General features: G+C 34.8%; 5 protein-coding genes, 1 long non-coding RNA gene and 3 other non-coding genes across 11 annotated transcripts; 5 read left to right on the top strand and 4 right to left on the bottom strand.

Annotated features, from left to right (window-relative positions):
• Nucleotides 1-416: 416 nt before the first annotated feature.
• Nucleotides 417-1,285, bottom strand: LOC149937267 (uncharacterized). The gene is made up of 3 exons (XR_016472325.1): nt 839-1,285; nt 590-771; nt 417-535 (listed from the first exon to the last, which is right to left on the bottom strand). It is a non-coding gene; the product is annotated as an uncharacterized LOC149937267 (long non-coding RNA).
• A 12,976-nt stretch (nt 1,286-14,261) lies between these two features.
• Nucleotides 14,262-18,241, top strand: LOC149937266 (uncharacterized). Its single transcript, XM_090154227.1, has 2 exons — nt 14,262-14,272; nt 15,761-18,241. The coding sequence occupies exon 2, from the start codon at nt 15,776-15,778 to the stop codon at nt 17,483-17,485; it is 1,710 nt and encodes a 569-aa protein (XP_090010353.1). The 5' UTR covers nt 14,262-14,272; nt 15,761-15,775; the 3' UTR covers nt 17,486-18,241.
• Nucleotides 18,242-46,786: 28,545 nt separating this feature from the next.
• LOC149937265 (uncharacterized) lies at nt 46,787-49,623 on the bottom strand. Its single transcript, XM_090153763.1, has 12 exons — nt 49,560-49,623; nt 49,427-49,499; nt 49,271-49,360; nt 48,712-48,921; nt 48,499-48,653; nt 48,082-48,431; nt 47,937-48,022; nt 47,669-47,776; nt 47,395-47,603; nt 47,256-47,324; nt 46,981-47,200; nt 46,787-46,909 (listed from the first exon to the last, which is right to left on the bottom strand). The coding sequence occupies exons 2-12, from the start codon at nt 49,439-49,441 to the stop codon at nt 46,787-46,789; spliced, it is 1,635 nt and encodes a 544-aa protein (XP_090009889.1). The 5' UTR covers nt 49,442-49,499; nt 49,560-49,623.
• Nucleotides 49,624-73,147: 23,524 nt separating this feature from the next.
• On the top strand, nt 73,148-98,649 carry ric8a (ric8 guanine nucleotide exchange factor A). Of its 2 annotated transcripts, none has more exons than XM_090180620.1 (16): nt 73,148-73,358; nt 76,122-76,169; nt 77,666-77,882; nt 79,226-79,295; nt 80,115-80,243; nt 80,312-80,423; nt 80,946-81,012; nt 81,400-81,539; nt 82,880-82,974; nt 83,047-83,209; nt 83,276-83,374; nt 84,501-84,562; nt 84,790-84,872; nt 85,664-85,805; nt 88,736-88,855; nt 95,048-98,649. In XM_090180620.1, the coding sequence occupies exons 1-16, from the start codon at nt 73,278-73,280 to the stop codon at nt 95,154-95,156; spliced, it is 1,737 nt and encodes a 578-aa protein (XP_090036746.1). In that variant the 5' UTR covers nt 73,148-73,277; the 3' UTR covers nt 95,157-98,649. The 2 variants fall into 2 exon arrangements, with proteins under 2 accessions (XP_090036746.1, XP_090036745.1); XM_090180619.1 differs by having other exon boundaries at nt 85,664-85,817; nt 95,048-98,646.
• A 1,400-nt stretch (nt 98,650-100,049) lies between these two features.
• On the bottom strand, nt 100,050-101,271 carry RsfS312 (ribosomal silencing factor RsfS-like protein, 312). Its single transcript, XM_090180621.1, has one exon. The coding sequence runs from the start codon at nt 101,147-101,149 to the stop codon at nt 100,196-100,198; it is 954 nt and encodes a 317-aa protein (XP_090036747.1). The 5' UTR covers nt 101,150-101,271; the 3' UTR covers nt 100,050-100,195.
• Nucleotides 101,272-112,969: 11,698 nt separating this feature from the next.
• Nucleotides 112,970-123,955, top strand: LOC149937262 (uncharacterized). 2 transcript variants are annotated; one of them, XM_090153260.1, is made up of 9 exons: nt 112,970-113,113; nt 113,223-113,308; nt 114,491-114,568; nt 115,344-115,391; nt 117,784-117,879; nt 118,250-118,817; nt 120,491-120,545; nt 123,458-123,548; nt 123,604-123,955. In XM_090153260.1, exons 2-9 carry the CDS (start codon nt 113,305-113,307, stop codon nt 123,777-123,779), a joined length of 1,116 nt encoding a protein of 371 aa, XP_090009386.1. In that variant the 5' UTR covers nt 112,970-113,113; nt 113,223-113,304; the 3' UTR covers nt 123,780-123,955. The 2 variants fall into 2 exon arrangements, with proteins under 2 accessions (XP_090009386.1, XP_090009387.1); XM_090153261.1 differs by lacking the exon at nt 117,784-117,879.
• A 6,488-nt stretch (nt 123,956-130,443) lies between these two features.
• TRNAT-AGU (transfer RNA threonine (anticodon AGU)) lies at nt 130,444-130,517 on the bottom strand. Its single transcript has one exon. It is a non-coding gene; the product is annotated as a tRNA-Thr (tRNA).
• Nucleotides 130,518-141,533: 11,016 nt separating this feature from the next.
• TRNAT-UGU (transfer RNA threonine (anticodon UGU)) lies at nt 141,534-141,607 on the top strand. The gene has a single exon. It is a non-coding gene; the product is annotated as a tRNA-Thr (tRNA).
• Nucleotides 141,608-141,821: 214 nt separating this feature from the next.
• On the top strand, nt 141,822-141,895 carry TRNAT-AGU (transfer RNA threonine (anticodon AGU)). Its single transcript has one exon. It is a non-coding gene; the product is annotated as a tRNA-Thr (tRNA).
• The last annotated feature ends 2,284 nt before the right edge of the window (nt 141,896-144,179 follow it).

The following is a 144,179-nucleotide window of genomic DNA, read 5'->3' as shown; positions in this document are numbered from 1 at the left end:
GTTTCATATGCTTAGTTTTAAAACAAAGTAAGTGAAAAATTCAAATTTTTTATTTTGAAGAATCTTTTACAATTTCACTAATAAAGTTTTGAAAAGAAAAATAGTTGTTTTTCTGTTACCTATACACCCTCATACCTACCTTTATATTGAGAAGTTAATACTCAAAACTTACCTTAGGAATGATCTCTAGAGTTCTTGGTTGCTAGGTAACTTTTTTCAAAGATATCTTGAAACCATTGATGCCTTGTATATGTGGGCATCATGAGTACGCCCAGGAAACTTGGCTTTGACATTCAAAATTACCAAATCACAATCGCAAAGCTATAAAAACTATGTAAATTTTTGAATGTACATGTATATTATTTATATATAAAAATAAAGCTTACCAATTGCACGTTTAAGGAATGGTTTTCTTTCCTGTTAATGTACAAATGTTCACGATAATTTGAATCTTGTGAATTTGGAGCAACATTTGCAATGTGCGTACAATCTATTGCAGCAATGGCCCCCGGGAAATCTGGTCTTCTCCATAAATCTATACGCATTGTTAAATTAATATTTATCTGCTATGAGAAGATTTGATAATTACCTCAACTTTGTGGCTTCCCTTTACTCAGTGGAAATTTTATCCATTTTGGCATTAAAATGCTATTTATTGCATCGGTTTCTTGATGCAGACAGCGACTGACCGTGGCCTGACTGACATCAAGAAACAAATCTTTGCCAACTAGCTGCTTTCTGGTAAGCACAAAATCGAACAGCCACTAACGCCTAATGAACCATATAATTATTAAAACGCTAATAATTACGAACTTTAATTCTTAAATTCATGGCTCACCTTTGAATCTACAGGGAGATCCGTAACTCTTACGTTAGACGCGTTTGACTCTAACGTCGCTTTTAGATGCTCACAAATCTCTATTACTAAATACTTATCTAGGTGAAATAAACTTCTAAACTAATTTTCCGAAAGTTCAAAAGCTTTTGATCTATCTCTTAGAACTCTCTCCCACCCAAAACTCTTCGTTTCTTCCATTTCTGACAGACGCCAAAACTCAAAACATGCGAGCTGTAAAGCAGCCATTTTGAAAATACCGCGATTCGAAGCGAAAAATGACGTCATAACGACAAAGAAACGCGATTCCGACATCCCCAGCCCTGTCGTTATAATTCGCTGGCGATACGGCGATGTCGAAGTGAGTTTTGGAGACAAGAATACGGTTTTCGCCGGTCGATGTCGTTATGGCGATATTTTATCGATTCCGCCATAACGACATGCGTATCGCCAAGACAAGAATAGGCCCCCTGAGCCATAAAACATCAGAGCAGCTAGAACATCCTGTTCAACATACTGCTTGTCCAATTCTTTAATATTTCGCACAAGTTACTTACATCGTCTTTCGGCACTCGATATTGTGTTAAACACTCTATTTGGAAGTTCAAACGGATCTCGTTGCTGCCTCGTATAAATTTCGTTATCCGCTAAGCCTAATTCCGCTACAGTTGCATCTAGAACAGCAACAGCTCCAGCACGAGGCTTTTTGGCAAATAATGGGGAAAATAGCAAAGACTAAATAAATTTCAATCTTTTGAGTACTGTTGAGAGTCTATGGAAAACATGACGGAAGTTGCAATTTACGTCATTCGAACTCTATCTGATCCCGCTAATCAGGTCTCTTAGTCAAGAGGGTTGAAACGCGGGGGCCGTCAGCGTTCCGCCCAATGAAAGCTCTTAGTCAAGATGACGTTCAACTTACCTTAAGCGCAGAATACGGGTGATTGAGTCGTCTCTGATCGTAGATTGTTAAAATGGCGGCGTAGTTACACTCGGCGTTTCTTTTGACAGTTTTTTCGACTGTTTCCATTACGAATGTTTGTCGTACGATAAAGATAAGTTATTTATTTTATTCTTTTATACTTGCACTTCACTTGGAAAATATTCTAGAGTAAAATTTGATTTCTATCGTTTTCCCCCCCGAGATATTTCCCCTAAGCCTTGGCATATAATGCATGAAATTATGAAATAGAATTATTAAAGCCACTATAAAACCCTTTTCGTTTTATTCAAAATCGCACATTAAGTTTTTATCAAAACTAAGCTGTTTTGGGCTTAAGATCTTTGAAATATTTAAATCTTAAGATATTTTGTTGAATAGTTAAAGTATGCTGTGTAACAAAATTATTAAATTTATTTCAGTTTCTAAGTGATGATGATGTTAGATGAAATGGGCAAAAGCTGTTAAAAAACAGTCTTATGATATAAAGAACTACGAAATAGTTTGTTCGTTACATTTTGAAGAAAACTCGTGTTTGAGATCATTTGGTGTTGGAAAGATACCCATTCTGAAACACTATGCTGCACTACTGATATTTCCCTGGTCAACTGAAAATACTGAAACTGAGCAACATTCAGACCACGCTTATTCTCTGGCAGGCGAACACTACAGCAAAGCTTTGAAAGAACATTCTTATGTGTATACTAGCATGACCGATAAGTATATTTTACAAACAGGCAGTAGTGATGATCAGGAAACATTTCTATCAAGGACTTGGAAAATCCCATCCCACAAGGTGAAGAACCAATTATTGATTCCCAATATGCCATTAAGTAGTATTGGATCTGACTATAGTACTATATCACTGGCAACTTAAAGTACCAATTTGTTTTTCGAACTGAGGCAAAAAGGGGAAATTGACTTAAAATAAATTTATATACAGCGATAAAACAATTACATTTTATACTGGAATTCCATCCTATGAACAATTTTGTGCTTTCTACCAATTTTTGTTGCCCAAGGCAGCCTCCGTATCATACATTGGCCAGGAGGGTAAAACTAAAGAAGTGCTTGATGAGATAGTGAATGTTAAACGTGGTCCAACACAGATGGAGGAATTTTTGTATTGTAATAGTGCACCTCTGTAAAGTTATTATTAAAGTAAATATACATTTGGAAAAGTAAATATTTTATTTTGCTTCATTTTGTACATAGTATCACAATATTTGAAAATAGAAAAACAATCGAAACTTTAATTCTGATTTCTCAAAATTTTTTAAATATATCTCTACCACATTAGCTTTTTAATAAAATATGTATTATGCAAAACACCAGTTGTTGGATGGCTACAATATCACGCTTCTGTCCATTTCATTCTAACATCTTCAGTTGGAAACTGAAAGAAATGATGATTTTGTGGATTGTTCCCTGGGGTCACTATGACATCCTACCACACAGCATACTTTAACCATTCTGCAACATTGCAAAATACCTTAGACTTAAATATTAAAAGATCTTAAGCCAAAAACAGTTCCTATTATTAATCCGAGCTTAAATAACCCTATAGTTCATGCAATATTTGCCTAGGCTTAAGGAAAATACCTTGGGGGGGAAACGATAGAAATCGAATTTCACCCTAGAATCTTATTCCAAGTAAAGTGAAAGTATAAAAGAATAAAATAAATAACTTATCTTTATCGTACGACAAAAATTTATAATGGAAACAGTCGAAAAAACTGTCAAAACAAACGTCGAGTGTAACTACGCCGCCATTTTAACAATCTACGATCAGAGACTACTCAATAATCGGTCAGAGCCCTCTGAACCTATTAGCAGAGATACTGACAATATAGAGATATAAACTCCGCCTGAAAAGCGACCCCCGGCATTTAAAAAAAATCCTGAGCGGAGCGACGCCTAACGGCCGGGAGAAAGCGCATTTTTCGAAATCCCAAACAGCGGATTTCAGACGCAAAAATTTATATACGCGTTTTGTCTTCGATATTATCATCTTGAGGGTTTGTATCAATAAAGAAATATGCCTGGAAGTAATTGTTCTGTAAAATTTTGTAACAGTTCCAAAGAAAAGCAAAGGATATCCTTGTTTAAGTTTCCAAAAGATAAAGAACGGTGGGAAAAATTAATTAATAGCTTTTGTTAGGCCTATCTTTAATATGTGGTTTTTCAATAAACTTAGCTCTGAGAAATGGCTGAAAATGTCGGAAGAAGCTATCTTTATTAAACACATTTTAAGTATTGTTTATTTATATTTCCCAAGGGAATGATAATTTAGCTAGTTGCTCAAACGTAAAGATTCCGGAGAACTTAGTAGAAAATGATATCAAGGACTATCATAAAACAACTGGTACGATGAAATTTATACATTGGTAACGGGGTCATAAGTTAAAACTCAATTTTCAAATAGAATCTAGTAAACGGTCTGTAGAAATGGTGGAAGAGCTTAGGAACCAGGGGGGGCAAGGGAGGCAATGCCCCTCCCTTGAATTTTACTGGGAGGGGCAACTAATGTTATTTCCCCCTCCAACATTTTTGTCAGTTGAAATCTTCGCAAGGCTCAAATTATCATTTTAAAAGCATATAAAGCTTAAAGAACCTCAACTGTGTTTAAATTTCAGTCTTTTCCCGCCAATGTATATAGTAGAAAAATGTACAATTGCATTCGGAAAAGCTACACTCCATTAAAAATTCAAAACCATTCTCCGGACCCCTTTGGGTTTCACTTTGCCCCCTCCAACTTCTAGAACGTTCCTACGCCCCTGAAGAGCGCAACAATAGACCTACAAAAAGGACCTGTGTTTCAGTTGCAGCAAGTCCCAGCGAAACTATATCTACAGAACAGGATTGTAAACAGTTTCATTCAAAACAACTCTATTAAATTTTAACATGATTTTCTTTATCTGTGGAAATTTCTACAATTGAAATTCAGCAGGCTACTAAACCTAATATCGAGACAAATTCCTTCTTAACATTGACTTATATAAGACCCATATAATAATTCCAGATGATTATGATGAAAGTCTTCCATCAGCAAATAATTATTATCCCAGGGCATCTTCGGAGGAAGACTTTCAAATTTGTAAAAGTTCACTTGAAAGCCAAGGGCCTGGAAAACAAAACACACTATCTTACATTTCAGGATATGTCTTATCTCGTTGTAATAAAAACCACAATTGTGAATCATGCAAAACCAAACTTGTAGATGAAAAACAAACACTCAACCAGTGAAAAATATTAGCATCATTTAAGTCTCGTGATACATCAACATTCAGTGGCTGGACAAAACCAACTGAAAGATTCCAGAGCTACGTATCTGAGATCAAGGACAAGTTTGATTAACTTTTCCCAATGGTAATACAAATGAATAAAGTCAAAGAGGGGATTACCAGAATTATTTCAAGAACAATCGATCAATCTTGGTTTATTTCAAAAGATGAGATGCATCAGCATATTCCATGTGTTGATTACTTGAAAGAAATAATCAATTTTTTTGTACAACTTTCCATTCGTAGTACATTGGAAAAACATAATTTAAACCACAAGTATGACAAAATCCCCGAAACATCTAGATCGCAAATTACTTAAGGTTCAACATTAACAAATACTTACCAAACATTTTAGTCGTTAACCATTTCGATAACATATACTCGGATTAATAATATTCCAATTATTTATCCCAGAAATACCCTTGGATTAATTGTCATTAATTTAACAAAGGTCTAAAATAACATAAAAAATAGTTAATATATGAACTTTCTTAAAATAATTAAATATAATTAATTAAAAACTCACTTTTTATCTTATCTTAATAAATTATATTGAAAATCCTCTAAGCAATCGTATTTCTTTATTAAAGCTGCACATATGATTCATTGAATTTCATTCAAAACGTAAACCTACTCCAAATAAAACGGGAAGAAAAAGCTTTCTCCCGGCTGATTGATTTTCGCCGACGTTAACGAAAAAAAAAGGGGTCGCAGCGATGAATAGGGAGTTTCATATCTCTATATTGTCAGTATCTCTGCTATTAGGCCCGCACAAAAACTCCATTGTCCCCCGATGAGCTTCCCCCTTTTCACCGCTTGGCGTAAATAGGAATATGGTCGATTCGGTTTAAAAATACAGCCAAAATGACTAAAAGATATGTAGTGTAAAATATCCTTATTTTAGCCTATATATAATTTTAAAATAGTATTGGAAATACAGAGTTTTTAGAACTAATTTTGACACTCAAATAAAACTAAAATACATGTAAGGCTGTTTTTAGCTACATTTACATTTAAATGTCTGAAAGTAAACTTAAATAAAGATTGGAAAAGAAGACTAAATGGTGAATTTTCAATCTTGGTTTAAAGGGAATAGAATCTATAACGCGGCGTTCTTTATGGAAGACCCCATTAATTTCCTTTATTCCCTTCACAATCAGCGATTATCAGCGCCGCAGGTGTGATAAACCATGAAAGGCAGCGGGCAATATTGGAACCCTCGGAGAACGACAGAAATACCAGAGGTTATATTTCCTTTAAGACTATATGAACGTTCAAATAAGAAGATTTAAGACTGAATCGTAGATTTTTTCAAGACATAAAAAACAGACACTTGTGAAACCATGCGCCGTAATACTACTTACAGTACTAGACAAGTTGGCAAGCCAAATTATACCTCTCCTCGGAAGAGTTTTTAATTTTCTTTGAAGCGTAACTGTATCCGTGGTTCTGCGGTAGAACGCTCACCTGTCGTGCAAGAGGGCTCGGGTTCAAATCCCTACCGATTAAACAATTATACTACACCCAATGACAAAAAGAGGGCGCTTTTGGAAAAACCTTTTCCCTGATTCTAAGAAACTGCGTACGCAGTAATTACCATTTGCCCCGAAAATGCGAACGCGTTCGCAGGCCTGACAGACAGACCCACAGACAGACACGGTGGTTGTATAACCCCTCCTAGGGTACAAAGTCCCCTCGGAGAGGTAAAAAGTGGTGTAGGGGAAAAAGGAATACTGGGCCTTGATTTAGGTCAAGAGAGTCCACCCATGGCACTGAAGGTATTAGTGCACCATATGCATTCTATAAAACCATAAAACTCTATAAAGCTTTTTAGACATTTTTAGAATATTTTTATAAGAAAGCACTTGCATTTGATATTCTTAAATTCCCATAAAACTTAACGTTTGTCCCTTATACAGGGTGTTAACTAAAAAACGATACAGAGCCAATTAATCAAAATGTGTTTTATGTAAGAATTTTAAATTTGCAGGTTACATAGAGGGTGCAGGGGGACCAATGACAATCAAAATTTCAATGACCTTGAACCAGGTCTTCAAGGTCATTCAAATTTTATCTCGAGAACCATTAGGAAGAATGGTTCCAATTAGAAATGTGTTCTACGTTTAATTTTAAGTCTAAAAATATTTGACCCGATCTAATTTGGCCAATGGGAAGCGGAGAAATGTTAGACCAAAAACCATAAGGTCGTGTGTGGTATTCTAATAAAGACACGACATTTAAGGGCTTATAAATCGAAAACTACCAGATATAATGGATCAAAATTACCGTGACTGAGTGGAGGAGTTAGAAATTTGTAACTTATGATGACCTTGAAACATTAGTTCAAGGTCATTCAAAATTTATTTCGAGAACCATTAAGATTAGAATGGTTCCAATTAGAAAAATGTCCGAGGTAAATAAACCAATAAAACTAAAAAATAAACGTTAATTAATTGATTTAAGACGTACCAAGTATTTTATTAACTTTTTAGTTTAAATGTTTTAAACACAAAAGAAACTACCTAAGTAATTGAAATAAATAATCAACTAATAAACGTAAGAATTATTTACAAATAATTTAAATAAATAAATAATGAAAAAAACTGAAGATTAACTTTCAAATAATAATGAACATAACAATGATAATGTAATGTTTCAAGCTCCCTTAAATTCTAGACTTATTTGATGAAGTGTTCAAAAATAATTCCATTGGTTACTACGCATGCTTGTGCTCGTGTGACCACCGAGATTGGAACCGTTCTCCTTATCCTAATGGTTCTCGAGATAAATTTTGAATGACCTTGAACTAATGTTTCAAGGTCATCATACGTTAAAAATTTCTAACTCCCCCACTCAGTTTAGAGTGTCATGACAATTTTGATCCATTAGATCTAGTAGTTTTCGATTTATAAGCCCTTAAATGCTGCGTCTTTATTAGATTACCACACACGACCTTATGGTTTTTGGTCTAACATTTCTCCGCTTCCCATTGGTCAAATTAGATCGGGTCAAAACTTCTTAGACCTAAAATTAAACGTAGAACACATTTCTAATTGGAACCATTCTTCTAATCCTAATGGTTCTCGAGCTAAAATTTCAATGACCTTGAAGACCTGGTTCATGGTCATTGAAATTTTCATTGTCATTTGTCCCCCTGCACCCTCTATGTAACCTGCAAATTTCAAATTCTTACATAAAACGCATTTTGAGTAATTGGCTCTGTATCGTTTTTTAATTAACACCCTGTATATACTAGGTTTAGTTTCGACGAAAATTACGACGCCATCGTTGAACGGTTTCACAACAACCGTATTAAATTTCATAAATAGGTTTAATAAAATAATTTTATCACTAAGATACTCAGTAGCCCCGCCAGGATTTTTTCGCGAGTAGGCACTGCGTTATTAAGAGGCCCCCATAAAAAACTCCTTTGTAATTTTTGTTGTTCTTTAACTAGCCAAATTGTATATAATTATTTAAAAATTTTATTATTATTAAATCAATAAAATTTTTATTATTATTAAATTAATAAAAATTTTATTATTATTAAATTAATAAAAATGTTATCATTATTAAATTAATAAAAATGTTATTATTATTATTAAATTAATAAAAATTTTATCATTATTAAATTAATAATTTTTTTATTATTAAGTATATTATTTACAAATAAATATTACCAACTTTACTTTTAATCGAAGAATTCCACCCTACGATTACCTCTTTACCCAAATTCATCAACTACTTATTTAGGCTTGTCTCCCCCATTGTTAAGGGGGAAGACTACAGTGGCCATTGTCTAGTTTCGCGCTATTTCAAGCTGAACTGTTTTATTGTTGTGTTTTAACTTATTAAATTAATATTGATGTGTAAAACAGCCTCTTGTTTAGTGCTTAAAATAATTTTGACAATTTTAAATTTCAAAGTAATCTAATTATTACGTTGAAATTCGGACCCCCGGAGCTAAACACGTTGGGCAAGCCCCCAAACTACCCTATAGTAGTTGACCTCTTGAACAATAATTTTTCTCACTAAACTTGCTTTTAAATCATGACATTTTTTTTAAATATCTAATATTGCAATAAAGTTTCCCCTATTCCCAATATTGTCGGCGGATGTGTAAGTGTTCCCCTGAAGTGCTAAATCTTGTTGGGCAAATAAAATAATCACTTCCACGTGTGTAGATACAACCTCTCTGTTTGTAATAACGTCTAGTCTATGGTGGTCGTTAACCTGGCAAACTATCGATCCACGGGATTTGGATTCCATGTAGTCTAAGTACATTTTGTAGGCTAGTTGGTGAGAAGATTTGTTGGAAGTGAAGTGTTCTTCGAATTGTGTCCCCATGTTTTTCCAATCCGAAAATCCATTTAGAAATGCAGTGTTTCTACTGCCTAAAAAATGACGGCAACAAAAACAATACACTGCATCCTTTGCTACTGAATATTCAATCATTTGATATTTGTCATACCAAGAAGAATTGAAACCTCGATTTTTACCGCCAATTACTCTTTTAGGAAAAGGATTTAGCTTAGGCTGAACTGGAAGGCAATCTTTATCTAGACTAATATCCAAGTTATTCAACGCGTGTAAGCCCATTTATTTTGAATTGGACACGTTGTTTGATGTATTTTGTGCATGGTTAGAGTTGGGGTTTGCAATTACTTCTGCAATTTCTCCTTCACGAGTCAGTTCCATTTCCATATCAGTACTGACGTTTGGAAGAACTTCAGCAGTATTACTAAAACAGTGACTGTTATCAGTCTCCAAGGATTCTAAACCCTTTCCCAATTCTTTGACTAGGTTTTTCTCAGAACTATATAGTTATGGCTTTGCGCCGACGATTTCAAAAAACGTGCCATTGCACCTTTCTGATTACTAACGAAATTAGGCCAAAACTATTCGCTCGCTTTGGGACGAAAAGTGTACACCTTTTACCCCAAACAAATAACTTCTTCCATACAATAACGGCCAAACTGTATTTTGAAGTTGCTCGCTATTTCCTAAAAAATTACTCCAAAACTAGCGAATAGTTTTTGCGTACTATCTTCCCTTTTTCTCATTTTTGGGACCCAGATAAAACTTTTCTGGTACTCATATTTGAAAATGCTACTATTATATACTAATAGCGAAATAACCTTAAAAAGGTTTAAGAAAATAAAGCTTAGTTAAAGCTATGTAGTCTTCAAACAGACTTTTTAATAATACCAGCTATATCAAAGCCCTGAAAAAAGCGGTTCGAATATTTTTTCTAGAATAGCTAATTAGCCTTGAAAAAGGCTTTTTGAATAATTTAGCTAGAATAGCTAATTAGCCTTGAAAAGGGCTTTTTGAATAATTTAGCTAGAATAGCTAATTAGCCTTGAAAAAGGCTGTTTAAAAATTAGCTTAAAACAGCTAAATAGCCTTTAAAAAGGCTGTATTGGCAAAGTTAGTCTCGGAAGAGACTTAGAAAAAATTTGACTGGGAGAGAATCGAAATTGAGAACTACCTGTTTGTTCAGGAGCAGAAAACGAAATAAAGAAACGCGCGTTATCTGGGACAAGTCCGACCACCGAAGGTCAAGGTCCTTTCTCTACGATCAGTGGTCACTGATATCACGTGATTTCGCAAAAGGGACAAGGAGTAAAAAAGAAAAAAACCCTAATCCCCAGGACGCTCTCTATTCAAAGTAGTGACTGGTACGATGCTTTACGCTTCGACTTCAGCTCCGCTGGGATTTCCCTTCATTTAAGCGTCGCAACGGTTTAAGTCGTATTAAAGAAATCCAGTTTCTCACTTTATGCCCCCTTTTGTAGAATTCCTAGAAACTAAGCTTATGTTTATTGTGTTGGTTGGAGCTAAGTTATCACTGAGGTGAACAGGTGGGTTTTTTTTTGCTGCTTTCCTTGCACGACGGACTTCCCCGTCCCGGGCCAGTCTTTTGTCATATACTCTATACCAATGTTAACAGAGTACACTACCAAAAGCAGAAACCACAGAGTTCGCTGCCTTTGTTTGTGTACTCAAGTAATATTGATTTCGAGTATAGGTGGTTCAAAAGGGAACGTTTTGTTAGGGCCATTTAGGACTCTTGGAAATTGGAATTGAATGTGAGTTCTTTTTTTAGGGGGCTAGATGACCAATTTTTAAAAGTAAATAAAATTTAAAAATTACATTTGGAGGCCCCAGAGGCAATTTTTTTAAACTTTTAGAGGCCCCTAAAATAGGCCTAAAATTTTTGAACATAGGCACGTGCCTACTTGTGCCTACTGCTGGCGGGGGCACTGAAGATACTTGTGACTTACCATAATCGCATACGTGCACTCAAACAAGTTGAAGCAGCGACAAAAACGAGGTTTTTGGGTAGTTATAAATTGCAATTATAAAGTAACAATAACATTTCCTGAAGTTTAATAAAAAAAAACACAATGTATCGTATACATTTTCCATGGCCCTTGCCTCCTTTAGAAGAAGGAATGGAAACGGCCGTCAATGCCTCGCCGTTAAGTGCTGCAGCTGCCGCGGCCTTGAAATTTATCTCCGAATACCGTCGGATCTCGATTTTCCAGGAGTGAGTCAGTGACTCGGCCTGCAGCTGCAAGAACTTTAGCATATAGGTGACGTTCGAAGTTCCGCTGTTAAACATTGAGTTGGGAATAAATAGAGGTACAACTAAATCTGACTGGCGCGGGACCAATTTCTTTCAATAAGGAAACTTTAACAACTTTATCGTTCTACCGTGGCGGCATCTGTCTCTGGTGGTGGCCACTATATGGCAATTGAAATTTTGAGCGAATCTGAAATTGAAATGTATGATTTCTCGTAACAAACAAACATTTGAAAATGTTTAAAAATAATTTTAATCTGTCAACACGATCCTTTTTAACACAAGTTACGGTGAGTTAGCTAATAATTATTTATTTTTAGCCATTTATATTTACAAAATATAGATGGCTCTACCGCCTAATTATAAAGATGAATTTCGTACAGTCTTCTCAGAACAGGGGGCCTATTCTGTAAATATTCGAAATCCAATTTTCGATCGAAAACTAGATTTCGAACTTCGAGATCTCGACGAATGGTATTCGGTAAAGATTTCGAATATGCATAAATCAATGCAAATTGTCGAAGTCGATCTCGACATGGTATAGGGTATCGAAATCGAATTCCCGTTCGAATGTTTACAGAATAGCCCCCCAGGTCCCGCGTAATCATGGCAACCGAAATCGTAAATGTAATTCTAGCAGTATTATTCCCAATTCAATGCTGTTAAAGCTCTGGCAAATTTACCTCCGCAGGTATAATACGTTACGTAGCTCTTCTGTAGCTGCAGTATCTCTTGCATGTAAAAGACCGTGACGGCATGTAAACAGTAAGCTGTATTGATTTCTTACACGTATACTGAAATGATACTAATCGTAAATATTAACTATTTTGGGGGGCCATGGCCCCCATGCCCCTCCCCCCTAGCTGGAGCCGCCCCTGGACTGAATCTATTTTGTTCATCTACGGTTACTAAGTTTCTAATTTAAAGCCATATTCAAGACTCTTTACTTTATCTTTACTTTAAAGATATATTGACTCTTATTTACTCTTATTGTAGTCTTTTTTAAAACTTATTTTTAACTTTATCTTATCTTTAAAAATCAGTTATCGCGATGAGTGAGTATACACAATACGAGCAAAGCGTTAACGAAGCGTCAATAGCTCGATCGTAAAACAGTTGCCTATCATACAATGGAATCAGGTTCGATTCCCGTAGGCAAGAATGTATTTTCTTTCACCCACGATTAAGTTTATTTTTCGCTTACATACAATCGGTTCGTATTCATGAATTTCTCTACGAGTAATTAGAGTCGGTGGTTGGATGGTTGAAAATGCACCTGCCATGCAGGTTACCCGGGTTCGAATTCCAACAGTCACTATTGGCTATGTCAATAAGCCGTGTACCCTAAACCTGCCATTTGGATGTTGATACGTTTCTCGTTACATCAAAAAAGGCACAAGAAGTATCAACAGCGCAGCACAAACACCTCCCATATGTCAAAATAACTAACCATAGAGATAGAAAAGAAATAGAGGCACTATTGTACCTGGCGAAGTTGACCGCGAGTGCCGACCCCCTTTTCGCCAATGTAGGAAGCCATGAGATGGGCAGATTACGTGGCGCCATCGACGCGCGGTGAAATGAAATATATTATACCTTTTGGAAAATCAACTGTCATTTGATGTAAACAAAGGAAGGATAGATGTCGTTGCAAATTCTGCTCATCTTCGCTTTCATACATGAGTGGGGGGGGGATGAATTTTCCCGGTCAAAAACAGGGGTGCCTTAACGCGGTAATCTTCCCTTATTTCTTTTCTGTCTCTATGTAACTAACCGTAGAAAAAGCACGTCAATCTAGTGATGTTGAGCCTCGCCCCTAGAATTTTTGTTAAGAACCAGCCCACAAAGTCCCACTGTTTGAAGGTTAAAATGTCGTGCCGAAAATTTTGGCTCTCTAGACAATTCATATTCACTGTCAACCAACCCTCTTCTATTTTAACGCAAAACCCTATTAAATTTACCGACACGATCTCTCAAAATTAGGATCACTGTACAGCCCTCTTTTCAATTATGTAGTGTACTCTGTCGTCTGCTGTGCATTCTTCTATAAAATATTATTTTTGTTTTGAAGTGTACTGCGTATTTAGTCATCAGTTGATAAGACGCTAAATAAATATGATATAGACCTGTTAAGTTTAAAATTAGTGTCTTGGTTTTATTTACTCATTTGAAAGCTATCATTTTCACATTTTTCAAAAGTGAGTGTTGTTCGAGTGAGAGGTATTTCAGATTTATAATTTTTTTTCGTGTAACTTTTTTACCCACTTTTTGACACAACATTTTCGTTTGGAGGAAAAACGATGGGTGGGTCATGTCTTAATATACTAATAAAAATGTAAAAATGAATATTAAAAGCAGTGACCTTAGGTAAAACATTACTTTGGTATTTAATTTAAAAACCCAAGAACATTTGGTGAATTCGATAACGTCAAGAATGTGTTGGCGTTGTTTATCTGAAACTCGATATCTTGCTTTATATTAAAACAAGTCGGGAGATGAAAATGGCACCTTTTCCTAAATATTGGTTGGATAAGAATACATTTTTCCCTAGTAAAATATTTCCGTCGCGAGTTCTTTAACATTCAAAATCATATTTTTAAGAAAAAGGACAAGTCCGTCAAGCGGTAATATTAGTTTCCCATCGAGAATTTGGGAAAGGGCTAATTTAACACGTTATGGTTAAATTATGGATAATCAAACAAAATAAATCATTTTTAGTTAATTAATGATATAGTCCGTGAAGTAGTAGATTGCGAATTGCGGGCCCCCAATGTAAAAATAGCTAGATGTCTTGGGCCTAAGGTGGTGCCTTGGGTATTAGCCTAGCTGATTATTGTTATAAGCCTTAACAATATCAAATACGAACGGAACTCTACGCTACACAGTCGACCTATGAGAGAGCATTACATCCTTTATATTGCTATTACAAAAATCCGGTTATCTTAAGCAACGATATGAAAGGCGAAAAGGATTTATAGAAACGGCGGTGAACTATACCATACATCTTCAATTTACATGTATCGCCACTACGCGCGAAGGGAAAATATAGATGCAACGCTTTGCCTTTCACAGGAAAGCTGAAAATTATGGTACCGCAACTGTTTTGCGTTATATGGCTATAGTTGCCCTATCCGTATCCAAAACTGCCACCCAAATACCTCGACGCAAAATTATGCATTTGTTTGGACAATTTCGCAGGGCCACCTACTCGCAGTATGTAAAACTTGAGTAAATGTTCGAAGAAATCAATCATAATCGTGTGGAAAGATGGAAACTGTGTCAGGATTTGGGTTTTGAGGAGTTTACCGGTGTTGCTGGTGTGCTACGCTAGAGATGTCACGGTGTAGTTTGAGTAGATTTTTAAATATAGTTTTTGCAATGCCACTTATGTTGCACTTTAAACGGACACTTCAGTGAAAGCCTGGTTACAGAGATTATCCCACGAGTTTTTCGATTTCCCATCTCCGTAAAAACTGGTAGAGTTCAACGGTAATCGTGAGTGTAGGAAGCTGCTGGCTCGCGTAGGATGAAGGGTTTGCCATCCTAAGCAATTTAAACCGGCCACCTGATTTAAAGGCATTAAAAGTCGCTAGATGACTTTGGCCTAATTAAGGTGGTGACTCGGGTATTAGCCTAGCTGATTATTATTATTAGCTTAGAGTTACATGCTTCGACTTCAAATACCTAAAGTCACATGGAAGTCCCTGAGCCAGACGCTCAAAGTGAAACTTTCGACAACCAACTCGTGGGACTAAACGCCATTAGTATTTTCATAAACATGGGTGCTTGAGATATAGGAAAAAAAGTGGTGTGTGTGATTCTGTGGTCCAGCTATTCAATGAGGCGGCCATGCCAGATTGAATCTTCGACACTACTCGACGGATTTTCATGTCTGTTACACCAAATTAAAGATAATATTTTGCCTAGGGTAGTTCCTTTTTTATTACCCTCGCTGATTATTATTATTCTTATTATTAGCCTACCTTAGCCAATCTGATGTGGCGCTGCGTTATTTTAGTAAATTACTTTGTTCAACTAGTTTGCACTTTGGGAAAATAAATTTTTGGAGAAAATGTGACGTAATATATTAATTTTATTTATATTTTCAACAGATTAACAAGTTAGCAATGGCCACTAACCAAGAGCAATCCAAGTTGAACGCCTCTTTGCGGCAAGCAGCCAGAGTGGGAGACCAAGAATGGACGCGGGAACTTTTGAAATCGGGAGCTGAAATCGACTCTGGAGATAAAGGAACTGCCCTTTTCATTGCCGCCAAAAACGGACGTTACGACATTTGCAACATTCTACTAGAAAACAATGCCGATGTAAATGGAAGAGCGAAACACGTTCCGTTGTGCGCGGCCACGGAAGAAGGTCACCTTGACATTGTTGAACTGCTTCGGCGGAAAGGCGTTGGAGTTAATGCCAAAGATGGCAGGGGTCGGACACCGCTTTACATCGCGGCTCAGAAAGGACATCGAGAAATCGTCGCCAAATTGTTGGATTCAGGAGGTGATCCCAACGAGAAGAACGACATCGAGAGATGCCTTCCATTGCACATCGCGTCGTCCAACGGCTTCTCCGACATCGTCAAGTTTTTGATAGATAACGGTAGCGACGTCAACGCCACCGATAGGTGGAAAGATACCCCGTTGCATCACGCCAGCAAGGATGGTCATAAAGATGTCGCAAAATTGCTACTAGAGGCGGGAGCCAATAAGGAACTGTTGAATGGAGAAAAACGCACGCCTTGTCATCTGGCGAAAGTCAAAGGAAACCAAGATATTGCCGATCTGATAGACAATTTTGTTTTACCGGTAACTGTACCAGCTCCCGACAACGGAAAAAAGCGCATTTCGTTCAAATTCGAAATTTCGCCGCCACAACCACACTCAATGGCTTCTAGAGTAAGTACCACGATAAAACCGGCCTCTCCTGAACGTAGTAAGCCAGCTGAGACTTCAGAACCGTTAAGGTCTTCAAGAACTAAAAGAAAAAGTAGCGCCAAAAGACCTGTTACTCCGGAAGGTAATAAGCCTGATGAGGTTCCAGACCCTACTAGTTTTACAAGATGTATCAGTAAAAAAACAGTCCCTCCCTATTGTAATAAGCCCGATGAGGTTCCAGAACCTCCAAGTTTTACAAGAAGAAGTATCGCTAAAAGACCAGTAGCTCCTGATTGTAATAAGCCCGATGAGGTTCCAGAAACTCCAAGTTTTACAAGAAGAAGTATCGCTAAAAGACCAGTAGCTCCTGATTGTAATAAGCCCGATGAGGTTCCAGAACTTCCAAGTTTTACAAGAAGAAGTATCGCTAAAAGACCAGTAGCTCCTGATTGTAATAAGCCCGATGAGGTTCCAGAACTTCCAAGTTTAACCAGAAGAAGTATCGTGAAAAGACTTAAAACTTCACCTTTCGCCACTGCTGAAACTAACATGCCAGATAATGCTGAATTGTCAAGTTGTTCAAGTACAAATACATCAAGGTCAACGTGCGATTCCGAGGAGCTTGAAGACTCGAATTACGAAATCGCCCACCTAACATTTCAAACTCACGAGATGCAGTATCAGCTCAATATGCTTTATCTCGACAAGTTACGGGTGTCGGACACCAGCGAAAGTTTCAAGAAAATGTTGGCGTGTGTTCGCGAATTAAGCGATTTGACTGTCGACGATGAAAACGAATATCGCAAATGGACTTTGAAGAAACGCGAGCTGACAAGCCAACTGAAAGACGACATTGACAAAGAAGCTTCTTTAGACGACCAGATTAAAATTAAAGAAAATGAAATTAAGAAATTAAAATTTCAAAAATCAATTTTAAACGCGAAACTGTAACATTTAAATGGTGTTGTATTTTGTACTCTGAAAAATGTTTTACTATTTAATCCATCATAAAAATTAAATTAATATCATAATTATGTAACATAATTATTTCAGAAGTGTAACATTTCCATAGACAAAAATTCAATGAGACCTTGTTTCACACGGACCAAAAACAGAAAATTTATGTACTCCTTCAGAAGGTTTCCACGGAAATGAAAACACGTGATCGCGAGGCACGAGCTAATCTGTACATTGTTAAAGTTAGAAATGCCCGTTTTCAAAATCGGCTTCACTAAAATTTCGTTTCCCATCTGTAAAGTTGATGACGCGTTTTTCGTTGGAAGTGACGTAATTTACGTCGTAACCCGTGAACAAGGTTTCTTTAAAGAAGAAGCTTTTATGGCATACTTATGATTAATTATGTTACCCATAAAATGGCCCATTATTCTACCGGCTTATACGCGAGGGATCGAGATTTTTGGATTTTTTATTGTGGATTTGTCATACAAAGTGTATAAAAGCTAAATTCTGGGATTTTGGATTTGTAGATTTTTTTCCAAATTTTGTACGGGATTTGGTCAAATGACCGACCCCTTGCTTATACGCCACCTTTTAACCGTTTTGATTTTCAGAAATAGCTTTTTAACTCTAAAAATAATAATAATAATAATAATAATAACAACCATTAATGGTTATTATTCTGGGACCTTACAACTTGAAAAATAGTTAGTTATCTTATCATTAAATTTGTGTCATAATTAACCAAAATTCGCCATCTAAAAAAGTGTTGAGTTGAAGAAATATAATATCAATTTCATCGACTTTGGTGTATTTATGTACGATCACAATAAATAAGAAAAAAAGACCTGGGCATCGGTTATTCAATAATGAAACTAAAAGTTACCCGAAATGAAAATGAAGCGGCCATCGAGTCTGAAGCGTGTCAGCAGAAGATCACGGATCCTATAATCGCGAAGTGTCTCCACTTTCCAGAACAAATGATCGTAATCACACTCATCTAACAACCCTACCAAAGGCAAGAACACCTAGTTTCATTACGGTTCTCTTAATTAGTTAAACAATGAGCAAAAACTATTAGCACAAGTCTATAATTAAATAACCTCGTAATAGAAAATCATTTTTTTCAGCCCTGTTTCCGCGACTAACGACTAGCTTGTGAAACTGCTGAAAATGAAACGTTCTGTGGCCTTAGTATGTTAAAGGGAATATTATGAAAGCCCCTAACATTTTTAGTAAGTGTTAGTCTTCCCCACCAAATACCTACGGTTCTATAGAGGCTCACGCTTCAATAAAACATCTTCAAGGAAATCGCTAAGTAATATTTCCGAGATCCAGGATCTGAAAGTTACTGTCTATATAGTGTTAGTTGAAGTACTGGAAACTTTTCACCTGTACAAGTGTTTCCTTTTAACCAGGACCAGCCTTTTTTGACTTTTTAATCCTTAGCAAAACACGACGTTCTGTTTCCAGGTGAAAAGTTTCCATTATTTCAACAAGCCATGGCAAATCGAATGGGTAGTGCAACGTCTCCTTTTGGGAAATTTCATATCTCATATAGGTCTGCATTACGGCCGACTTTGAACTAAATCGGCAATAAACACCTCGGGTACTCTCCTTGTGAGTGTAGCGACCCTCCGGTATATACATCCCTATGGTAAAATTTTAGCGGCCCTGGGCGACCGCCCTGCTCGCCTCCCCCTAAGCACGGCCATGTTCGTGGACTTTGTGGTAAGGCTTCTCCTATTGGTTCTTCCGTGGCCAATTCATCAACGAAATGGTCGATTTGAGGAAGGTAATCATCTACTAGGTTCCCAATTGGTTTTTCTGTTAATTCTTCTTGGTCACGTTTAATAATAATTTTGACGGTATTCCCATAGCCAATATTTTACAACTACATAATATTTAGCAGTAACAGAGCAGGAAATGTATAGTGTTAAAATTTAATCGTAACGGTGACCCTAGTAATTTTTTAGCAGCATTATGGAAATTGTAATCGCGTCTCTCAATCAGCGTTGCCAACCGTACTATAATTATAGTACATTTCGATAATTATTCCTTTCGAATTTTTCCGTACTACAATTTCAATCGCGTACTATATAGTACGCTTTTTGCGATAATTGTATTATAGTTTTACTATATTTCCGATATTTGTGCGATAATTTAAGAAATATTAGAAAGTTCCTTTTTGTTTACATAAGAACGGCGTTTCCAGTTTCTTAAGTAGGCTAAGAATTGAAATATTATACTCGGAGTGTTTGGTTTGTTCTCGAAAATACGGCTGACTTGACTAATCAAGCGTGTTGTAGCCTAACGAAAACGAAATATGTTAGTAACGGCCAACTATGATAAAGTGCTACCATGGTATAGCGAGTAATCAAAGCTGGCCGTACTTGTGTACTATAATTTTCTAGAAAATTCGATAATTTTTGTGCTTCGATACTATAATTTCAGTTTTGGGACCTGGCAACGCTGCTCTCAATCTCATTACGCGCCTGATGATGCTACCGAACGGTAGATAAACTATAAGTGTCTAATATTTTAAATAAAATATTTTTTCCTTTGCTATGCAACAATGGTTTTCTTTCGCTTTTATTATAGTTTTAATGCATAGGGTTAGTTTTACCATATTAATGTAAGAAGCACTTTTACCGCTGTTGGCGTGACGATTTAGACATTGATGGTCTTGATAATGTGTAGAAGTAGAAGCAGCCTTTGGCCGAGTTTAAAACTTAAATACATTTCGGACATTATTATGTGAAAGATGTCTGCACTTTCAAAATTATGTTCGCACAACAGCTGCAATTTTGTTCCAGCCCCATTGGTTCGCCATTGAAATCTAGATAAGTATAGCGGCTAAAGCAGACGCTATAATTTTTTCCTCATCGTTATTCGTAAATTTTGCTTTATAGTTAATGATACTTGCATTTCAATATATATTTGCGTAGTTTGATTATACGCTCGTATTTGTATAGGCTTCGTGCGTAGTTTTAATTTTGGTCATAAGTATCGCCGCCTACCGACCGAGTGTTAAATGGAATATATGTAAGCTGTCTGCTCGTTCAAAATTATCACTGCACAACAGCTGAAAATTTCAACCGAAAAACATAGAAATTAAGGTAGATGGCGCTCTATTTCCTAAGCTCGAATCCTATAAGTTTATTGGAGAAAAAACGTTCTTTTGACTTTTTAATTTGACAGTAGCAGACGCTAGATCATAAGCGCAACCTCGGAGAAGCTAGCGCCTTTGCTTGGAGCATGTTAGGAGGACCTGGTGGTGGCACCCCGTGAGATAATGGTACGTGAAACAAATAAGCCCCCTCTCTAAAACACGACAAAGGTTGCGGGGCTCACAGTCGAAAATTTGATTTGAATAGTTATGGTTATTTGCACCGAAACGATTCTAGGTGGCGTAGCGGCGCTAGGTTCTCCGAGGTTGCCCCTGTGATCTGAGCTATTCCAAGTGCCAAAAATTGACCCCTTATCCGCGATTAATTCAATGGGGCTTATTGCTGGGAGCAGCGTTGCCAGGCAGAAATGATATTGCAAAGACAACAGAGTGTATTAAAACAGAAGTCTCGTAGCCTTCTTCAATGCAACTGGAATATTTAATATTCTTTGGTTTCTTTTAATTGTGTCGGTGATGGCTTGAATTTACGCGTATACGGATTATTTAGAACACGATGTGGTAATGTTTGGCTAGTATTTGATAAATATGTTATATTTGGGCCGTCATACCTTTGGAGGGTCTTTAATAATAAGCCGCAATATAAATTTTGAAAACCAAGGCTTAATAATCAGGTTTTTGGACCGACGAAGTGACTTGAGAGATTTTTTTGTGCAGTAGAAATCACGACGAACAAAAATGTCGAACATTGCTAACATTATTAGATGTCTATTTTATAGAAGCTTGTTAATATATTTTATTAGGTAAGAAATAAATGTAAAAGCTAAAAATGGAAGACTACCCATTCAGTATTTCAACTCTTCAGAAAGCAGTTTATTTTTGGTTGAAAATCAAAAAAGTTTTAAGTAGAGAAACAAAGAAATTCTGGCTGAATGGAGCTAATTTTATTTTATTCCTTTTCAGCGTTGCTTCAGAGCTGAGCTGCGTCATATCAGAGGTTGTTGTACGACATTTTAAAAGATAAATTTTATTTAAACCCATCGTGACGCGCTGCAGGTTGTTGTACGGTTTGATTTTTCTGATTATGTTTTCAGCGAATAGATAAGATGGCGGAAGCTGATAATCAAAAAGAAAAATTGCTATTTTGCTTATAAATGACCTTTTTAATGATGACGAGATTGAAGAAGATTTAATTAGACCATCCTTCAATGTAATAGTTATGTATTCCATGACCAAAAATTTCACTATGTGCTTTGCGCACGAGCACGAAAAAGAATTTGATTGGAAGCGTGATTTCAAAACTGGAAATTGGAAAACCCTGTACAACAACTTTTTTTCATCCGATGCTCAGCGCTGGGCCTTTTTTGAGTTGTAAAACGCACCCATAGCAAAGGGAAGGTATTTCTGGTCCAAATACCCACTTAGGCGTAGCTTTGATCGTACCATAGATTGGGAAAACTTTTGGTCTCCGGACTGCATTGGCAAATTTGGTCTTCGGCCTCCACCGGAATTTTTGTCTCCACGCTCCAGTTTCCACTGAGAATATTGAGTCTCCAGTCTTCCGTCCACCCGTCTCCACTGGGAGATTTTAGCCTCTGAGCCTTGGGCCACCGACTGAAGATTTGGTCTCCGGTTTTCAGGCCACCTGCCTTAACTGTATAATTAGACCTGCAGTCTCTACTACAAAATTTGGTCTCCGACTGGAGCAGAGCTGCTAATGTATGGATCGTACTACATTTCCTTCCTCTCCTTGACTTCCATCAGATCTTCTATGTAGATTGATTTTCAACTTTCTGGCTATCCAACTGATTTGGAGACCTTAGCGCAGTGTTTGAAAGAGGCAAAATTTTTTTTAAATGTAGACTCACTCAAATAATATTTTTATATATTTAGTTCAAGACTCGAATAATAATTAGTTCAAGACTCGAATAATATTTAGTTCAAGACTCGAATAATATTTAGTTCAAGACTCGAATAATATTTAGTTCAAGACTCGAATAATATTTAGTTCAAGACTCGAATAATATTTAGTTCAAGACTCGAATATTTAGTTCAAGACTCGAATAATATTTAGTTCAAGACTCGAATAATATTTAGTTCAAGACTCGAATAATATTTAGTTCAAGACTCGAATAATATTTAGTTCAAGACTCGAATAATATTTAGTTCAAGACTCGAATAATATTTAGTTCAAGACTCGAATAATATTTAGTTCAAGACTCGAATAATATTTAGTTCAAGACTCCAATATTTTGATATTTAGTTCAAGACTCCAATATTTTGATATTTAGTTCAAGACTCCAATATTTTGATATTTAGTTCAAGACTCCAATATTTTGATATTTAGTTCAAGACTCCAATATTTTGATATTTAGTTCAAGACTCCAATATTTTGATATTTAGTTCAAGACTCCAATATTTTGATATTTAGTTCAAGACTCCAATATTTTGATATTTAGTTCAAGACTCCAATATTTTGATATTTAGTTCAAGACTCCAATATTTTGATATTTAGTTCAAGACTCCAATATTTTGATATTTAGTTCAAGACTCCAATATTTTGATATTTAGTTCAAGACTCCAATATTTTGATATTTAGTTCAAGACTCCAATATTTTGATATTTAGTTCATGACTCCAATATTTTGATATTTAGTTCAAGACTCCAATATTTTGATATTTAGTTCAAGACTCCAATATTTTGATATTTACCATTATGACATATTGGACCGGGTACTATATTTCCGTTTGAAATACGTATCTTCTGCTTTATTATTTATAAATAGCTTTCTTACATATTTTAGTTAGTTATTTTTTCTACTCAGTAATTGTTTTTTTTTAAAAAGCAAATTACCGTAGTTAGCAGTGAAAGAAAGCATGGGAGATGTATCTTACTTATTACAGCAGTGACAAAGCGTTGTGAGTGGTGTTGATTAGTCTCAGGAACTGCCAAATATAATTGTGGTTTTTGTTTGATTAGATACCAATATTTAATTAATTATTTCCTTTAAATTGTGCTGTGATATAACATTTTAACCTTTAAAAATACCTTAAGAAGTTTTAAAGCAACAATTCATTTTCAAAATTGAATTGTTTTAATAAAATGTGGAATGAAACAATTACGTAAAACGTTTAAAACTATTCTTGTGAGTTTATATCCCTTACCAAAAAATAAGTTGGCTAAAAACCACTTACGACAACTTGTATTTCAACTTGGTTTTCAGTTTGTATTTGGGACAAATGCCTACTAAAAAATAACTTAAATCGTCTTTATTAATCAACTTATTTCCAACCAAACCAGAATCAACATTTACATTTAACTACTTGAAAGCAACTTCAATCCTACTAGGAAAACATCTAAAAACCAATTTAAAAATAATATGTAATTTCCTGACTACTAAAAACCATCTAATTACAAACTTAGCAAAAGAAGTATTTTCCTACCAACTGAATAAAAACTTATTACCCCTTCAACTAGTAACTTGAAATAGGCTGACAACTTGAGCCTACTTATTACCCAGTTAATATCAACTTATAATGTGTATACAAACTAAATACAAACTGAAGTCCAACTTATTTTTTGGTAAAGGTATTATCAAGGTTTAAATATTTTTCTTTTAATTTGACCAAAGATAATATTTTATTGAATTTCAAGGTCAATATATACCAATAAGTTATTTGCAGAAGTGGAATATTTTCTAAAAATATAATGGCAGTTACGTTGTCAACTCAGTCTGAATAACTAACTGAAATGATTTGTGTAATGTATTCAATATTTTTGTATTGCGAAGCAGTCTAAAATATTTCATTAAATTTAGTTAAAGTAACAAGTCACAACATTATTTATATAATTCAGTTTATAAGTATTTCAATAGATCTAATTTTGTAATATTTAGGACTGGCAAGTTTTAGGTTATGACTAATGTATCCCTCCATTGCCAGACAGTACATTTCAATAATTCTAGGTACAAAATGGTGTTTTAACATAATTTTACTCTCCCCTTCCTTGCCTATTTTTATGGACTGGACAATATTTTGAAAGGCCATACCAATTTTCAACAATTTTTATTTACCCTTATGTATTAGTGGCCAACTTCAAAGTATAGTTTCTTGGCTTTTCCCTGGTCTAATTTAAATTTTCACACTAGTTCAAGAAAATTGGTCTTACCGTCCAGAGTGGGGCTTGAGAGATATATAAGTCATGATGTCACTTCAGTAGACCCAAATACAAACATAAAACCAAGTTTAAGTAGTTCCTAGACAACTTATTTTTGGGTAAGGGTATCTAAATTTGCTTTCTAAAATGGATTGTTATTTCAATAATTCAGTTTTATTTTTTATTTAAATAATTATTAGTTCAATCTGAATTTATAAATTCAAATTGAACTAATAATTATTTACATGATGAGAATAACAATTTGACATTGTAATGCAATATTGGGCCAACCCTTACCAAAAAATAAGTGGTCTTGTAACTTTTTAAGTTGGTATTTGGAACAAATGCCAACTTAAAACCAACTAAAAACCTACTTAAAAACCACTTACACCAACTTAAAACCAACTAAAAGCTTTCTTAATAAAGACCACTTAAAACCAACTTAAAACTTACTTAAAAAGACCTCTTAATAAAGACCACTTAAAGCCAACTTATAACCTACTTAAAAATTATAAGGAATTATCTGACCACTAAAAACCAACTTAAAACCAACTTCAAAAAATGAGTATTTTCCAGCCAACTTAAAAACAACTTATTATCTCTTTAAATAGTTTATTAAAATATGCTGGCAACTTGAACCTACTTAAAACCAACTTAAATGTGAAAACCTACTAAATACCAACTTAAAACCAACTTATTTTTTGGTAAGGGAAGGCTTGACTGAACTAACTGTTCAGTTGTGCTTTTTACCCAGTGTTGATTGTGGTTTTAGTACAACTGCTAATTGAACTGCAGTTTTCTTTCGCGGCATTTTAAATTTTCAAATTTGCATCTATTTAAACAGTTACAATCTCCCGATTTTCGCTCTAGTAATTAATAACACCGGGACCGGTTGACCTTCCGACTGTACTACTTTTCTTTAAAAATCCCGTGGGTTAGCAATTAGAGTTCTTATTGGGTAGTAAAAATTATGCGTTGTGTGCTATTATTTATGCTTAAGAAATATCATGAAAAGCATAGCCAAAGGTACGAAATCACGCAAGAGCGCGACTTTTTGTATGAAGACATATCCACTTTTGGTATTTTCCAGGACCCAGGGCCAAAGTGAAAACGTTGTAAATTTTCAGTTATGACGTTATCAATGTGGTTGAAATTGAGTTCATTTGTCCAATCGAGCCTATCTGTACAAGCATAAGTAACATAATAACAATAAGTATGACAATTAACGAGATTTACAACCAAACTGATTGTTGAAGTTTTCTCAGCACAGATCCCTCTAGTGTCTAAAATATGAGAGACTACCGCTAAGCCGAAATATCTGGTTTCCGATAGATAGGCGGAATATTAGGCTAAAATGATAAAAATTAAAAAAAGTTTTTCTCGGCCCCACGAGCTCGTGTTTTTTTTATCACACGTGATTCGCACGCGGGCTTCGAAACAAAGCCAAAGCCCCTCTTGTGCTCTCCGATATTAGGCTTAAAATTTTATCAAAAAGTAGTCATCCAAAACGGTGAGCCGCGAGTAGTCACAGCTTGAACAGAGTATCAGTGCCGAAAAAAGGTTAGGTAAGAAAATTAGCATTAATAGCAATAGGAAGTGTCATACTTATTGTTATTATGTTACTTATGGTACAAGTAATTTACTTTATGGCCCCACTTTTCTTCAATGCAAACAATGATGTAAAAATCATGACTGATTTGAAATTAATTTCAAGTATTTAAATCACGGTCATTTGTTTCTTGGTGAGGTTACCCATTAAAAACTCTTGCGCTCCTTACTATGCCATGACTAACTTGTGATTTTTTGTAATAATTTTGCTTACACATTGGGGTTTTTGTCCTATGAATACTTTTGAACTATTTGGTCCATCAGTAGGGGCCCTTTCATTGGTGGAAATGATAAGTGTTTTGTGATATTTAATTGAGTTTAGGCTTGCAATGTTACTTCTATGAGGAAGTTTAAATTATTTAATTGAATTTAAATATAATAATAAAAGGTGTTCATTGAGATATCCTTTTCAGTTTAGAAACTGATTTACAAAAGGTCTCATTTTGCACAAAAAAAAGAAAGCATGTAATTTATATACAAGGTTTTAAAGATCTCCATTTGTGGACCAATTTTCAAAGTGGTAACGAAAAGTATTCATAAATTAACAGTTTACAATTTGATTTGGTATTGTGTGCCACCAAGCAACACTTTTACTGCATAGATTTTGGTTAGAAGATTAATTTTGTTGAAAGGAAATACACTGACGTGGTGCCACATGTATTATATTATACATAAAAGCTTGAATTTTGACAGTTATTTATGCTAGCTATACTACAACTGCCTCATGTTTGCCAAGATACTACAACACTCTTACAACATGAGTGTGAATGGCAAGAGTTCCGACCCTGCTTTGCATATGTAATAGTCGTTGGTTTTACATTATAAATAGCCAAATTAGATATCATTATATAGTTATTGGATTTGTTTTAAGTAATATGACCAGTTCCATTACCAAAAAATAAGTTGGCTAAAAACCACTGACGACAACTTGTATTTCAACTTGGTTTTCAGTTTGTATTTGGGACAAATGCCTACTAAAAATAACTTAAATAGTCTTTATTAATCAACTTATTTCCAACTAAACCAGAATCAACATTAACATTTAACTACTTAAAAGCAACTTAAATCCTACTTGGGAAACCTCTTAAAACCAAATTAAAAATAATATGTAACTTCCTGACTACTAAAAACCAACTAATTACAAACTTAGCAAAAGAAGTATTTTCCTACCAACTTATACCCCTTCAACTAGTAACTTGAAATATGCTGACAACTTGAGCCTACTTAATACCAAGTTAATATCAACTAATAATGTGTATACAAACTGAAATCCAACTTAATTTTTGGTAAGGGTTGACAAACTACTGGTCGCCTGTGCAATGAGGTTTTATTGCGGATCGAACTCGTACCTGCACCAGGCTTGATAACCATTATGCTCCACCTACTCCAGTATACTTAGCATAGACACATATTTGAGACTTAGTTTAAAAAGCTGTTTAACGAAAATATTATACTTGGTGTTGTTTGACCACTGACACTGGACTAACTATAGAACTGAGGGAATGTACATCAATTTAAAGAAAATCTGTGAATAGCTATTTCCCAAAGAAAAAGTTCTATTTCCTTTCCCTCCCAATCACCCTTACCAAAAAGTAAGTTGGATTTTAGTTGGTATACACATTTTATTTGACGTTAAGTTGGTTTTAAGTAGGCTAAAGTGGTCAAAATATTTCAATAAACTAGTTAAAGGGGTAATAAGTTGTTATTAAGTTGATGGGAAAATACTTTTTTCTTTAATTTGGTAATTAGTTGGTTTTTATTGGTCAGAAAATTACATATTATTTGTAAGTTGGTTTAAGTAGGTTTTAAGTTGGTATTTAGTTGGTTTTAAGTTACAAATACCAACTTAAAGTATTTCCTAGACCACTTATTTTTTGGTAAGGGCACTTTCCAGCAAGCACAATATGTAATGTGGGGAAAGTTGACATAAATGTTAAGGATAGGTTTGCCTGCATGAAATGAGGCTAAATAGGTGTGATGCAAATATTCATCTATTTACCTTATCTTACGAAACTCAATTTGGTAGAATAAAGGGTATGAAATTTTAATTTACAAATTATCACAAACACTCAATCACAACAAATAATAAAGATCTTGTTAAATCCAATATCTTAATTTCAAATATCTTTTTTTGTTTGTTTATCAGTCTGATAATAGCAGGATAATGGTTGTATGCATAATGTATGTTCATAATTTTTTATACATTTATAAATGTTGAATTTTTTGTATTAGAAAAATAAATTATCTTTGGTGGAAGTAATTGTGTTTAAAGTTTGTTTCTTACACATTTCAACAAGTTAAATTTAACAAGGCAAATTTAAATATCTAGTTCATCTAGGAGGATGCTTGTTATTGCTATTAGAACAACACACCCATTTTTGAATTAAGTTCTACTTACGAGTTAGTGCTAAATATTTATTTATACATTCACATTTAATAAGATGCCAAAAGTACTTTGTCCATTTGAACCATATTTTAATAGACAAGGGCATGTTTAACAGTACTTTTTAAAATTGATAGTTTGCTTTATTAATTTACATTCGCTGGAACCATTAACTAAATTAACAAAGATTTATAAAATGTTTACATTTAATGCTTTACTAGTTAATGCTTATATGAGCTGAGAACTATGCTAAATTTCTATTTGACAGTACATGGTGGGTTGGTGAATATATTGTCACCAATATATAATACGTTTTTTGGAACTGGCTCGTTTATAATTATCCAGACTGAGCAGTTTTTTTTCCAACTGATCATCCACATGAATAGTTTATCGTGTGCCATAAAATTAGACTTGGTCATGTATGACAGGGAATTTTTGATTCGCTGCAAATTTGAATTTATTTGCTCATTTATCTGACTGTTGATATTTTTGTACTGTTGATACTTGGCTAAGCAATATCCAGTTGAGCAACCTAAAATAAAAATTTAAACACCATTTAAAAAAATCTAAATCACCTTTTGATTTGTGAAACAAGTGTTTGGTTATGGGCTCACAGATAAGAAAGTATTTAAATTAAAGGTCAAGGCATTAAGCAAAAAGGCCATGTGTAGAGCCAGTGACAGGGAACAGACAACCATATTCATTCTCTTTTCGCGTTTTACCCCCAAGGCAATGACTGTTAGCAGAATGAAGATGAGTTTAATCAGGATAAATACATAGCCTGATCAAAGTTTTTCATTTCCCATTTGCAAACTGTCTTAAATTGTTACCTTCTTACTAACTTAAGGCGGAAGGACAAAGTTAGTTTAATGACAATTATGTTAAATTTTTAGAGTATAAATAATTTTTTTCCTGTTTTAAGGATATTGATTTTATTATATTTTAATGGATATATTTTCATACAGTAATTCAATTGATTATTTCTAGTCATTTGGCCAAACATCAACCAAAACTAATAAAATTATCTATTAATTAGCCCATGTCTGATTTGTCAGTTTATACAAACCTGTGCTATTATACTAACCATCATCTCCTTAGACCTTTATTGTGCCATGTATTCTTTCCCCATTCTGTGCCTCAAGGCAGAAACACAGCCAATTACAATTAAGATGTTTGGCTGATCCCCTGTTGCTGGCTCTCCATGATTTTATGGCTTCACCAGCAAGGCAAGTTGCCTAGCATAGGAGCGGGGAGGAGAAAAATCACCAGAATTTGTAGAAGCTGCTTCCCCTGTTCATTACCCCTACCACAGGAGAGGGGAGAGGGGTGAGGCTAGGTTGCTTTGGTTATTAGCCTAGCTGATTATTATTATTCACTCCACTCTCAGAAACTTTCACCAACCCTTTAATTTTTCTTCAACTAGAATCATCATTCCCATTATTATTATCAATATCAATTTATGTATCATGCAATAATCTAATACACAAAGAAAATTCTAACAATCTTTTTAGTTGAGGAATAAATCTATGGATTTTTTCTTGGAAACTATATAAACAATGAAAATTTATTTAAGTATGCAAATATATTTACCGGTGTGGTTTTTCCTGTGAAGTCTGTCTATTAAAAACTTTGTGTTCTTGAAGAGTTGTTATTTGGACCACTTATTTTTTGGTAAGGGAGAGCTAATCAAGTGGTAAATCAATTTGAAATGCTTAAGCTTATGCTGAGTTCTCCGGTTTCCCCTTCCCTAAAAACTATGCATTGTAACCCAGCCACCTGATTTAAAGGCATTAAAAGTTGCTTGATGACTTGGGCCTAGGGTGGTGCCTTAGCTGATTAAAAAATGAAATAATTTTAAAGCTTAATAAATTTAAATTTTTTTAAATGGTAGGTGTTTAATAAGATAGTGAAAAATTATTTAAAAAAAAACTTTGTTTTTACCAATCGCAAAAAAAAATGTTTTCTTCCATAAATAGTAATTATGGAAAATTAAAGCCATATTTCAATAATTAATAATTTTTGATTATTTCTCAGTATTTGTTTTAAAGCATTTGTTGAATATAAAGAGAGATAAAATGGAAACGATCTTTATAATGTTAGTAGTTGTGTGTTTTCTTTTAGAATGGAATGTACAGTGTTAGTAACCGGTAGATTTGTTCTTATCCACTCCACTTGATGTACAAAATTAATCTAGGGCACCTTAATAGATTTTATTAATTTCAATTCATTTAAAAAAATAATCAAAACTTATACTGCCAATTGCAATTGTTTAATATTTGGTGGTACATTCACCAAATTTTATAATAAAAAAATAGGAGGAAAGTAGCAGACCAAATATTAAATACCTAGTAGGATAGAAATATCTTTCAGTTTCCAAATACCTTTCCTAAATGCAGCGTTAAATAATTTTGAAAAATAAAATTGCTGATAAGACATAAGATTAAATAATAGCCCTTACCAAAAAATAAGTTGGCTAAAAACCACTTAGGACAACTTGTATTTCAACTTGGTTTTCAGTTTGTATTTGGGACAAATGCCTACTTAAAAATAACTTAAATCCTCTTTATTAATCAACTTATTTCCAACTAAACCAGAATAAACATTTACATTTAACTACTTAAAAGCAACTTAAAAATATTATGTAATTTCCTGACTACTAAAAACCAACTAATTATAAACTTAGCAAAAGCAGTATTTTCCTACCAACTGAATAACAACTTTCTACCCCTTTAATAGTAACTTGAAATATGTTGACAACTTGAGCCTACTTAATACCAACTCAATATCAACTAATAATGTGTATACAAACTAAATACAAACTGAAATCCAACTTATTTTTTGGTAAGGGAGCTCAAGTTATGTGAACTTTTAATTTGAGAAGGGTTTGGAAATGGTGTTGTAAGTTCTGAAATTTCATCTTTTTCTAAACCCACTAACTCAATTTATCTGTTTTAAGTTGTTGTTTTTTTGTAGCAAAAAAAATTGTTTACATTTTTTTTCTTTTTTAGTTTTGAAGTTAATGCTGTAATACTATTTCTTAATAATTTATATTAACTTCCCTTAAATGTAATTGTTTTTTCCTTTTTGGAAACCGGTACAATAAACATTTGTAATGAAACTGAAAAGAAATTTCAAACAGCTATGAAAGTAAACTATCTTAATTAATTAGTTTATTTTCACTTCAGTCACCATTTAAAATCGCTGATCTTTTGGGCGGGATAGTCTGGCCTTGATACATTCCATAGGTCGTCGAATCGGGTGGTGTTTTTCCTTTAGCAATGCCTTGCCATCACAGTGCAGAGGCAACTCTAACTCTGTGTTAAACACAAACTCTGGGCGCCTCGCTATGAGATTGTTCATTCCCCCTGCCTTAAGTTAATGTATATGTTCTTTGTGTGAATTAATAAATTGGATTTCTAGCTTACTTCTTATGGAACCGACTTTAAAAACATGTATGTTTTAAAAGATTACAATTTACTTGTGCAAAATATTTTGTGGTTAAATTATTTTTATACAAATAATGTAGTAGCAGAAGTAAATGAACCGAAGTTATCGAAATAGCACTCAGAATCGGAGGGCGTTTTCTTAATGAAAATGATGAGAAAATCAAGTCAAATAAAAGCTAATTTCCATCCCAGTCTTTTGGGAATTGTGGGTATAGCTATTTCTATGTATAAAAAATGGTTTCATAAAAACAAAAACTTTTTTTTCCGGCCTAGGAGCACGCAAAATTTCAAATTTGAGGTCAAAATGTAACTTCATAAAGAAAACGCCTCCAACATGGGGAGTACAGCAGTCTGATAACTGATGTTAATGTAAAGATGTCATCAAAGTAGGTTTTTAAACTGCAAAACCATTTCTTTCAAAATATTACCATTGTTTTAATGATAATAATTTCATGATTATCAGGCTAGTTTTAATGAGTCAATTTGAATTTCAGTTTAATTGGTTTTGTATAGAAACGTTTTTTAATTGGACACATTTACAAAGATCACAAAGTGGTTAAATTTGAATGTAATTTAATCAGGTATAATTTATAATCACAGTATAGCTTTTAAAAACTTTAAAAACTTTTTTAAATAAGACTAAGTTGAATTATCAGCAGCCAGCTGCAAAACAATTAATACTACAAATCCTGCGCTCTCATTATACCTGAAAGAATATTTTTTGTTAGTATATCCACTGGAAAACAAAAATTTATGGCTATAACTTGAAAGATGCAGGTATTTTTTATAACTTTTTCTCACTACTTACGTCTAGAGATGTACTCATTGAACCAAAAAAAGAATGAAGGTTTCAGTCATATATCAATTTAGATTGTATAGCTATTTCATTAATCTCATGAATATTTGTGCTATTATATAGTTATAGCTTGGAACTTAAATGTTTTCAATTAAATGACTTTAGAGGGCTTGCCATTAAGGGGTAATTTTTTTTATAGTATATGGAATAAGGTAAAACCGCCTTCTTTCATCTTGGCAACTAGTACTTCAGTTAGTTTTCTTGAAGTTAAGGTTTAGTAGTAGGTAAAAATCTTGTAAATATTAAACTACAGATACATGTCAACTAGTATTTCCGGTTAAAGATAATCTGCAAGGAATCATTTGCTGCACCAGCAACACCCTTCAACTGATCAAGTGATAGACTTAGGTATGTTTGTGCAGGAATGAGCACCAGGAAAACATTTTTGAGCAAGCACAGGTCTTGATCAATACCTCAGGTAGTGGAAAGACCGTAAACTGAGCATTCATATCAAGAGCATTTAGGGTCATGGTCAGCAACACACTTAGTGAGGTAGTTTGTTTGAAATTGAGCCGTAGGAACACATGAAATGGGTGAGAAGGTTTTCCAAGTAAAATAGAGAAAGTTAACTATTGAAAAATCTCTAGGTATTTACAATTTTTGCATGAATTTAATAATATTTCAGTCTTATCATTACCAGAAGTAAATAACCAAATGCATCCAAGGAAGGACTTCCCTCTTTCCATTTTATTTTTCATCCCAGGATGGCCATAACTAGAAGGGGCCAGGGCCTTTCCATATGATTTTGTTAACTGATGTCATAATGGTCCAACCTTTTTTAACTTTAACACATCATTAGATATAGCATGCAATGAAACTAAGGATTCAAGTTTTAAGCTGAATTTTTTTGAGTTGTGGAATAGTTCCACATTAGTAAAAATTTTAGCTAAGAGCTAGCACTGATAGCATTCTACCTAGGCCTAATTATTAAAAATTAAACTGACTACACCCACTAAAACACGGAATAAAATAGCTTCAAACAATTAAGCAATAATATATTAGATAATTCTAGAAGAGTTTGTTAAAATGACCTCTAAAAAATCCTTTTCCTTTCATTGTTGATGATATTAAACAATATTATTAGACATACCATCTAATGACTAGCATATATCTTCTGCTAGTCTCAATATTTTTAAGATCGTCATATTAAAATTATAGGTCAATTTCTTGAGTTGTAATTTTTTATTTATCAATTAATTGGGGGAACAAAAGTTTTTTGTTTAGTAAGTTTATTGTTATAAGCTTTTACATTTAAAAATATTAGCAAGTCTCTAAGTAAAGTAAAAACTAATTACTTTTGGTAACTACAAATGTTCCACTGCACCTAAATATTGTGAATCAGCTATGCATGGACTGGCTCATTTTCCACTCAGTATATAGCATACAGCTAGTATTTACAAAAGCAGTAAATTATATGTACACACTTATTATCTCTAAAGGAAGCTAGTGTGGCTCAAATTATTACAATAGAAACAGGCATGGATTATTTATCAATATGTAAACTTGGCACCACACATGATCCCCATGTCACACAAAAGAACCATAATGTTTTTCATTCAACTTAGTTTAAGCCTTGCCCATTTTCTTCAACTGTACTTGCTATATTATTTCCTAAAATTCCATTTGTTTTTTAGGTTGATTTACAAAATTCATGAGAAAGATGATGCTATCATGACTTGGAAGTAATGTTTTTTATAACCAAAGCAAATTATGTGCTTTCACAATTAAATTCGGTATACATAAGGCATAATTTTGGCTTAACATGCAAATGAGACTGTACACTCCTTTTAAACTAAATTGTATCATTATTTTGCCCTTAGAAGAACCTAATAATCTCAGTTGAAATTGTATTCAAAATCCATGTCTTTTGTAAAAATTATTGATAAGATCTTGTCTTTCGAAATAAAATGTAGATTTCATATCTTTGGATACGTTTTTATTTTACATTTCGGGTGAAGTGTAGTACAGCGGCCTCAATCCATGTCTTTTGTAAAAATTATTGATAAGATCTTGTCTTTCGAAATAAAATGTAGATTTCATATCTTTGGATACGTTTTTATTTTACATTTCGGGTGAAGTGTAGTACAGCGGCCTCATCGAATTTGATATTAATTTTAGTTGCGCCTGATAGACCTTGTCACGTAGATGTCGAGGGTATTTTTTATTTTGGCCGCAAATGATTATTTAATTGTTTAACTTAATTTTTTTAATTTTAAAAATTTCTCATTTTCATTGAATTTTATATTAATTTTGGTTGCGCCTGATAGACATTGTCACGTAGATGTCGAGGGTAATTTTTATTTTGGCCGCAAATGATTATTTAATTGTTTAACTTAATTTTTTAATTTTAAAAATTTCTCATTTTCATTGAATTTTATATTAATTTTGGTTGCGCTTGATAGACCTTGTCACGTAGACGCCGAGAGTAATTTTTATTTTGGCCGCAAATGATTATTTAATTTTTTAATGTAATTTTAAATTTCTAATTTTTGGGTATTTGCACGTGTTTTGTTGTACTTATTTCCGTCGTGTGTTCGCCGGCAACACAGTTTCGGTGTCCTAATGAATTCCACGTGATATTCCCTTTTTGTATAAAATCAATTACAGTTTTTGTTCATTTTCTCGGTGTTTTCTATTATTGGGCCACTTTGTTTCTGGTTGAGATTAAAAGTATATACTTGATGCGTAAGGCTTGGTACTGTCCTCTAGGTCGCGTTATAGATGGCCCATCGCTTTTTTTAGTATGGGGTTGGGGAGGCGCTGCGCGCCCCCAGCGCTTGAGCGAAGCGAGTGCGCGGCGCCGTCAGGCGCCAATACGGGGAGTTTAGTAACGTCTTTTACGTGTTTTGGAAGTAATTATCTTCGTCGGGTTGTCGCCTACACCACGGCTGGTTACTGTTTGTTTAGGTTTCCACTCTACTAACTTTTTAACATTAAGTTAATTAATTTAATTATCATTTTCGACCCAAAAACAAAAGTTTCGTAATCAACGCGTCAAGTGCTACATTCTCCGCCACCCAAAAATACAAAAACACGGTAATTTCCTACAATTAGTACATTTTTAACATTAAGTTAATTAATTTAATTATCATTTGCGGCCCAAAAAATTGTTTCGTAATCTACGCGTCACGCGTCAAGTGCTACATTCTCCGCCACCCAAAAATACAAAACCACGGTAATTCCCTAAAATTAGTACATTTTTAACATTAAGTTAATTAATTTAATTATCATTTGCGGCCCCAAAAAAAATTAGTTTCGTAATCTACGCGTCAAGTGCTACATTCTCCACCAAAAAAAAACACGAAATTACATGAGGCCGCTGTAGTGCAATTTTGCCTAAATTTCTCATACATTGTACAATAGATTAAAAAATTTTGCTTATTTCTCTAACTTTGTATTTTCTTTTTTTGCTATCAGGATTTTTTAATATTAGCTGGAAAATTTATTGAAATGCAAAATTGTTAAAATACACATTCCATTGCATTGAATGTTTATTAGTCTTACTGATATTGGCAAATTTCCGAGGATAGCCAAAGTTCCTACACAGTACTGATGAGCCCCAAAAGGGCAAAACCGGACTACTGTTGGAATCTCTGGCCTAAATTTTGACTTTGGATAAAAAAAATATAATTTGAAATGTTAGCGCCAACTTTAACCTAAATGGTGCTATAGAAATGTGTGTTAGTAATAAGTTACGTTCCTCCATCTAAATGTATTTTACTTGACATTTAGTTTCTTTAAAAACCTTCTGATTCATAAACTTTTTCAAATTCCACTCTATTCCTTTTTATTTCTTTTACGGAAAAATCCTGACCTAGAGAATAATTGTCACTATTAATTGAGGTATTATATACTACTTGTTTATGACATGCTCCGACATTTGATAGCTATCTGCATGGTGAGGTTGGGGCTAACCCAATTTATGGATCCAACTTCGGCTTTTCTCTAATTGCAGAGCAAAAGGTGCTAAAAAGACTAATTAAACTTAACAAATATCAATCTTGAGGAGGATTTTACAGTTTATCCAAAGAAAAGCGCTGGCTTTTTGATTTAACCAGAAATTAATCTTGCAAAAAACCAAAAATATTTAGAGTTAAACGCGAAAAAGTAAGAGGAGAACAACATTTAGGCCTATGTTTCTAAATGCAAAAAAATATAAACCACAATTGAAATTGGTTTCTTCAAGGTTAAGCCATATGCCTAAAAAAATCCACTTACATTGGTTATTCACTGAGCTAAAATTTTAAGTATGCAGGCCCCAGTCAGGGGTGGAAACTTCCTTATAGAAGTAACTGGCTGCCATATTTCTATGAAAAGTAATCAATCAAGAAATTAACTCATTAATACAGGAACTTGAGCTCATCAATGGCAAATATTTTGAAAAAAGAAGGTAGTTAAATGTGTATTTAAAGCCTAGACCAAAATTTGCAAAATAAAATAATGAAATTTCAAAAAAGTAAATTTTTAAAACTAAAAAATAATTTCAATGTCTGAATTTAAGTTGAAAAAAAGAACTAGGTGTTCCGAAAATAATAAACTAATATTTAAGATTTTTATCCAAAACATTTGCATGGCAAAAGAAATAAGCAAGTGCAGAATTACCTAGGAATAACATCATAAGTAACATAATAAGAATAAGTATGGCGATTAACAAGATTTACAACCGAACTGATTTTCATAGTTATTGCGTAATCAAGATGTTTTCTCAGCACAGAGCCCTCTAGTGTCTAAAATATGCGAGACTTCTGCTAAGCCAAAATATCTGGTTTTCGATAGATAGGCGGAATATTAGGCTAAAATGATAAAAATTAAAAGTGTTTCTCGGCGCCCACGAGCTCATTATTTTTATCACGTGTGATTCATACGCTGCCTTCAAAGCCAAAGCTCCTCGTGACTCCAGACCGTGCTCTTTGATATTATACTTAAATTTTTATCAAAAAGTAGTCATCCAAGTCACAGCTTGAAGAGAGTACGTTTCAGTGCCGAAAAAAGGTTCGGTTAGAAAATTTGCATTAAAGCAATAGAAAGTGTCATACTTATTGTAATTATGTTACTTATGATAACATTAAATGAAGATAAAGTTAGAAAACAAAGAATTAACATTTCATAAACTTACTATATGGTTGATGATTAAAGTTACAATTTCTTTAATTTGTTCCACTTTTAACAAATCCGCACAACTTTGTTGTTTTTTTTTCTAAAAGTTTACTGTTTTTACACAATACCAAGAATCTATAAACATACATAGACCCTATAGCAAAAGTAGCATAAGACCCAAAAGTGTGTCAGCTGTACCTTCGCGCCTATTAACATTTCTAGTGAGACCTAGTCACACTATAGACTAGATAACCTACTAGTTGGAAAAATACTAGCAACATTATATTTAGTCTATATAGTCTGGCGTGATTTTCTCTCTTCGATTTACTCGCCCGTAGACATACGTTCTAAAACGCCTCACTCGCCGGCGCTGGAGTACCTCAATTTTGATGACGTATTTTCTGACCCCCCTTCGTTTCCCTGTTTTACTTTGCGACAAACTCTCATTAACTACTATACCGTTCTGACACTCTTTTGGGTCTTAATTATGCTACTTTTGCCTATAGCTATATATTGATGCAGCCCAATGATGTGTAAATTTTTTAAATGTCTTTAATCCAGTAAGCCTCTTAACTTAATTCCTCACCCCCTTTGAGTGTTCTAGTAGAATTAAATTTCAATTTGGATTTTCAAGTAATATACATAGTCTATAGTTTCCAATTCATATTTGAGGTCTAAATTAATACAAACCTATTTACTTGAAAGTTATTTAATAAATATTGTTCATGATAGCATTAATTGTTTACAAATTATTCCTGTGCATTGGTTAGAACTAGCATACACGCTATTCATACATAACTGTTTTGTGAGAAACAGGCAGACAATATAGCTCTGCCTCTCAAAAACATTTAGAAGAACAGTTCCTATTCCCATGTATATCCATGGAAGTATATTTAACCTCATTCTCAGTGGCGTAGCTAGCATGGGTGACACCCGGGGTGGATATCATGGTGAGCTACTTACTAGTCTCTAGTTTGTGGAAGGTTTATTTTTTTCACGGCCTGCGGTGTAACCCCCAAATCATGCCCAGACAGGTGGTACCCAGGGTGGGCCACCCCCACCCCCTAGCTATGCCACTGCTCATTCTCCAGACATATTTCATTTTCAATTTGGACAAACCATGTTTGGGTGTTTGAATCATTTACATAGGCATTTATATTCCTTTTGAACAAAAATAAAAAATATCTCAATGTTATTTATTTTAATTTCACCAAAGGTGACCAGCCAGTTTCGTTTCAATGTCCTTTAGCATTATTTTAGTTTAGCTTAATGATTTTGAATTATTAAAGGAGTGTGAAAAATTTTCACAATGATTATATTGAATAAGTGGAAAATATTAGGATTATATAAGACTTTGCATAACTTAGTAATTAATTTATATTTCTTAATACCGTTGGAAAGTTAAAAAAAAATTAAATGACTTATGCAACGTTAAAGAAATATTCCCGATTCTGAAAAGATGGGAAGCAGACACCATCCATAAATTCTTTGGAAAATGCTTCCATTGCAGTTTCTGAAATGCTTATACCTTTATCAAAAAAATTTGAAAGATAGTGTACTACAATGTTAATTAAATAAAGATTTTGTATACTCACAATTTTTAGAAAAAATTTGAGGACATAAACTAGCCATATGTCCCATCATAGCATAGTGGTTATTTGATGCATGGATTAATTATAGTACTTAGTAATTAGTCCATGTTTGATGTGAGTCAGTAGAAGTGTTAAAGAAAATGTTTTTTGAAAGGGAAACTAATTCTCCTCTTTTGAAAGTTTAATGAATTAATTATTGTGCCAGATATTGTTGGTTATGACCACGCTTCCAAGCTACATCCATTCTGTTTAAACAGAAGCCCAAATCAGTTTAAAAACACTAGATTTTTGATTGAGCATCTGCATTCGAAAAGTTTTTACTTCTTTACTAGAGGGATTGATAGGGTGGATTAAATTAGAGTATCTCCCATTATAATTCACAAAAGTAGAGATGAGATGAAACTCCGGGCTGTTGTTTTGTATGGGAAAAATAGGGCAATGCCCTTGGGCTACACGCAGGGTTGCTACCATGGATTTTTCATGGAGACCAGCCTGACCTTTATTACAGCAAAGACACCTCCAAATAAACTTTTTCCTTTCCTATCTGTTCCCTTCTCTCACTCAGAAAAGTGGAAGCAACTCAATTTGTCTTTCTATTTTGATTATTCCTTTGGCTGCTCTGTTGGTTATAAATTATCTGAATTATCATCATTAAATACGCAAGTGAACGTCAATCTTCAAAAAATTCGGCACTTCCTCTCTTACATGGCTCAAGAAAAATTTATGAAACACTGCATATTATATTTGTGGTATTACAACAAACGTGATACTGCTTATATTAATAAATTAGGAAGCCATCATTGAACTTAAGTAATGTTATCTATACATTTACAGACTGATCTTGTTTCAATTGAGCTTTCTATATTAACAATATCTCCTATTGTTTTAACTTTCTACAATCTTAAAGAAAATTAGTAATAATTATAAATTAATAAAATGCTTAAAAGCTAATATAAACACCCGCAGGTTATTTAGTTGATAGATATTCATGTTTTTTTTTTCTTATATATGGAGGAATAATGTTAGTTAGATAATCCATGGAGGAATACTCTCAAAGAAATCATATGATTTAAATTAATTGAAGCAAGATTATATAATGCTACGTTTATTATTAAACTGATTATACAATAAATGAAAAATTGGTTTGTAAACATTAAAAACTGATTTCTATAAAAATACTACCAAAACTTTACATGTATACTTTCTCTTGAGTAATAAAACTTAAAATAAGAAATTTATGAAATGATTAATATTTTATCCTGATTAAAAGGAATATAGTTATAGGGGAAAGAGTACTGTTGCCTTTACCTTATTTCGTTTAGGTTCAACTCTTAACAAGGTTTCGTATAGTCTCTCCTCTAGTACTTGAAATAAATTGGGATATTTTTGACTGCATTGTTTATTAGTTATAACATAATAAAGTAAAAGAAGCTGGATTAGCACAAAACTAGACTCATAACTTAATATTTTATCTTATTAAAGAATAAATAAGTCACCAAAGATATTTCAAGTTCTAGAGAAGGGGGGGCCAACCTGTTCCAGTCGAAAGCCAATTTCTAAAATTCAAAGTATTTGTTTCTGGCCATAAGTTTAAAATTTAATATTGACATTAATGAAATTAGGAACAAAGCTACCTTTTTATTTAAATTCAATTGCACAAAATACCGGACGTATCTGAAATATCTCTTTTAAATAGGTACATGTGTATAAAATTTAAATGAGATATCTGGCACTAGCTACTAGAATTTAGGTTCGCGGCCCGCAATTTAAATCTTGGCCAGCCACGTGTTGTCCATCCTTGTACTAGAGGAATGTTTGGTTTTTACATAAAAGAATAGCTTGTAGGTGAAATTTTGAAATGAAAGAACTTGAACGAAAAGTACTCTTTTAATTTAACGTTTGTAGTTTACATAGTTTGACATCTTCATAATGAAGTAAGTATGCAATACCTGACACCAGTCATCACAGGCACTTTCTCTTAAGTTTGTTACACAAATTTTCAAATTCATAGAATGAAAATGGCAACGGCAACCTTCAAAAGGTAGGTTTTTAAATAAATAGTGCATGACACTATGATATCACACTCTTTTCAGTTGCGCTATGTGGTTCAGCTATATTGCTTTGCATTTTTCTTAGAAACTAAGATTATACCTTCTTAACCACATGTGTTGATCTATACTCTAGAGCCGTTGGGAGTATTTCAAATCAAAGACAATACATACGCTTTGCTTACTAGACAGGCGTGTTCAATTGCCCAACTGGCACAGGATAGCAGACAATGGTCCCAATCCCCCCCCCCCCTGCTGCTTCAGCTGGTAAAAAGTCTTCTTGCAGGTTTAAAAAATGTTAACAGGTTCTTTGAATGGACACGCCTGTCTAGTAAGCGAAGCCTATACAGTCTTTGATTCAAATCAATTTCTTTAAAGGTCTATTGGCTAGTTGCTGTTGCTAAGAAATATCCACTGCACTCAAAAAATGGAAGTCGCTAACTCAAAAAAATCTTACCAGTAAATGGATTTTAGAAACTCTGATTCGTTCTCTTGGAAGTATTTATTTTAATTTCACTAAAAGGGTCCTGTTACACCTAATTTCAAAGTAGTTTAAGACACCAAGTTTATCCGCTTAAAGGAGCATTGCCAGCGAAAAAAACTTGGTTTTGACCCCGCTTGTTTTCGAAAAAATCTATCTTCTATATGCTCTGCATAGTGGCGACCTCACAGTATTGCGGTCGTTCAGCGAATTTTATTCAAGGTTGCGAGGAAGAAAATGTGTCCTTTCGAAGGGATTGAGTTGACTCGGCATGAGACCACCCCCCTCCTCCACCCCCTTATCTGTTTGTGATTGTTATCATCCCTCCCCGAGAAACAGGAAATGGAAATTTTTACTTTTCCGAGAAAAAGCGGGAGGAGGGAGACCAAGGTTGGTAGAACTGCTCAGCCGCACTATTTGGGGGCGGGGGAGAGGGGTGCTTGTTTAGTGACTGTTAGGAATTTCCAGGCTCCACCTGAGTTTCGCAAACCCCACTCGGGCATTTCTAGTCTAAATTTTACCAACCTTGTACTCTGGCATATTTATTTTATTCGTTCCGTTCGCGTCTCAGAGTAATCGGCGTTTTGTTCAAGATTTAGTTTGTGCAATAATTAACGGAAAATCCATAATTAATATGGAATCGGCGTCGGTCCCAGTGGAACTCGCGCTAATTGATATAGGTCCGCCTAAACCGTGCAATTGTAGAAATTCTTGTTCGCGAGCCGCTAAAGTTAATACAATCAGTGACGTTGGACCAAGGGGTGGTTGTACTTGTAGAGCGTGGAACGTAAAATGTCGTCCTCAGTGTGGGTGTGCGCCAGGGAAAGTACCCTGTACCAATAAAGACAGAATAGAAGAACATTCAAAGTTCCTGGAAGTAAGTCTCAATTCCATTGTTTTCTCTAAATACTAGCGCTATATTTATAAGTTGGTTTTTGGTATTCTTTGATAGCTCATTAAATTTAGTCTTTCGCTGCGGGAAAAATCAAGTGTGCTTCATTGTTATTGTTGTTATTGGCGATAGTCGGTCTCTTCTTAAACTGAAATTATAGAAATGAAATACCTTTATTTAATTAAATATAATTCGGTAATTTGATGCAAAAAACCCCTTTCTATGATTCCGTTTTTTTTTTAAATATTTTTACTTCCTCGCCACTGAAAATATTCGACGAAAATACCAGGTCGAACCAGGATAATAAGATTAGCTAGGCTAAAACACTCAACTGACCACGACCCCATGAAACATTCCGGCTAGTTACCGTTCTGCTTCCAGGTAACCGGCGGTTGCAATCATGGAGAGGGCGAAACTTTTCAACGCCGCGTGTCGGGTTATGCTAGCCCCCCCCCCCTTGGAAGTAGAGCTGCTGCTCTTTTAAAACGATAAACACGTGTGTCTAAAGCCACGTGTCGGTTACTAACCTCCAGACTTGTAAATAGTGGATATTTTTAAAGAATCCACTGGACCCGGACCCCTCCGCCTCTCTGTATTTCAACAAGTCCAGGATTAGATTATTTTATTATAAAAATTTCCCCGTATCTACACAATTTACAATATAATTGGAAGGAGTTCCGTGCAAAATTTCTTGTGGGGGCTCGGGATATTTTTTTAAATTCATTTACATCAAAATAAAATTATATTAATGTTTAATTTCTAAAAAAAATCGTTCTTTATGAGGCTTCGGGTAATTAAAATATTTTTATAAAACTGCCACAGACCAATTTTGGGTTGGAACATTTTATAGGACAAATTTTTAAACTCTTCTTCGGTACCCTTCTTTAGTAATACCAAAATCATACATTTTAAAATATTAAAAAACAATAATTTAGAATTTATCTGGGGGGGGGGGGGGCTTTTCGCACAAATATTTTTCAAAATTTTTACTTTGGGAGCCCTCGCTCCGGAGCCTCCACGGGACTCCTTACCCCCTTCTAAAGGCATTTTTTATGAAGTCCCGTGATTTTTCTAAGCGGTTTTTGACGCATGGACTGACGCTATTTACAAGTCTTCTGCTAACCTCGCGATATTTAATCATGTATATGTTGAAAAATGTATCTGTTCATATTGAAATATTGTTGTTAAAGGGATAATACAATCGGTAAATACAGTACCTTCAAGCTATTCAGCTTCCAAAACTACATCTCTAATTTTAATAAGTTCGGAAGCCCAATGAGAGCGATTTTTAACCTTTTAAGTCGCCTCTCATAGGGCGTCCGAACTTATCTGTAGATTTTCAAAACACACAGCAGGGTGGGGAATAAGGATTTTTTTAAAGTGGACATGATTGTGGCCTAGAACAAATAAACTGGACCATGACCAGTGCATGTCGTCTGCTACATTAGAATACGTTTTCTAACTTTTATCAGTTTTTGTCACTTACCCCCCTCCGATTTCTTTAATAAACTGGTCATTTGCCCACTGTCACCGCCTTATTTTCCACGCTGACACCCAGCAATTTCGCGTTGGCGGCGTCTGCTATTTTTAGCTTAGTTTTTATTTTTTTAAATTTGAGTTTAAATTTTTTCTAATGTAAATTGGAAAAAGATGTAGTTTTGGAAGCTGAATAGCTGGAAGTTACTGCATTTTACGATTGCATTATCCCTTTAATGAAGTGCACTTGAAATTTTTCCTAGTTTTTTCTGAATTTTAGAAATATATGAACTACTTTTGTTATGGTGTCAAACAATCAGCTGTATCAAAATTACTTAACTAGCGTTATTAACCATTCTGTAGCAAATAAAAAACTAATAACACATCTTTATAGGTAACAAATACAACAGATAACGAGACGTTTCCAAAAAAAAATCTGAAACCTAAGAAAGCTGCCAAAACGAGAGATTCTATTGATATCAAACCGTCTGCAAAATTTGTGTTATCAGTCGAAAAAGTAACAGATGAAAAATGTGTAAGTTTTTTTTTGGAATAACAGTTTCCATGTTGTTCAGTTAAGTATCAATATTAACGATTTTAACCATCTTCATTTCTATGTCATGTAATTTTCAGTTAGAGACTTCTACATCTTCCGGAGAATTTAAACAAAAGAAAGTTAGTTCTCAAAAACCTTCAATAAAAAGAGCAATTAGTAAAGCCAGAAATGATGACATCCAGGTAAACACTGACCAACAGATCTCATCCAATTTTTCCAACAATTCTCCTTCCAAATCGCCTATTAAGAATCTCGCAATTCTGGATGACATTTCTTCTCAACCAACGCAAAAAGAAGTTTTTTTAGCTTCACTGGAAAACGTAAATGCACTTATATATATAGCTAAACAACTAAATCACGTAAAAAAACTTATTTTCTTATAGGAAATCGAATCAAATGATGACGACCTAGGACCAGACTTATTTAACAAGTTATTTAACCACAGAAAGGAAGTACTTCCGTGTTATGAAGAACTGGAGAGCGAAGAATCTGATAAAAACAATGATTTTGAAATCCAATTATTGGCCAAGAAAGCTAAAACAGTCAATTCATCTAGTACAAATGTTAGAAAAGGTCATCAATCTGGTAAAGGTCTTGGAAGTAAAAGATGTGGTGGTGAAGTAAGGGGTAGACGAAGAGGTACTGGAAGAGGAGGCAGAGGTTCAAGAGCTCATTTTTCTGCTCCTGTTCTTACTGAAGCTGAAAATGAAGAAAATCAAACTGCCACAGAAATTTTGGAACAGCACCAAATGGACATTGAAGTAAATTTTGTCATTTAAAATCATATCTACGATTTCTACTACAAAAACAATACAATATTTCAGAACACTGCCAAATCTTTAAGCCGTGAAACATTGGAGAAATGGATGTGTGCTCTGGCAGCTCTATTTCCCGAAGCTTGTTCTATTTTAGCCAAAATAAAAAATGAAGGTAAAACTATTCACAGCCAAACTTTTTAAAGTCTTATTACAAATTTAAATATAAAATTTATTAGATGATGGAATTCCAGAGCCCGAACCTGCTCAGGAAGAAGCATCAACTTCGAAACCAGACGACAGTGGCCAGAGCAATTCAAATGCAAAATCGCCAGCTCACAAGCTGAAGTTCTGTATTTGTGAAAATTGCGTTTTGATGCCAACAGGTGATGAGCAAGTTTGTTGCAGGCAAAGACCCTGCGCTTCAACCAGACCCCTTTTCCGTATGGTTTGTCTGTTTCCGCCATTACTTGTAATGAGTATGAGGTTCAGAAATGACAATGCTACGAGACGCGGTCTAAATGTGACAAATGTAAATTTCAGGTATAAACAATCAAATTGAAAAAATTTTATCTGGATTTAGATTTATTAATTTTTGGCAGGCACCATGGGTATAGAAATTATACACTTGTGGAATATGGAAGACTTGGTCGTGGAAATAGAATTGTTGTCCCTTCATGTTGTGTTACAAAGATTCGTTCAATTTTTCCCTCGCCAAATGGAAGATACGAAGGATTCAAACATGGAGAAATTGTTGATGGTTACTAATAATTGTAAAAAACATACTGGTCTGAAATATTTTAATAAACCATTTTATTGCGTATTAAAATCGAGACATGTGTTTTTCCAATAGTTGTTGTTTTGAAGGTTTTTCTACTCTGCTTATTGTTAAATTTATTTTTCTTGGGTCATTATCGGACAAAATAGTTTTATCAGACATACGCCCCTGTAATTTATAAAAAAAAATTAATAGTTCATTTAAACTTCACAATTTAGTAACACCATTGTTTATCTCACCTTGAAGTTAGATTTCTCCTCAAAAATACTCTCCATCAGAGAATCAACGTATGTGTACTTTTTCTTTTCGTAGATTTTTCCAACACAATGGGACTTAGACCTTTTGTTATAAAAAAACCTATACCTCAACTCCCCATTGTTATTAACTGCCTGTTTTCTGTTCGTGTGTTGATTATAATCAATTGCAGCTAGAGTCGTTCTTAAATTGTAACTTGGCCAGCTGAAATATAAATATAGTAAGTATTTATTCCAACAACAGAAAGTGGCTTACTTACTTGAAATAATTTCTCTTGGACGCATAAGCCAGAAGCTGGTTATGGAAGCATTCTAAGAATCCAGTGTGCCTGGTTATTATAAATATAAGTTAGTACAAACTTGGAGAAAAAATTCAAATGCACGACTTTAAGTACAAACCTGAAACGAACATAATATTCCATGTTGGTTTCGAAATATTTGTTGTTAACAATACTTTTCAGCACCTGGTAAGCAGGGGAGTTTTCTTGAAGCCAAGGTTTGTCTTCTTCTGCCAAAGGAATTTGGTGTTTACACGAGTAGCCTGCACCAAAGTCTGTATACCATTCATGGTAATCAACAACATGGTTTAAACAGGTTCGAAATGTGGCCTAAATTTCAGATACAATATTTTAAGAGTTTATCACAACAGAAAAAATTTACATTATTTTCTCACAATAAGTTTGTCATAGCGCCCCAAACAATTTTTCGCACAAAACCAAAAATGGTTACGTATATCCGGTGCCCACAGAGCAAGATCTGAACAGCCTTTCAACTTAGACGCCTATAATATAAACATTTTATTTACTAAACTTCTGAAATTAAAAATAAGATTGTACAATAGTGGTTTTTTCTTATTTTTAATTTCTAAATTATGTACAAGATTTGTCCTTCATTGAGTTAATTTACTAAACTTCTAATGTGAGAACTAAGAACAAACTTACCTCCAAACATTTCGCAGCCAAATTTTTCCCAGCGTGCCAAATATCAATTGAAATAATGGCATCTTTCAAAATTCTGTCCTCTTTTTCTAGAATGCATTTCAATTTACAAATTCTATATATATCAAATTATCAAACCAAATATTACTCATTTCAGCCAATACTTGGCGGTGGGCGTCAGTTACTACTTCAACAATTTTTATTCCAAATTTTTCACCTAGTTCCTTAACTTCTTTCGCGGCTTTTCGAAATCCAATCACTTCCATATTTGTACTGGCACCTTTAGCTTCACGTACATCAACGGTGACAATAGCCAAAATGTTTTTGGATTCGTAGTCTGCCAATGTGTAAGTAGCTAAAGTAGCTGAGTGACCAGGACTATCCATGCGAGCGTCTCCGACAATTATCAGTTCTTTTCCAGCAAGTTCAGTAAAGGTTTTGAATTGCATATCTTTCCAGTATTTCTCCACAGATGACTGTATAAAATGTCTTTGATATCTAAAATGAGGTTTAAAATTTTGATTTTCATAATTATGTAAACTCATACAAGAGTAGTTTTTTATACCTGTAAAATGATCCCTGTGATATGAAATGTAATTTTGAAAACTTTGCTAGTTTTTCTATTTTGGAAAAATTATTTCCTGACAGGAGAATGGAACTAGCTATTTTAATATTTCCAGCAAAAATTCCATGGAAACTATTTTGACTTGCCCATGAACCCTATTAAAATTAGTTTTAACAAGGTATAATCCAACCTGACAATAAAAAACTTGCGTACATGTTTATGCTTTAATCCTTTTCCATTAGGGCACCTCCATGAGAAAACAACAGCAGTCCCATGAAATGTTTTCTTATAAATTAGTTCTGTGCCACAGAAACATTCATGCCCAAAAGCCTGTTTTAGCAAATCATCTAATTGTGAGCAAAAAACAATAACCATCGCTTCTTCTACTGCATCTTTTTTAGTAAAAGCTCTTGGTTTGGAGCACTAGAATAAGTAAGGATATTGTTAGTTTCATCATATGTAACATAATTACTCATAAGTATGCCTCTATATAACATCTCTGTATTAAAAATTTCAATGAGACCTTGTTTCACAGCCAGCAAAGAAATCACGAACGAACTACGCGCAAAACCGGTTTTAACTTCCTTCCCTCCCCGCCAGACCTGGTTTTAATGACGAAAAAGCCATCATCGATTGGAAAGTGACGTCAAACACGTCTTATCCTGTGAACAATGTCTCATTGAGAAGACGTTGCTTTTGGCACACTTATGAGTAATTATGTTACATATGGTTTCATTGATAGTTTTGGCAAAGATGTTCTTAAAATACACACCCGATTAATTGAATGTGCACAATTGTCTTGAAGTAGAGGGGAATTGAAGTTAGAAGAAATTCCTCCAGATGGACTAATGAATGTCACATCCTAAATTTTAAAAATCATTTATCTCTTCAAGAATTTTCCTAATCTAGTAAAAAGTGTCAAGCATACCGAACATTGTTCCATTGTGTCGGATTGTTTCGGTGTATTATTTTCATCAATGGTAAACAATTGTTTTCTCGGTCTATAATGCAGTTTTAATTTAAATATTTGGTCAAATAATTAGAAAAGTGTAATTCAATACCTCTTTGTTGGAGATAAACAAATAGTTGACTCTGCGGATAACAAATTAATCACGTCTGGTACTGATGATCTACATCCAAACATATCTTATGTATTTTAGTTTTAAATCACAATTAGCATAATTAAAATAAAATTGGTACCGAAAAGGAGTAGAAGTTTTCCTTTTTTGACCAATGCGTAAACGTGATATTGTTGGAGACGTAAATGAGACACCAGGTATACTAATATCACTGTCATTCATTACTGTTTTTGGCTCAGTCTGAGTATATGATTCACGTACTGGTTATAAAAAATTACAATATTATAATAGTTCAAGCGCTATTTAAGCCTATATGTAAATTTTAAAATTTACCTCTTTTAACTGTATAATCTTTAATTGGCTTTTCAGGAGAAATGGTCCTTTTATTATTTGAAGCATGGTCACTATAATAGTTTTAATTTTAGACCGAAACGTTTTCCCTGTTAACAAATTACGCCACCCCCTCAACCAGTCAAAATAATTGTTACCATTTGGCAACCCTATCTCCCGCTGAAAGTGCGACGTAATTCGCAAACTACACCAAAACAATTAAAAATATTTTTCTTACCACAAATCAAATAAGTAAGAAGCGTATTGCTCATTACTCAATCCAAAGGTTTTTCTTTCTTCCGTCCATCGATTGAAATTTGCAAAACCAATATTTACTTTATATTCTTTATATTGGTTTTTCGGTTTTTTAGCCATAATTAGATTTTCAAATCAAATGAACTAGTTTTCGAAGCACCGCTCACTAAACGCGGAAGAAATCGTATAATGGTAACATAAGATCGCGTTAAAATGTGGTTTGTTGACCAAGTCTCTACCACCGATGAAAGACGCCTGAGCTTCTACAGCGTTTCAACAATAAAATGCACCACTTGAAAATAACGCGGGGGTAGGGGGTTGGGTTTCTAAAATACCTGGGGTACACGTTACACACCCAAAATCCTCTTTCCCGCCTCATGCTAAAAACGTCCACATACCGATATCCTGCTGTGTTAAGGAGGGAGGGAGTGAAACGTTAACACTCTTCCCATCTGAAGAATAGAAAGAATATAGCAGAGTCCAACTCTACTCACTTCTTTACTATAAACTCGTTATTTCAAATCGCTTTATGCTATAAAATAGTTTGAAGGTGTGCCTTACTATACATTCAGACTGAATGGTATAGTAGCGACATCTATTTTAGAAATTGTAACTAAAGTGAGGTATTAAAAAAAAAGGTCGCTGGCAATGCTCCTTTAAGTAAGAAAATCTCAACCACAAACAATGATTGTTTCTCCAGGGCTGAGTTACTGCTTACATTAAAATAGAATAATAAGATCGAATGCAAGCTAAAATTCATGTCACTTATGGGTTTTGGTTCCCAAAAACAAATCAAAATGGATAAATGGCCAACATTGTATAGCATTGATATGTGACCAAAGCTTAACCCATTAATTAGCATTGCAGATTATTACAGTATATTAAAATTAGAAACTTAACTGATTTATCACATCACATCTCCCCATATGGCATAATTTGCTACTTGATCAGTTTAAAATTACATGGGATTAATTGTAGTACCTTGGACTAACTAATTATTAATATCAAAAGTCGTAATATGGTAATATCTTAGATATAAAAATATACCTTGCATTATAGAACTAGGACTAAAATTAATCCAAGTTCCTACTATAATTAAACCAAGATATTACTATGGCTTTGACCGTATAGGGAAAGACAAAAAAACAAATAACTCCAAATAAAAAAAAAATTCTTAAGATAATAGTTCATTAATTGTATAATTACTTATTAAATTTCACAATTTGTATCAACTTAAACATGAACTACATGTCTATTTACTTTTGACGAATCCAATTTGTTAGCTTTCCCGCGGTTGTTTAGGCCTATTTATCCAAGTTCACACTTTGCGCTTCAAAGCCTTGGAAACCTACATTTTCCTAAAATAGGTTCGCGAAGCTTCTCAGTGCGAACAAACTTTTAAATTGGGAAACTATTTAAACATCAAAAACTTTCAAGTAAAAAAGTTGCATACTCGAAAAGAAAACAGTACTTAGAGGTATAAAACAATAAAATTGTACATTTATTGGTTAACTATTGTTTAAACGCTAAATACGATATTTATCTATTTTGACAAACTCATCTGCTATTATAGTCAAGGCCATGAGTACGGTGTACTACTCATGCCTCTGATTTCCAGATCACAAGTCTTCATAGTATAACTAAACTTTTATCGCAAAAGCTTTGAAACTTATAGAAAATGTGTACGACTTGAAAATCTTGGAAAACGATTGTCGAAGTATGTTTTGATGATGCCATCACCTAACAATGCTGTTAAACCCTACGAGTATACACAAAAAGTAGGCTTGAAATGCCAGGTTACTTAATTAGAATAATTAATATAAATATTGATTATTTCTCAAAATTAGTGACTAAATTCCAAAAATTTTAATCAAAACTTTAATTTTTATCAAAATTGAATAAATTTCAATTATTTTGGAACAAAATAAATTTAATAACTTTTAATTTTTATTTTTATTATAGTTTTATATTGTAATTTTATGATATTATAATGCTATCATACCAAGTATTTCATAATAAATAATATATTATGATATTTAATGATGATAAGTCTAATTTGGCGCTCTGAAAGATTAGTTTTAAGAAAACGCCAAGGAGACAATTAAAATTTAGTTTTAATGTCTTAAATGTAAGATTCGATTATTAAAATAATATTTAACTACTTTTTAAGTAACCGCCCGTCGGTTTTCATTAATTAAATACCTTTTCTTAAAAATTGGTAATTCCTTTTTACTATTTCAGTGCGCTCTGGGGTCCACTTTTCGTTATTCACTAATTTTACTTTTAATAAACAGTGTAGTTCAGAGGGTTCGTAGCGCTCTGAGAGCGGTAAATAGAAAAAGTGAAAATAATAAGACTTTCATGTTTCGATTTTTCCTATATATAGCTTCAAAAATGCAAATTCATTATTTTTTGCAATTTAATTGTGATCAAATACTTTAGACTAGCTTCAGATAAATTACATTTTCAAACACTTAAATTATTTAATTTGTTTATCCCTAGCATCATTGCTTCCAAAACAAAGAGTTATATAGTCTTTGGTTTTTTTTCTTTTTTTTTTTCCCCAAGCATGCACGATTTACGAACCTTGAGTCGGGCCGTGGTCCAGTAAAGCAGACGATTATGTGTGACAGACTGTCAGACAGCTGAGGTACTTGCTGAGAAATAAACAGAAATCCGGTCTGTCTTTAACATATTGTTTTAAAGCGTGGAAATAATCCAAAGGAAATATAAGAGAGGAATAGTTTAGGGTTAAAATTATCTTGGAAGATTTAAAGCTATGATTTTTTTGCGATAAACTTCCGGTTAATAAGTTTTCAATAGGCAAGGCTTAGTAATAACTTTATTTTGGGAGTAAATTTTTTAGGGACAGTTCAAAAAAATAATTCACGTGGTCGTCCTAGTAAATATCTGGGATTTATCATTACTTGGCTAATGGCCTAACGTATCCACGTATCCCCATTTTTCTGTTAACTTGGAATAATTCCGTATTATGATTTTACTATACCTAAGAAAATCCCAGGCCAGTGTCATTAACTAAAGGGATCAACCCGGTCAAACTTGACATTTATTCATAAAAATCATTAATCGTTAAAATTGTATGGTGGCTAATAAAACTAAAATGTAAGTAACTCACCGTTTTGTTTAGAAGTGGCACAAAAATGTTTCTAAGCTAGACCACTTATAAAGTTACCATGATTATATGGGAATACTGAATAAAACCAGAAGCCTATAAATCCAATTAGTAGTAATTTTAACAGCATTAAATTAGAGTTACTTTGTACTAAGGGATCTATCGTCTTTGTAGTGAAAAGTAGTTAACCTCAAATAGAAAATATGGTAAACAAAATCAAATCTAGAATCTGTATACTTCACTACAACCAATATTCTTTTATTTTGGTACAAGACTGCTTACCTACCAATATTTGACTATACGGAGATATTTTGTACAGTAGTACTTCACAAGAAAACGTATCATGACTGCAAGTTTTGCAGAATATAATGCGATAGATAATCCTTGGAGCCAAAAGAACATCAGAGATAAAGTCATTCTCAATTATGCTGGGCTTTATTAGATACACGGAGAGTATTTGATATCCTCAACGGTATTATTATTGAAGTTTATAGTGTAATTGACCGGCAAAGCTAAATTTCCAACATTATGCTAATATATGATAGAATAAGGACATTTATTTTGTGTATCAATATACTAAGGGACTATTTAAACACGTGCCTCATTTCACGGAAAAAATGCTATCACTACATAAATACCCAAGGGAGTGCACAAAAAATTTTAACAGAACAATTCAAAATTATTTTGAAATTTGTCATTGTAAAATTGAAAAAAACCATAAAGGGAATTCTTTTCTTTTTGCAAAAATTGCTGCTTTTATTTCTAAAACCTGACTTACTTGCTTAGTATTTTCATCTGAAGAGTGCCTTATCATTTTAAATGAAGTTGAATTGAGGTAAAAGGAAAACTAGGTAATTTAGTAAACTTGATGGACAATTCCCCAGTTCTTGCTGAATTATTCCAGAATTTAAGGATGGATAGTTTTCCAACAAACAATTATCAAAATCATAGGAAAATTCCCAAGAAGTTTTGTAGTATTCTTCAATGTATCACAAAACTAAAAAAACGTATTATAAACTTATGGAGCACTTTATTGAGTTTTGTTACTGACGACGTAAGAGTTTATACTCTTTATTGATGTGAACACTTCAATTCCAAAAAATGTTTTAGGGTATTTGTCTCTTTTTAATGTTGGTTGTCTTCATATGCTGAGCCAAGACATCACTATAATCAGCCGTAAATGATTTGTTAAGTCATCATACCACATGGGATAATTATGGCAAGACTATAATAAGATAGAGCTGAATGGTGTAAAAAGCTTCTCAAACAATTTTGCTCTCCACACATTTCCCTGTGCCCAGTCACTTGCCCTTCTACCGTTTAAAATATAAGGAATGAAACCTGATAATAAAAGATTGCAATGGTTTCATATTTTTTAGTTTAATAAGAATGCCCAAACATCACTAGAGACACTATTTTGGAAGCTCACAATTCCATTTTGAATATTTAATATTCCTTTATGCCTAGTCCATTATAAACAAAGACAATTAGAAACACAAAAAACCATATACTGAACATATAGGAGCAGCCTTTCTCAACATTGGCATGCAAGTTTCAAAATTATGTAAAATGCAGAAAGGCTTGTTCCATTTGGACCCGCATAATAGAAAAGGGACTGATGTTTGTGATACAAAATGAATACATTCAATGTGTCCGTTTACTGTAAAAATTAAATATATTTTTGTATTATAAAAATGACAAATTTTAATTAAAACTACCTTTGAATTTGCTATCTATAACTGTAGATGTGCTTCTGATTAATTCAATCTTATGCTGACATAAGCAGGTAAATACTAGAAATACCCTATCCCAGAAGATTTTGGAAACCAATTGAATGAACATGGTTTTTTTTCCTATGAAAAGAATAGTAAAATAAAACCAACTTAGAATGATGATCAAGGTAGCATCAAGAGCCCATTAGTGAAATCCAAATGTATACTAAACTCATTTTCCAGAATTTGAAAGGGCAATATTTGCGCCATTGTATAATACTTTTAAAATCGCATAGATTACTATTCATTATTTAAAATTAGTAATTACTATTAGTGTAAAAATAATTTGAGCCTCATCTACCTGGATACAGTTAGATTTGGCTCAAAATCAGAGAGCAGAAAGACATGATGCTGAGTGGAGCAAGGCTATATTGGTTTTAAACATGTTAGTTCACTTTGATACACAATTAAGTCATCCACCTTATGAAAAAAAGGATTTATATTGATATGATGCTTTATATATTCAATAAATATAACAACCAAACAAGATATTTGAAATAAACTTGGAGGAAACTTTAATCAGGCAAATATAAAAATCAAACTGGAGAAATAACACTCATATGGCATATTATGCAGTTAAGTTTTGTATCACTGTTCTGTTTCATTTTACTAATAGTTTGCTTCACGTTAAAGAGTGTCAGAATGTTTTTGGTGTATTAGATTTTTCATAAGGTATATAAATATATAATGATAATAATAATGGTAATGATGATTTTACTTGAAAAATAAATATTCACTAGCAAATTGAAGTTTTTAAATGGAAGGGTAAGCTTCACTTCATTTTTTGGGTGCCTATTATTGACGTCATTTGCGGGCAGGTTTTTATATTGGTTGCTACTAGAGCGAGCCGAGAGATAATGTTTCAGAGGGAAACCAGAGAGAAAATAGAAAGAAAAATTTCTCAAGCCTAACTTTGGGATTTTCCAAAATAATTTTAACTCTTATGGTGAACATTAATATGACATCAGAATCAAAATTCTACCTTTAATGAATTCATTATTGTTTTACGTATAAGGAAATTTAATTACCAATAATCAGAAATAAATACCTTATTTCGAAAACAAACTGATGCAATAAGCTTTAGAGAAATATTGGTGGTTTTCACTGTTTTTCGATGCACTGTTAAAGTTATTGAGCGAGTGAGTGTTTATTTTTGAAGGGAGCACACAATATCACACAAGCCACACTCCTCTAAAATATTAAAAGCGCGTGCCCAAAGAATCAACAAAATTTTATACACGTATTTAATCGTAACAAAAACTAGAACGGTAGGAAATCTTCTAAATTTCTTTCGCTTATGATGTCAACAGTGGGTTAAATTTTGGCAAAGTGATTGACATATAGAAATTAACCTTATATTATTTATAACTAAATATTTTTAAGTGCCATAACATATATATATATTTTAGAATTCTGGACATAAAATCTTATCTTATAATGTACCCTAAATCATAAAATTTTAAATTTGTTGAAGCTGACACTATCTCTTTAATTAAAGACTATCAATCGCCATCATTTACATTTTTTTACCATGCAATTAGCACTATGTAATTTTAAATTATCAAGAACTCCTAGATGTACTGAGAACTCCGAGTCTGAACAATAACATAAATCCCCGCAGCCATCATCTTATATTTCTCAGAATGGATATGTCATCTTTAATGCCATTTGATAAATTTAAACATCACTAAAAATGGGACACTCCCATTTCCACTACTATATGAAAAGGTAGACACTAGATGGCGCCAGTGAATTCTTCAAAACTTATAGCGTTTTCCATTTTATTGCTCAAGATTCGCTCCGAATCTGTCTCTGATGTCATAGATCTTGTCCCAATCGCGTAGATTAAAACCGCAAATGGAAAATTCCATTACCATATTCCTGCGCTTTGTTGTTTTTCGTCTGCTAGTAATTTGAATTTTGCCAAAAAATCTAAAAGGAATACGCAATTATTTGCTCTGATTTCGATCTTGATCCGTTGATCAGTTGAAATTGGCAGATCGGTTTTAAGCGATCTTGGAGCACCCAGAGCAGGAAATGGAACACGCAAAACTTAATCGGAGCAGATCCGAGCACGCAAATGGAACATAAATTTGATCAGATCATCAGAGCGATCTAGTGCGCTCGAGAGCAGTCAAATGGAAAACGCTATGAAAAATATAGCATCATGGCGAAAGCATTGAGTTTTTTCATAGCTCTTCGTACATTATTAGTTTTGCACTGCCTGGATAATTTTTTAACTGTTACCCATTATTATTTTAAACACCTTTTTAGACAATGTTGATGGTAGGATGGGGAAATGGTCCTGTGAAATGATGTAAGAAATTTTTGGAAGTGCGAAATGACACTTTCAAGAAACGGAGTCTGAGGTTTTACTTTATTTTAGTTATAATATTCTTATGCTTTAAACAAAGTCCTGCCAAGTAAGGGTCTTATGGCATTGTCAATGCAAGAAGTTATTAAGAGGACTTAGATAGGATAGTAGTGCTATCCTTGTTTTTGAATTTTCTACTTCAAATGTGTATTCTCTTATCAGGTTAGGTAGTGGCTGATAAATGCTAAAAACCTAATTTAGGTCTCAAATAAAGAAAAACTACCTTCATAACTATTTTGTTAAGATAAGTATTACTTTTAACTTTGAAATTATAATTTCAATCTTCAATAACTTTCCATTTAAAGGCAGGTGGTAGTTTTTTGCACTATGCATAGTCACTGAAATTTTACAAGGTTATGTTCACACTTGGATTGTGGACATTCGTGATGCATTTTGCAAAAATACTTTTGTTAAATTTCTAGTCGAGGATATAGCAACTAAGAGGATAATTGCACTGGTTCTTTTCCATTTTCATTATTTAAAATTTTTTTCTTAATACCGTGCATTACATTACTTGAAATTGATTTAAACAATTTAGGTGATAATTGAAGACCTCGACAACATGAAGTGTACAACTAAATAGAGTTTTAATATTGTTTTTTATAATTTATTCAATTTGCTTTTTTTTACAATACCAAAAGAAGTTAAAGGAAAAGTCCAGGTAGGGTAAAACTTGGGTCTATTTGAAAGATCATGTTTAAATATACTCAAAAATATCAGACGATAAATTAATTTACTAGTCAGGGTTGCCACAATATTTCCAGATTCAAATTCCCAGACTTTTCCCTGATATTATAAGGGCTCTTAAAAAAAGACTTAAATGGGCATCAGGAAAAAAAATCTACTGTATGACTTTTCGATTTCGACGTCACCATGCCCATCGATGACGATGTTGTTTTCTCTGAGCACGTGGTTGGAAAGCACGTTGGAAATGTAGATGTCACTACTTCGTAATGCTCATCGATGGCATCTTTTTTTAAAAACGAATACAATAACTAAAATTTTGTTAGTACCATCTGTCACATAGATGTCGCTATCATTTGATGGTAACGATTTTAAAAAGGAACGTACAGTTCATAGGTTAAATCATGGGAGACCAAAATTCCGTACAATTGACACTGACGTCACGATGGACATCAGAAAAATCGCATTGGTTTTTTTCGGCATTGATTTTAAGAGATTTTCCCTGACTTTTTAAGGGCAAAATTAGACAAGATTTAATTTTATATTTTACTTTTATCAAAAGTTAGTAAATTTAAATAAACTTATATTTCAGTAAATGGTTATTGCAATGTTAAAAAAATTAGCAAAACTTTCAAGGAACTAAATAATAATCACAATTTGTCATAGATCTAGAGTAAAATTACCTTCAAACAGTGTTCAAATAAAATTGAATCTCCTGATTTCTCCCTGACCTTTTACAAATTCTCAATTAGACCCATTTTGAAATTCCCTGACATGTTGCAACTCTGGTTGTGAAACAGCAAGAGTATCCCTTACCAAAAAATAAGTTGGATTTTAGTTGGTATTTAGTTGGTATACACATTTTAGTTGACATTAAGTTGGTTTTAGTAGGCTCAAGTGGTCAGAATATTTCAATAAACTAGTTAAAGTGGTAATAAGTTTTATTAAGTTGTTATTAAGTTGATGGGAAAATACTTTTTTCTTTAAGTTGGTAATTAGTTGGTTTTTAGTGGTCAGAAAATTACATATTATTTGTAATTTGGTTTTAAGTTGGTACTTAGTTCGTTTTAAGTTGGTATTTGGAACAAATACCAACTTAAAGTCCTAGACCACTTATTTTTTGGTAAGGGATAACATCAACCTGTAGGTAATATTCCTTACTGATTACAGTATTTATAGCTTTCATCCAGTGGTGTTGTCAAATGTGGTAATTACTCATATGAGTTACCACATCTGGTGTTTTCCCCGTAACCATAATTTGCAATAACATTTGGGGTATTATACAGCTATACAAAATATGATTTAATGTTAACTGTGAGTATTGCTGTGCAGAGCTTTATTTGGGCTAATTACAATGTAATTTAACATATTATCAGTTTTTGTGTTTGTTTTAGCAGTATCCCTTACCAAAAAATAAGTTGGTTTTTAGTTGGTATTTAGTTGGTATTCACATTTAAGTTGATATTAAGTTAGTTTTAAGTGGTCAGCATATTTCAGTAAACTAGTAAAGTTGGTTTTAAGTTGGTGGGAAAGTGCCTTTTTCTTTAAGTTGGTACTTAGTTGGCTTCTAGTGGTCAGAAAATTACATATTTTTAAGTTGGTTTTAAGTGGTCTTTATTAAGTAACATTTTAAGTAAGTTTTAAGTTGTTTTTAAGTAGGTTTTTAGTTGGTATTTAGTTGGTGTTAAGTTGGTATTTGTCTCAAATACAAACTTAAAACCAACTTAAATAGTTCTTAGACCACTTATTTTTTGGTAAGGGTAGAATTCAATCAAATTAACTAAATGTTGCATATGGAATTTTTCAACATAGCATAGATTTCAAAAAAGAAAAATGTTTCATTAGCTGGTTGTGAAGAATCAATAATAAATATTTCAGCAAAATTATCTAAAGGTCAAATTAAAAATATTTATTGATGTTGAAGTTACATTAGTTATTTAAAAATTGAGTCTTTAACAAAAGGGTCTCATGGATAATAAACACTTTATTACTAATAATAAATAAAAAGTGTTTATTATCCATGAGACCCTTTTGGTTAAAGACAAAATTTTTAAATATTTCTATACCATGGATATAAAAGGTTTTAAAATTACATTAGTTGTTGGGAGGGACAAGTCTTCAAGCAATTTCTAACAATAACAAGGTAACCAGGTAACCAAATTAAAAAAAATTGTATAGGTTATACGGGATTTACGAGAGCATTTCTGTGGGCGCCGTCATAAGATGTCGGCCTTTTTCATTGGCTGACATTCCTTGTCGGTGCATCGAAGCCGGTAGCTTCCACAGCACTAGCCTCTAAAAAGGGGGCAGTTACCTCGTAAATCGCGTATAGCAGTTAATGGGTCAAAAACTGTCAGAGTTGCAACTAAAATCATAGGTCTCATCTGCTTGGTGTGACGGGCATGCACCAGAAAGTTGAAGCAAATCAGCTAAAAACTGCCTTAGTTATGGCATTAGCATATTACTAACTCACTGAGTGATTTTTTGGCCTGCTAGTTCAATAGTAGTTCTCACCCCAAATTTAAATACAAAGAAATTGAAATAACAAAGAGAACAAACATCCATTTAAACAGCTTGAAAACTTGAAAGTTTACACTATGCTGATATTCTCTACAAATAGAAATTAAATTTTACTCTTTTACACACGCTTACACCATATCTCTCCCTATTTGTTAAGCTTGGAAGTTCTAATATTCAATCATTTTATTTAAACATATAAGCTTCACAAAAATATGGCAGTCTTTAAGGTTTAAGGTATTTGATTTCAAAGAAAGCCGTTGAAAATGACTTTTGATGTTGTTGTTGAAACTTTTAGAGCAATCTACATAACCTCTTTAGTAAAATAAAATAATCTTTATAGACAAACGTCTATTCAAACATAGAAGAGCCTTAAACTTTCCCTTGTTAAAATGCATCACACCGCTTGTTATTGTTATGGCCATCCAATTAGTTTTGTACCGTTGAGAAGGCAGACCCACTAGTGAAAATATGAAGTGCCCATGAGTAGGGTGAAAATAAGAAAGTGTAGCTCATAAAAGATCAGGAATATATGTTTCAAAGTAAAAATGATGGGAAAGACTTGTTTGAGATGGAAATCAGATGTGATTTATAAAATGTCTTATTTTATTTGGTAGTAATACTATTATTTTCTTTTAGGTGCCAAATGGAAAACTTTAGAATTGGAACTTGATTACTTGATAATTGAAGTGAAGAGAAGCACATTGTGAAAAACTAAATGAAAAGAGACTTAAAACGGTTTTAAAATTCACAATTTATTTATTTCAAAAACCCAACATTTCGGAGGAACTGTTCCTCCTTCTTCAGTGATTTTTACAAGTCTGACAGTATAATGGTAAAACTTTGGGACGAAAAAATATTTATGAGCTTTATACATATAGTGGCTACTGTTCTATAGGCGAGTCGACTGGCGAATGTGCTCGATATCCTCGTTCGCGCATGAGGCTACTATTGTCGGAATGGGGGATTCTGCGAGAGGAGGAACTGGTTTGTTGTGTGGGAGAGGGTGAGGACCATAAAAAAATTTAAAAAGTGAAGATTTATTTTTTTAAATTTAAGTCTCTTTTCATTTACTTGATAATTGTTAATATATTTTTTAAATGTTTGGTATATTTCAACCTCAAATACTATAAACGAATCAAAAGAAATAACAAAATAAAATATTTTTATCCTAAGTAACAAAATGTGCTTGACTTCATTCTGTCTTTGGAACACTGAGCCTGAGTTGTAGATGGCCTTGGGCAAACGTGGCATCCTACCAAAACCAAACTTCTTTAAAGGGACTATGCAAGATCCTTTCTAACTTTTCTCTCTACTGTTGACTAGTCACTATCATCCTGGGCTCTGCCAGCATCTTGGATTCCTGGACCGCATTTCCTGGCTGGAATTGGTTCCTTTGTCCCTTCTCATCGGCCGCCTTACTACCCTAAGCCTAATCCTCGGACTGCTCGTAGTACACCAACCTCCTTTGTTTTTGGAATCTTTCCATGAGCAATGCTGCAAGGCTTGTTGGAACTATGAGGCTGGCCTCCCTTACCAAAAAATAAGTTGGCTAAAAACCACTTACGACAACTTGTATTTCAACTTGGTTTTCAGTTTGTATTAGGGACAAATGCCTACTAAAAAATAACTTTAATCGTCTTTATTAATCAACTTATTTCCAACCAAACCAGAATCAACATTTACATTTTACTACTTGAAAGCAACTTCAATCCTACAGGGAAACATCTAAAAACCAACTTAAAAATAATACGTAATTTCCTGACTACTAAAAACCATCTAATTACAAACTTAGCAAAAGAAGTATTTTCCTACCAACTGAATAACAACTTATTACCCCTTCAACTAGTAACTTGAAATAGGCAGACAACTTGAGCCTACTTATTACCAAGTTAATATCAACTAATAATGTGTATACAAACTAAATACAAACTGAAATCCAACTTATTTTTTGGTAAGGGCTAATAGGTTTCATTCGCTAAAGTTGGTATTTCGCAGCTAAAGCGAACTGATGGTACTTTTACTTCCACTCCCTCTGAGGTTGCCTAAGTATTAAATAACTACTCTCACTGAACCTCGTCTAGTGGCCATCCCTCTGGTTCCTTTTATTCCTATTTCCATCCTTTTCCTTCGTGTACTTTGTCTTGGTTCTCGTGTGAGCCAATGGACATCTTCCATCTTCTATCTTAATCTTAAGGTATCTAAGTCCTCAGGCCCCTAAGGTGTTCACCCATTATACCTCATAATTTCACATTCTTTTAATTACCCAATGTAAGCTTCCACCCTCGTGGAAAGAAGCAAATATAAATATAATCCATAAAGCAGGCTCCAGTTCTAACCCTTCCACTTTTAGGCCCATTAATAATTTAAAGCAAAACCCTAAACTTAACATTTAAACTCCATTAATTTTTCCTACCAACATAGTTTTCTGTCTAAGTGCGAATTTAACAAACTTATTAGAGGCTACAAATTTATGGTCCAAATGGCTCAATGAAGGGTTTAATATGGATGTCATTTATCTTGACTTTTCCCAAGCATTTGATTCCATCACCTATTCTTGTCTTATTAATTCCCTCCGGTGTGCCAGAATTGTTGGGGATGTCCTGGCTTGGCTTTAGCGGTATTTGTGAGGGCAAAGGCAAAGGATCATTCTTAATATTCTATTGAGTCAAACTGGTCTGCTGTTGGTAAGGGTGTTCCACAGGGGTCAGTGATAAATTCATCATCAATGCTATGCTCTTACCCTTTGCAGACAACTCTATTATTTCATAAACTTAAAACTTAATCCCATTGTTGTGAGCTACAACTGGATTCGGGCGAAAAATTATGGTCTGTCTTTCAATGGGGAAAATTTAACAATTTTGAATTTGGGACGCAATAACCCCATTTCTAATTACTATCTTGATGGCTTACCTTTACATACCCAACCCTTAATTTATCTACCCACACTAACAAGGTCTGGTCTCTAAAATAGTCCATTCTCTGACTGGCCTTGTCTGCTGATATCTGTATTTCCGTTCTTCCAAAATTATTAAGTATTTATATAACTCCCTTGTTCTCCCGTTATTTATCTACTGTTCCACGATCTTGACCCTGCACTTAAAATCGGATAAATTACAACTCCATAAAGCCTAGAATCAGTTTAAGACACTCACTACTATAACTTGATAAATTTCCAGTCTGTTTACAACTTCTTAATCATAAAATTAACAACCTCTGCCTCTTACACATTTTTTTTCATAATAATTTAATTTTAACTTTCACAGACTACTTTACCTTAAGTGATGGCTGGGTCAAAAACAAGAAGTTATTCCCTTAAACTTTTTAAATCCCGGACTAACACTGCTACCCAATTAAATTAGTTTTCCCATAGTGTCATAAATGACTGCGACTCTCCCTCAATCTATTATTTCCCAGCCTAAAAGTTCACTTGTTGCACTTCATTTATATTTAAATTTTGTATTTGTGGATTCCTTTCAAAATGCAAATTTCATGTATCTACTTGAATTCATTTTAGTTTTATCTCATTTCAAGTATTAGCACAAATAGCGTTTCAATTAATACTTAATTGTCTCAGATTATAGAGTTAGCCTGCTATTTAAGACCTTTGTAGTTTTTGCCAATTTTCATAATGAAATAACTATAAAATAAGAACATTAAGTTACGTAATGTAGTCTCTTTAGTCCCGTTACATCGTGTATCGTACTTTTACAATATTTTTGAAAGCAGGGACTCTGGTTACAATTTTGGTACCAGGAGCCGCCATTTCGGTACCAGGAGCCGCCATTTCAATCGTACAGTATTGAATAAAGACTAGTGCAATGAGCCAACATATTTATTTGACATTATATATTCCATCATGGAAATGAATTAAGCCTTGACAGCAGCTGTTAGTCACATTTAACAAACAATCTAAAACAAGAATTAATTGAGTATTTGCCTACCAACTGAATAACAACTTATTACCCCTTTAATAGTAACTTGAAATATGCTGACAACTTGAGCCTACTTAATACCAACTCAATATCAACTAATAATGTGATATACAAACTAAATACAAACTGAAATCCCACTTATTTTTTGGTAAGGGTATATATGTATATAAACTACCTATTGGTGTGCTAATTCAAAAAGCTAGAAATGTTTACTCGTTCCTCATTAACTTTGGAATTATCTCGAGCGGAAATCAGTGAAGACTTTTTTTTATCTTATTAAGGTTTCATCAGGCTAAGTCCATTCGTCCAAACAGATGTCAAAATAGACTGCCAATGAGTACCCTCAGTCTGCTGGCAGAGCCGATAGGCATTGCTATCAATTCCACAACTAATGATTTGTCTCTTCACTAGTAGTTTTCTGTTACACAAGCTTCATTGATTATTTCAAAAACTAGTTCGTTTTTTATATAGAAGCCTACGCCACCGCCATCTTTTTCTCTCCTACCACTACCTACAAATTTATAGTTTGGAAATGTATCACCATAATTATTTTTATACCAGGTCTCGGCATAGATGTGTATTTCATCAGAGATAAAGGTTTCACATGTACAGAGTAAGTTTCCAAAGTTAGCATTAGCACTATAGACGTTAGTGTACATTAAATTTAACATTTAAAATTTATAGAAAAAACAACATAATACACTGTGGCATATCCTAGATAGCTATCTAAACAACTTGATCAATTTAATCAGTAACTTAGTTATATTTGAATGTATCCGATCCAATGACAATGGAGTTAGTGGTTAACCCTATATGCTGATATTACTTTAAACTTAAAAGGGGGACCTGAAATCGAAAAACTAATATTGGAAACTAATGTTAATCTAAACAAAATAGATCTATGGCTTAGATACCCTTACCAAAAAATAAGTTGGCTAAAAACCACTTAGGACAACTTGTATATCAACTTGGTTTTCAGTTTGTATTTGGGACAAATGCCTACTTAAAAATAACTTAAATCCTCTTTATTAATCAACTTATTTCCAACTAAACCAGAATCAACATTTACATTTAACTACTTAAAAGCAACTTAAATCCTACTAGGGAAACATCTAAAATTCAACTTAAAAATATTATGTAATTTCCTGACTACTAAAAACCAACTATTATAAACTTAGCAAAAGCAGTATTTTCCTACCAACTGAAGAACAACTTATTACCCCTTTAATAGTAATATAGTAGAAATATGCTGACAACTTGAGCCTACTTAATACCAACTCAATATCAACTAATAATGTGTATACAAACCGAAATCCAACTTATTTTTTGGTAAGGGTATGCTCTTTTCTAATATAAATGAAAACCATACGAGTAATAATACAGTTTCGATGTCTAACGCCCCCTTAAAAGAAGTATCAGAACACAAATATCTGGAGCTTTTTAATAAAATCTCTAAAAAAATTGCCTTTGGTAATTATATAATAATAATCAGCTAGGCTAATACCCAAGGCACCACCTTAGGCCTAAGTCATCAAGCGACTTTTGAAGCTTTTAATTCAGGTGGCCGGGTTACAGTGTGTAGGAGCGTGGTAGCAAGCCCTGCATGCCACGCGATCGAGCCAACAGCTCCCTACACTAACTATTACCGTTAACCTCGACAAGTTTTTATGGAAGGGGAAACCGAAGAGCTTGGGGGAAAACCCCTTAAACCTGTGGGGAGAGAACTTGCAAACTCAACGCAGAAGGAGTTGTTCCGAGGTTTCACCCAGTGCCACAAGCTGTGATCGAACCCGACTCCTCTTGCTGCGAGGCGAAAGTGCTAACCACTCCGCCACCCCACCACTAGGATAATAGGATGTAACCAAAATATTTCTAAAAAAGAGACCTGCAAACATTTGTACTATGCCTTTATTTACTCCCATTTATTATTTTGGATCCCTGTGTGAGGGAATACCTCAGTAAGTCATCTAAATAGATTACATAATCTTCAAAAACGAGCAATACATATTATTGAAAATAAACCTCCACTAACGCATACAGCTATATTGTTTGAAAATAATATTCTAAATATTTACCACATCTCCAAATTTCAGTGCTTAATATTAATATAAAAATGGCTTAACTCGTATATTTATAACCCATTTGTATTTAGTCATCTATCGAGGTATTTCACGCGGAAAATATATATTTTGGAAGTTCCTAGTGCGCGAACAACTTTAAAACTAAACTCCATATTTTACATTGCACCGAAATTATTCAATGAACTCAATCCTCCCTCTAATATTAGTTTTAATGAGTTTAAAACAATTGCTCGAACATTAATTACAGAAACTTTTACCTCACTAACATATTGATGTAATTCGGTAATCGCTGTTCTCTTTTTCTTCTTTAACTAGTTCTGTAATTATATATTGTATTTTTCTTATTTCTTTTTGCTCTTTTAATGGTATGATAATTGTTGTAAATGTATAAACAAGCAGGGCTAAAAGTCGACATTCCGACTTGGCCAACCGGAATAGTAGGTAAAAAGTTTAAAAAACATCTGTATAAATGTATTATGATAAAAAAAAAACCGATGGTTTAATTGAGATTTTATATTTACTATTCATTTAAAAAAAAAGGTTTTTTTGAAGTACTTCAGAGTGGTATAATTTTGTCATCTTGTTAGACATTTACGATTTTAAAATTTAGATTAAGCAAAAATGATAATAAAACCTGTAATAAAAGTATTAGAGATAATTTAATTAAACTAAGGCACAACTTGGCAAGTGATATTAAAAACAACTCCAATTTAGAAGCTGGACCAAATAACGATTTATTTTTATTGATAATTTAATATTTTACTTATGAGACCCCCTTTTGTAAAGCAGTGTAATTATATAAATGGATACTTAAAAAAAGCTTTTATTATTATTTAGTTTAACCACAACCAACTTTGATCTCGCACTATAGCAGCCAACCCATTGGTTTAAGTGGTCCCCCCCCCCCCTGAGCTCTTTGGTTTTAGAATAAAAAATACACTACATTTAGGCTTTTGTGACAATTTTTTGTACTCTATTTCGTATCATGTTTCTCTATGCATTTTATATTGGTAAATTGTACCGTAACAGAATAGGCAACGTGAAGCTTATTTTTTTCATGCCTCATTTTTGAAAATTTAGATTTCCTCATTCGACCAAAGCTCAGATCATTTACATCTAAACGGTTTCATTATGCACGAGAGATTCTGCTTTCAGAAAAATGTTATTTAAAAAAAAGAAAATAAATTATTCTCGGTCTTTGAAGGTCTTCATCGGCCATAATGGTGTACTTTGCAAGGTAAGCTAAAGAATAAAATGGCACTTGTCACATATACTTAAAGCCACCACAGGCCCTGACACTGAGTTGTATAATAAAGATGAAAATTGATAACACTGAAAGTTAAATTTCCTATTTTAATAACACTAATGTAAGGGAATGGGTGTTCGTTGTGTTGACAAAATTTTTATCAGTAAAAAACCATACATCAAAAAGTGATCTCTACTTTATTATACCAAAAATGTGGTTATTTTTAGTAAAACAGGTAATACATTTTGAAAAAAATTTAAAGGAATGTGTTTACTGTTGTAAAAACGTTTTTGCCGATATATATTTTTTTGCTACTCTCCTGTGGCAGCGCCAGGATTTTAAGAAGGGTGCCCTTACCAAAAAATAAGTTGGTTTTTAGTTGGTTTTCACATTTAAGTTGGTTTTAAGTTGGTATTTAGTTGGTTTTCACATTTAAGTTGGTTTTAAGTAGGTTCAAGTTGCCAGCATATTTTAATAAACTATTTAAAGAGGTAATAAGTTGTTTTTAAGTTGGCTGGAAAATACTCATTTTTCAAGTTGGTTTTAAGTTGGTTTTTAGTGGTCAGATAATTACTTATAATTTTTAAGTAGGTTATAAGTTGGCTTTAAGTGGTCTTTATTAAGAGGTCTTTTTAAGTAAGTTTTAAGTTGGTTTTAAGTGGTCTTTATTAAGAAAGCTTTTAGTTGGTTTTAAGTTGGTGTAAAGTTGTTTTTAAGTAGGTTTTTAGTTGGTTTTAAGTGGTCTTTATTAAGAAAGCTTTTAGTTGGTTTTAAGTTGGTGTAAAGTTGTTTTTAAGTAGGTTTTTAGTTGGTATTTAGTTGGCATTTGTTCCAAATACCAACTTGAAACCAACTTAAAAAGTTACAAGACCACTTATTTTTTGGTAAGGGTGGGCTGAAAATGTTTCTAGAAAGCGGCCGCTTTTGGATCTGGTGGATGCTTTTGGTGATGAGAAATTGAAGCAGGTGCTGGCAAAAGTCTTTAGGATGTGTAAACTTGAGGGGGTGCTCATGAAGACTTTTGACATTCACGAGAGGGGTGCTTTTAGCCTTCATCAACTTCCATTATCCAAGAGCTCCTTGAAATCAGTTTATGGGGCCCCAAGTGTATTACAAGGAGATAATAGCTTGTATGGACTCCCCTCGCGCCGCCAATGTTATTCTTAAAATTATATATTAAGTAACAGCATTAAATCAATTTCCTGTAAAAATATAAATTAATAGTTATTTGATACATTTACCATTGTTTTCTTGTGAGTTATAACACTTGCATACAATTCATAATTTAAAAATTTCAGTTTAATTTATAAAATTTGATATGCTTAAAAGAAGTATAAATTTCTTGCCATAAGCTAAGGGTGATTGACGCAAGTTACATTAAAAAGAAGTCATAGTAGTACCTTTAATAATGAATGACAAAATATCAGGTCTGAGTTCAAAATTCAACCGTAATTAAGACCTAGCACTTAGTCTTAAATATGTACAAAATTATACTCAAATAGCTGAGATTTTCCGAAGTACTTTACACTGGGTGATTTGTGACCTTGAAATCAAAACTGAGAACATATTTAGTCATTAGAATTAGTAAAATATCATAACTCAGATCTATACAGAAATTTAAATTCTACTGATGGAAATTGGTCTGATATCTGATGTTATTGGTCTTTGAAAGAAGGCAGTGGCTTAATTAGATAATGTAAAAACATTTGAAGGGGTGGTCACGAGCACTGTCATATTTAAAGGGCAACGCAAGTGAGCTGGCAAAAAATGAAAAAGTGATATGCATTATTAACCCCTCAAGCCCGCACTCTGACTGGCGGAGGCAACGCAATCTACCGTAAATTTTCGCACTTTGCATACATATGCCAGCTCACTTGTGTTGCCCTTTAAGTAGGAGGGTTTTGTGGTCACAACTACCTGTTTTTTTAAAAAGCTTATTTTTGAAACTGGTTGAGGTATTAGCAAATATTACTTAAATAATTTCAAGTGAGAAGGATAAAATTTAGGAACAAATTTTGTCACCTTAACTTTTCATTTCAATGCATCATCCTCCACGAATTCTTAATTTTAAGAGAACAGAGCCAAAACCCCCAATTATATCAGACCTGTATGGTGAGGGGGAAGCTAGTGCAAATTACCCAGGCCTGTGTAACCTGGGTTTGAAACCTCCCTAAAACCATATTGATAGAGTTAGTGTAGGGAGCTGTTGGCTCGATCTCGTGGCATGCAGGGCTTGCCACCACCCTCCTACGCATTGTAACCTGGCCACCTGAATTAAAGGCTTCAAAAGTCGCATGATTGAGGTTTTCTGCGGTCCCTGCATAATTACTTTTATTCTGGGGCTTGGGTTAGTTTCCCGCTATGATGATTTTAATTATTTGATATGATCTTAACCTTGTATATTATTGATTACTATGATTAATTCTTTGTAAAAATATATAAAATAAACTTAAGGATCCTAAAAATATGGTCTTTTTGTATTATCTAGTAATATTTTTCGATGTTTACCTGTTCAGTAAATTAATAAATAGTCTTGAACTAAATATTATTCGAGTCTTGAACTAAATATTATTCGAGTCTTGAACTAAATATTATTCGAGTCTTGAACTAAATATTATTCGAGTCTTGAACTAAATATTATTAGTCTTGAACTAAATATTATTAGAGTCTTGAACTAAATATTATTCGAGTCTTGAACTAAATATTATTCGAGTCTTGAACTAAATATTATTCGAGTCTTGAGCTAAATATTATTCGAGTTTTGAACTAAATATTTTTCGAGTCTTGAACTAAATATTTTTCGAGTCTTGAACTAAATATTTTTCGAGTCTTGAACTAAATATTTTTCGAGTCTTGAACTAAATATTATTCGAGTCTTGAACTAAATATTTTTCGAGTCTTGAACTAAATATTATTCGAGTCTTGAACTAAATATTTTTCGAGTCTTGAACTAAATATTATTCGAGTCTTGAACTAAATATTATTCGAGTCTTGAACTAAATATTATTCGAGTCTTGAACTAAATATTATTCGAGTCTTGAACTAAATATTATTCGAGTCTTGAACTAAATATTATTCGAGTCTTGAACTAAATATTATTCGAGTCTTGAACTAAATATTATTCAAGTCTTGAACTAAATATTATTCGAGTCTTGAACTAAATATTATTCGAGTCTTGAACTAAATATTATTCGAGTCTTGAACTAAATATTATTCGAGTCTTCAACTAAATATTGTTCGAGTCTTGAACTAAATATATAAAAATATTATTTGAGTGAGTCTACATTTAAAAAAAATTTTGCCTCTTTCAAACACTGCGCTAAGGTCTCCAAATCAGTTGGATAGCCAGAAAGTTGAAAATCAATCTATATAGAAGATCTGATGGAGGTCAAGGAGAGGAAGGAAATGTAGTACGATCCATACATTAGCAGCTCTGCTCCAGTCGGAGACCAAATTTCGTAGTAGAGACTGCAGGTCTAATTATACAGTTAAGGCAGGTGGCCTGAAAACTGGAGACCAAATCTTCAGTCGGTGGCCCAAGGCTCAGAGGCTAAAATCTCCCAGTGGAGACGGGTGGACGGAAGACTGGAGACTCAATATTCTCAGTGGAAACTGGAGTGTGGAGACAAAATTTCCGGTGGAGGCCGAAGAACCAAATTTGCCAATGCAGTCCGGAGACCAAAAGTTTTCCCGATCTATGGTACGATCAAAGCTACGCCTAAATGGGTATTTGGACCAGAAATACCTTCCTTTTGCTATGGGTGTGTTTAACAACTCAAAAAAGGCCCAGCGCTGAGCATCGGATGAAAAAAAGTTGTTGTACGGGGTTTTCTAATTTCCAGTTTTGAAATCACGCTTCCAATCAAATTCTTTTTCGTGCTCGTGCGCAAAGCACATGGTGAAATTTTTGGCAATGGAACACATAACTATTACATTGAAGGATGGTCTAATTAAATCTTCTTCAATCTCGTCATCATTAAAAAGGTCATTTATAAGCAAAATAGCAATTTTTCTTTTTGATTATCAGCTTCCGCCATCTTATCTATTCGCTGAAATCATAATCAGAGAAATCAAACCGTACAACAACCTGCAGTGCGTCACGATGGGTTTAAATAAAATTTATCTTTTAAAATGTCGTACAACAACCTCTGATATGACGCAGCTCAGCTCTGAAGCAACGCTGCAAAGGAATAAAATAAAATTAGCTCCATTCAGCCAGAATTTCTTTGTTTCTCTACTTAAAACTTTTTTGATTTTCAACCAAAAATGAACTACTTTCTGAAGAGTTGAAATACTGAATGGGTAGTCTTCCATTTTTAGCTTTTATATTTATTTCTTACCTAATAAAATATATTAACAAGCTTCTATAAAATAGACATCTAATAATGTTAGCAATGTTCGATATTTTTGTTCGTCGTGATTTCTACTGCACACAAAAATCTCTCAAGTCACTTCGTCGGTCCAAAAACCTGATTGTTAAGCCTTGGTTTTCAAAATTTATATTGCGGCTTATTATTAAAGACCCTCCAAAGGTAAGACGGCCCAAATATAACATATTTATCAAATACTAGCCAAACATTACCACATCGTGTTCTAAATAATCCGTATACGCGTAAATTCAAGCCATCACCGACACAATTAAAAGAAACCAAAGAATATTAAATATTCCAGTTGCATTGAAGAAGGCTACGAGACTTCTGTTTTAATACACTCTGTTGTCTTTGCAATATCATTTCTGCCTGGCAACGCTGCTCCCAGCAATAAGCCCCATTGAATTAATCGCGGATAAGGGGTCAATTTTTGGCACTTGGAATAGCTCGTGATCTAGCGTCTGCTACAGACAAATTAAAAAGCCATAAGAAAGTTCTTTCTAAAATAAACTTAACAAAATACAAGATGAAGATATAAAAATTATGATAAAATGTAATTTTCATTATTTATATAGTCAAATTTACGAATAACGATGAGGAAAACTAATCGTGTCTGCTTTAACGGCTACCTATCTAGGTTTCAATGACGAATCAAAGGGGGCGTAGCGATAGTTTTCGGTCGTGACTATTTTTCTATTTTAATTTTTACTATCTTATTTGTAAAAATGAAATCTAACTGAATAAAAATTTAATGGATTTTTATAGAAAATAACTTATTTTAATTGAATAAATTTTTCATTTAAAAGCGGTATTTTTAGTGGTTGAATCAGGTTGAAGGATATTTTATTCTGACCGAAAGAAAGCGGCAGCACTGAGCCCGGGTAGAAAAGTCGTCTGCTGTAAAATAGAGATACGAAGCTATTGATTTCTTCTAAGCTAGTTTCCTAATGTTTTTGTATTGTTTAATTTGACTTGGTATTTATATGAATTATTACTAATAAAAATGGACGAGGAGTCATTATCTTTGCTAATAAATGGAACTGAAAAGGATCTTTCTTCAACCTTAACCAAATTCACAACTGAGGTAAGCTGCCATCGTTCTGTCTCATGTGAAATTCCTATATCATTATCATATCTGTCAGGACATATTTCAATTTACAGTTGTACAAATAGGGCATCGTTATCATAGGCTCATTTTTTATCAGAAAATATATGTGGATTTTAACAAAACTACATCTATATTTTTATTATTATTTGGAGCTAGCATACTAAGTACCAAACCATAATACTAGTTCATCTACTTCAATGGCTACCAGACTGCTGATAATGTTACTACTATATGTATATAAACAATAACCAAGTTATGATTGATTTGAAAATGCTTGGTTTGGTTAGGCTAGGTTAGCTGTGTAGTAGTACTATTATGTTACACGATGTCCACTATTTTTTTCATGCATAGAAAACAAGTTGGCAAGCTTGCCAAAATACACCTCTCCTCGGAAGAATTTGCCCTAGGGTGTATTACCTACTGAACACGGCACTCAATGATATTCTTTCATCAAAAGCTGCCTCCAAAACATTTAATCCTGGTGCTATCCCAACCAGCAGATTATTTTTATTTTAATTATAAATATTACATATGTCAGTTAATTAAAATACTTAGGAATCAAGAAAAGTCAATCTAAATACCCACATTAATAGACATGGTATTAACAGAAATATGCAATAAAAATATAATAATAACCCAATCAAACAACAAGGTAATTCAAATACTTAGAAATCCAGAAAATGTCAATCCATATACCCACGGTAATGAAAATTGTAATAGAAAAAACCAAAAACACCTTACCGTTAACAATTTCCGGCTTATAACGCACACTAAAAAACCTTAACTGAATAGTGAAGGCTAGACAACAGCTCATATCTCAAAATATAAAACCAACATAACCACATTAATGAAAATGTATCACACATTTAAAGCCGATAAGAGTAAAGTAAGAAAAACGAAAAGGCGCGTTTTATACCACTTAAAATTGTGTTCATAACTGACCCTTAATGGTTCAAATGTACTGATAGACAAAAAACTAACCAAGTGGACGCCCACAGGTTGTACCCTTATCTCTGCTGACTGCGCTAAAACAAAATTTGACCTGTAAAATTTCATACTTAAAAAAATGTAGACTTTAAAACTATTTATATACTCTTTCGCTTAAGCTAAGCTTTTAATTTTCAGTGAATCGTAATATGTATTGGTGGTTCTGTGGTAGAACGACCGCCTGTCATATAGTAGGTTTCTGGTTCGAAGCCCGCCCAATGCAATCGCAAATTGATACTAAGACGAATACCGTAAACAATTGGTGGAAACCCTGCCATTTGGACGTTGAGACGTTTATCGTAACCCTCAGCACTCGGTCCGTCCCAATAGTCAATAAGAAGAAGTTGGAGAGTAAACGCCCATACATACACAACACCCACAACCGCCATAACACGAACTCAACATTGCCACATTACGCATAAACATTACAACAACAAAATTTCCAATAAAACATTTTCGGTTGCCATGGCAAATCGAATGGGTAGTGCAACGTCTCCTTTTGGGAAATTTCATATCTCATATAGGTCCACATTACGGCCGACTTTGAACTAAATCGGCAATATACACCTCGGCTACTCTCCTTGTTAGACTACTCATTAAAAAATACTTGAAGACACTCACCTTTTCCATAACGCACGTTCAGAAAATGACACTTAAGATTAAGTATTTGCCTAAAAACAGCTGCCTTCTATATCACAGATCATGAGGCAAAACACCACACTGTTGTGGCAAACAATCACTTTGACTACCGAGGGTGACATAATGTCTGGGCTTACATAAATGTGTTACCATTGTAACAAAAAGAGGCCCTATCCATGAGCCAGCTAAGAATGCTTTGATTTATATACTACAACCCTTCTTAGTTGTAGTTATGGGAGGGAACCAAAAGTAAATAAAGGTTTTATTTATCAGCTATGCTTCCTTACATATTCTCTCCCCCCCCCCCCCCCGCCAGCGCCGACTCGAGCCCTTGGTCAGGGTAGAGCGAGATATTTTTTTCTATTGTTGCCACGCCGCCCCGCGCCTCTCAAAGGGAATTTTGGCGCCTACAGCGACCGCGCCACTTGTTCTACCCTAGGGCCGGGGCTGCCCTCCACCCCTTTTTAGACCGGCAGATCAAATTAGTTTTAAAATTTTTAACAATCTGGTAAGGGAAGGATTATGTGTGCTCTTCAGTCAATCCATAATTGTAGTGTTAATAAATTCCATTAGTAGCAGGGGAAATCAGTGTTTCTTTCTTTAAAGTGTATGCTTTAAAAATAGCTGTGGTTTTACCTTCATTTACTAATATTAATGTCCATTACAAAATGGTTATTTAGAAAAGTTCACATACGTTGGAGGTTGTAAATATCCAACTACATGTATTGAAATTTTCAAGATATGATGTTTATCACATTGAGCAAAGTAACTGCTGGAATTTTAATAGTGGCTGCTATTACGAGGGAAGTTTTTTTTAATAGTCAGATAAGATATCTGACATCCACCATACTTAATTAGGCTATATTTAAACAGAAATTCCCACAAATTCTCTATTCAATTCTATGTATGTAATAATAATAAATTTTAGACTGAAATATTAGAACGGGCAGAAATTTGCACATTAATGGCACAGGAATGTAACTTTTGTGGGATTCAGGAATTAATGATATTAAATAATGGGTGTAGTTTTTTGACAATAGAAGGGTAGATTGTATCAATAAATATTAAACATGATCAAAATTTCTTATGATCTATACTATTTTTTTTTTCTAGAATGCACAGTGTTTTTCCTTACCTCAATTCCCAACGGAAAGAAAAAAGGTGTGTATATTTTATGATACCAAATATAATAACTAACTCATGAACATTCACTTATTTTTGATAAGAATAAAACCTTATAGTCCATGAACCTTCTTCAGCCAATTATTGTATTACTCTGCTGAAGAAGTTCTATAGACCAAAACCTCTCATTACGAGTTGTCTAAATAAACAATTTTTTTTTAAATCCATGTAGATTTCTTTTTTTTTTTTAAATAAGTAAACGTTATATTATAACCATGGAACAATATATGATAACTCATGGACAATTTATGAAGATAATTCAAAGTGGCAATGGATGCTTAGGTTCTCCAAAAGAGGAAAACTGTACTTGATTTGTTGATTTAGGCGTAGGGACAGCTACCACCTAATACTATTACTATCCAGGAACCCTTTTTGTTTGATAGGGTAGCACGTTTTAGAGTTGCCAACAGTGGTGGCTAGGCCTCTATAATACATACTTAAAACTTGGATAAATAATAGTAGTTCCTACCTGGATATAATAATAATAATAATAATAAAAGCTTTATTAGGATATCTCATATCAGTTGTATAACTGGTTTACATTGAGGTCCTTTTTACATTAAAATAAATTATTTAAGTTAAAAGCAATTTAATCCACTATTCCTTTAAGTATAAAAACATTTAGCTTTTTTTTAAATATGTTCAGAGATTCTTGGCATTTCAGTGAATTGTCTAAGGCATTATAAGTAGCTAGATGACTTGGGCCTAAGATGGTGCCTTGGGTATTAGCCAGCTGATTATTATGCTGCATTTCCTAAGTGTTTGTTACGGGTTTTGCCTTGCAGAAAGCTACGTGTTACGGGAGTTTTGGAAATTATCCGTTAACTTCGCCGAAGTGGCGCTGCTGTCGCAAAAGTCATTTGCTTGTCAGGTTTCTTTCCGATTGATATATCCAGGTAGAAGCTACTATTATTAATCCAAGCTTAAAATATAAAAGATAACTTTTGTATTTTAAATGTTAACAGCCCATGATTGCTATACATGTTACCCAGCCTTTTCCCTCTTTTGCCAAAACTGTTGAACATCTTAAAATATTTGAGGAAATTATGGAGTCAAAGCCAGTGGGGTCTGAGTTGATGAGAATATTAAGCCTAGAAAAAAAGCAATAATCAACCATCTAAACAAGTACAGCTGATGTTTTTGTAAAGACGTATTAAGTGATTTGGCTTCCTATTCCCAATTCTACCTTTTGGTTTTAAAGGTCAATTTTAAAAGTTATTCACTACATTTTGTGAATGATCCAAATGGAAGAAAAAAGTTCTGGAATTTAAAACTATACCTATAAAGTCTGATAATTTAAAAGTTTAAGTCAAAGAACATATGGCTTTAGATTAATAGAACGCAATTTCTTTCATTGGAAAATATCTAAAATAGTTTCTTCCTAAATTTTTTCATTTAATTGTTTCTCATCATTAGTACAGTGATGTTGAAATCTACCTTTTTAGTTAATTTGTGCAATTTGTAATATTTTCTAGAAACTTGTAGATTGCCTTTTCAAGAAACTGAAAGATCGAACTTACAGAAACAGTTATACCTTGTGTCTTGAAACATTTAGAATTCTTAGTAGGGAAAGGCTTGACTTGGATGAAATTTTTAACCGGGATGTTATTAATCTAATGGTCTATATGGCTGGTCTCTATAGTGAAGATGATGTTTTAAATGGGAAAATTAATCAGAATGAAGATTACACGAGTAAGTACATACTATTTCTATTAATTGTATTACAAGTACTACAGCCTAAATCTGCTATTATTATGACTAGAACTATACTAGTGCTATATTATTTAGTGAAATATTGTTTATAGCTGGCATAGTAATAACCAGAGTACATTTATTTATACTTGGCCAGGGAACATTACTATGTTGAGAAAAGGTTTCGCGTTGCTGCCTATACCTTTTACAGAACTTCCCACCCCCTATAAAAAATCATCTTTCTCCATGATTGAAGCATTTGTCAGTTATAATTTTAATTCCTTCCTTTGGTACCAGAGGAAAATAAGACTATGAAGCTCACATATCAGCTCAACATAGTTATTCTGAACAAGTAAAAAAATGCATGTTTGATAATAGTAGTAATAGATTATTTACAAATTAAAAGTAAGATTTGTACCAAACAATTTATGTTCCTTTATGGTTTGGTAAGTATGATCCAGAGATGGCACCATGGTTTTAATCACCTAGTGATTCCAGCATTAGTGATGGTAGAAAGCTGTCCATAGCTTAGTATTGGCTACATAGCACTGTAACGACCTTCGTCGATCGATACTTACTCAGATGTAAGTGAAGATTGTTCTGGATAGTGAAAGAATAAGGCAGATAAATTATACTTAAACTGGATTTTCATTATTACTATTTGCAAAAGTGACCAATTTCATAATTAATGTTACGAGCGAAATACAAGTTGGGAGGGGAGAAGGGAAAGTATACCTAACCAACAAATAACGCCTCGTAGTGAGGATCGGAGGAACTAAGTGTATTTTTTGATTTTTCGTTGTTCTGTGGAGATGCTAGCGCCATCTACCTACGATATAATACCATAGACTAATAAAAGATCCAGAAAGGCGACAATAAGTAGTCTTTTATGTGGTTGATTTAAGAGTCGAGCATTCATAAACCTTTAGCATACGAAAGTTCAGGTATTGTCACACTTTTGGTAATTATGTCACTTTTGCTACTTGGTATTCACTAGCTACATTTATGTATTAAATTAATAATAAAACCACAGAAGTTATAGAGGGAACCTAGCTCCTATGTAGGCTAGGTGTGGAGTGATCAACATAGGTGAAGGGTCTGTTATATATAAACCTTTTTATCTTATCTAACTTATCTTATCTACTGCTTAAAGATAAGCCCCCTTACGCCATCTAGTGGGGTTTTTATAGAACATATAATTTCTGCCTTAAGATTTGTCTGTTACAGCATTTCAGTTATTTAATTTGTGGTAATTTTTATTGTTGCCCTAAACTACAATCTCATTGGATTTATATGACAAATATGATCGTATTTTATTTTAATACATTATATATCTTTTGCAGTTATTGTAGAAGCCTTGAAAAGTTTGTGTAATCTGATTTACAATAGTGTGTCAGTTCAAAGAATCTGCAGGTAAGTGTATATCACCATGTATTATAATATTATACACATCCAATACGGATATGTTTAATTTTAGGGGTTTTTGTAATTTAAATAATGTGGGTTAAATGAATCAGAACAATTACCCTCTTTTAAATATTTTGGCCAGGCTTTTAAGCCTGTCATTTTTAGGTGCGTTCCATGAAAACATTGGCCAATGACAAATTAAACTACTTCAATAGTTGACTTATTTATATTGTTGGAGCTAATTCCCAGAGTAAAATAAAAGTCACAAATTTCAACATTCTTAAATTGTTACACACAATTTCTGTAGCCCTTTAATTATCTTCTCCATTGGGACTGCCCAATGATTGGCCCATATTTGACATAGACATCAAGACTATAACTCCTTAATGGCACTGATGGTCAATAAACTTGCTTTCAGTAAAATGCAAAGTTTTTGGAGAGGAGGATCTTGTCAGCCCTCTTTTTGACAGCTAAGCAACAATGTTATAATTTCTTATTCCATTGGCAATCACAGCACTCTTAAGTTTCATCTGTCAAGACAGAAATTCATGAGTGAGGTTCCCCTTAACTAGATGGTGCAAGTCTTACACTGAGCTGTTCTAGTCTCAAAATGGAAAACAAACAAAATTTTGAGCACTTGCAGACCATCCCAATTGAAAGCTCTCTAAGGTCAACTATGGCATATGATTATGAAAATGCCATTTTTAAGGCTCTTTTGGGATTACATCCCTTTTAATTTCATCTAAATTGCACATCCCTTTATGTTAAATTAAATTTAACTTAAATTGGTAAATTATATTGTAACATTTCTTATTTAAATTTTAGTTCAAATAGTGCCATAGAAGGTATTATGCTTCGACTCAGGACGTACTCTGATAAAGAATGGACTCATGACATAAAGTTTTTTGATATGCGCATGCTCTTCCTGCTAACTGCACTATGTGCTGATATCAGGTTTGTATAGTTAAGATTTTTGAACAAGTTACGGTGTATCGGATCTAATTAATATATAAATTTTTCAGACCAAGATTAAGAAAAGAACACCATGGTTTAATTTACCTTACGGAAGTTCTTGACCTTATTATTAAAACCAACATTGAGAAAAGACAGAAACCAACAACTGGATCATCACAGGTAATTGAAGCTGGATATTTGCTTAAAGAATGCCTAAAAATTGTGTTGTAAAATATGCTTCCTATAACTATTTTTCCGCTACTTTTGGTTCACTTTACTAGTCTATTAGGTCAATATTCTAAAGAATTCTGCTTAATGGAAGTTATCTTAATTTACACACTTTGTTGTAATTTAAGTCAGAGAGAGAGCGTTTATCGCAAAATCAGCTTCATTTGGTTGGTTTTTCCAATTATTTTCGTTAAAATTACAAATCAGCTTTGCTGAAGGGGATATCCCCAATAAAAAGACTTTATTATTAAACCTTTTTAAGCGAAATCTGGATTCTTTATTCATTGTGATATAGATCAGTTTTAGTCTTTATTTAGCTTAAATAGTTAATCATTGCTATCTCTAGTTTCTCCAAGTGTGTGCAGATAGATAATGGATTTTTTGATTCATGCATGACTATACCTCTAGTTTCATAAGTAACTCAAATGTTGTTTGTGCTAAAATAAATCTGTTCCTTGCTTATTTAATTTTTAGTCCATAAAACGGCGTTTCAACCGTGGAAGCAAACGAGGCTGGGAACAACCAACTATCGAAAAAACTGGTATAGTATTTCTTATTTAAAATTTTACAGCCAAAGTAAAGACACTGATGAAAGATAATAGGTGTGTCTACTCAAAATCTTTAAAGTGCAGGCTAGTAGAACCATAAGTCAATAACACAAGCATGTCTCTCTGGGAAATATTTTTCTGAGAGCTATTCACAGGTCATGTGAATTGTGATAAAACCTGTGTTGTTTAAATTTGGCTTATGGAAAATATTATAGACTTATGGTAGCACTGCTAATACTAGCAGATTATGTGAAACATATTGAGATGGTGATAGTTCTTATCCATCCTGTGAGGTTACAATTAGCTCTCAAGTAAATAATGCAATCAACTCGACTAAAAATTGGCTACCTGCGTAGTTTATTTATTTGTTTTGTTTATAGTTTCAGATGGAAAGTCTCCAGATTTATCTTCCTCTTCTCCACCTCCATGCCTTTCCGACGAAGAGGTGGCAATGGCTAGTGAAGTGCTAAAGGTTTTGTACAACTTGACTGTTAATATGGATAAACACAACGTTGATGAGGTAAGCGTTGAATATACCTTTACTATTGTAAAAAAGTAAAAGTTCGATGAAAATGGAACAATTCAAAGCAATAATCTGAACATATTTACAGAGCTATTTTGTTCTGCTTCTTCAGTTAGGATTTTCTTTTTCTACTGATAACGAAACTATGGCCAATATTCTTATGTCACCAAATAAACCCCTCTAATAATAATAATCAGCTAAGCTAATATCTAAGGATACACACAGGCCTAAGTCAACTACTGGCCTGGTGGTTGCTTAAGGGAAGCTAACTTGGCCTCTAGGGGGTGCAGCTTGATAATCTATATGCTACAACACTCTTAGTCCTTTCCTTGATCTAAATATGTAAATATTATTTTAATAACACCATTACTTAATTTTTGTCAAAACTGTTCGAAACACTGTGCTAGTTTTGGATATTAAAATGTACTAAACTATTAATAATCACCTATGCCAAAGCGACATAAGACCCTAAAGTGTATGCATTTTGAAATATCTACTGAGAGTTAGTCCCACCATAGACTACAAAGCTAACTAGATTGCTATGTATGGGAAGCATTCTCTTTGGTCTATGGCCTAATTTGTCTTGGTGGGATTTTATCTCCTCCTTAGTCGTTTATAGAGATGTTCTAAAACGCCGCACTTGGAGTGGCAAAAATATTAAATTTTTATGACTTATTCTATACCCACACTCTTACATTCTTTTTAATTCGGGACAAGCTCTCAGTGGAAAATGTAACAATTTGGCACACTTTTGGATCTTATGTCACTTTCGAATAATGCCCATGACACCCCAGTATGCCAAAGTCATCTAGCAACTTTTTAAATTGCGTAGGAGGGTGGTGGAAAGCTCTTCATGCCACATCTGCCATATACTCATTATTACCGCTGACCCATACAAGTTTTTAGGGAAAGGGAAAACCGAACAAGTGCGGAGAGAACTTGCAAACTCTATGTAATAGTCTCGGTCAAAATTCAAAATGATATAAATAGCTGCCAACCAGATTTAGATAATACTCCAGCCGTGCAAAGGATCTCCAGTTTCCGTGTGGAGAACTGCCTGCTGCTAGAGAAAACATTTATCAGCTGGTCAAAAAAGATAAAAGACAGATTCAGATTATTTTATTGGAAATAGACTGAAAATGGCCAACTCTCTTGTCCCCGCCAAATGTGTTGGTTTTAAATTAATATTTTGCAGTATAGTATTGACTAAGCAGATTGTTAAGCCTATGAGGTATGAACAAGTTTTTCACTTAGGGGCTTAATTCCTGTATAAATATCCAACACCTTTTTGCAATTTAAATAAAATTGAAATAAATATCAAGATAACTTTTTTTTAGGAAGATGAGGCTCATTTCTTGCGATTAGTTTGCATTTTGCATGACATTCTTTTATGTTATACTAAGACTATGGAGAAAAAAGAAGATCTTCAAAGGTAAAAAAAATTCCAATGACGTTATGATAATATTAGTATTTATAATTAATAATGCATGTTCTGATCTTAAAGCAATACTGTTGCTCTTTTAATGAACATACCACCACCATGTTTTGATGAACTTTTGACATCTGTGGAAGATGTTAATACATCTACTAAGGATTTGGAATTTTATGGAATGAATGTTGAAGCTATAACAATTCTACTTGATTATTTAGATAAGAAACTTGATTCGGTAATTAACTTGGAAAAAATGTCAATGACTTGATTTTGGTAACAAACCATTACTGTATTAAATTAGCCTCAAGGAAGTTTGCCTCAAAACCTGATGCCAATACTGAGCTGCTTAATCAAGATAGCACAGTCTAATCGAATAATTAGGAAGTACCTTAAGTCTAAAGTAAGTTAAAATTTAGAATCTGTAACAGATGTATTTTATCTGATATACTTTTAATACACCACATAGCTCGTTTTCCTGGAATGTTAGTGATAGCTAGGAGCAACAAACACAAGGAGAACGCATCCCGTCTAAAGTCGTGCATTTTATTGTGTACATTTTTCATTGGTTAGAGACTTTAGGGTAAAGGCCCGTCCGATGAAAGTTGTACACAACACTGCGTTAGCGTGCTTAAAGGTTGGCTGCGTTCTCCTTGTGTTTGTTGCTCCTAGGTGATGATAGAGACCTGAAATAATTGGTACTAGTAGTTGAAAATGTACTGAGCAAAACTGCTTAAGCCAAACCAGATCTGGCTTTTGGTTTTTTAATAACATTATTATGATTTCCAAGAAATTAATCTTAAAAGAAAACGAATATTAAAGCACAAGACCCTTTGTTTACTTAAGTACCACTTATACCAAAGAAAGCACAATCTTAACTGGAAAAGCTTGCTTGCTTTAGCTTTTCTTTACTTTTTAGATTTATTGCCTGTGACTTCTGAATTGTGTGTCCCAGATAGTTAGTTTGTAATTTAAACATATGTTAAAACTTTTTTAACCATGCACTCATAAGGCATTTTCTATTTTACACTTATTTGACTTCAGGGTTGGCTTTTTTTTGATTTTTTAATAAAAATCCAATCAATAAATTTTTTGATTTAAATCCAATTTTTTTATATTATTTTATTGAACTAATTGATATTTATACAACTTATGGTTTTTTTCCTGTATAATTAACGAATAGTTTTCCTTCATCAGTTAGCTAATCTTTAATTAAATTAAATTTCTATTTAATATTTTAGTTTACTCATATTTTCTATTTTATTTCTTTATGATAAATTTTTTTGCCATTTTTTATTACTCCATTGAAATAAATTGTATGATTTTAATCAATGATTGTTTTTTTAAAAGTCACTTGATTTTAAATCAGCCAACAATGTTTGACTTTTCTTTTAAATATTTTTATAGGCCATAGGGCTGCTGGGTTACCAATGCCTATTAACAAGATATTTTTAGCGGCTGCTGAAATGCGTATTTTTAGCATATACAGATTCAACTAAAATAAAGTTTTCTTTTACTGGTAACTGTAGATTTTACCTCCTCTGAAAGATGTTATGAACAGACCAGAAGAAGGAAAAACAATTAGAAATAAGTAAAAATTGTTCCATTTTTATTCTTTGTATTTATATATAATGCTCACTGTAGTACTATTATTGTCTGGCTTTGTAAAATTAAATTTAAATTGTGTATCATATTTAATTGGCCATTCAAAAAGAAATTAATAATATATCGTGATAAATATGCATGGTTTTACAAATTACTGCAACAAAATTTTTCTTATTCTATGTTTAGAATATCTTATTGTGTTTCTTTTACTAGGTTGGTTCGCCTTATGACGTCACCTTTGATCTCTGTAAAGAAACTAGTAGCTAATTTTCTCTTTGTGCTCTGCAAAGAAAATGGTAATTTTTTCCTGTTAAATATTTTCAACTTTGTTTCAATGTTCTTAAGTGCAGTTAGTACTGAATACAAATAAATTTTAGACCATACTCAAAAAACAAGGAAAGTCAAGGTTTTTAAAGCATTAAAATGGAACGATTTTAGTGCAGAAAGTTTAAAGAGAAAGTTATTAAACCTGAAAGCACATAAACTTTATAAAAACGTTTTAATAATATTCATCCCTTTTTTGTTATGATTATTTTCATAGTGGTGCGTAGTATTCCTATTTTGTCCTGCCAGACTTTATAGCCCATCATATAACCAAGAATTTATTTAAATTTATGATAATACCATGTTCAAAAATTCCGCTGGTATATGGTTTATTTTTCCAGGAAAAATAAACCATATACTCAACCTCAAGAGAGTGTAAAATAAAAAGTAACCTGCATGTGCCCAGTTGTATTGAAAGATGTCAGATTTGGGGAACCAATGAGATACTTGGTTGATTTGATTTTGTTCAGGGGGAAGAAGTTAAAACTTAAGAGCATTCTTGGTATAACTAAAGAAACATAAATAACATAATTTAAAAACCTTGAGTACTCCATTTGGGAAAATATTTTACTCCATCCTTTCTTAACAGTGACTTAAAAAAATATCGAAGTAGCACCAATTAAAATTAACTATTTTTATTACCTCATTTATTAAATTCATAGAAAATAATTTTATAATTGCTTTAAAGATTTACAAGTTAAGTAATAAATGTATGTGTATTTGTATGTGTATGTGTATGTGTGGACCTATTATTATTTTTCAGCTGCCCGTTTAGTAAAGTACACTGGCTATGGAAATGCTGCTGGTCTTTTAGCCAGTATGGGCTTGATGCGAGGTGGAAATGGAGAAGGAAATGCCAACTATTCAAGTGATTCAGAAGATAGTGATACAGAAGAATATTTGCAGTATAAAGAAAAGTATTAATGCCTACTATTTGTGTTGAGGGGCCAGTCACTCATGACCTGTACATATTTGTACAATTTTTACCAAGAAAATCGCGTAGGTTAGCTTTTTGTTCTCTTTTGGAGAAACTTTGCAGTTTGAAGATTTTAGTACAAACAGAAGTGTAAAATATATCTCTTACAAGAAAGTTATCCTGCTAATTTTATTCAGTTGAAACATGTCCCTTCACAGGCCCCCAATGATTTTTCGTATGCTTTTTGGAAGAAGGAACTGTGATTTTCTAAAACAATTACATATTCCTATGGGGGTGTGATTTGAACATTTTACATGGGTAGGAAAAGTAATATGCACAGTAAATTTTGAATATGATCAGGTGTACACTTCCGTAGTTCAGTGGGAAATTTATGACCAATGAAATCTGCATCAAGCATTTGAAGGTACATGATTCGTTTTGATGTTCTAGATGGATGCTTCTCTCGTAAGAGATATATTATAAACTTATGGTACAACTCAGATTTTAACTTATACTTGAATAAACTGGCTCCTTAATGAATTTGCACTAGAACAGTTAGAAAAGACTGGTAAGCAAATGTGTATGGAGGTAATTTGTAACTTGATGCTTCCAACTTCTGCCCAGTTAATTTTTGAGTTTCTAGTTACTTTATTACCTGGTTAGACCTTTATAATATTATAATCACTTGTACTAGAAACGCATTTTTTAATGATTCGGCAGATTGGAACCAGAGTGTTAATTTTGGTCATTTTTGTCTATATTGGTCCATTAGCTCAGTTTTGTCATTTTTATCACTTAAGTTTTGCTGACCCATTTTCTCGTCCAGGTATTTTAAATTGAGCAACCTCTTCTAAATTTTTCTTCTAGTTTTTCTGCACAATGGTCAAATTAGTGGTTCACTTCTTATCAATGCAAGCCCCCCAAAAAAGTTTTTGAACGATGACACACTGTCACAATGCATCAGTTCTTTTTACCCAGAACAACAGCAAGTGCTACCTAGGCAACACTTTTTTAGTGTAATTTTGCTAATAGAAAAGTATTGAGAGGGAAAATGAGGGACAGTATTAAAAAAGCCATTAACACTAGGGACTACCCCAGCGGGCAAAACTCTAGCTTCACCTTTTCAAAAAGATTTCAGTGAATAGTCAAAATGCTAGGTAAGATTAGGCTTATGATAGTTACTTATAAAGTTTTTTCTTGAAAATACAGGACTAATTTGGAAATAATTATACCCTTTCCACTGCCCGAAATGGTTAAATGTGGTATGAAACCAATAATATTGTAAAAATTTTGAATTTTAGGCTTAAATTTTTTGGTTAATTGTAGAGTGCATCGGATTTACGTTTATAATTTAACTTACAAGCTAAGATCAATTTTCTACAGAAAGTATCGCACTTTTAGTTTAATATGTAAAAACATCAGGTGATCCTAATTTTCTATGGCTTTGTCTAGCTTCATGTTAAATGAAATACAATATTGTATTTCAAAGTATTCAGTAATAGGATCACTAAATAACAATTAATGCTGTTTACAATTGAACTTTTATAGCCCAGTTATTGAAATTTGTTTTTTGTTGTGAATTAATTTCTAATCCTCCTACAAGTTAATTCTTTATCTTTTGAATTGACAATTTATATTACGTATTAGACTTGCGATGGGAGTGAGAAATAACGGAAGATTGACCTTACCTGCTAAGGTGATACTCTCTTTAAACGCACTCTCGCCAGCTGAATTTTCTCACATTGGTAGCTTTTAGTTGTTTTATGAAAAACAGATGGCGATGGAGTCTATCGCGACGCATGCTATGAGCTATTCCAATCTCACTACAATCTTTATTGTAAAAGTCGAACCTTAGAGTAAAAGTATATCTGGGAAGGAATGAACTATATGCCCCAAAGAGTTAGAAATCAGTCACTCTGTAGCCACTCATTACTTATGAAGGTTGGATAACGTGCTTTCGGAGGCCTTAGAGCGAACTACACAATAGATTACCACTCCCAAACCACACATAGGCTTAAGAGGTAATACAAAACAATACGATACTTGTGGTATAACAAAGGTGTCGTTCCTGCCAGTTGGTGAGGTTGTAGCCATTGGGTAACGCGATATAATTCTCGCTAACTGACTAACTCGGGATCATATAACAGAGACTGACCAACGGAGGCAATGTGCGCCTGGTAATAATAACGTGGAGCAGTGCTGCCAAACACGCCAGAACAAAGACTAGGGCTGGAAACTGCTACAACTCCAGGGGGTGAAAATCCTCTCTCCGCTACCTTTGGCTGTACAGCATAGTTAGAGAAACCTCCTCTACTCTCATTGCCGCTACTACCTAATGGAAAAAAAATTTAAAGAAAATAAGTAGTCCCAAACTTGACGCTAATTCAAATTTTGAGCTTGCTAGAGTGCGTTTAAGAAAAGACAATATGGTAGGCTAAAAATTATTAAGTGATGAGAGCAGCAATTACATTTTCTCACGCTCAATTCTGGTCCCAGCACTAATTGATTTTGTTATAAGTGACATCATGGACAGTTGTTCTTGAATAGATAATACAAATCAAACATAAATGAAAGAGTTAAGGTACAATAGTGAAAACAATTAGAGTGAACACCTGCATAAATCTGTTGTGGAATTACCCAATAACCACTTCGCTTTCACTAACGAAGAGTGTGAGTAAATAGCAAATATTTACCCTTTTATGTTATTCTCACCCACGTTGGTTAAATTAATAATCTTTGATTGTCTATGTTATATTTACCTAAGATATTCTTCTCTCAGCAGTTTTATCTCTGCTGTTGCTAGCTAGGCAAAGCCTCAGTGAAAATTGTTGGATCATATTGTTTATAATACAACATTTTTAAGTTAAGAATAATTTATTTAAAAATTACAAAAGTAAAGAATGTAATGTCTGATTTTAGGATTAATATGGTAACTGGCTGTTATGAAGAGCCAAAACCAAATCCACTTGAAGGAATGTCTGATGAACAAAAGGAATATGAAGCAATGCAATTAGTGAACATGATTGAAAGGTTAACTGCGTAAGTATTTTATTTATTTTAAATACAATACAAGTATTGTTGCACAAACATTTTATAGAAAATAACTGATTTTAGGTCGATTTTAAGGCCTGAAAATATGCTTTCAAAATGTCTCTCTTGTTTTACAATTTCTCTGTTAAAGCCATTATTTTTCAGTTAAAAACAAACTTGTTTTGTACCCTAAAATCCACTAAAGCATGAGCATTATCGTCATGTCTTCAGCAGCAAGTGAAGGGTAGACCTTATTTACTTCAATCAAGAAGATATGATTCCTTAACCAACACAACTTAGGCTGTATTTAAGGGTGTTTAAAATTCAATTTGACCAAGCAATTATTAATTAGTGAGTGCTTAAATAGCAATGGTGCTACCTGGACATTTTTTATTTACCCAAACAGGTCATAGGGCCAATTTACAAGATGACAAAATACATTCATGGACAATATATAGTATATAAGTTTGTCTGGGTTATAGTATTATCTTAGCAATTACAAAGACGTTAATGTATTTTAAACAAAACACTAAAGAGTTTATTTTAAGTAATTTTTAGTTAGATTCAATTTTTTTAAGTTAATTTTTAAATATTATGGACTCTGTAAAGAAGTTATATTAACTTAGTAAGAATATCCAATAAAGCTTATTTTATTATTATTATTATTATTATTAAAATAGTACTAGTGAGCCTATAGCTAAAACAGTTAAGCTGTACTTAGGATTATCTACTCTGCTTAACTCAAAAACTAAACAATTGTTAACTCTAAATGTGTACAACATCTTATATTTTTTAAGTTTGGTTTGCCATTGTGTGACCGGCCTTTACTGTAAATTTGCAGCTGCCGTCTGTATTGCAAGCGGCAGTAGCCTATGGAAACACCCTATTATTTATTTATTTTTAAGTCAATTGATACTATTGTTATGGTCAACATTAGGATTCATAGCTAAAAAATAAACAATTTACTGCTACTCACAACTTTTGATTAATGGTGGCTTTTTGTGCACCTACGCCACTCCATGCCAACTTCTGCTTAATTCCCTTAGCTAATTTTTATACCCTATTAAATTTAACGCCACCTAGAGACCAATGGGAGTGCTGCCTAATAGCCCTTAATTTACACTATTAAGGATATTAAACCACACTGGTTTTTCAAGTAATGCAGTAATTCGGATAATATGTTAGCGCTATCCTGTTAACCATGATCTAAAAAATATGGGAACTTTGTAAGGTTGCGAAAAAATCAGTAGATTTTAATAAAAATCTAGGTTTATTTCCTTTCATTTGGAAATTTTGGGATTTATCTGGATATATTAAGCTTGTTTTGTATCCTAGAAGATGCCACTAAATTGACAGGGTAAGTGTCTTGGTGGCGTGTCCATAGGCAACGGGCTCAATTTGAGACAGAGCTCAGGTATTTTAAAAAAAATATTGTGAACCTGTGACGAGACCAATAAGTTTCCACGTTAAAACCGAGCCCGAGCTGAGGTATCGTGGAACGAATACAGTAACTAGTGAGCCTTTGCTTGAGCCCTTGTTAAAATACAAATTAAATTGAGCTTGAGCTTGAACCCATTTCATGATTCACATTACTTGGAGCTTGAGCCCGATCCTGTATTAAATATTAACGTACTAAGAGCTCAAAATAAATAAATTGTTCGATGAAAAGTCGGGTTGAGCAGCTTGAGCAACTATAGAGTCCAGAGCTGTTGAAAGGCTTGTCTGAGTATTTTCGAACATTGAGCTCGAGCCTTAAGTAGTTTTAATACATAGTGAGGCCAAGCTCAAGGCCAACATTTAATTGGTAAGTAACTATAGTGAGTCAAATTTTTATTGTTGCGAGCCCGAGCCCAAGACCACCCGTTGAGTTGTAAATATAGTGAGCGCGAGCCTGAGACTGTTTGTAGGTTTTAAATCTACTGAGCTTGAGACCTCACATCGGGGGTTAGATTGTGAGTTAGAGCCCAAGACCCGGCCAATAATTGGTGAGCACGAGATCATCCGTAAGCTCATATATGAATTCAGTGAGCTGAGCTCGAGCCCAGCTCTTGGTGTTGACCTAAGGGCGTACGTGTCATCGGCTATTTTCATAAATAGCTAGTGCAGCGTATTATAGTCTGACTCGCTGTGTTGTCACTTTTTGAATCTTTACGGTAGAATTTCACCTAATTTGATCAGTGATCTAGTATACAGTCCATATACATATAATTTTGATAAATTTTAAAACCACCCTTGAATTTTTGACATTTCAAACACTATCTTACTACAATTCAAGTAATTTTAATTCTGAAATAATTGAACTTGAACTTGACATGATAATTTCATGGGAAACTGATTTGGTGCCAGGGGGTAGGCTTATCCTGAAATTTAAAAGGGACCCCCCCCCCCCCAATGGTAAAGAGATAGTGTCAGCTGGTACACATTTCGAATTTTTTTATTTACAGTACATCCATAGGTAGATTTGTATGTCCAGAATTCTCAAATATGTATGTTATGGCACTTAAAAAAGTATTAAGTATTTTTATGTTAATCAATCACTTCGCTGCAATCTTACCTATTGTTGATAAGTCATAAATATTTGAGGAGATATTGAAATTAAGAAGAATTCCTACAGTTTTAGTTTTTTAAATTAAATACTTGTATAAAATTGTGTTTGTTTTTTGGGTTCATGATCTTAATATTTTAGAGGAGTGTGGCTCAGAAGTTTTTCAATGACCTAGGGTAATATTTATATATTTTTTGTTATCCCCCTACTTTTAAAATACACATGACATTTAGACAATTTCCGAGATGCTGGAAAGTCCCGCCACAATAGAAATTCAAATGAATCACCATATTGTGCAAGCTTTAGGAAATGGAAAGGGCTCTGAATACTTCTAAAGCTGCCACTAACTGGGAAGAAAACGAATAATAGCCGCGGCAGCCAGGGATAAATCAGGAATTCTTCACATAGTTTGTGAAACCTTCGGGATCACCATAACCACTACACTATTCACACCATGTAAAGGCGGACAAACTTGTTAAAGTTATATCTCAATATGAAATATAAAGATAGAAAAATGGGTGCAATGGCATAATTTAGTTATTTATGCAATTAAAATATTATTAAATAACAATAATAATAGACAAATATGTTTTAATTTTGGTGGAACCATACTTAAAGGGCCACAGAATCATTTAAATTTCAGGTAGCTCCTCCCCTTTTTTACTGTGTGATAATCAATCCAAGGAATGATAATAATTAAGAATTTTTCAATCCCTATTTCCGTAATTCAAACTATTCTATGTGAAGAAAGGTGGCACAAAAATAAGTGGACAAGGTAACACTGATACGAACCTGTCTCCTTCTTACCAATAAGTTTTGTAATTAGTGAACAGTGCCTTAAATATTCCATTCCTTTGCCCTTGGCTGTTGTAAAAGAAGTAATCCGGAACAAGAATTAATTCAACTACCTAAGGTATGGGAAGTTCATCTGCTTTGGTTTTTTGTGCCACTTTTTGCATAGATGATCATCATCAATTTTTGTGTTTTTACTTAAAAGCAAAAAAACTTACACTGGGAAGTACGCAAAGATGGTACATGTTGTACTTCCTTATTCTTAGTTACCTGATAGATTCTTAACTGTAGAAATATGAGCATTATTCCATTTTTAGTAAAGGTTTCAAATGAACATGGTTGAAGAGGTAAAAAAGACCAATAATGTTTGGGGAAACTAAAATATATTTTTTAAGTTAAACCAAGGCAAAATTGCACTACAGCGGCCTCATGTAATTTCGTGTTTTTTTTGGTGGAGAATGTAGCACTTGACGCGTAGATTACGAAACTAATTTTTTTTGGGGCCGCAAATGATAATTAAATTAATTAACTTAATGTTAAAAATGTACTAATTTTAGGGAATTACCGTGTTTTTGTATTTGTGGGTGGCGGAGAATGTAGCACTTGACGCGTAGATTACGAAACTAATTTTTTTTGGGCCGCAAATGATAATTAAATTAATTAACTTAATGTTAAAAATGTACTAATTTTAGGGAATTACCGTGTTTTTGTATTTGTGGGTGGCGGAGAATGTAGCACTTGACGCGTAGATTACGAAACTAATTTTTTTTGGGCCGCAAATGATAATTAAATTAATTAACTTAATGTTAAAAATGTACTAATTTTAGGGAATTACCATGTTTTTGAATTTTTGGGTGGCGGAGAATGTAGCACTTGACGCGTAGATTACGAAACTAATTTTTTTGGGCCGCAAATGATAATTAAATTAATTAACTTAATGTTAAAAATGTACTAATTTTAGGGAATTACCGTGGTTTTGTATTTTTGGGTGGCGGAGAATGTAGCACTTGACGCGTGACGCGTAGATTACGAAACAATTTTTTGGGCCGCAAATGATAATTAAATTAATTAACTTAATGTTAAAAATGTACTAATTGTAGGAAATTACCGTGTTTTTGTATTTTTGGGTGGCGGAGAATGTAGCACTTGACGCGTTGATTACGAAACTTTGGTTTTTGGGTCGAAAATAATAATTAAATTAATTAACTTAATGTTAAAAAGTTAGTAGAGTGGAAACCTAAACAAACAGTAACAAGCCGTGGTGTAGGCGACAACCCGACGAAGATAATTACTTCCAAAAAACGTAAAAGACGTTACTAAACTCCCCGTATTGGCGCCTGACGGCGCCGCGCACTCGCTTCGCTCAAGCGCTGGGGGCGCGCAGCGCCTCCCCAACCCCATACTAAAAAAAGCGATGGGCCATCTATAACGCGACCTAGAGGACAGTACCAAGCCTTACGCATCAAGTATATACTTTTAATCTCAACCAGAAACAAAGTGGCCCAATAATAGAAAACACCGAGAAAATGAACAAAAACTGTAATTGATTTTATACAAAAAGGGAATATCACGTGGAATTCATTAGGACACCGAAACTGTGTTGCCGGCGAACACACGACGGAAATAAGTACAACAAAACACGTGCAAATACCCAAAAATTAGAAATTTAAAATTACATTAAAAAATTAAATAATCATTTGCGGCCAAAATAAAAATTACTCTCGGCGTCTACGCGACAAGGTCTATCAGGCGCAACCAAAATTAATATAAAATTCAATGAAAATGAGAAATTTTTAAAATTAAAAAATTAAGTTAAACAATTAAATAATCATTTGCGGCCAAAATAAAAATTACCCTCGACATCTACGTGACAATGTCTATCAGGCGCAACCAAAATTAATATAAAATTCAATGAAAATGAGAAATTTTTAAATTTAAAAAAATTAAGTTAAACAATTAAATAATCATTTGCGGCCAAAATAAAAAATACCCTCGACATCTACGTGACTAGGTCTATCAGGCGCAACTAAAATTAATATCAAATTCGATGAGGCCGCTGTACTACACTTCACCCTAAACGAATACCCCTATCAGATACCCCTTGCTCAATCCATTAGTTCATATTGTAATCTGAAATTTAATTATCTTACATTTCTTAAACTATTATAACATTTCAATGATAAAGAAGTGTTAATGATGGTAGTTTTTCATTAAATTTTATGTTGTTGATTACTAACAACATCTTTATTGATAATGGATCAGTCTTATACATGTATGCATGGTACTATCTTATCTGATTATATGTGTAATAGGACACCATATTTAAACAGGTGATGGGTAGATCATAGAAGTTTCAAATGTTCTTTTGATAGATATCTTATCTATGGATGGTTTCTTTTTGTCTGTACTTGGATTAAGTGTTCTCTTTTTACCATATAATGTTTTATTTACCTGTTCTGGAGCTGATAGTTACTTTGCCCCTTAACGTTCTGGAGTATTAGGGCTACTTAATTTTTTCACTTCTCAGAAGCAAGAGTGTGGAGTAAACTGATAAAATAAGTGTGCTTATCCTGAATTAATCTACGAAAATGGCCACAACTGCCATTTTGGGAAAACTATTTTACCCCAACTCGAACTATCCACCACCTCAGAATCAAAATTAAATGACATCATAGGTTACTCTTGCTATGCTGTACTCCAAAATCCCAGAACAGGCGAAAAGAAACCACCTTATATCAATATACTACAGAAATTATGAATAGCTCAAAAGGGTCGAGCCTCAAATTTGTGTTTCAATAAGTTTTTAGGTTCTTATATTTCTATTACATTAGTTACTCACATAAAATTTTATTTAATTAAAATAGGGATGGAGTTATTAAGCCTGGAGTGATTGGAGATGATGGCAGGCCTGTTCCCGTGGAACACATTTTAGAACTTCAAAATGCTTTAGGAGAAAACAAAGGAAAGAAATGAACTTCCATTTATCTTTCCTAACTTAAAAGAAATTTTAAATTTACTAAGAAAACACTCAAACATTTTATTTATAAGAAGTCTTAAACCGGTCATTATTAATTTTACAGTCAGTTTAGTGTTAGAATTTTGGTTGTATTCTGAAGTTCAGTCACAATTTATTTTTCGCGACTAATTCATAAAGAAGCCAGATAGTTTTATTTGAAAAATTTAACAGTTTAATGATAAAGATTTGGGTCCAAGTGTGATTTCTCAATCAAGTTGAAATTCGCACAAAGATGAAAGTGTACAAAAGTTGATATTTTACCTGGTCAAAAGTTTGCCAGCTCTTATGAAATGTTTGTGTGCATGGTACATTTTGTTTCATGTTGGTTTTTGCAGGGCCATATGTAAAGTAACTATTTGTCAATAGTGCTTTTTTCTTTCTAACCTCTTTTGAAGGGATGTGACATAATGGACATGATTTCCCATCACTGACAGTGTTTGTCATTAACACTTATGTTGACATCACAGCAAGGGGGAAAATAAAAATTCAATAAAGTTATACACTTCAGTTGTCCCTAGTGTTTCTTATGTTTTACGTAATTAATTAATTTTTTGGTATCTTTCAAATTTTCACTGAAACCTTTATTTTCTACAAACCAAATAATCAGATTTAGAAAAATTCCCTGAGAAATATAAATTAAATGTGAAATGGCATTCGCTTGTAATGCAACTGAAGTTAAAGTCCAAAAGTACAGCAAAATTTTATAATAACATTATGTATGGAAAGTACTGCTTGTCATACTTAAATCCTTTGAACTTTAACGTTAACCAAACCATCAAAATAGATAATTGCAGTACATCGGCAGAATGTGCATTCATGTACATGGTGCAATGTTTTTAAAGTAAGATTAACTTGAACTTAAAATGTATCAAATAATGCCAGTGGAATTAATACATTTTGGAAAGCTACAATATTCTAAAACAATTACATATCACCATAAGTAACATAAGTATGACACAGATTTCTGTTAATGATAGTTTGTCATTAAGTGATTGCGTAACACCTGGAAACTCTCCCCATCTTTCTCCTTTTGCTGGCGAAAAAACTGCCAAATTAGATTGGTAGCTTAAAATACCAGCAAAAACGCTTTCAAGTCTAAAATTTTAAAATAACTAATATAATCATAAATTCAATAGTCAATGGCTTTGTCAGTCCTTAGCCTTGTAATGATTTATATGGTCATTGGTGAAACAGACTATCATTAAAGAACTTAGCATTTTGAGAAGAGGAAGTGTCATACTTTTGTTTAATGTGGTACTTATGATATCACTAATTAATGGAATAAAATAGACTGAAACTAAGCCATCCAAACGGGTAATTTTTTAGATATATGTTATTGCATATGATTAAAATTGACCATGACATCTGAGTTTCAATTAAGTTATTTACCTGAGCAAGTTTGTATTTACGTGTAAAAACAAGTAACTACAATACAATAGAATTGATAAGATGTATTAATGGTGTCAATAACTCATCAGTATTAACAAGAACATAAATTTTAACATAACCCTGATTTCTAGATTTTTATCACTTCAATATTCCAATGTTAATCCTCAGAACATCTCTTATGCATTCTGTTACATTAATGGATTCGTGGTGTTACTGATGAATTTTAAGATAGTTTCCATTTAAAAAGTACATTTTGTGGTTACAATTCAGACATAATGCTTAATATAAGTTGCTGCAATCAACAAATTTTGACTCACTCATTTTGCCCTTATCTATCACGACTCGTTTTGGTCATAAGAGTTTGGTACCAAATTACTCTATTTGGATTTAATGGTTAACAGGTACTGGAACTTTTAGAGTTATATCTGGTATAAAACCTTTTTGCTTTAACTTCAGTTTCATTGAGTCTTAGTTTGGATGGGCTCCCAAAGGTTTCAGAAAAGATTTTGATTTTGTCAAGTAGGCACCAGACCTTTATTGCACTTCTGTTTTACTGTTAAGTACGTATGTCAGCAGTTCTAAGGCACATGGTTATTTTACGATCAGTAAATTTTTCGTTACCAGTAGTTGTTCATTCTTATAATAACTAGTTAAATATTGAAAAATCCAATGAGAAAGTCTAGTGCACAAAGTGGAAGGACTTTTTTTATTTTTCCCCATTACAAAATGTAAGGTGCAATTTGATCATATCAATTACAGTTAGGAGGAATGAACCCACCCTCCACAAGGAAAGCACAGCTTACTTTTTACACACTTATTTAAATTTGATTGGCTGCCTGTATTCGTCGAGCTTTTAGACTCTGGGTTTGGGTGCCAAGGGGCTCTTGCCAATGAAAAATGTATTAAAATATAAAAGTGTCTTTTATTGGGTTGCACTCTCCTTGTGCTGGGTGTTCTTTGCTTTTAGATTACTTGATCTTTTTAGTTTAAATAATAGTGATAGAACAGGGCTACCTTCAATACTACGAAAGATCCAGGTAGTTCAAATAAAGCAGTCCCTTTTAAGTGATTGCTGGTTGTTATATATTGTAATAAGTTTTAAATTAATGTGAACCCATATTTCCAGGTGAATAGTTTCCTTGGAATTTCCTAAAATTTGTTTAAGAGTAATCTTATGTAAAATGTTTTTAAAAAGTACACAAGTTCCTTGTTTATGTTGTAAATTGAGGTATAGCAAATACAGCTTTATAAACCCACTTGTCATGATAATTAATGCTTGTCAAGCATCTTCTCTGTTCTCTTGTGCCAAATGTGTAAATTTGGCTGTTAAATTCACGATGTAATTATTTGATGCATTTCTATTAACTGTCAATATTCATTAAAGCTTAATAATTCTATCTATGGTAACTAATTATAAAGAGCTTAAATCCAATGTATTAAAAAGGTAGCTTTTATCCTTAAGGTGACCACCCCTGTATTTATCAACTATTTATCTCTGATCATAATTGTAATGTGATGAACTCACGGATTTCATACATCTTTTTAAGAGGACTAAATATCATTAAACCGTAAATGTCTCACTATAACATGCATATAATTTTTAATGTTAATTGGATTTAAAAGGCCCCATATTACCTTGTTTCCCAAAACTTCTAAAATTAAATTGTTAAATTAGGTTTTATTTTAATAAGTTAATTACTGGCTGGCTTTTATGACACTGAAAACTTACTTTCGTCTAGCCATTTACAGTGTGAGATTGGAATAAACTCACATTGCTTCCTCTATATAATATTCTAGTCTATTGTTGAATAACTTATCCTCTTACGAGATGTATAATGTTTGTGAGGTAATTGATCTATAATGATCATTACTTTAAAGAATATATGGTATTTTAAGAATGTGCATTTTGTTGCTGTAAAAAAAAGTGCTTTATTGTCAATTGTATAATTATACAAGTTTCACTTGAAACAATTTTGATGAAACTTTAAATATACTAAATTTCTATATTGTACTAATATACTTTTCATTTCAGTTCCTACGTTTTAGTAGCCAATTAAATGTTGTACCGGTTATTTTTTCTATTATTAAACTAAATATTTACAATTGTATACAGACAGTGTTTTAATTTTTGTAGTATCATGAAAATATATTTCACAATTTAAGCCAACCAAATAATTATCAGAAAGTTGATGTTGATAATCTCCATCATAACCTGACACAAAACACTTTGAAAAAAAATATTAACTCTTGTGCAAAATTTCAATTATATTAAACCAGCTGTATTCCTTAAATTAGCTGTGGTTAATCATCATAAAGAATAACCTCTGGCAAGGCACTTTGAAAAACACTTGAGGTATTAGTACAGCATGGTCATGCTAACCAAAGACATCCTATAGAGTCACCAGTATTTAAAAAAGTGGTGCAATTATGACTTAATTAAATGGGGAGACCTGAAACTGGTGGATAAAAATATATAATTCAGTAAGTTATCCAGGTTCAGGTTCACCCCTGAGTGGTCCATTTTCAAAGCTATACCCATGACCAAGTAATTCGAAGAAATTTGTAGTATGTGTAACAACCCAAAAGCAACAGTTCCCAATTTTTGTTGGTCTGGAATCATCTCAAAAACCCCAATATTTTTTCAAGACAAACAATATGACCTTAATATTAAAGAGACTCAAGTTAAAGATTTTAAAAATATTAAAGTGACTTACCAGTTAAGAGCTTTAAAAAAATTAAGTTAGGTAATGCACTCACGCTAAACCATGTTAACAGGTTTTATGAAATTTTTGGTGAACGATTTACCAAGGATAGAAATTCACACAAGTTAAATATTCTTCATGTACCTCTTTTTGTTTAAAAAAAAAACATTGGTTTTTACTTTAATGGTGAGTCTTTAGAGAAACCTGATTTAACTAATACCTTTTTCCATTAGACTGCTCTCAAGCGCTCTGATCAACATTTAATGTTCCATTTGTGTGCTCGGATCTGCTCCGATCAAGTTTCGCGTGTTCCATTTCCCGCTCTCGGGTGCTCCGAGATTGCCCAAAACCGATCTGCCAATTTCGACAGATTAATGGATTGAGATTGAGATCGGAGCAAATTTTTTGGTGTTCCTTTTAGATTTTTTGGCAAAATGGCAGACCAAGACGCGAAAATTAAAATTGTTAGCAGACAAAAAACAACAAAACGCATGAATATGATGATGGAATGTTCCATTTGCAGTTTTATTCTAGTCGATTGGAGCGAAATCTTTGACGTCAGAGACAGATTCAGAGCGAATCTCGAGCAATCAAATGGAAAACGCTATAAAACACTTAATAAAAATAGGCAGTGTAATTGATTCTTGAATTTCAGAAACCACCAAAAAGGAACTATTTGAGCCACATACATTTAAATTGGGAACCATTGCTACATTTATTTGCTTATGAGCCACTGATGAAGTAAATAATTAACATTCAAAGGGTCACCATTATGAAATATATGATTTTGGCCTAGGATCTATTAATAAAAAATAGTAGTCTATAATATAATTTTAATCAAGTAATATTTGAATTGGTTTAATATTCACTAATTTTAACATAACTATCAAGTTTATTAAATGACATCATTGATTATTTAAAGCTAACTGCAATTCAGAAAATGTATGTTTTTCAAGAAGTGCTCCAATATCGCTTTGTTGTTCATTTGACAGTCCATCAAACTGTTCGCCAACAGTCCATAATGTTTCTAAATCATAATGTTCTCTAACATCAGAAGTAAAAATATGCAAAACAATCGAACCCATGTCAATAACTTTCCAGTCTTTACAATCTTTGCCTTCAACTTGAAAGTAATGGTTCTTTAATTTATAATTTTTGCATATATTTTCAGCCGCTGCCTTTAATTGTCTGAATGAGAAAGCTGTAACTAAAACTAGGTAATCGGAATAAGCCAGATGTTCTGGCACTTTAACAACAGCGATATCTTTCAAGTTTTCTGCCTGTAGGAAATCAACCAATTCATCTAATGAAATCTTCCCAGATAAAACTGGCCCATCATCTGAGCTTTGAAAGTTAAGTTGGCCATCTGTAGTTTTTTCATTTATATCGTTGGAAGACGTAACATCATCAGAACCCACTTTGTCATTTGATAATTCTATCGGGTCATCCACAATCTTTAATATTTTCCCAGGTGGTTTTGGAGGAGTTGAGTCGAAATCTTTCATTATATCATCCAAAATGGACCTTAACTCTGTATCATTGTTAAGAATTTCCTTTTCATTTGGTACCACTGTGCAACTGCAGTTTAAACCATGACCTTCTTTAAAGTCAGAAAATGAATACATGTTGGTGGAAAACCAAACCGGTAATTTGCCATTATTTAGGTTTAATTTGAAGTTTTTGTGGCAACGTCCGTCAACACTGACTGGAAATCTCCCAATAAGCCTAGGCTGTTCATCTTTGAGGAGCCTCAGCCGGGCTAGTCCACGAGCATTACCGAGACTGCGTATCTTGAAGAAATTTGAAAAATATACTAAGCTTAAGTTTAAGTGATGCGGCTTTATCGTTTTGTAGTACATTTAAAAATTGAAAATTGTGCATTAACTAGAAAAACATTCCCTATTGGCGTTATACCTAATGATACTAATCCGCGGTTGGTTTATAGAGCTCATAACGTGAAGAGACAACAGTAATTTCAGTAAAGCAGACGATATTTTAACAGAGTGCCCACCAGGATGAGAAAAAAGGAATTTTTTTAAACTGGACCTGTGGCCACTTACCATTTTTAACCTTCAAAATCAGGCTTTCATAATTTATTTTCAAATTATCTATTCTTGACAATATGTGCTAGGGCATAGGCTTAGAAGTTAGTAGGTTAGTTATTATGGGTATTTCTAAATTTTAGAGTGTTAAATAAACAATTTTAGGGATTAATATAGTATTTTTTTAATGAACTAAAATCTTGAAGGGAAAAAACTTTGAATTAATTAAGTGGTCACCAGGGCCACTAACACCCCCGAGCATTTAATTTTTAAACTGGCCCAGCTAATTTTTAAACTGGCGATTGGCCTGTGATAGTGCCTTATTTCTCTTACTGGTGGCCACTGGCTATCAGCGTTGCCAGATTTTCAAAAACTAACAATCTAAATTCCAAACTTTCGGTGGGAAATTCAAATCTGAATAGCAAAGCTCAGCGTCAACGAAATAAATAACACACCGAGCTAGGGCTGCTCAAATAATATATTGTTTTGTCAATTTGACGAATACCAAATAGCTCAGATTTTGGGAGCGATCTGGTGAATCGGATTTGACCTTATGTCTCGCCGACTCATATAACGAGATGATGAGGTCGATGCATAGAAATCTTATAAATGAAAAATATGTAAAGTTCAATTGCAGGCGGTCGACAAGTTTCAATACGAAATGTAACGTTAAAAGGAACCACCTATAGACTGTAATGCAAAGGATGATAAAATTAGCGAATTAGTATGTTAGTCCATTATAAAAAATATATCAAAAGGGATAAAAAAGCTAAACCCGAAACCAATTTGAAGAAAATTTAAAAACTTACATAGCTCGTACCATAAATAAGTTAATGATACCTCTAAGTAGACAAATAAGCCCTTTCAAGGTGGAATCTTTGTCCAGAAAATGTGATGTCAAATCTTGTCTCTCCGATTCCCGCGAAAATGAAAGTTTTGAAAAATATCTCGGACCCAGCGCCGCTGTGCGGTCGAGAATGAAACTACATTCTGCTGAGAGAAATAAACCAATAGCAAAAAAAGTTCTTTGGCCTCTGCGGGGGGAACGAATTTTCTAAGGGAATACCGAAATTTATCTCTTTTGGGGAAGTTCAAGCTAGCCTTGCACCAAACGGGATTAAAGAAACGTCAGCTTCAGCAGTTCCAAGTCTATGTTAAAGCTACTTTGATACGCAGTACGGAGAGACATAGGTCAATTTGGACAAGCATATCCGCCATAGGCAGCATAGCCATTTGTCTACTTAGAGGTATCATTAACTTATGCTCGTACCGATAGGTCTTCGAGCAAACAAAAGACGCGAAACTCGGACCAATATCTCTTCGAGTGAAAAACTAAATTAAAAATAAATAAAATAGCCAGAATTTCCAACGGTAGACCGGTTTCGTCCTAGTTGGAACTCATCAGTACCGTGCGAGAAATCTGGCTTGCGACTATTAAACCGAAAAGAGAAACTCAGCCTAAAAATTAAAAATTTCAAAACGAGTTGCGTAGCAACGGAAATCCGAATAGGGGGAGAGTGGTGGAGAATAGTAAATACGAAATGTAACGTTAAAAGGAACCACCTATGGACTGTAATGCAAAGGATGATAACATTAGCGAATTAGTAGATTAGTCCATTATAAAAAGGAATAAAAAAGTTAAACCCTAAACAAATTTTTCATTCGAAGATCTATTGGTCCGAGATTCGCGTCTTTTGTTTGCTCGAAGACCTAACGGTACGAGCTATGTAAGTTTTTAAATTTTCTTCAAATTTCTTTAGGGTTTAGCTTTTTTATCCCTTTTTATAATGGACTAATCGACTAATTCGCTAATTTTATAATCCTTGACAAGTTTAAATAAATTAGAACTCAAAGAGTGGTTCCAGAAAGGATTCTTCATTACAGGATGAGTTGCCTACGATAAAACCTGTATTAGAGAAACTGCGCTAGCATCCTGGGGATTAATACCATACTTTAAGGGCGTGAGCATCTTGTTTCGACAGTCTGAAGGATAAATTCCAGTCTTTACAAAATGGTGCGTTCCTAGAATTTTTTTATTTTTTTTTAATATCATACATACGTTTGATATAATTAATTCGGACTTCGCGGTTCTCAAGGGCATTGTAACTGCTGACAATTTTGACAGCGCTTACAATGGCGGACTTAATCCTTCCACATGGAGAGGTCGGGAGAGCCAGCTCACCGTCGCTATCAATGGAGAGGTTTCTAGGAAGAAGCGAAAAAGATGTTTGAACCCTTTTTCGAGTAAGAGGGGTGAACCTAGGCCTTTAAACCAAGGTTAAACCGTTTGTTAGAAAGCTACTAAAAAAAACTTGCAGGGGACAACGAAACAATTTGTCCTTGAACCTGTCGATTTTATTAGAGGAGAATTTGAACTCCGCTACGACAAAGCCAAGTAGCCAACAGTGAGAGAATCAGAGTAAAACTAAAATCAGACATCAGTCTAGGTGGGGCTGTCGAGTAGGAAACATCTATTTTTTTTTATTAAGACTGAAGTATTAAATCACGTTTCGCTGCCTCGCAACAACTATTTCTGAAGATTGGTTTTTTATTAAATTGCTGTAGGATTTAGTTATTTCTGTTGTTGTAAATATTAATATGACTAAAAAACTGAATTGATGTAGAAACAGACTTGGTTTTGAAAAAGCTAAGAAACTGGTGAGAGTAAACCGATAAAATATTGTAAAAATTTTAATTTAAAAAAAAAGCCAAAAAATCAGGATTCTTTCAATTGGCTATAACCGGATTTATTCAGGTGGTTATAGCCGGTATGGCTACATGGTTCCATGCCAGGGTTGAAAAAAAACCGGCTTTTTTTGAAAAAATCCAGACCAGTGGTTTTAATTGGCTATAACCGGTTTTTATCGGTTATAACGGGCTAAAATATAACCAGTACCTTTTACTTATTTAAGTAGAAATTGTCTGCAGTTATTGTCGTAAATAAGAAACTAAACAAACAAAGCGAAATAACTATATAAAATAACTGAATTCTTTTGATTTCCTCGGGAAATTCCCCCCAGTTTTTGTGTATGACGAACCGACAGAATCGAGGCAGCGAACTTTCGAACTTTAAACCGACCAAAAAACTGGCCAAAGTAAACTGGTTTCTAAATATGAAACAAAAAATAAACTAAATTTCTAAATAAAAACTATTAATTTACTAAAATATTTATAGTGAAATTTTTTTTTAAAAAGCCAAAAAAATCCGGATTTTTTCAAGTGGCTATAACCGGTTTTAACCAGGTGGCTATAACCGGTATGGCTGGTTATATGCCAACCCTGTTCCATGCCAACCCTGGAAATCGCCCTCCCAGCTTTTCTGTCTTCGTACTTTAGTGTAGCTGATCTACTACATGAACTTCTTCCCGCATCTATTAATGACTCGCTCTCTTACACGTTAGGAAGGTTTTTCTGAAACGGGTTTACCTTCACCCGATCATTGGCGTCATCAGTGTGTGTGGGAAAGCCCTCTTATGGATCAATACATTAGATCTAGCTGTTGGTTTAACTTTGGTTCCGTGATTCACCGGGAAGTCATTGGTGTAGGATTTCACCTGTATGTACGGACCCTCTAGCGCCATGTAATCGGGTCTCTTCTTCTACAGCTTCTCTCTGGGCCGCTACCCAGGCTGAAATGAGGAAGATAACCCAATACTCGGGGCTGGAGAATCTTTATACATTTAAAGCACTAGAAATCGAAACTGTTGGTTTTTTCGGTCGCGAAGGTTTGGCCCTGACCCACGCCATAGGTCTTTGAATGCGGGAGATAACCCAATACTCGGGGCTGGAGAATCTTTATACATTTAAAGCACTAGAAATCGAAACTGTTGGTTTTTTCGGTCGCGAAGGTTTGGCCCTGACCCACGCCATAGGTCGTTGAATGCGGGAAGCCACCGGTGATCCTCGTTCCATGCAGTATTTGAAAAAATTCCAAACAACCGGTTTCGTTCATTTGGAAAGAAACCGGTCTACCGCTGGATATTCCGCTTGACAGTTCTTAATTGCTTACGATTTGGAATTACCAAACAATACCTTTCCTATAAAATTTAACATTTTGACAGCGCGAGAAAGTTATGTTTGCATGATATCTAAATTTCTATCACATGGGCTTTACAACATAATCTTTTAATTTTAATGGCGGTTTTCTGACTCTCTTGGTTCTCTCCGCTCTTGATTCGTCTGCTTTGGAGGTTGTCAGTTCTTCCTCTCCTTGAGATGTTGCAGATGATTGGTTGTTTCGTAACCGTAGTTCTGGAGTCGTGAAATCCAAATGAATCTTAATTGTTCGCTCCACGTTCGGCTGCGATGCCGATGTTTGTCCAGACTTCCTTTGTGGCTGATTGTCTTCTTGAGAAGTAACGACGGGTGTTAGATTGGCTCTAGCTTCTGGAACTGGTGTAATTGGACTTAACGGTTGTACAACTGGCACTGTTGTTATTACTGGCTGTACAACTGGAATTGTTGTTGCGACTGGCTGTACAACTGGAACTGTTGTTGCTCTCATTCTTGGAGCTGCAGGAATTGGTGCTGAGTATGCTTCCGTCTGAGTTCTCGTTGGTGATTGATTAACTTGTTGTTCCGTACTTTTCAAGATTCTCATTTTATTGGTATGTCTTCTTTGACTTCCCTTTTCTGTGTCGACTAGGAACATCATGTTTCCAATATGCCTTTGCACGAGGCCTTTAATCCATTTTGGACCATTTCCGAAGTTTCTAACTATGACACTGCCATCTTTCGGGTATGTCTTGTTGCTTATCTTATCTATCTCCCCTTTGAAAGGAAATTTAATGGGATTGTAAAAGTCTAAACGAGTGAGATTGTTTTTTCTTCCAAACATGGCTTCAGCGGGTGATTTTCCAGAAATGTTTTTTAAACTGGATTTAACAGTTCTTACATAGCGTTATGCCTGCCCATTTGAAGCTGGATGGTGTGGAGCTGTGGCATAAGGATTTATTCCATTCTTTCTGGTAAAGTCTTTGAACGGAACTTCTGCTTCAAGCCAAGCCTTTTATTTTGCCGCAGGCATAGATGTATGTTGTAGGCATAGATGTATGTTGTTAGCATACATTACATTCAGCTACAATGTTTTCCAGGTCTCCATCTATTTTTGGCCACCATATTTTCGATCTAGCTACCGCTTACATGGCCACGATCCCTTGATGTGAGCTGTGTTATTCTCGAATAAATTCCTTACGGTGCATCTCTGGAATAACAACCCTCTTTCCCATCAAAATGACTTGGTCAATGTTTGATAGTTAATTTCGCCTTCAATGATTTGTGGCTAATTCTGGGTCGTTGTCCTTTAACTTCTTAGGTCATCCTTCAGTCATGTATTTGCGTACAACTTGCTATGTTGGGTCTGATTTTGTGGACTCTCCCAACATTTGTATTGAGACTGGTGCATTATCAATGGATTGTACAGCAAATACGTATTCGGCCGGTAATGTAGTTAAAGCATCCTCATTTATTGGTAACGGACACCTGTTTAATGCATCTGCATTAGCGTTTTCGACTAATTTCTTATGTTGAATCTCGTATTGGTATGCTGTTAATATTATCGCCCAGCGCTGTAGTCTTGCCGCAGCCATAGCTGGAATTGGCTTGTCTGGAGATAATAGATGTACCAAGGGTTGGTGGTTTGTGTCCAAAAAGAATTTTCATCCATCAATGTACGTGAAGCAAATGCTTTGGGTTTCTCACTGTTTCCTTCCTTGTGGGAAATCACTGCTCCAACTCCTCTTGGGAATGCGTCGCAAGCCAGGAACACATCTTTGTCGAGATCATAATGAGCTAGTATGTTTGATTGCTTGATAGGTTGTTTAACTTCATTAAACGCCTTGCGATGTTTGTCTCCCCATGCCCATTTTGTCTTGTGTTCGAACAATTCATATAGTGGGGCCAATTTAGTTGAAGTATTAGGAATGAATTTGCTGTAATACATAAAAAACCCCATGAATGCCCGTAGCTGTTCAATATTTTCAGGCTTTGGCGCTTGCATAATCGCGGTCATCTTGGAAGCTTGAGGATGGATTCCATTGGCATCCAAAACATGACCCAAAAATACTTGAAGAAAAGAACATTTTTCCTTCCGTACTTTCAGTCCATTTTCCCTGAGGATTTGTAGTACCTCATCCAGGGGTTGTAAAAATTCTTGTTTAGTCTTTCCTCCTAGGAGAATGTCATCTTGGAATGGAGAAACTCCAGGTTTGTTTCGAAATAAATCTTCAATGTGCCATTGAAATAAAGCTGACGCCGAGGCAATGCCAAAGGGTAATCGGATATACCGGAAAAGTCCCAAAGTGGTGTTTATTACGGTGATATCATCCCTTGAGTCTTCGTGAAGAACAATTTGATTGTATGCATCTTTTAAATCCAATCACGCGAAATATTTGCAGCCTGTTAATGTTGCGAAGATATCTTCCGTTCTTGGAAGAGGATATTTTTCAATGTGTATCGCTGGATTTGCAGTTGTCTTGAAATCGCCGCAGACGCGCACCTTCCTTGGCTGTCCGGGCTGTCGTGGTTTTAGGACTGGAACTATCAGAGATGAAAAAGTGGAATGTGGAACGCTTTAGATTATGCCTTCTGATTCGAAACGTCGAAGTTCTGCTTCTACTACTTCTTTCTTCGCATACGGAATGGTCCTTGCGTGACAGAATTTTCGTGTGATCCTTCTTTAAATATAATTGGACCTCGACTCCTTTAAGTTCTCCCAAACCATATGAAAACAACGCTTCATGCTTGTGAAGAATTACTTCAAACAGCTGTTTTTGAGGTAGTGTGACTTTGTTGACGGGGTCTTGTTTTTCTAAAACCGATGGTATAATATCAGAAATACATGAACCGAAATTATCAGCGACTGCTTTTTTATTCTGAGGCGTTTTCCCACAGCGCTAGGGGAGGGTGACAAGGAAGCATTCAAATATTTCAACCCACCCGCGGCCAAGGTATATTTTTGAGTGCATGCCGGGTAGAGTATTATGCCATCTAGTGAGTGAAAAATGAAATAGTTCCAGTTGAACGAAGGTCAAATTATCGAACGTATTATGGTCAAAGGCTTAACAGTCTTAGTTTGTGATGGTGTAAATTATTTTGAATTTATATTACTTTTAATCAATTTACAAACCACCGATTTATCCTTCACTTTAGGCTTGTTAATTAGAAACATATTGCACTGGGTAAAAGCCTCCTTAATTGACATTTTGACGTTTTAATTTGAACTAAATTGATATCTGATATAATGGTAGCTGTAATTCTTTAAAGTTTCTCACGGCGGCCACCAGGGTGAGTATTCAAATCTGTACCACGGACCCGTAGAGGATTGCATTCCGCGGAGGGAGGGACTACAACCGAGTAAAGAGAGGGGGAGACGGGGAAAACGCCTTTAGTATAAGCGGGATAGGTCGCTGATAATTTCGGTTCATGTATTTCTGATAATATCTAGTGCGGAATATAGCCACATCCGGCCAAATAAATTCCTTTGATTGTGCCTTATTACCAAAAGTGGTAAGAGATCATCCTTGTTGTCATATTTGACTTGTACCGTTGTCTTTCCCAAAACTTTGAGAAATTCTCCCGTAACAGATCGCAAATACTTTGAAAATGGCTGTATACCTGTAGTGTTCGGAATACGCTTGTACGTCTCCGCAGATATCAGCGTGTGTCCTGACCCAGAATCTACTTTGAAAGATAATTGTTTTCCATTCAAATCGCATTTGATTATTTCTCGAGGTGGAGGATTATCTTCGTGCTGCCTATTCCGAGCCAATGTAATATGATGAGCTGGATACTCATTGATCGGCACAGCTCCCCCCTCAGATCTTTCTCCATCTTCAGTCATCACATAATTAGTGCGATGCTTTTGTTTATGATGTTTGGTGAAATTTGTGGGGGTTCCAAGCCTTTTTTTTGTTCGGCATGCGGGTGCAATACGACCTTGTTTTTGGCAAACGTGACATGTCGAATTGATGAATGGACATTTTGAATTTACATGATCTGTACGCTTACATCTTGAGCATTCTGTTAGGATTTTCTGACCATGTCAACGGGTGTCTTGTGTATTTGGCTGTCTTGTAGGATGCGGTTGTTGTGTTGGATTCTTATGTTGAAATCGAACGGCGTTAACTTGGGATAATGACGATTCCGCTTGAGCGTGTGACATCATTTGTCTTGCATTTTGTCGAGCAGTCTCTATCTTCGGTACCAAGTCCACTGCTACTTGCAACTGCATGGTGTATGGTTCTTCCGATAAACGCTGCTGCATGTTATCATCGTTAATCCCGCAAACAAGTTGATGCATAATCATCTCGTCTAAGTGTTTTCCAAAACCACAATGCTTGGATAATCGTCTGAGTTCTGCTACATACTGAGCTATGGGTTGATCTCTTTGTCGTATGTGCCTGTTGAAATTCAAACGTTCGACTATATTGGATGGTTTCGGATCAAAGTGTTTGTCAAATAAAATCGATAAATCTTTATATTCCGAATCCAATACTTTCTTTGGGTGTACCAAGCTGCTGAGTAATGTCAAGGTGTCTGCTGACAACACACTCAATAATATCGCTGGTTTATCCGTATCCTCGGTTTTGTTTAGTTGAAAATATGCCGTTAATCGTTGAGAACCAAGGCTCCACATCTTTATTAAATTCTGGCAACTTCCCCTTCCCCATGGTTTACTCTGCTGCTGGTACTGTGTGCAATGGGATATTCTGTCCTCCGAGTCTTCCTCGTGTTTGTTGTTGCTAACCCTAACGGCCAGGCCTTTCGTCCTCGTGGGTTCGTCCGCGAAAAACTTCAATTTCTTCTTAAAGCGGAAATTCCACTAAGTTGAATCTTTAGCAGAACTGACTCCGTCGCCATTGTTATGTTTATTTGTTGTAGGTTGATTAATAACTCATGGTTAATAAACAATCAAAGATTAAGCTCCCCTACACCCCACATACCCCTGGTGGTAGGAATGTGTATTTAACTCAAATATCATACACTACACGCTTCCTAGAGTCAATGGTAACAAGTTGGCAAGCCAAAATTTACCTCTCCTCGGAAGAATTGTCCCTAGTGGTATTAATTTCTCGAGATGATGCAATTCAGAGTTATTTACTTAAAACTTAATCCCGGTTCAATCCCTCCCGGTATAAAATTTTAATTATAATTATAATTAAAATAATTGAGACGAAACAACCGAGTTTAATTTATTCAGAATATTATAAATTAAGTAGTTACAACAGTGAGTTAGACTTACTAAACAACAGCAAAAATAACCAATAGAAAAATATAAAAGAATATTCAACCAAGGAACAAGTTAATCCAAATACTTTGAAATCCATAATAAATAAACCCATATACTGAAAGTCGAAAAAATTATGTGAAAGGAAAAACGAAAAACACCTTACCGTTAGCAATACACGGCTTAGAACGTAGAATAAATGACCGTAGACGAAATAGTTAGGGCTCTTTATAAATAAAAACAAATGAACTGCATTAAACATCTTAATCCGTCGAGAAAACGTTTAAAATAAATTACGAAGTAATGACGACCAGTTAAAAACCAGACTAACATAAAAGTAAGAGCACGATGTATACAACTCGAAATTATCTTCATAAATGAACCATTACACTTGAAAACTAAATACGCTAAACACACTATTGATAAAAATATACGACTGAAAAAACCAAATAAATTACAAAAAACTAACTAGGTGAACCACCAACCGGTTCTACCCTTTAACCATCTTATCTGCTGGCTGCGCTAAAACAAGATATGACCTTTAAACTTTCATACGTAAAACAATTTAGACTTTAAAAACTATTAATATACTCTTCCGCTTAAGCCGAGCTTATAATTGTCATTGAACCGCAGCATAAATCGGTGGTTCTGTGGTAGAACACTCGCCTGTCATGCAGGAGGGCTCGGGTTCGAATCCCGCCCGATGCGATATTGATACTAAGACGATTACCGTAAACAATTGGTGGAAACCCTGCCATTTGGACGTTGAGACGTTTATCGTAACACTCAGCACTCAGTCCGTCCCAAAAGTCAAAAAGAAGAAGTTGGAGAGAATACATACAAAACGCATACACAACAAACTCATCACCCACAACCGCCATGATACAGACTCAACATTCCCACACTGCATATAAACATTACAATAACAAACTTTCCAATAAAACTGCGTTGAAGCCGTCGCGACGGTGGGCGCTAAAAAAGATAACTACGAACCCAAACCCACGCCAAATTCACCGGTTAACGCTCAACTTTATACTGCGAACACGGTTTTTGGACTTTGACCTGCGAACACAGACACAGACACACACACACACACACACCCACAGACAGACAGACACAGTGATTGTAATACCCCTCCTAGGAGAGGTAAAAATCGTGTAACTGAAAATTTCTCCATTAAGAATTCAATTCACTCGAGAGTCGAGAGCCAGTGGCGTAGCCAGGATTTTGTTTCGGGGGGGGGAGGGCACACCATTGAGAAAAAGTAAAAAAATAAAAATATTTGTACGTATGACCATACGTTTCGGGGGGGCATGTGCCCCCTGTGCCCCCCCCCCCTGGCTACGCCACTGTCCAGAGCTATGGTTTTTGTGATGGACTAGCAGCTGCTAGTGACGTTAGCCGCGAAAATAGTGGCGCCTGACCTTCAGCCATGGTTTGAAAAAATGGAGGTACGAACAACGGCGACCTTTTCTTCCCAGTTTGGTCCAAAAACTTCAATCAAAACTAGTACAAACAACTGTAAAATATAATGTATTGTTGAAACGAGATTATATTTGTGTCTGTCCCGAAATTAAGAAGAACTCCCAAAGAAAAAGCGGAAATGGATAAACTTCAGTTAAATTTAAGCCTTGGATCCTTGGTTATAATAAAGGTACAACACAATTGTTAGTTTCAACTTTCATTCAAAGATGTATTTCTTAAAATAATTATATTTTACTATCTACTATCATTTAAATTACTCTAGTTATTAATTGCAACCGCTCTCTTTAAACTATTAACATGTTTATAGGAGTTGTTAACGCCACAAAAGTTAAAAAACGTTGATAAGTACAAGAAATCTTCACTTATGCACATTTGTTATCTTTACTTTGGGTTGATGCCTCGAGGCAGTACCCCCAAATTGGTTAAGAGATATTTTGTCATAATTACTTAAATAATTAAGGCAGAGTTGAAGATTTGTTCAAATACTCATTGTGTAACTCTAAAAGTACAGAAATTGTCTTTAAATGTGTTAAGTTTAATTTGCTCCTCTATAACTTGAATCATTTTGTTTATATCCTTAATATCACAATTAATGTAAAAGCAAGGCCAAGTCTCCCCATAGTAGACAACATCAGATATTATAGCAGACGATTGAGACCGCTTTACCGCGTATGAATACTACAAGCCATAAATCGCTGTAACTCTACGCGTCCCCATCTGGTGGTAGACTGGTAGTTATACTTGTATCTTGTCATTCAGACCTAGTACCGTCGTGTTATCGGCAGCATCCACATTAGTTTTTTGCTACATGTAAGTTGATTTTCCATTCTGTAAGACGTCGTCTGCTATTTGAAACGGATTTAACTTTTCAAATGTCACGCAAATTTTGGTGCAAAATTTCATCCCTAACATTCTAGTTACAATTATTACACATTCACTCTACCTTTATAAATTATATTCTTGAGTATCACGTTACTCATTATTAATCCCCCCAACATTAGGATTCTTGATTTGTTGAATTGTAACTACTCCGCGAAGATATATAGGATATCCGGCTTTAACTCTTCTTGGCAAGTACATATTATCAAGAATATAATCAGACTAGAAATTATAAAAAATATATATATTTTTCTTAAATAACTAAGTTCCATTTTAATAATTATACCTTTCAATTATTAGGGATCAGTGTGAGGAGCAAATTAATGGTTATTCACAAGCTCAGTTAAATATATTTGAAGACGCAAACACCGCTGTTCTTTTAATGGGTAAGACTGAACATGAATTCTCAATCATTGTAACAGTGGTTTTGGGAATAATACAATTGTAAACTAGCCAAGCCATAGCAGTCTTAATAGTAACCTTGGCCAAAGAATGAAGTGAAAAATATAATATCCGTTTCCATTTGGCTGCTCTCGAGCGCTTTAAATCGCTCTAATCAACATTTTGTTCCATTTGCTTGCTCGGATCTGCTCCTAAAAAGTTTCGCGTGTTCCATTTCCTATTTTCGGGTGCTCCGAGATCGCCCAAAACCAATGAAGGTGAAAGGGATAAGGGTTTCTGAAATGAAACAGTAGATGCTTGACCAAAGAACAATAGTTGGCAAAATAAATAAGCGAGTTTCAATAAAATTACTTATTTGGATGGTATTTGTCACAACAAATCGAAGCCTAAGATGATGTCAAAGTACCATCATCGTCTGTTTTTTTCTTCTAACTGCGCATGTGTCAGATATTATTGAAATTCGCTTTGGGGTAGAAAAAATGATAGCAATCCGTGTCAGAATGGCTGCCACCCTCACCGCTTCACGACTTCAATTATAGTCACTGAGGTCATTTTTATCGTTTTTCACTTCTATGATGATCCATTTTCCGAATTCAAAGTTATAGCTAAATTTATAGTTAAACGAGCATTTCGCCAAGCTTTAGCTTCGGAAATAATACGGTCAGCTTACTTAGATGGCGGCACGTGCTCCAGGAGGATGTAGTTGTTTATCTCCGTGATTTTACCATGCTATTTTACGTAACGAAAGTTTAAATTTGAGTTGTGAAAAACATTTTTGGTTACCATGGCAAAACAAATAGCCATTGAAACTTTTCCCTATAGGAGCTTTCAAGGTACATGAAGGTCTACTTAACTCCGGAGTTTTAATAAAATTGGGGAGAAACACCTCGGGAGTCTTCAAATATTATGAACGAGGACTAAATCTGCTTAATTTTCGTTGAGATTGATAAACTGCTTAGCAGTCGAATATCCAGAAGATTATGACCTTGGTTTTTACGTGGGTTTATTTGCAACGGTGCAAATTCAAGTCATTGTCTCTCGGGTTTTACTCGTTCATGGTATTTTGACCGAGGCTTAACGTAAAATAATAATCGTAAATTATAATTAACTTACACAGTGGTTTGACATATTAAAATCAATTGTCGTATTTATTATTTCTTCAAAAGATCTAAGAAAAGATGAATTTGGTCTAAAAAGGAAAGCCGAGAAGCGGCACATTGAAGAAGTCGGACCTTCTGACGATGGTAACTAACACGATGATATCCTAGAAACGTATTAACATAAGTAACATCACGACGTAAGTATGACACTTCCTATCCCCCTAAACATAATTGTCTTTAATGATAGTTTCTCCAACTGTCCGATAGTAGTTAGTAGCGCGGCCAACTTTGACACTCGCGCAAAATTCCATGAACAAGGATTTTCCCGCTATAAACCATGCTATAAACTATCGGCGTTCAGCGCCACGCTCGTTTTTATATTGGCTTCAATGCAAAAACTATTCTAAAAATAATTTTCCGCCAGGGGTGCTCAACGCTGAGAGATACTTTTGTTCGTAGGTTAACATTGAAACTTCAACGAATGGGTTGGCCGCTATTGCGCGAGTGTCAAAGTTGGCCGTGTTAGTAGTCTTTGGAACTGCCAGGTAACGTTGAAAAGTAGCCGCCGCCATTTTCTGATCAACCGAGGCTTAATGAAAATTGAAACGCTTCTAAATGTAATAATTAAGCTTACTCGAGCAAAATATGATAATTGAATCGCAATATAAAATAGGTCATTATTATAACACTCACCTCGTTAGTGAAGGTAGTTATTTTGGTATTTGAGATCTTAATGCGTTTTCGCTGGTATTCATCGGCATCACAAATTCAAACTAACCTGGCAGCTACCGATGAGAGCCAGATGTAACCAGTTTCCTTCTCCAAAACTTCTGATTACGCAATCGACAGAGCGTCATTTCAGTGTCATATTTATGTAACTTACGGTATTAGAAATTAATTTGCAATCGTGTTTCCTTAGAGCGGCCGCCCAAACGGCTTAGGCCCGAGAAGAAGCCCATCAATGTCGGTACGGAATAGTTCTTTTTCTAAAGTAACAGGACCTTCTTGGTTTAATATGGCTCTTACGTCACAGTCTATTACTTTTACAAGTCTACGACGTGCGCTAGTGTCGCGTGGAATATATGTTTTTAATAACATATTTAATTATATATGTGTTGGCTCTATCGTTGCCCTCTGTATTTTTGATTGGGTCTATGTTACGAAGATGGCTATGATTGCTTAGATCGTCGGGAAGGTGCTTCCATTTATTATCGACTTTCAAAAACGTATTGTCATTTATTTGAAAGTCGAAGATTACGTAATTGAAACACGTGATTGCAGAAAAGCCAATCCAAGCTAAGTTGACTGCGCAAGTGATTACGCAAAGCCAATCAAAGGAAGGGGTACGTCGAGGCACCTACTTTTGAGGGAATACTTTGCTTACTCTATTTGTTTCAATTTCGACTAAACTCTACGTTAGTGACATCTCTCGCTCGCCAATAATACTAACCTTAAAATAGGAGCCGACACTTGCTTTAAATAAAGCTGTGTCTTGTGACGTCATGGACCAAGAATCTAAGGGGACTCACTGTTCACGATATTTCGGCACGGTAGGCGTGTCCTAAATCGGAAGGCTTGCTGAGGTACACCAGCCTCTTTGAAGCGCCTCTAGAATTCTGTCTAACTATCACCACCAGAATCTTAGTCGGGGCTTTGGCGACTGTATACTTGCGAGAAAGTTAGGTTAGGCTTAGTTCATCAAGTTTCGAAATGAAATGTGTTCCAGTTAATATGATTAAAAACCCTCAGCCATATGCGGCTTACTGGATATTTTTACTTAACCCAATGGTTAATTTCCATTACTTAAACTTTTAAAGAACCGATTTCAAATATAAAAGGTCTAAAACTTACTACATGTAAGCCTCATCATTTAACCACGGACTGTAAATTTTAGAGGACCGGTATTCCAGAGGTATTTTACGCCCCGTTCACCGATCAGGCTGACGGGAGTCGCTCAAGGTCATAAAAAAAACTAAAGCGCGTGTCTTTCGGTCGGCCAGATTTCCAGAAAACATGCGGGGGGGGGGGGGGGTTCTATCTCTATGCGTGGTACAAATGACCTTGACGGACTCTCTCTCTCTAGTTCGAAGTGATACATGCTCGGGGAAAATAAAATTCTACAGGGGAAGGCTACGCTTTACTCGTCCTCTAAAATTTACAGTCCATGATTTAACCGACAACAAACGCTACTTTTTTCAAAATTGAACGTGAACGCTCCAGCTTCTCGTCAAAATCGACTTCAGTGACGTAACGTTTGTCCACATTGAACAAACATTATCCAGTATTAACGCGTGCTTTTAAAGCCCGAACAGTGACTCTTCTTAGATTCTTGGTCCATGGTGACGTAAGAGCAACATTATATTTTTTATTTTACTTTTTATTCATTTTATTTTATTCAAACAACTATTATATTTATACATTCTTTTTATATGATATATTTATTAGCAGAGAAGTAGTATTCATAAATATTTAGATATCGAGGCTATTGATTTTACTTGACTTTTTATTGATGTTTTTGCTATTTTATCCTTTTTCGTGACAAATTAATTAATAATTACCGTGCAACTTTAATGAAAACTAAAATTTAAATTAATTAATGAAATTTAATTATTTAATTTAAAAATAATTGCTAGTACTTATTAACTTTAATTGGGATTAATTTACATTTATTTACATTACCGTTGCGTACAAATTATCAATAAATTCGTCATATGATCGAATAAAAAAATTGAATTAATAAAATGCCATTTAAGTAAAAAAACCGATTCGACTTTTAATAATTTAAATTATCAAACCAATTCACGACTTTTAATAATTTAAATTATCAAACCAATTCACGACTTTTAATAATTTAAATTATCAAACCAATTCACGACTTTTAATAATTTAAATTATCAAACCAATTCACGACTTTTAATAATTTAAATTATCAAACCAATTCACGACTTTTAATAATTTAAATTATCAAACCAATTCACGACTTTTAATAATTTAAATTATCAAACCAATTCACGACTTTTAATAATTTAAATTATCAAACCAATTCACGACTTTTAATAATTTAAATTATCAAACCAATTCACGACTTTTAATAATTTAAATTATCGAACCAATTCACGACTTTTAATAATTTAAATTATCAAACCAATTCACGACTTTTAATAATTTAAATTATCAAACCAATTCACGACTTTAAATAAAAATTATGTGATTCCGTAACCCCGTGAATCGGTGTTTCCTTCCGCGGTGTAAAATGTAATTTATATCGTAAAAGTGATCTTATTCTCTTAGACATTTTGGCTATAACATACTTCTTTTATAATCTTTATTCCACTGCTTCCTCGTATTTCTATGAGTAGATATATCTTCCGTGATCGGTTTGCCGAAAGTCCAAGATGCGAAAAATAGACGATCTCGCAAAAGGAAACTGAATATCTCCGCGTCATCCAGTGGAGGTAAAATTCGCGATATTTTAGAGAAAGTCTTTGATTTTTCTTAAAAAGAAGTCTTAAAAAACCTATATAGTTGATCTTTATCTCATTGAAAAAAGTAAATGAATAATATTAAAAAAGAAGATGATGCCTATCGGCAAATGTTACGTTTGGTGGCGAGACGTTTATCGTAGAAAGAGTTCGTCCTTAAAGGTAATATAACCTTCCCTGCTAAGGTTATACTCCCGATAAGTGGTATGAAACAGCCATTTATGCGCTTGAAATTTTTAGTCACTCGCTGTCACGTATACATCCGGCTTTGGGTAGATCTAATTTGTCTTAAGAAACGTATCTATAAATGTGTATCTGCTTTATCTGTCCACTACTCCTACAGAACTATCGGTCACCACTCCTACAGAACTATCGGTCACCACTCCTACAGAACTATCGGTCACCACTCCTACAGATCTATCGGTCACCACTCCTACAGATCTATCGGTCACCCCTCCTACAGATCTATCGGTCACCCCTCCTACAGATCTATCGGTCACCACTCCTACAGAACTATCGGTCACCACTCCTACAGAACTATCGGTCACCCATCCTACAGATCTATCGGTCACCACTCCTATAGAACTATCGGTCACCACTCCTACAGAACTATCGGTCACCACTCTAACAGATCTATCGGTCACCACTCCTACAGAACTATCGGTCACCACTCTAACAGATCTATCGGTCACCACTCCTACAGAACTATCGGTCACCACTCCTACAGATCTATCAGTAACAACTTCTACAGATATATCAGGCACAGCTCCTAATGATAAAGTTAATGAAACAGCAACAAAGTCTACAGAAATAAACCATATTAAGGTTTACACGGACGCGTCAGTTCGTGACGATTCTGGGGGAAACAAGAAAGCCGGCATAGGAGTGTTCTTCGACTACGACCACCCTTTGTAAGCTGACTTATAATCTCAATCCACTCTCTGGCGAATGAGCAACTCTTTCTCGAGTTCAGTGGTTCGGAACTTATTTTCACACCATTTATAAAATGCAAATCCTCTATTTCTATGAATAGTGTAGCGCGAGCCAAGCTAGCTCTTTTTTCTCTCAGTTACGTCCGTGAATGGGTGTAATAAAATTTTTGTGATTCCTAGCGATGTAGCGAAAATAATACTGACTGTAGAGAAATTCTAAAAGCACCAAAGGATTCCGGAAATTTGAGACATTAGATATAGCAAGCTTAATTTTAACGACTGAATCCTTAAATGAAAAATTACTGATAATGACGCCAGTAAACCTTTCTCGTGATAGTCGGGAATAATAATAATCAGCTAGGCTAATACCCAAAGCACCACCTTAGGCCTAAGCCATCAAGCGACTTTTAAGGTGAGGCACGATAACGAGGTCGTACACTGTAGCAGCGGCAGCTAGAGAGGGAGAGATCTAAATCCGTCTGCTAGAGGTGTGCAAATACCATTTTTTGAGGATTGAATCGAATATCAATTACTTTTTGAGGCACGTCAAATACCAAATCGAATATTTAAAACGTCAAATAATTTGGTTAAATATTTCCAAATCCAAGACAGTTAACTGATCAAATACCAAATAGTATTTCGAATATCAAATTATTCAACGTATTTGGTTTTCAAATAATAGTAATGGAAATCACGGGACGTTTAATTTGCAAATAGCAAAATAAGAAAATAATTTCATATGGGCCTTTGCCAAAAAATGTGGCCTTCTTAATACTAAAATGTACTATATTATTGTAGGTTACCTACAATAGTTTAGTACATTTAAGTATCTTTTGTAAAAATTAAATTCAATAATTTGATAAATTCTTGACTTACCATTTAAATGAATACACAAAATGCACTTTTTTAACCACAAAGTTACTGAAACCTTTCTTCCAGTTTGGTTTTAGACTTGGTTTTAGTTTTACTTTGTTATTCTATAAATTTCCAAAACAGAAAACTGTGCACGCCAATAATCTAGCCAATAGGCGCTAGAATAAACAATTAAACAGCTTCTGCCTTTCGCTAAAAAGTTTAAATACACAGAGCTCTTTATATGATCCTGGCTGCTGTGGGCTAAAGAGTTGTCAGAAATAAGGATTAGTTCGAAATTTTAATTGCTTTCTCCTTTGATGCCCTTGAAACTCAACAAATTAGAAAAAGACCCGCGGTTATTCGACCAGTTGCAAACTATTTGAAAATACCAAATACTTTTCCCTCCCTTTTCGAATATTCGACTATTTGACCAGAATAAACGAATATTGGCGAACTATTCGAAGCACCATTCGATTCAATGAATCGAATATTTGATTTGGTATTCGATTGAATTATTTGGTCTCACCAAATAATTTGCACACCCCTACCGTTCGCCTGTTATTCTTTCGAAATGACCGGGACAGACGGCTACACTATTCATAACACGAAAATTCATTTTCGTTCTTGGTCGATTATTGATTAAATGATTTGAGAAAGTTCAAATTTGATGTAAATTGTAAGATCAATTACATGACCTTGAAGTATTGAACATTTAGTAAGTGTGCTCAGCCTACATGTATGCGCATATTGCACAAAAAATGTTCTTTTGAGGTTTGTACAGTAAAAATATCGTTTAGAAATTTGAGTGAACGTCTGGAAGGAGTTACGGACAATAATCTCGCGGAATTACACGTAAGTTAAAATTTTATTTTAGTCTTACACCAACGGCTCACTCAATGTTGAAACCACGTTTCCAAATGACAACGCGTTTTGCTATTTTGAGGTCCACTATGAGTGTACCGTCCCTATTAGCTGGTCTAAGTTTCTACGCTCTATAATAAATATGCAGATTATTGACAGCTCTAATTACGCTACACGCTGAATAGAACTTAAAATTACAATTTTTTAAATTCGAAAAAACAAAATTAAATAATCATAGAATATATATTTAAACTCGTTCAATCAGTTCAGAAACAATTAAGGGAAAGAACGGTGGAAATTCGATACAATGGTTTCCCATAGTTACAACCAGGACACTATACAGGGTGTTTTTGTTTGTTGGGATACGTGATTTTTTACGAAAACTACTCAAGGTTTTTATGGTTAGGTAAATACACTGGGGGTCATTGATTGGTGAAATTTCATCGTTTTAGAAAAATTATTTTATCAGCACTGGGTGCTAGATCAATTTTGTCCATTGAAAATTGTTAGAACATCATCTGAAACCTACGAATACCTTTATTTCGATGGAAAAAGACCTATTTTTCACTGAAAAACGCTATTTAAAAATTGACAAGCTTGGCAAGCCAAAATACACTTGTTTAATCCAGGAAAGAGATAGCAAGTTCGTTCTGTAAAAAACACAAATAGCTCTGACCGTTGAGGTTTTGAGGCAAGAACAGTGAACCAATCAAACGATTTTCTTTAAGGGGCTGGAAAGTGGGGTTTTGAAAAAAGTCACCCGTGAACCGTGATGTCATTAACGAATTTTTGCGCGTAGAACTACTTTTTATCAAGTTCGCGAAGACGTAAACAGGCACCGCTGTGTTGGGATTTTTGTATGGCGAAATCCAGGTTATCCAGCGTGGTCTTGGTTAGTGTTAGCTGAGCTCGTAGGAAGTTTTAAAATTTCATTAATCTTTATTGAAATTTAGTTTAAAGATGGATAATATCGAAAACTTACGCTGTGAATGTAAATTATTATTATTTTCGAGTTTCATCAATTTTGTAAAAAAACCAGAGATTAATCGAAGCCGATTTCTAAGGGCCTTGGTTTCACTGGAGCATTTTGATAAACCTTGGTACTCAACCACAGTTCTTTTGCCTTTTCCCACTTACCAAATTCACCAACAAGAGATATTTTCGTATCATCACGTTTCCGTTTTTTATTTGAATTAAACTCGTTCATTATAATTAAATAAATATTAAAATACTAGAACCAAATCCATGAAGGCTCGAATATCTTAGTTCGCGTATGAATACCTCTCAATAGTCTCTCTCTCTCTCGGGTCGCTCCGCACTATTTTCAAAGCATCTCCGTCAGAGCCAAATTCCTCAAGCGGGGAAAAATAAAATAAAGCAGAGTCCGGATTTTTTTGGAGATACCACGTCACTAGACGATTTCAAAACCCCACTTTCCAGCCCCTTTAAAGTCCAACTCAACAATTTAAGCGCAGGAACTGAAATTGGTAATGGGGTTAGAATCCCCAGTGAGGGTGTTCGTCCTGCCATAGATGATTATTTTGATGGTTGAAAAGTCCATCTCTAGAAAAAGAGCATTGGTGGGTGTAGAGAACATTGCGCGTAAATTAAGGATCATCAATTCGTCATTCGCCGCATTGAGCAGTCAGTTGCGGAAGACGTAACGTCTTTGAAAATCCCCATCAATCCGTCCTTGGTGAAGCGTAGCTCTGTAAGGATGTTATCTATATGCGTAAAATTTTCCAAACACGGTTTTTACAGCAACTTCTTCGAGGGTATGCGACAAAATATGCAAGAACAGGGGCTCACTTGAAAAATCCCACACTCCTCTTGGATTTCGACCACCTTCTACGAAGTACAGGGCAACAATTTCCGCTCTGGAAAAGTGAACCATAATTCCAAAGATTGACAATTTCGATGATATTTAACAAAAAGTAACTTCCATTTAAATTCCAAAAATGTACGTGAATTATGACTAATTAGAGGTTTCAAAATCCTTTTCCAAGTTTTTTAAAAGCTAAAGCAAGAAAAATAATGATTGAAATTTAGATAAGCTATGGTTTCGCAATGAAGTCAATTGCCCAAGTCGCGCGTTTCAGTGAAAACTAGGTCTTTTTCCATGAATCAAAGGTATTCGTAGTTTTAAGATGATGCTCTATAAACTCTCAATTGATAAAATGGATCTAGCCCCTAGTGGTGAAAAAATAATTTTTGTTTGTTTCTGAAAACGATGAAATTTCACTAATCAAGGTCCCTCGGTGTATTAACTTAACCGTAAAAATTTTAAATTTCTGCCATAAGTAGTTTTGAACCAAAAAAAACACCCTTTTTATGTATACACTAAGAATGTCTAAAGGCCTTTTTCACACGAGCCAACGTTTTTACCCAACTAATTGGTTCGTGTGAATAAAAGTTCGATGAGTGGATCCAACAAAAAAGTATGCGAGAAAATAATGGATCACTGATCCATTTTTACTGACTCAGCATTTTGATTTGAAAAGTTGGCTCGTGTAAAAAGGTCTTAAGAAAGACTATGGTGGCCCTGATGCTTCTCATAGAACCGGGCGGGGCTTACAGCGGAGATTTCGCTCGCGACGTGCTAAGCTAGTCTCGACTCCTAGTCGGCCTTAAGCCTTGTCTCCAATAGAAGTTCACTTACCTCGTTCTCGTTTGCTACATTTTACCATCTTAATAATTGATTTTACCTGGAACTAGACAAGTTTCGTAAGGAATGTTTTCATAAATTCATTTCCCGCTACTAATTATCTTTGTACTGGCAAGCATTTAATTATTTTCCCAAATTATCCTTTTAAGTTACTATCACAACTGCATTCCGAATGAACAATTTTTAAATACATAAAACTGAGGGGTATTGTTAATTTTAATCAATTGAAAATCTGTAGGCTGCTATTAGAGCAATAGAAGTAATCAAGACATTGCCGTCCGTCCCTGAGTCGGTTAACCTTTGTTCGGACTCCCAATTCGTCATTGACGGTAAGCCTTTCATTTTGAAGTTCCGTAAAGATAGGTGAACGTGTTTTGTTGTCAGGGATGAACAACTGGTTGAGCGGGACCAACAGTCCGGTTAAAGGAAAGGCATTGTTTGATCGTCTCGGGTCTTTGATCAAAGGCCTAAATGTTACTTGGACGTGGGTCAAGGGTCACTCAAACGTACCGGGAAACTTGGAGGCCGACCGCTTAGCCGCTGCAGCTTCCCGTTTATAAAACCGCGACCAACTAAATGTATTCGCTACTTTAAGAGGGCTTACAAAATATCAAGTTTTATTTAAAAATTTATTTCGTTTACAAAAAAAATTACAACAAGCTGTATTTTAAACTTCTAACAATAACGTTTTAAAAGTGTTTGTAAAAATTTTCAACCGACGCACATTTAACAAAACACGATTGCAATTTCAGCAAGATAATTTTTCGTTCAAGTAAATTCTGCAATATAAAACCTAAAAAAGATTTAGATATCAAAATTTTGTAACTAACGAAATTTTATAGAAATAAATTTTATTTTTTTATTTAAGTATAGTAGTTTTCTATTAAAGTTTATTTGGCCAAAATAAGCAGCTCGCAAATAACTCGCAGCGCAATATTCAATCGCGGTGTGCATGCGAAGTATATGTATTCTAGAAATCAATTCGAAAATAGTACACATGTAATTAAGTTCCAAAACTAAAAGGAAGGCAAGTGAAGTTCATCTCTAGATATTCTTAATTATCTGATTAAGACGGCACCCTTGAAAGCGCTTTCAAAACCAGTACTTTATAACACGATCCGAGCGTAAAAAATGCACCTTTCAGAGTTGTTTCGCCATTTGATGGGCCCCCAAATAAAAGCTGTATCCATTTTGAGCATATGTCCGCTACCGGAGACCGGAGATAAATAAGATAGAGTTCCCGTTGTTAGGTCACATGAAAGCAAAAGCCCGTTACTAAATATCAGCAATTCAAAGGCCCGCTATAAGGCCACAATATATTATGGATCCGTAAAGAAACTAAATGATAATTAGGGCCCATAAAAAAAACAGATCATATCTAGGTCCTCAAAGAACGAGCGTAAAGCTGAATATTAAGACTTCAATTCAAACTAGTGTACTGTGGCACCGTGGCGTTGTTGTTTAAAGCGCCTGTGTAGTAAACAGTAAATCCTGAATTTTTATCTCGGCGGTGCCTTCGGGTAAATGTGTTCTATTACCTTCGCTTGACCTTTTTTACAAAATCTGCGATTCAAGCGAATTGGCTGTGGCGCCGTGGCTTAGTTGGTTAAAACGCCTGTCTAGTAAACAGGAGATTCTGAGATCAAGCGTCGACGATACCTTCGGTTTTATATTTTCCATTATCTTCGTCTAACATTTCTCAAATCTTTGATTCAAACAAATGAAATGTGGCGCCGTGGGTAAGCTCGTTAAAGCTCCTCTCTATTAAACTGGAGATCCTGAAATCGAATATCGTCGGTGCCCGCGGGTTTCTATTTCCTATAATCTTCGTCTGAAATTTACCAAAATCTGTGATTCAACCGAATGAAAATGTCAGACGAAGATTATAAAAAACATACATCCAAATGCACTCGAACTCAGGATATCCTGTTAGCTGATCAGGCGATTTAACCAAGTAAGCCACGGCGCCACTGTCAATGCGGTATAATCACAGATACTCGAAATTGTCAGGCGAAGATTAAAGAAAAAAAACACTGAAAACACCGTCGAGATTAGAACTCGAGGTCGCCTGTTAACTGAACAGGTGGTTCAACCAACGGCGCCACAATTGGTTTAGCGAAATCACAGATATTGAAAATTATCAAGTAAAGGTTATAAAAAACATAAACCTGAAGGCACCGTCGAGATTTGAACACAGGATCTCATGTTTACTATACAGGCGCTTAAACCAACTAAACAACGTCGCCACATTTCACTCGGTTGAATTGCAGATTTTGGAAAATTTAAGACGAAGATTATAGGAAATACAATACGGGAGGCATCGCCGAGATTAGAATTCAAGATCACCTGTTCATTAAACAGGCGGCTTAACCAACTAGATCACGTCACCACTGTTGTCTCGGCTAAATCACATATATTGGAAATTATCAGGTGAAGATTATAGAAAACATATACCCGAAGGCACCGCCGAGATTCGAATTCAGGATCTTCTTTTTATTTAACACGCGCTTCAACTAACTAACTCACGGTTGAATCAGAGATTTTGGAAAATGTCATACGAAGATTATAGAAAATATAGGTAAACAAAAGGCACCGTCGAACTTCGAACTTAGTATATCCTTTTTATTAGACAGGTGCTATAACAAACTAAGCCACGGTACCACTGTTTATGCTGTTGAATCGCAGATTTTGGTAAGTAGTACGAAGAAGGGATTCACCTCGTACTGAGAGATCTGTCCCATTTTAGAGACAGGGTATGCACGGCTGAGGACATTCTGAAGATGGTGTTGAAAGTTCTGAAGACGCTGGACATTTCCCTCGGAAAACCACTGTCTGTACATTTTTTGAACCGTCTACTGCTCCGATTGTATCTTGATGGAGAGTACCTTTTTTCCATGTTTAGTTGGAACATCCTGTTATTGACGATCTTTGACCACACTTTGAGTAGGTGCCTGCCTTCCCACTTGGCCGCTGCCACCCTGATCCTGGAGAAAAACATTTTGTCCGCGAAGGCGATTTGCAGATCTACCGTGGGGATACTCCTGAAATACGAAGAAGAGTTTGTACTAATGAGTTTTTGTGAATTACTTAAATGAATATTGGGAATTGCAACCGCACCATACATCTGGCTTTGGAAGGAAGTTCTTTTTTTATGTTAGTGGTAACACGTATTTCTCAAATTCGCTGTGTCCTCCTTAGGAGCAGCTCTAAACACGGTACACGAAAGAATGCGTTGGATTAGTTTGTACAACAGTGTTTTCGGAGTTCAAACCTCTAAGAAGGTTTGCTGTCGGGAGACTACCAAACTCCGAAAAGGTCGTTCAAATTTCGATTGAACCAATTCAACTTCGCACCACGGATTCGCTCCTGAATTCTAGTAAAATGACCGGTGCAAAGCAAGATTATTCGTGGTTCTCTTGGGATCTTACTCACTTGCCCATTGTGTGCACTTTTGGTTCACTGATTATCTTCTAATGGAATGTGGAGGGTTTCTGTTACAATTTAACATTAACACTATTTCCGCCGATGGCAGTTCTAATTCAACGCCAAACAACTCATTGGGCACTTCTGTTTTATCGATTCTTATTCAGATGTCCCCGCCCTACAACGGATTGTTCTGTCTTTCATTTATTCACTGGAAGTCTATTATTTTAACCATTGGGAAACCTTGTTATGAAATTAGAGACTGTCAATAAGAAAGTTAGTAAATTTTTCAAGCAAATTATGAAATTAATAATTATCTTAGAAAAGTATAAATATTAATGGTAACACCTAAGCATGCCTTAATGGCTTTAGTTATCTGCCCTTCGATAGTATTTCAAAAACAAAGTTCATGCTCGTGACTGTTGTTTAGTTAGATGCAAAGACTAAACTAGATTTTGTTGAGAGTTTATAAGTCTAGAAATAAAATTGGAAGACGTTTTTGTTTAAAACAAGTTCCTTCTTCGTAGTGGGAGGTTTGATAGCTTGTATGACTGCTATTCTGTCAGGATGAATGCGAATGCCAACCTTAGAAATGATGTGGCCAAGATAAATCACCTCAGGCTGAGCAAGTTGAAGTTTCCTGTTGCTAAACTTTATTCCGGAATCACGTGCTTTGGTTAGGACAACTTGTAGAATTGCATTGTGTTCCGCTGTATTACGTGCTGCTATCAAATGGTCATCAATAGATATAAAATGCCTTGGAATTGCCTCAAAAATGGTGTTCATGTAGCGTTGGAAGATTTCTGAAGCCGACTTGATACCATAGGGAAGAGAGAGATAACAAAATCGTCCATATATGGTAGCAAAAGTACACAACAGTGAGCTTTCTTCAATTAAACGAATCTACCAAAATGCGGCAGACACATCCAACACACTGAAAAGCACACTGCCGCTCAATTCGATGAATAGTTCTTGTGACACTGGCAGCTTAAAGTTATCTCCAATTAAAACGGCATTGAGATTGCGTGGATCGAGACAGATTCGAATAGTTCCGTCTGGCTTTGGAACAATGACCATGGCATGTACCCATTCAGTAGGCTCCGTAACTGGGCGGATTATGTTGAGGTCGATCATCCGTTTGAGCTCGAGTTTCAGCGGGTAACGATAGGCATAAGGGACACTGCGTGGAGTAACCATAACTGGTTTTGCATCTCGGCGTTATTTAAGAGCATACCGGCCTGGAAGACCCCCAATGGGACTAAAGATATCTTGCAATTCTTGAATAAGACGCTGAGGTGAGTCTTGCGGGTTTTCAAACTTCTTCATGTCCAATGAAAATACTTGATTTGGTGTTGTAGTGGTCGGGGTAATGTCCAAGCGTTGTATCAGTCCAAGGGACGCTGACGTCGTGATCATATACATGTAGATATATCACGTGGCAGGTGTGACTGTCAGAAGTAGGGCTCTCTTGCAGCTGCCTGTGGCTGTTGGTCACTCGTCCTTGATCTAGAAGATATCGCTAGGCAATATGGTGAATTCACAAGTATCTAAGAAATGCTTTGACATCCCAAGGGAATCGGTATATAAATATCTGACAAAATGTTTGTCCTTTGTACGCGAAAAAGTAGAAAATTAGGAGAATCCTGGCCTCGAAGCTATTCCCACGAACCAAACCGCCTGATAGCGATGGCCTTCTCAAAAGTTTTATTGTCACGGAGCCTTTTAGAATTTGACGATTTACTAGTCGAGGCGGGAAAAGACAAATAGCCAGTGGGGCGGACACCATCGTCACTACCAGTGGAAGTACTATCACGACCCGTTAACTTTCGGGAGTGATCATCTTGTTATTTTTCTACTTTTTATCATTTTTTCCCTCAGTATAGCCATCTAGGGACCATTCATATATTGTTTTTTGTTTCATTTCGTTTCTCTGGCCTAATCTGGCAGCCCCGTAACTTTTTTTAGTTATTTACACACCCCGATAAGATAAGGGGTCATCTATTTATCTAGTATATAAAGCCAAGTCAGCTTTGGACAAAATTGAGTTTTTTCTTTAATTTGTTTCAATCGTGTCTTCAAGTTTTTAATGATCAGGATGTGGTATATAGCATCCGGTGACGCAGTTCGACGTGAAGGTTAAAGTGCACGGTATTTGTGCGGGTATTTCGCGTCGGATTCGTGGTTTTTCGTGATAATTCTTGGTGAAGAGAATTATGTGCGGTTCGTTCCTTGGTTTAAGGACGGTTACTTGAAGAACGATAAGTACTTTTTAAACTATTGTTATTTTTCCATTCTTTTGTTATTTATTCTAAAGTGTATTTTGTATAAATTTAACTTAAAGATGCGGCCAACCATAGCCAATCTACTTAATTAATTACCAATCCAAAGTTACCCCTACTATAATCATTGTACACCCCAAGGAGCCCGTCATAGCCATTAAGTATTAATTATCTACAAATAATTACCAATGTTTATATAATTACCATAATTGAATCTGTTGTCACTATAAGTCCAATAATAAACCAAGAGTTCTATTTTTGCATAACTTCAATTGATTTCATTTACCTACTCTGTGACAATACCGACACTAAGGATCCCGAACAAATAAATTCGATACATACGGCACGGGGAAATGGTATTTAAATTTCCCTCGAGTTTAGTGCGTGGGTCAGATTCTCAAGGTTACATTTGGAACTTTTTGAATCTTCCCTCCCTTCCAATCTCCACGACTCCCCTAAAACCCCCCTGGAATTTATAGTGTCGTAATAGTACAAATTGGTCTCTTAGCCGCGCTTAACGATAAAATTGAGGAGGGTCCTTTATCAGCCATTTCATCAGGAGTACCCGCATCCCTGTCGGGTGGAATGTGAGGATAAACCACTTCCCCCTGATCCATCGGCAAGTCATGAACAACAGCGTAGCCCACTTTTTCGTTGACTTGGGCGCCCTTCTCCCATTCTGGACATTGACGGATTCCGTGACCTTGAAGGTCGCACTTTCGACAATGAAAATCGGGGCATTGGCGAGATCTGGAAAAACATTTGTTACAGACCTTGACCTGACGGTCGTGGCGGAGACGGTAATTAGTTTCAAGACCCAAGACATCACGAATACGAATAGTATAAGGCAAACTTGACACACCTTCCGGTAATGACACTTTTAGCGACCTTTGACCGTAATATTTCCCATTTTCCCGCGCCCACATCACGTCAGACTTTACCTCGCATTTCATGCTGACAAACTTATCTTTCACCGCTTCATCAGTGACAAATTCTGGTAGACCAGATAACGTCATCAAAACTTCGCTGCTCCCAACCTTCGTAACGACACATTCTACGCATCCTATCTCCATGTTCAACGCAAGTATCCGCATCTTCCAATGTTATAAATGTGACGAAAAAGCCACCCAAAGTAGCGACCGCTGACGAATAGGAATCCAAACTAAAATGCTCTTTAAAATCATCTTCAGAAGCGACGAAAACCGTACGTCGTAAAACTTCCATAATTAAAATTAGTTAAAGGGGTTTTAGACCCTGCAATGCAGGGTCAAAAATTAAAATTAATAAACAACTCAATAAACTGGGATTATAGAAAAGCAAATATATTTAAAATAAACATTAAGCCTAGGCTTAAACGCCAAAAGAGACTAGAAAAACGGAGCGGAAAAATTGGCAACCGCGCTCTAGAAAATCTCAAGCGAGACTCCTCTTGACCAACTAAGCCACGGCGCCACATTTCAAGCGGTTTAATTACAGATTTAAATAAAATTTCAAACGAAGATTATAGAAAACCTAACCCTAAAGGCACCGCCGAGATTCGAACTCAGGTTCTCCTGTTTACTAGACAGGCGCTTTAACCAACTAAGCCACGGCGCCACGATTTCAAGCGGTTTAATCACAGATTTAAAAAAAATGTAAAGCCCGACTAGTCAGGTCAGCTTTCGCGTTCATACTATACAACTCGTCAGCTTGGTGTTGGATGCCTTTTGTCGGGTAGTTTTGTTCGAACGTTAGACGCATGAGATCGTTTATATATCATTAACCAATCAGAGAAAGTAAATTTAGGTAGAAGCTGTCTGATGAGGACTGTTGGCTTTGGCTCAATATTGTGGTTGGTTAAATTTATTGTTTTGAGTGATAGTAAATATGGAGTCTGATGAAAACAAGAAAATTGCTTTATTAGGTATTGTTTTGATCGTAAATAAACAAAGGGTGAAAAAAGAACGAACAACTAGATTAATTTTGTTATAATTAAAAAGGGAAAGAAATAGTTATAAAACTTACGGTTTCTTTTACTATCAAACTTTCTCACACAAGGATCAATACGTCGAAACGTTTATTAAAAAAAACCTAAATTTAACGTCGTCCGCTCACTGCGATTTCACACGTGATCACATTAAAGTCACTTTTTCTCGGTTTCTATTGGCTGCTGTCACCTGACTAGCTAGTCTGCCTGATTTTAATCGCCTCTCTTCCCGATTCAAAGTCGGAAGCTTCCCCGACAAAAATCTTATCAGGTGAAGCATTCACGTTACCGGACTGGTCGGTCAGACAAAAATCGGGCAGCTTGTCAGCTGACCAAAGTTGGATAGTGTGAATGAGCCTTAAGCCACGGCGCCACAAATCTTGCGGTTGAACGTTGCCTACGTTATTATCAAGGCCCGTTCGGCCTATTTTTCCGCGATTATTTTTACGACATTTTAGTTCGCAAGGTTTCACCGCTTGGCGCGCTCCGAATCACTTCATTCTCGACCTTGATAGTTTAAAATGGTCTATTTCGCGGGCGATTTTTCAAGGTATTGAACCACGTGTTGCAATGCGCAGAACGTTGGTAATTTTTCCTTCGAAAGCTTTGATGCTAGCAATCGTTAAGGAAGGTAATTTGATTTTGATTTCGTTTTTTAATATGTTAATATTTTAATTTATTTATTATTTTATTCTATAACGTTCTAACTTTATGGTTTTATCTAAACCAGAAATTATGGCATAACTCTCATTTTAAAGCTTAAATATTCTACTAAAATATTACAACAAAGGCTTAATGTTAACTTATTTCAAAAAATGTCTATTGCCTAGGATATGTATTGTTCCAAATTTCAAAGCAAGTGAAAATTCAACCTATGGCGAGAAATTTAAGAAATTGAAGAAAAGTGGGGAGGATGAACCTGTAAATGTCAGCTTCCATGCGTTTCCTAAATATGAGATTTTGAGACGAAAATTGGTGTCTGTGATATTTTCAATAAGGAACAGTGATATGTATACAAATATTAACAAAAATTAGATGAAGGAGGCAGTGGCGGATTAACTACCACTCGAGCCCTTAGGCTTAGCTTTATTAGGGGCCCCTTGACCTTGGGAAACTTGCCGCGGCGGTTTTGATATTATTCGTTTAAGCATTTATGGTTGTATAGTCTGTTACAAAAGTCTTCGACAAAGGAAGTTTCTGCATTTACCTTAAATTTTCTCGAAACGTGTAAACGATAGAAAAATGAAACCACAAGCAATTTTTAATACTTTTTTATTTCCTTTCACGTGGAGTTGTCGTATTTTGCAAAGCGATAATAGTTACGGCGGAAACGCCAGATGTCGATTTTGAAAACTTTTCAAAAAATGGTGTTACGCCCCTGAAACCGGGATTTTCGGATTCAGGGTGGTTGATTCAAAATTAGAAAGTGTCACTGTCATTGCTCTACCACCAACGGTTGAGGAGCTATAGCCGGTGGCAATTTTCGATTCCATTTGGGAAAAACTGAAAGACGTCAAATATCACCTGTGGCATTCCCCCGATAATGCAGAGCGTTTCAACAACAATTAATATTTGATAGGAAAAGTTACGAGAATGGAAGCAATGAAATTAAAAAAATTGTTAAGAAAACTATAATAACTGGTGTAACAAATGGTTTCCGCCTTTTATCCCCTCAACCGATTCAGCCAAATTCGTTTTTACAACAAGTAACATAATCTCTATTAGTATGACACTTGCCATTGTTTCAATGTTATAACTTTTAGTCACTGTGTCTATCAAAATATGGTAAAAAAAGACATTCACTCGAGGAAAGGATGCAAAACCAGTAATTACAATTTTCTACACCTATTTTCAACTTCCATTGCTTCTATATAAGCTCGTCTCTTTTCCTATACAATGTTAATTGTTGTTGAAAAGCTCGTATTATCGGGGGAATGCCACATGTGATATTTGACGTCTTTCAGTTTTTCCCAAATGGAATCGAAAATTGCCACCGGCTATAGCTCCTCAACCGTTGGTGGTAGAAAAATGGCAGTGACACTTTCTAAATATGAATCAACCACCCTTAATCCGAAAATGCCGGTTTCAGGGGCGTAACTCCAATATTTGAAAAGTTGTCAAAAACGACATCTGGCGTTTCCGCCGTAACTATTATCGCTTTGCAAAACACTACAACTCCACGTGAAAGGAAATAAAAAAAGGATTAAAAATTGCTTATGGTTTCATTTTTCTATAGTTTACACGTTTCGAGAAACTTTAAGATAAATGCAAAAACTCCCTTTGTCGAAGACTTTTGTAACAGACTGTACTTTGTACGATACTAAACTTTCTTATAAAAATCTGATGATACATGATGAAGAACTGACCATTGACAAAGCACACCTTAACTGAATTCGTCTCAGAAGCAGCGAAATTATTTTTCTTGCTATTTGGGTCGCACAGACAACTCGAGTCAGAAATTAGAATTTCTAATCCAGCCTTGATTGGCACTTGCCTTAAGTTTTATGAACAGCGCACAGTTTATCACAGTCAATCAGTCATTCAATAAATCAAATATTATAATATATCAAAATTGGTCAAGAAAATAACCGCCTCATTGGTGATGGACTCGGACTCGGACCCCGATCCGTACTGTTCAGGTCCGTTATTATTTCGTGGCTACTCGCAAAGTATTATTTTAATTAATTTTACCCAATTTTGAGAACAACAGGATACACACATAAAATAAATGCTTGGTTTATACTATATAGATAAAATTATTAAGCAGAGTAGTATTATCCAAAAAATAACGTTTTCATGTATCCGGCTTTACTACAAAACGAAGATAATACAGACGATCTTAGCGGCGGTTGTTGAAATGAAATCCAACAATCAGTAAGAAGCGCTATTACAAAAATTTGTGTTTGGATAAATTTTCAATAATTTTTTTCCAACTAAAAGATTAAATATTTTTATATTTTGCGTTAACTGTGGATTATTTATTCTCGAGGGCCTTCTAGAAAAATCCTACCGGGCCCATTTATCCTCCGGGCCCGTAGGCTTAAGCCTACTCAGCCTATTGGATAATCCGCCACTGGAAGGAGGTAATCCAAAGGTGTTTAGCCAACATTTGAGTGAATCAGCATTCAGCTTGTCGTGCCAAAGTAGGAAACAGCTTCAAGCAAATGTTGTACCAACTGTGATAAATGGAAATGAAATTTCACCGTCCAAAAACCTAAAGTACCTGAAAAATCAAGTTTATCCCATCAAAGAAGAATTATACTGTCTCCTATTACAAACACCAACAAAACCTTTCAAAGTGCTAGAGACAGGCTTAGGTGGCTCTGCACTGATAAAGGAAACTCTGATACAATTGTAAACGCTTCTCAACATTTGGAATTGAATCTTAACTTCATAAGGCATACTACATCCACACCTAAAGAGAACGTCAAATTCCTTATACACCTAAGACACTTGAGCGTTGCCTACATGGTCAACCACCTAAATTAAATAAATAAATAATAAAAAGTCTGAAATGCTCGAATCTCTCCCTATTGGAAATCAAAATAGTTCCTATGAAACATTCTCTCACTCGTTACCTTCTGAAATTACGGAAAATAGTCAACAAACCAAAGAAAATAGTTCCTATGAAATTGCGACACCGCCATTACCTCCTAAATTGACTGAAAATTCTCTATCTGGTCAACCATTTAAAGAAAACTGTCAATAATGCATCAACGCAAGCCTCAGTCCCAGTTCGAACAAGAAAATCTAAAATATCAACTCGGAAACAGGGAAAATTAATTTACAAGCTTAAGAAGAAAATAGAAAATTTGTAGAAACAAGTTGGCAATTTGACAACCACTTTAAAAAAAAACAAGCAAAATTATGGAAGTAAGGAAGAAGTTCAGTTTCGTAACGTCTTAGAAGCTGGGAATGATGATAATGTAAAAGCCAAATTTTTAATTGAACAAATACTGGCATTTGGGAAAAAAGCATGCCTTATGAACAATCTACTCTGAGAAATTGTTGTTTAATTTTTAAAAAATCATATGCAGCGTACAATTTCATTAGAGAACTTGATATCTTACATTTACCGCATAAGGTAACACTGAAACGTTTCCTAGGACATTCCTCTGGAGAAAATGGTATTACCAAAGATGTTAAAGAGAGATTAACAGCTGAATTTGCAAAAACCATCAATGATATCGAACGGTTAGGATCACTTATGTTTGATGAAATGGCGATCAAACCAAGAATGATATATGACAAAAATTTGGATCGATTCTTTGGGAAAACCAGTGAATCTATTGAGAAAAAGGAAGGCGAATGTGAAAAGTTGGCCACCCATCTACTTTGTTATATTTTTCAAGGCCTCTCAACAAACTTTAGATTACCAGTAGCATATTTTTACACCTCGAATTTAGATGGTAAACAGCTACACAAGCTAACCTTTGAAGTAATGAAGGCAGTTGAAGCGAGTGGGTTTATAATTCTACGTTTAGTATCTGATAATGCTAAAACAAACACCGCAGCCTTCAAAGTCTTTGGTAACGGAAATTTAAGCCACGAAATTCGACATTATCTTGGTATTGACAGGGAAGCTTTTAATTGCTTTCGATCAGAGCCATATTATTAAAAATATTCGCTCTCAGTTTTTGGCCAGGCTAATGGCTTTTATTGGATTGGAAATTTCATCAAAGTTCGTTAAGAGATTATACGAAATGCAAAAAGGACATGTTGTAAAACCAGTTAGGTGTCTAACTCGAAAAGTCCTTTATCCAAGTAGTTTTGAAAAAATGAACGTACTAAGAGCGGTACAAGTGTTTTCGCAACCTGTAACAGCCGCGTTAAGAACCCTACTAACGCTTGGCATGGCTGATCCCAAAGAAATCGAAGATTTGAACGCATTCATCTTTTTCATGGAAATGGTAAGAACCTGGTGGGAGATTCATAATGTCTGCAATTTATACAAGAAATCAAAATAAGCTCGCTTTTCAAAATATTAAAGATGCAAGGCTAGATTGGCTTGTTGAAGAGTTTCTTCCATTCATTGATATAATTCAGAAACGCTACTATCAAAACAGAAAGATTGACTGATGAAACCTACGAATCCCTTCAGATAACCACAAAATCAACAGTAGGACTAGTAAAACATCTGTTGGAAGGTGGATTTAACTATGTGTTTACGAGAAAACTCTCGATCAATGCGATTGAACAAGCTTATAGCCATATAAGGGGTTCTGGAAGAAAAAATGACGAAATGATGCCCTGGATGTTCGATCTTGTACTCTTAGCATTGAACATTACTTAAAGATTGGAATTTCAAAGGCATCAAACTCTTCTAATTGCAGCAGAAGTCATAAGGCTAAAATTTCTGGTAACAAATCTTAATACGGATAATAAAAATGTGGTGGCGTACAGTGGTGTAGCTAGGAAAATTTGACCTACGGCAAACCATAGAAATTGCGCCCCTTCCCAGGTGGTCCGAATTATATGAAATTGAATATAAGTTAAACTTAAGTTAATTTTTAATAACTATAATCTTTAATTGTACAAGAAATATTGTGTAATTCGTAACCAACTTATAGTGTTACCTTCCTTGCTTTGATTGACGAAAATTTGTCAATAATATCGTCGAAGTCTGTTTTCCATTTGTTCTCTCTCGATACTTAGCAAAGCAAGTTCACACAACCTTCTTTGGCCCCAGGCATTTTTCTAGAAAGCTACCTGAATCTAATCTCATCTTAGAGATATATATAACGGAAATATAAACATTAAAAAAACCTAAAACACAACACCAAAGCAGACCGCCAAAAAAAATTAAAACGTAATTTGGCGCCCTCCGTCGAGTTGCGCCCATGGCACGCGCCATGGCTGCCATACCCTAGATACGCCTCTGGTGGCGTAGCCAGAAATTCGTCAAGGGGGGGTTGAGAAGGGGGTGGTACTTAAGTACAGTGAAAGGTAGGCCCAAGGGGAGGTCTGCACCCGGAAACCCCCCCCTGTCTACGCCACTGAAAATGTGTATAAATACTATTGTATCTTAATTTCTTTTTGTAAAAATAGCAAGCTCCTCAAACGCTGAAAAAATACCAAGGATGGCAACTTCCATTTCATCCGAAGAACGAGATATGTTAGTCAAAGCGATGGCTAGAGATGTAAAAACTAAATTAACATCCGGTTTGCTAGGGACTCTTTCAAGAATGGAGAAAATAACTAAAACTGGTAATAGTGTTTCATTTTATATTCAAACTTATTATTACACATATTAATTATTTTCAATTTAAGATAAGTGTATGACTATCATTCAAAATTGCACAACCGCTTTGATTGGAGGGTATATAGTTAAAGTTGCTGCAGAAAATTCTGAGTGCTGGGAGTGTCTGGAGAAGCTAATACAGCCGGCTTCAGATTCACCTCTTATTACTTTAATACGAGAGCAAGACAATGGGGGACTCAAGTATCCCAGCAGACTGTTAATTAACTTGCTAGTAGAAGTCACGGCATTCATTAAACATTCCCTAGATATATTTCCTCAGGTCTATGTACTCAGTACATATTTAGAAGTCATTTATCCGTACTTTAAAAAACCATTAAGTTGTTCATGTGACAATGACAAAGTAACAAAATTGTTACTAGAAAAATATATTAGACCTCTTATATAATCACGCTCGTGATATATCTGATGTAATGGAGAAAAAGAAAGCTTTTAAAGGAAATCCTCTGTCGCATAAAGTTAAGAAAGTTTAAAAGTTTAGTTTTTAACTGTTTAAAGGTAAAAATAAAAGTTTTAAACGATATCCTAATTATCCTCTGTCTCGGAAAGTTTAAATTTTTGGTTTTAAATTGATTTAAACTAAAAATAAAATAAAATAGCTGTCAATTTATTAAATTTGTATAATTAAGTTTATTTCAGCTGTATATTTTATCTTGCTTATTTTTCCTAATTTTAGTACAGCCAAATTTTTGTAAACCATCCCTTATATAATTTTGGAAATTTATAGAAGACCCCTTATTTTACGATTTCAAAAAGAAGTGATTAAGAGCGCCATCTGTAGCAAACAAAATGAAAAAACAAGCCGCGATATTGTATCCCCCTCTAATGGGAGCGTGCACGGTCCTTGAAAATAACGTAGGCAACGGGTTGAATCACAGATTATAATAACAACCAGCTAGACTGATACTCAAGGCACCACTTTAGGCCTAAGTCATCGAGTGACTTTTGAAGCCATTAAGGTTAACCTAAAGGAGTCCTGACCTTCTTGTTTCCAAAATCGCATCTTTTTAAAAGTCTTATAAAACGTATTTGGAAACTATTTTTCTGATACTGAAATATATCTACATAACCGTCTTTTTGCGCTCTACTCGTTTATCATTTTTTTATGATTTTATTTTAAGCCAAGAATTAATAGTATTTAAACCAAAACAGGAGAATTTAAAACGAATTTTAATTCTTAACACCGTAGTTTCTATTTAATATTTTTGAAATTTTTAGACACATTAGAGGAATAGCGTTTCTATTTTTTAATCTTGACAAATTTTTATTTAAGGTTAACCTAAAGGCAACTTTAGTTCCTTAAAAGTCCGCCAGGGTATCGAAAAATTTTAGTGCGAAATACGTAAAAGAGAGAGAGGGGGAATAGGCTCCACGCGTAGTCGGGTACCGAACCCTACATTTTCTGGTACTCGCGCCGCCGATAAGTGATTGATAGCCGTAGAGTAAGTCTTCTTTGTAAAATAAAGCGACTGATAGTTTTTGTCCCCTCTTGGGGGGGGGGGGGGGGGGCGAAGGAAGACTGCTTTTATGATTTTTACCTGATTTGGTTTCGTGTACACGATTCTTCAAATTGTGAATATTTGCGTAGAAGTTTGAAGTAGTGAAAATAGTTTGATGAGCGCCCGAAAAAATTGAAATAAAATAACTTGGAATGACAGTGAATCAGGCTGATCCATACGTCTATTTATATAAAATAAATGTAATATAATATACTATACTCAGTTTATATTGTCGAAACAAATATTATTACAAACTGTTTCTATACATTGAACAAAAATAGCAATACCCAAAGGGTAAAAACCTGTGCATTGGGAAATGGAAATACTAACAGTAAGTGTGCGACGTTTTACATAATTTTTCTGTCATTTCGCTAATATATTTTTAAATTTAGACAACGGGAAAACAATATTTACAAAGGAAGAAGCAGTATACACCATGGGGGAAAAACATGTATAAAAATGACAAAAACTATATATACAAGATTGAAAAGATGTTTAAAATTAAAATGATTTATTACACTAGTAAATCATAAATCGTATTTCTTCTAACAAAGTTATTACTTTACTTATTTTTAGTAGAATATCTGATTTCGCTGACCGTTTTGGAGTTTTATTTTTATTTTTCAAAGCTTGAACTACATTTCCAAGCTTCTATGACTACGCGGGTCAACCAATTCTGGCAAAAGCCCTTCATAATAAAAGCTTGATAGTTTATTTTTCATTTTAGTGTCCCAAAACTCTTTGTCAAATTCAATTCGTTCAATGTTGATTTCACCGGGACTCCATAAAACAAAATTACAAAAACGTTTGCCAGTTATTTTCATTTGCCCCTGAATTTGGAAGTAATAGTTATGGGTTCGTTTTAGTTTGATTTCGCCTGTTTTATCAATTGCGCAACAAAAGTCCGCACCTTCTTCGATTAATTTTTTAAATGGTTTGTTCTTTGCACGTTCAGGGCATTTTATTTCTATGATACCGCAATTGTTTTCTATAATTCCGTCTGGAGTGGCTGCCAGATATCCGAATTCCGTATCAACAAACAATCTGTTTGAAGTTATGACTTCACCAGTTTTCCTTTGGTAATCGGCCAAGGCGTTACTTTCGTTCAATCGCCCTTACTCCATGTCTGCGGAAGATATTCTATTTCCCACAGCGGTTTGTATTTTCAAAATTAGACTAGTAAATAAATCTTTGAATTGATTCACGTTGGTGCTCTTTTTTCCATCTTTTAATGGGTTGCAGTAGTACTCTTTACATTTTGCGTGGTCTCCATAAACGTGATGGGGGCCATTTCTAAGGTCGTAGATCAAATCTTGTTCAGATTTTTTGTTGATGCAGTTGTATCTTATATCCGCTCTGGCGCATAAAGAAAGGCGCTTTATTCGCGCTTTACTCAGATGCTTGGCCATGGATGCCCCTTCTTTATTTATGGCGTATAACGTAACCCCGTACCTCAATACCCTTTTTTTTTGCCATGAAACAAATGCTACAATATTTGTTTCATCCACCAAGGAAAAGTAGTTTATTGGTTTCAGCTCCAATTATAGCGCCTGCCCCGGAGTTTGCCATAAACATTCCATTATACGACCGTTGCACCCAACTTCCATCAGCTATCACTTTTATCCACGCCACTCCATCAGCATCGACGTGGCCCTTGCTTATAGCGATTTCATACTCGGAAACTCCGGCAGCCAAAATTTCGGAGTGTAGTTGTTCAGCCCAATCCTAACACGAAAAGTGATTGATATCAGTATGAATATATTTGAACGATATATTTTGCAATATCTCGCAATATCAAAACTAAATAGTACTATGTTTTATCTTTTTTTATCTTTGCTTGACATGTTTTTCAAATCTGTGATTCAACCGTGTGAACCGTGGCGCCGTGGCTTAGTTGGTTAAAGCGCTTGTTTAGTAAACAGGAATTCCTGAGCTCAAATCTCGGCGGTGCCTTCGGGTAAATGTGTTCTATTACCTTCGCTTGACATTTTTTCAAATCTGTGATTCAACCGTGTGAACCGTGGCGCCGTGGCTTTGTTGTTTAAAGCGCCTGTCTAGTAAACAGGAGATCCTAAGTTCAAATGTCGGAAATGCCGACGGGTAAATGTGTTTCTTTTATCTTTGCTTGACATTTATTTCAAATCTGTGATTCAACCGGTTGAATCGTGGCGCCGTGGCTCAGTTGGTTAAAGCGACGGTCTAGTAAACAGATAATCCTGAGTTCGAATCTCAGCGGTGCCTTCTTGGTTAGGTTTTTTGTAATCTTCGCTTGACATTTTTTTCAAATCTGTGATTCAACCGGTTGAATCGTGGCGCCGGGGCTCAGTTGGTTAAAGCGACGGTCTAGTAAACCGATGATCCTGATTTCGATTCTCGGCGGTGCGTTCAGGGTTAGGTTTTTCTATAATCTTCGCTTGACATTTTTTTCAAATCTGTGATTCAACCATATGAACTACAGCACTGTGCGTTAATTGGTTAAACCGCTTGACTATTAAACAGGAGATCCTGAGTTCGTATCTCGGCGGTGCCTTCAGGGTTGTAGGTTTTCTATAACCTTGGCTTGACATTTTTTTCAAATCTGTGATTCAACCGGTTGAATCATGGCGCCGTGGCTAAGTTGTATTTGGCGCCGGTCTAGTAAACATTAGGTCGTTAATTCAAATCTCAGCGGTGCTTTCAGGGTTAAGTTTTCTATAATCTTCGCTTGACGTTTTTTTAAATCTGTGATTCAACCGGTAAAAAACGTGGCGCCGTGGCTTAGTTGGTTAAAGCGCCTGTCTAGTAAACAGGAGATCCTGAGTTTGTATCTCGGTGGTGCCTACAGGTTAATGTTTTTTTATCTTTGCTTGACATGTTTTTCAAATCTGTGATTCAACTATGTGAACCCAGGCGCCGTGGCTTAGTTGGTTAAAGCGCCTGTCTTGTGAACAGGGGATCTTGAGTTCGAATCTCGGCGGTGCCTTCAGGTAAATGTGTTCTAATATCTTCACTTGATATTATATTAAAATCTGTGATTCAACCGTGTGAACCGTGGCGCCGTGGCTAAGTTGGTTAAAGCGCCTGTTTAGTTAACAAGTGATCATGAGTTCGAATCTCGGCGGTGCTTTCAGGTAAATGTGTTCTAATACCTTCACTTGATATTTTATTAAAATCTTGGATTCAACTGTGTGAACCGTGGAGCCGTGGCTTAGTTGGTTAAAGCGCCTGTCTAGTAAACAGGAGATCCTGAGTTCGAATCTCGGCGGTGCCTTCAGGTAAATGTGTTCTAATACCTTCACTTGATATCTTATTAAAATCTTGGATTCAACGGTGTGAACCGTGGAGCCGTCGCTTAGTTGGTTAAAGCGCCTGTCTAGTAAACAGGAGATCCAGAGTTCAAATCTCAGTGGTGCTTTCAGGGTTAAGTTTTCTATAATCTTTGTTTGACATTTTTTCGCGTTTGGTTATTTGGAGAGTGCGGTTCGTTTTTCTTTGCTCTCCTCGCCTGCTCGCTAAGCCTTAGTTTCGGTTATTTTTCTAATATTTGGTTTGTTTATTTATAATTTACTAATCCGCGCAATTTCTTTTTTCTGCTTCCTTGCCCTCCTGGGTTTTCGTCTGAAATCCAGGATGGATATTTTTAAACGCTCTAACTTTTTAACCTATGCTTACCAAGATATAACAGAAGATGATGTTATCACGGCGATCCACCTGGCTTTTGGGTTGGAGGCCATCTCGTCGGTGGTTCCAACTACAGGAGCTTTTTTTTGTCACGTTTGTCTCTGTCAAGGACGCCGAGGACTGCGTTTTGCAGGGAATTGATATTAACGAAGAAGTCTATGCCGTGTCGAATGTTGCTGTTAAGGTAGTGGTAGCCTCTTTTTTTGGTTTACCGGAATTTGTTGCTGACGAGGCTTTGATGGAGAAATTGTGAAGTATGGGCTGTGAGTTAAAGGGAGAGCTCGTATGGGCGAAGAGTAAGAAGAATATTTACACGGGAGTTCGACGGGTGAAGGTGGCGTTACTGGAAGGGGTTTCGTCACTTCCCTATCGCATTAAACTTAAGGACATGATGGTATGGAGTCCTTTTACGAAGTCCAGCATGATCGCCAAGGCCCGGTCTGTAACGGGTGTTTGGCTTCCGATCACATATACAAGGACTGTCCTAAGTTTGTTTGTTTCGGTTGCGAGCAACAGGGCCACACCGTTCGTAATTGTCCTCAGCGGGCTGGTAATGATAATTCCGCTGATAAGTCAGAGGGCGTTGCGCCACAGGATACGGCCGACGTGGGTGTTAGTAAACCGGATGCTTCGATAATTAATCGTTTTTCCAAAGTTAAATAGAGCGGTAGGCCTAACAGCAAGCGTCAACATTCAACGGATGACGGTGACGTCATTTCGTATCGGCATCGCCGAAAGAGTTCTTCTATTCTTAAGTCCTCCCGCCCGACCGACCGGTAAGCTTGCCCCTTCGCCCAATTTGCCTCCTGTTGACGACTCTGACCCCATGGGGTCTGGAAGGCTGCAGTCTGATGGAGTTTTGGTAGATCCCAACACGGCATAATTAATATGGCGTTACGTTTTTTATCGCTAAATGTTAATGGATTGCGTGATAAGACGAAAATGGAACATGTAATAGCTTTTATAAAGGACTATGATCTCGTTTTTTTTTACAAGAAACCCACTGGCTCCCGGAACATGTAGCTCTGTTTAAAACGTATTTTAGAGGTAAAGTTTTTATTGACCTGGATTTAAATAATGGAGGTTTTTCCGGTGTTGCAACTTTAATACGGCCAGGAATAGATGTCTTACCCCGCCGGGTGGTACATAAAAATACGGGGCGTTTTTTATTGACCTCATTGGAAATATATGATACCTGTATCGACTATATTAATGTTTACGCTCCAAATGACGCAGCCTCCCGTTCGACCTTTTTTAAAGAAATCGCCAATATTTGTAGTACGCTTCATCGGCCTTTTATTTTTGGCGATCTTAATGATGTCATGAACCCTTCAATGGACCGGCGCCCCGCAAATTTGAATATTCGCGGGCTGGATTTGTTTTTGGGCGATATTTATTCTCCCGAATAGACTACTTTTTCGTTCGGTGACCCGAACTAGCGCTTTTATCTCGTTGCACCTACATGGTTTCTCACTTTTCTGATTATAAAGCCCTCATAGTGCAAGTTGATCTGTCTGGTTCTCCGAGAGGGCCGGGAACTTGGGCTTTTAATTCCTCTTTGTTGGAGTATGATAACTTTCTCACCGGTTGTACTCGTATAGTGGAACGAAGCCAAACCTCACTTGACTACCGGGAAGATATTTTTCGGTGGTATGAAGATTTGAAAATATCTTTGCGTGATTACGCTATTTTTTACTCCAAACATTTGGCCTCGCAGCGTCGCGCGCATAAAACCAAATTGCAAAGGGATTGTTAAAAAATTACGTAACGCAGAAAAACCACTTTTTGGACTCCACCCTCCCCCTCGTAACAAAGAGTAACAAATGGAAAGACCCCTCTTCTTAAATTACGTAACGAATATCGAACCCCCCCCT

This window comes from Leiobunum rupestre, chromosome 7 (assembly GCF_980474605.1).
Source record: "Leiobunum rupestre chromosome 7, qqLeiRupe1.1.hap1, whole genome shotgun sequence".
NCBI classification, from domain to species: domain Eukaryota; kingdom Metazoa; phylum Arthropoda; class Arachnida; order Opiliones; family Sclerosomatidae; genus Leiobunum; species Leiobunum rupestre.
The sequence above is the reverse complement of the archived record's forward strand: the minus strand, read 5'-3'. Positions and strand labels throughout refer to the sequence as shown.

Excerpts from the sequence above, each read along its gene's own strand:
- RsfS312 (XM_090180621.1), bottom strand. The coding sequence starts at position 101,149 with ATGTACTACAAAACGATAAAGCCGCATCACTTAAACTTAAGCTTAGTA.
- LOC149937262 (XM_090153260.1), top strand. Across the intron at positions 120,546-123,457 it reads ATAATCTCGCGGAATTACAC|GCTGCTATTAGAGCAATAGA; the intron begins GTAAGTTAAAAT and ends GAAAATCTGTAG. Across the intron at positions 123,549-123,603 it reads CTCCCAATTCGTCATTGACG|GGATGAACAACTGGTTGAGC; the intron begins GTAAGCCTTTCA and ends TTTTGTTGTCAG.
- LOC149937265 (XM_090153763.1), bottom strand. Across the intron at positions 47,777-47,936 it reads TGGCTGCGAAATGTTTGGAG|GCGTCTAAGTTGAAAGGCTG; the intron begins GTAAGTTTGTTC and ends TTTATATTATAG. Across the intron at positions 47,201-47,255 it reads TCCAAGAGAAATTATTTCAA|CTGGCCAAGTTACAATTTAA; the intron begins GTAAGTAAGCCA and ends TTTATATTTCAG.
- ric8a (XM_090180619.1), top strand. The coding sequence starts at position 73,278 with ATGGACGAGGAGTCATTATCTTTGCTAATAAATGGAACTGAAAAGGAT. Across the intron at positions 81,540-82,879 it reads ATAAACACAACGTTGATGAG|GAAGATGAGGCTCATTTCTT; the intron begins GTAAGCGTTGAA and ends ACTTTTTTTTAG. Across the intron at positions 83,210-83,275 it reads TAGATAAGAAACTTGATTCG|CCTCAAGGAAGTTTGCCTCA; the intron begins GTAATTAACTTG and ends GTATTAAATTAG.
- LOC149937266 (XM_090154227.1), top strand. The coding sequence starts at position 15,776 with ATGGCCACTAACCAAGAGCAATCCAAGTTGAACGCCTCTTTGCGGCAA.